General features: G+C 34.7%; 3 protein-coding genes and 2 pseudogenes across 5 annotated transcripts in view; 2 read left to right on the forward strand and 3 right to left on the reverse strand.

The window, feature by feature from the left end:
* The first annotated feature begins 50,167 nt into the window (after window positions 1-50,167).
* On the forward strand, window positions 50,168-52,706 carry LOC125842924 (uncharacterized). The gene is made up of 6 exons (XM_049522201.1): window positions 50,168-50,233; window positions 50,543-50,668; window positions 50,725-50,843; window positions 50,971-51,111; window positions 51,383-51,507; window positions 52,126-52,706. Exons 1-6 carry the CDS (start codon window positions 50,168-50,170, stop codon window positions 52,704-52,706), a joined length of 1,158 nt encoding a protein of 385 aa, XP_049378158.1.
* A 12,732-nt stretch (window positions 52,707-65,438) lies between these two features.
* Window positions 65,439-102,828, reverse strand: LOC125841947 (copper-transporting ATPase PAA2, chloroplastic-like; annotated as a pseudogene).
* Window positions 102,829-105,272: 2,444 nt separating this feature from the next.
* LOC125841951 (pentatricopeptide repeat-containing protein At1g62350-like) lies at window positions 105,273-109,483 on the reverse strand. Of its 3 annotated transcripts, none has more exons than XM_049521139.1 (3): window positions 109,286-109,483; window positions 106,837-107,136; window positions 105,273-106,166 (listed from the first exon to the last, which is right to left on the reverse strand). In XM_049521139.1, the coding sequence occupies exons 2-3, from the start codon at window positions 107,134-107,136 to the stop codon at window positions 105,750-105,752; spliced, it is 717 nt and encodes a 238-aa protein (XP_049377096.1). In that variant the 5' UTR covers window positions 109,286-109,483; the 3' UTR covers window positions 105,273-105,749. The 3 variants fall into 3 exon arrangements, with proteins under 3 accessions (XP_049377096.1, XP_049377097.1, XP_049377098.1); XM_049521140.1 differs by having other exon boundaries at window positions 106,837-107,142; XM_049521141.1 differs by having other exon boundaries at window positions 106,837-107,169.
* A 523-nt stretch (window positions 109,484-110,006) lies between these two features.
* LOC125842925 (uncharacterized) lies at window positions 110,007-112,245 on the forward strand (annotated as a pseudogene).
* A 17,217-nt stretch (window positions 112,246-129,462) lies between these two features.
* LOC125841946 (copper-transporting ATPase PAA2, chloroplastic) overlaps window positions 129,463-144,179 on the reverse strand; it is a 30,924-nt gene continuing 16,207 nt past the window's right edge. Inside the window, exons 10-17 of the mRNA XM_049521136.1 lie at window positions 136,876-136,981; window positions 136,074-136,140; window positions 132,580-132,659; window positions 132,007-132,461; window positions 131,329-131,503; window positions 130,828-130,959; window positions 130,092-130,242; window positions 129,463-129,830 (exon numbers count right to left, since the gene is read on the reverse strand). Coding sequence (XP_049377093.1) covers window positions 129,709-129,830; window positions 130,092-130,242; window positions 130,828-130,959; window positions 131,329-131,503; window positions 132,007-132,461; window positions 132,580-132,659; window positions 136,074-136,140; window positions 136,876-136,981 — 1,288 coding nt within the window. The 3' untranslated portion in view covers window positions 129,463-129,708. The remainder of the gene's footprint in view (window positions 129,831-130,091; window positions 130,243-130,827; window positions 130,960-131,328; window positions 131,504-132,006; window positions 132,462-132,579; window positions 132,660-136,073; window positions 136,141-136,875; window positions 136,982-144,179) is intronic.

Here is a 144,179-nt window from a genome sequence, read left to right on the forward strand (position 1 = left end):
GAAGCTCCAGGTACTTTTTTTTTGCCTTATGTTCGAGGACGAACATGGTTTTTTGCGGTGGATAATGTAATAACCGGTAGGACATTTTTGGATTTTCCATGGAAATTACCGTTTCCCTCCCAATGTCGACCCCGAGTTGTTTTTGATTGAGTTTGAAAAGTTGGTTTTGAACTTTGAGTTAAAAGTTAAGATTTTTGGTAAGTTTTGAGTTTGAAAGACTAAGTTGTTAAAAAAGTGGTTTTCGATGTCTTTTAGAGTTTTGAGTTTTGAAATGGGATTCCATTATTTCCATGAATCTCGAAATATCAAATCTGATTCGTGAGAGTTGTTGATTTCAGTTTTCGAGTCTTTTAGAGGATTTAATATCCTAAGTTATGAAATTATGAAATTTTAGCCATTGGGTTGACTTTGGTCAATATTTAGGGTTTGGATGCTCATATTAGAATTTCGAGAGCTTTGTTGGATTCAGGGGATGATTTTAGGCCTTGGTTGATTTTTGAGACGTCCTGAGTTTTTTAGCCTTTTAAGGTGTTGTGTTAGTTTTGTGTGCTTTTCACGTATGTCGGGTCAAGAAGACCTCGGCTTCATGTTTTGATGGTTCCATTGAGTGTGAAACATTGAGTATAATCAATTTGCATATGTGGTTTGTGTTTACGGGGGTTCCAAACGAATCTCGATAGTTTTGAGTTTTGGCTGGTTTTTTTGTGTTATGGTGCAACCCTCCACGTTCGCGGATTTTTTGGTGCATTATCGAAGGGTAGGGGGTGAGAAGCCAGCGTTCGTGAAGTCTCGACCACGTTTGCTAGAGGTCAATGTTTTGTCCTTCGCGTTCGCGGGAGACCTGCCGTGTTCGCGGGAGACCTGCTGCATTTACAGAGGTCCAGTCATTAAAAATCTGCATTCACTAGCTGGGGTCCGCATTCGCGGAGGACCCCTGGTAGTGTTAAACCCAAATTTCAAGGGTTCTTCCCCATTTTCATTTACGGAGCTTTGAGAAATAGGTAGAGGCAATTTCAAGATAAAATTGTTGGGTAACGTTTCTTAACTCTAAATCTTCGATTAACCATTATTATTATTATTGAATTTATGAGTTTAAATCAAGATTTTGGGTTGATATGTTGGGAGTTCATCATGATTTGAGTTTTAAAGAAAAAGTGAGTTATGAATTGATTTTCAAGTCCATTTTCGAAACGATTTTCCCTAATGAGTTCCTAAAGCTTTGAGTAATGTTTTCAAGTATTGAATTTAGGATTTAAACCTTGATTTTTGGAATTGGGTATTGTGTTGATTAACCTACCTTTCGAGGGAATTGTTGTGGGTATTGTTGTTTCCGTAAAGTGATTGTGTATACTTGCTTATCTATAGATTGTGTGGCTTCGGAAGTGGTTCGGAAAGGGAAGAATCTACTATTGGAGCGATTTTTAATTGATTTAAGGCAAGTGGCTTCCTAAACCCTATATTCTAATTTGAATTTGTATGCTTTCTTTGTCGATTTCGTATTAAGAGTAATGGGAATGAGGTGAAGGGTTTGAATTGTCCACCTGCTATATCTAAATAAATAAAAAAGGGTTGAAATGAAAAAGTCTATGTGTTGAACATGATGATGTGAATTGACTTGATGTAACCCTTATTGATTGATTGATGAGATGCTTAAAGCATGATTGTGAACTTGAATGGTGCATATTGCTATCTTTTCTATGTGGTGTGATATTGCTTATGTGCTTTGATCATTGAACACCGTGATGAGATATGTGATGATTGTGATTTCGAGGTCTTTGTCGGCGAGTGTTATTATATTGAGGTCTTTATCTGCGTGTGTTATTATGTTGTGGTCTTTACCATAAGTATTATTATGCCGAGGTCTTTACCGGCGAGTGTTATGATGCCGAGGTCTTTGCCGATAAATGTTGTTGTGTCGGGGTCTTTGTCGGCGAGTGTTAAAAGTCGATGGAAAATGGTCCCGACTAGTGATGATCATTGTGACTTGATACACTTGATGCTTAAGCGTGACTTACTTGTGAATTGTAAATAATGTACTTTTTATGTATGACTGAACTACTTGTCATTGAGATTAACTTATTTGACTTGTTCGATTGTTGATTTGTGAAGCTTGAATTGTGAATATTGGGCCTGTTAGCCATGCATTGTAAAATTGCTAGGTTGGACTAATTTCTGTGCAGGTTGTAGTTTGTGGAGGTTCGGTTGAAGCGTAAGGGGTGTTATTTTTCTATCTAGTTGCTTTGTTTAGTAGGTTGCTTGCTGGGTACCGTATTGTTGGTACTCATCCTTACTTCTACACTTGTGTAGGTTTCGAGATCGAACCCGCGTGATCTCTTTCTCCTTCTATTGATCTCGAGGCTCGTCAAGGACTTGAAGAGGTAGCTGCTTGTCATTCGGCGGACCCTCTTTTTCCGTTCCTTATACTTTGTTACATTTGAGAAACAAAACTTGAGACTTGTACTTATTTCTTAATTCCGCACTTATGTTTTTAGTGACTTGTACATGTGACAATCAGATTTTTGAGGTTTTAATAGACGAAAAAGTTTTCTGCTTTATCTTGTTCTTATTTTTATTGTTTTCCACCTTTCTTCCGTTTTTCGTTGTGTTGAGATTGACTTGTCTTGGTGGGAAGAGACAAGTGTCATCACGTCCATTTTTGGATCGTGATATATAGTTAGATCATGCTACAAAGTTGGTCAACTAATTAAGGAATGATTTTAACTCGTATTTTATTATATTTCTTTAGAAAGTTGAAAGTAAAGGCAAAGTAATAGAGAAGAGTCAACTGATTTTGTCATTGTCTTAAAGTACACAAAGAAGAGTAGTCATTAAATACTTTCTATCCGTCCCTTAGCTAACATTACAATCCAAAACATCATTTTGATCCTATGTTCAAATGTTTTGATTGATGTAAGGGAAAATGGCCTGATATACCCCTCAACTTTGCCATTTAGAGTTGTATGCCCTTGTTATCAAAGTGGCTCATATATACCCTTACTGTTATACAAACGGCTCACATATACCCCAACCATTACAAAATGGGCTCACATATACCCTTCATTTAACGGAAGTATAAAAATTAGTTTTAAATTTATATTTTTGACTTTTAATTTTCTTAAAAATTATTGAGGGGTATATATGATTCTTCTAGCAAAGTTCAAGGTATATTTTAATCTTTTTCATACATAAATTATTTTTTGACTTCTTTGATTATAATTATTTGAGTTTGCTAATCTTATTTTATTTTTTTCTTTCATTCCTTAGTGTAAAGAAAAGAATTTAAAACTATTTTTTTGTCTATATTGTAATTTAATTTTTTGTATTTGAAGAAAAATATTTGATCATCTATAATAAGTTTTACAAGTGAAACATAAATAAATTTGACCATCAAAATAATAAATCTAAATTAATCATTGAAATAAAATAAAGTAAAAAAAATATGTTTTAGGAGAATTAAATATACTCATATGAGATTATATATATATATTTTTTAAAATAATAAAAAATTAAACTAAAATTATTTTTTTTCATTTCCGTTAGAGGAAAAGGGTATATGTGAGCCATTTGAATATAAGTAGGGGTATAAATGAGCCACTTTTATAACGAGGGTATATCAACTCTAAATGACAAAGTTGAGGGGTATATCAGACCCTTTTCCCTTGATTTAATAATATGCTATTGACACGCCTATAGTGTGTTTTGGTATATCTTTTCTTTCTTTGTGAGTGTGAGAGACATGATATGCTCATACCCTATTGATATACTATATATGTGAGTGGAAAAAGTAAAATTCTTTGATAGAACTAATAACTTAATAATTTTAGTAGTTGCATCTTAGCTTTCTGGTCTTATAAATAAATATATGATAAAGAGATAGTCTAGTAGTTGTGAGGTTTGCATAATAAGTCTTGAGATGAAAGATTGTGCTTGAATAAGTAAATTACATATCACGATTAAATTATCTGTATAAACCAAAGTTTATGAATAATCTTGTATAACTAGAAACAATATGATAATAGGTCTGTAGAGGATATGATGTGTTCTTTAAGGACCAATAAAAGCTCTAAATTAAATAAATGGAAAAGGGTCATATTTACCACTGTACTATCCGAAATAGTTTAAATATGTCCTTCGTTATACTTTTGGGCCAAATATACCCTTATCATTATACTTTAGGCCAAATATATCCCTCATCCGTTAAAACTTTGAATCCCAATCTTAGAATAGAAAAGTGAAGGGTTGTGATTAACTTGGAGGACCCATATCTTTTTGTCCTAGACAACATCTAAAATAACTCATAATCCAACCCAACTAAGACTTCTCATATCAACATACAACAATGGAGTAATGTCATATTCATCTAAGTTGATGATTTTCAACATCTGAACACACACGACACTTACAAATCTCAACAATTAATTGAAATTTCGATGAGTCAAGCGTCAACGATGAAGAACTGGAAAATTTTAATATTTTTTTTCAAGCTCATTGTCAAATTTAAAGAACCTAAAAATGAATTCAGTTGAATCATACTAAGCAAGAGAAAATCTCAGCTTAAAAAAGACTAATCCAAATATTTTTCAATAATCCATTGATTTACAACAACTTTCTATCACAAACTTTAAAAGTAATTCAACCACAAATTTGAAGGTCAAAGACCCAACAATTTCATCTCCAATTTCTCCACCCAATGTGCATTATATGTTTAGCGCATCAATCCAAATCAATCAAATTTCAAGTACCACATCAATTGAACTTTCACAAATTTTAGAATCAAACCCAGACAATTCGTTGATGTGCTTTTGTTTATTCAATAAGAAAGTTCAACTATAAGACCAACACACAGTAAACTATTTTTAAAAAATTTGCAACTTCTTTTCCAATATTTTATATTTTTGATAGGCAAAATAAATGAAAACATTAATTATATAAACAAATTTTCATGTAATGCAGGAAGCTAAATATTTTTTACAAACAACTCGTTGTGCTTTTGTTTGTTTATAAATGGGTTTGGGCAAGAAAGTAGGTGGGTGTTGGCTGAGACAAAAAAATATGGGCCCTTCAAATCAATCTCAATCCTTCACCTTATCTATTCTAAGATTGAGATTCAAATATTTAACGGATAAGGGGTATATTTAATTCAAAATATAACGATAAGAGTATATTTGACTCAAAAATATAACGAAGAGCATATTTAAATTATTTCGACTAGTACAGGGATAAATATGACCCTTTTCCTTAAATATAGGATACTGATTTGAAGTGCATTTACGCATTCAAACATTATATTCTAATTCATATTTTAACTAAATTTTATGTGTAATTTTAGGAATATCCTTTTATTTATTAACATATTGTGATGATCCCATCTCCAAGGTGTCAAGTTTTTGTGAAGGAATAGATAAGAGGTGTGGGTCCTAATATCACATGCAAGCCTTTTTTTTGCATGAAAATTGCTCCAACAACAAATGTTCCATATCACGTGCCTATTTAATGACATGTATTTAAGGTTCTTTCTGGGACCCCCCCTTGCCTTTTCCTTTCTTTAATCTCAAATATTGTATACACAATCCCCAAGAAATTTGAAGACCAAAATGATTTTTTGGAAATTTTGCATATGAAAATTGAAGTGTTCAATTTTTAATTATGAATTTAAATATATTGATTATTTAATTTTTTATGAATCGTCAGAAACATCCTGGAATTTCTAAACAGATATTTAATCAACAACATTTTTTATTTATGTTATTTAGAAACTGGTTATAAATTGTTTTTTTTTTTGGGGGGGAGATAAAATTATAACTTCCTAAATAATATTTTGTTCGTTTCAATATATATGTGGCACAATTTGACTTGTTACTAAATTAAAAACAAATGGCTTTAAATATTTTTTGATCATTTGTGTGACTATGAAATATTTCATTAAGCATAAAAATAATGTTTCACGAATTAAATCACGATTGTAAAATTATTTACAGTCTATGAACCGCAATTCGCAAAAGTCTTTTTTTTTGAAACTCAGGATAACCCGTAGTCGTTACAACCTCTGCCACAGCTTTTGCCCTTCGGGTGAACACTCTATGATAAACACTTTGTGCGCACCGAATAAATCTCTCACTGTGTAATAGCCTGAAATTCGCAGTCTTAAAAATTATATTTGAAGAATTTTGATTAACGAAGTAACTGATTCACGGTCCATAAGTCTCGTACTTAATTGAAGATAAGGTCAGCCATGTTACTCATGTCCCATGAATCATTTGCCCAATCACAACTTTGATGTGTACCATATGGTGAACAGGTTATTATTATCTCCTTATATAGAAGTGGGAGTTGGAAAGGACCAACACTGCATTAATACTCTTGTACAACATGCATACAATTTTGTACATTAACTTTTGACTGCATTAATTAGTTGTACAACGTGCAAAAAGAATTGTATATTAATAGAAGGACTAACACCAAGGACTAACATTACAATTATACATTAATAGAAGGACTAACACCAAGGACTAACATTGCAATTATTATTATTACTCATTACTCCTTATTAGAATTATTATTATTACTCATTTGGCTCCTTATTAGAGTTGACACTTTAAAGCACGAACATGGCACTACCATTTTGTACACAAAACATTTTAAATTGTACTATAAAATTAATTGTGCCTCATTAATTGTACACGTGCCTTTCTACATATACAACAACCCACATGAAGAATTAATTTTCTGACAATTTTGGTTATATTTTTCTTTAAAATAATTATTGCCTCGATTTTTATTTTAATTTTTTACATTTATTTTTAATTTTAAAAGATTGGAAATTTTATGTTAAAAATTTAAATAATAGAAAAAATAATTTATTTAACTTTTATCATCATCAATACTACTAATTTATTTGACGTTTTTTCTTAGTCTTCATCTCATCATTAATGTTATTTATATAATTTTCTTAAATCACTTATTTTTTCTTTTTTAACTCTTTTATATTTTATTTTACTCTTATTTAGAAATGGGAGTTTGGAGGACCAACATTGCACTAAAGAGTTGGACTAAAAACTATAGAAATTGTACATTGAGGCCCACCAAAAAGATGAACTAAAGTAACTTCATCTACTTCTATTTTTTCTACACATATTTTTCTTAAAGAAAATAATTATTGCCTCCATTTTTATTTTTATTTTTAACATTTATTTTTAATTTTAAAACATTGGAAATTTTATGTTAAAAATTTAAATAATAGAAAAAATGATTTATTTAACTTTTATCATCATCAATACTACTAATTTATTTGACGTTTTTTCTTAATCTTCATCTCATCATTAATGTTATTTATATAATTTTCTTAAATCACTTATTTTTTCTTTTTTAACTCTTTTATATTTTATTTTACTCTTATTTAGAAATGGGAGTTTGGAGGACCAACATTGCACTAAAGAGTTGGACTAAAAGCTATAGAAATTGTACATTGAGGCCCACCAAAAAGATGAACTAAAGTAACTTCATCTACTTCTACTTTTTCTACACATATTTTTCTTTAATAAAATAATTATTGCCTCCATTTTTATTTTAATTTTTAACATTTATTTTTAATTTTAAAACATTGGAAATTTTATGTTAAAAATTTAAATAATAGAAAAAATGATTTATTTAACTTTTATCATCATCAATACTACTAATTTATTTGACGTTTTTTCTTAATCTTCATCTCATCATTAATGTTATTTATATAATTTTCTTAAATCACTTATTTTTTCTTTTTTAACTCTTTTATATTTTATTTTACTCTTATTTAGAAATGGGAGTTTGGAGGACCAACATTGCACTAAAGAGTTGGACTAAAAGCTATAGAAATTGTACATTGAGGCCCACCAAAAAGATGAACTAAAGTAACTTCATCTACTTCTACTTTTTCTACACATATTTTTCTTTAATAAAATAATTATTGCCTCCATTTTTATTTTAATTTTTAACATTTATTTTTAATTTTAAAACATTGGAAATTTTATGTTAAAAATTTAAATAATAGAAAAAATGATTTATTTAACTTTTATCATCATCAATACTACTAATTTATTTGACGTTTTTTCTTAATCTTCATCTCATCATTAATGTTATTTATATAATTTTCTTAAATCACTTATTTTTTCTTTTTTAACTCTTTTATATTTTATTTTACTCTTATTTAGAAATGGGAGTTTGGAGGACCAACATTGCACTAAAGAGTTGGACTAAAAGCTATAGAAATTGTACATTGAGGCCCACCAAAAAGATGAACTAAAGTAACTTCATCTACTTCTACTTTTTCTACACATATTTTTCTTTAATAAAATAATTATTGCCTCCATTTTTATTTTAATTTTTAACATTTATTTTTAATTTTAAAACATTGGAAATTTTATGTTAAAAATTTAAATAATAGAAAAAATGATTTATTTAACTTTTATCATCATCAATACTACTAATTTATTTGACGTTTTTTCTTAATCTTCATCTCATCATTAATGTTATTTATATAATTTTCTTAAATCACTTATTTTTTCTTTTTTAACTCTTTTATATTTTATTTTACTCTTATTTAGAAATGGGAGTTTGGAGGACCAACATTGCACTAAAGAGTTGGACTAAAAGCTATAGAAATTGTACATTGAGGCCCACCAAAAAGATGAACTAAAGTAACTTCATCTACTTCTACTTTTTCTACACATATTTTTCTTTAATAAAATAATTATTGCCTCCATTTTTATTTTAATTTTTAACATTTATTTTTAATTTTAAAACATTGGAAATTTTATGTTAAAAATTTAAATAATAGAAAAAATGATTTATTTAACTTTTATCATCATCAATACTACTAATTTATTTGACGTTTTTTCTTAATCTTCATCTCATCATTAATGTTATTTATATAATTTTCTTAAATCACTTATTTTTTCTTTTTTAACTCTTTTATATATATAAAAGTTGGATATGTAAATGATGATGTCACATTTCTTAGAAGCTAAGATTACTATTTATCTAATTTCTCCAAATTTTTAAAAAAAAATGAAGATATCATACGCAAATTTATGGTTAAACTTAAACTATTTGATTCTCGAAAAATAAAAAGTCTCACATAAAATGGGACAGACGAAGGATAACTCTCAATTAAATTTATTTCACTTTTTATTTTCCATTTTTAACATAATTTTTCAAGTTGGATTTCTAGGAATTCTATAGTAGACCCATTTAAATTTTACATTTTTGTTTTAAATTAGAGAACTTGGCCGCACTTCGCGCGATCATTTAAATTAAATATTTTTGATTAATTTTATATTTACTTTGTTGTTTAATCGTAATATTATTATTTGTCTTAATAATATGAAGATTATGAAAAAAAATAAAGCTTCACAAATTTTACATCTATTAAATGAGGAAGAATATATTTTTTATCAAATAAGTTTAAATATATTTGCTAATAACAAATTCTTCCATTGCATGAACTTCATCCTTTAATATATAATATATATTTCGGTCTACCATTCTCCTTAAATGTCTAAGAAATATCTCATAATGTCAAATAAGACTGTAATACTCCCTCTGTCCCTAATTACTTGTCCACTTTTAAATTTACACATTTATTAAGAAATCAATTAATGACATAGTGAGTTTATCGTTTTACCCCTATTAATTATGAAGTAGATGAAAAGTTTTGCAATTTTCAAAGTAATTAGTCATTTAATTGAGGGTATAATAGGTAAAAAAATATTCTTTCTTGATTTGTCAAAATGGACAAGTAATTAGGGACAGAGGGAGTACTAAACAAATGCATCAACAAATGAAATTTATATTAAAAATATATTGAATAATGACGTAATGATACCTTAATAGAATTTCCTATCCATTTAAAAAAAAACAAACCTTCACCCTTTCAATTTCGATATATCTTCTTATTTAGTAGAAGAATCATCATTTATTATATTCTACTCCACCTTAATTTGTACCATCAGAGTTTTAAGAATAAACATTAAATTTTAAATCGAAATAAAAATTCATTGAAAAATGACAGAAAAAATAATAATAGTATATGAAAATTAAAATAAGGTGCAAGAAAAGCCTTTTCACGATAATTTTTTGAAATATATTGACAACAATTAAAATGAAGCTATTATTTTATCTTTAAAATTATGTTTGATTGAATTGAATTAGTACAATGAGAAAAAATATTAAACTAATAACTTTTTCATGTTATTAAATGCATTTTATTTTTAATTGAGTAGTAGATTAAAAGTTCCGAATTAGGATATTAAAATAATATCTTACTCTCTCCTTAATTATTATGGTATTGCAAACATTTATTTTTCTTTAATCGTGATTCATTTTCCATTTACAGTTATATCCAATTAATTTCTAATGTATTGAATGTGGTTATGGGATATTGAAATAATATCTTTATTTTTCCTTAATCATAATAAAATTATAATTTAACATTTATTTTTTTGAAATGATAATTTTGTTTTAATTCCTAGAACATGTTGTTTACTATATTGAATGTAATTATAATAAAACATATTGTATTTAGTATGACAAAAGAACTCAAAAATGGGAGAAATTAGATAAATAGTAATCTTAACTTCTAAGAAATATCACATCATCATTTACATATCCAACTTTATATATATAAAAGAGTTAAAATAGAAAAAATAAGTGATTAAACAAAATTATATAAATAACATTAATGATGAGATGAAGATTAAGAAAAAAAGTCAAAAAAATTAGTAGAATTGATGATGATAAAAGTTAAATAAATCATTTTTTCTATTATTTAAATTTTTAACATAAAATTTCCAATTTTTTAAAATTAAAAATAAATGTTAAAAAAAAATCGAGGCAATAATTATTTTAAAGAAAAATATAGCCAAAATTGTCAAAAAAAATTAATCAAAATAAATAACTATCTATTAGTAAGAATGGTGTCACTACATTTTCTATTTTAACTTTATTGTTACGTATGGATAGAAACTTTTACAAGAAGAAATGATCCAAAAATTTAAAAATAATGATTCCTTAAATGGTGATTCCTTTTCCATTTATAGCTTTCCAATTAATTTTTAATGTATTATATATGGTTATGGATATTGGAATAATAATTTTATCTTTCCTTAATCATAAAAAATTATATTTTAACCTTTGTTTTTGTCAAATGATAATTTTCTTTTCATTCGTACAACATATTGATTAATATATTAAATGTAATTATAATAAAACATGTTGTATTTAGTATGACAAAAGAATTCAAAAATTTTAAAAATTAAATAAATAGTAATCCTAACTTCTAAGAAATGTCACAAATATATATATAAGAAAATGATATAAATTACATTAATGATGAAATGAAGATTAAGAAAAGAAGTAAAACAAATTAATAATAATATTGATGATGATAGGAGTTAAATAAATCATTTTTTATATTTTGTAAATTTTCAATATAAATTTTTCAGTCTTTTAAAATTAGAAAATGCTAAAAAAATAAAATTAAAACTAAAAATCGAGGCAACAATTATTTTAAGGAAAAAATAACAAAAAATGTCAGAAACATTGATCAGAATAAATAAGTATCTATTGCTAAGAAGGTGTCACCCCACATTTTCTATTTTAGCTTTATTATTACATATAGATAGAAACTTTAAGATGAAGAATGATCCAAAAATTTTAAAAATAACAAATCAATTATGTAAAAATACATGTGTAATTCTTATAAAGTTATAATAACTAATTTCTTCAAATAAATAATTAAATGAAAGAAAAAAAAGTAATTAAGAAAATAATATAAATAACACTAATTATGAGATTAATAGCATTGATGAGGAAAGGAACTAAATATGATCATCTTTTTAAATTCTTTTTTAAGAAAATATATATAAACTTTAATTAAAGATAAATAAGAAAAAAAAACTTTAATTAAAGATACAAAAAATCAAGACAAAATAAAAGAAGAAAGAAATTAGAAGAATAATGAGGTTGAAAGAAATAATATCTAATTTTCTCTCTTTTCAAATCACAAAATAAATTTTTGCTTGTTCTCCTCCTAATTTGATACGAATTCCATAAATAGAATGATTTTTTCTCCAAATAATTTTTCTTACCCTTTGAAACACTAATCAGGCTTCTTATAAATTTCTCAACCACAATGAATTTTCTCTCCTTGTAGGAGGAATAAACATTTTTTCAAAAAGTCTTTTATTTTGAAAAGAATTTTTTGTTACATAATCTCTTTCTTTACATCAATGTCTTCACAAGAATCATGAGATATTCTCTCTTTCTCTTTTGTTAAAAAAGTCACATGACCTAGAAATTTGATGGACATCTTAGCGACAAAAGTTGATACCATATATTGATCATTATCGTCAGAAGAAGAAGAGCCAAAGTGAAGAAATTTGTTCTTATTTGTTACAAATGCTCAACTATTTTTTTTTTATTTTATAGGCTAAATAATTATAAACAGTTATAAAAAATGAATAGTTTTTATCTTTTCATCTTCCATTTTCATTTACTTAAATCTATATTAGTGTAATGGATGTTATAAAGGGCATAATTAATCGGGTATGACATAAATACTTTTTTTTTAAATACAAATAAAAAATACAAAACAAAGATAAAATGTCAAAAAAAGGAAAAAAAAGATGAATACAAATACTGGTCATAGAGAGATGCCGCATCAAATTGTCAATATTCAGCTTTATATATACATATATAGGTTCATGCCCTTAGATGTTATTTTATTACTTTAGCTGGCATCGACATTTTTGTAAATCTGATATCTACTTTGGAACATTTTATAATGTGGCATAGGCTGACAATTGAGATCATAAATTTAAAATAATAAAATTTAATTTATTATAATACTAATATCAATATCATAAAGATATATATATATATATATATATATATATATCATTTAAAAAATATATAAAAAGTATTATGAATTGTAATAATTAACCGTTTTTTTTTAAATCATATAACTAATTTGATTTACACTCCAAAATTCGTAGGTGTCACATAATTTACACATTAATTCTTCATTACTTAATATATGTAATTATATCAATGACATATAAATTGAAATTAAAAAATGCATATTTTATTTGAAAATCGCGTAATAGTACTATAAGGTATAATAATTAACAACTTAACATATCTTAAAATTTTAGTTGACTCTCCGAATTTCATATGTCTCATGTAATTGAGACAGAGAAAAACATATATTGGTTTAAAATTAATAAAAATATTATAAATTATAATAATTAACAACTTAAAATTTATAAAAAAATTCCTTTAAAAATTTTTAGTTGGCTCTCCAAATTCAATCGGTATTACAATAATTAAAGCATAGAAATTAACATAGATTGGACTCCTGCTGACATTTATGTTTCCTTTTTCTAAATTTTTTCTTTTATACTTTATATAAATAATTTTTTTATGTAAAAAGTATTATAAATCATAATAATTAAAAGCTTAAAATATTTCAAAACATATAAAAAGTTTTTGTTAACTTTCAAAATTTCATCTATACCGCATAAATTGGGAGAAATATAGATATATATATATATATATTTTAAGTTGCTAATTATTGTGAGTTATAGTACGTTTTATGTAATTTTCATATATATTACTCGGTCTTGATTTATGTGATACAAATGAAATTTCAAAAGTCAATGAATTTTTATAAGTTTCTTTTTATATGAACTTGTTAATTATTGTGATTTATAATATATTTACGTAAAACATACTCTAAATACAAATAATTAGCAACTTAAAATATATAAAAACATACTAAAAAATTGATTAATTTCAAATTTCATATGTACCACATAAATTGAAACAGAAACAGCAACATATATTGGGCCCCGTGCTGGCACGGGGTCCCATATCTATATTACTACTATATTATAGAAGAGTCTAGGAATGACTACCAATGTTCTAATAAGATCACTACTAATGTCCAATATATTTATAAAATATATAAGTGGGCCCCACCACCTTCCACTTAAATACTACATATTATATATTATTAATTACTATACTATAAATCACTACTAATATCCAATGTATTTATCAAACTATATAAGTGGGCCCCACCACCTTCCACTTAAATATTACATATTATATATTAATACTATACTATAAATGACTTAAATACTCCATATTATCTATAACAATAATTAACAATTATTTGGCACTTTAAATTCTATCAATGCCATATAAATTAGGATAAAAAACCTAACATATAATATTTAAATATAATTAATAATAATATAAGTAATACTATACATTACAATAATTAACAGCTTAATTATTTAAAACTTATATAAAAAATTTAATTGACTCTCTAAATTCTATTGGTACCACATAAAATGGATTATATAATAAACATATATTGTTTGAAATTGACGAAAAAGAAACAATAAATTACAATAATTAATAAAAAAAATAGTCGACGAAATTGACGAAAAACAAATTATAAATTACAATAATTAACAAAATAAATCTCTCGACTCCAACAAATCTATCAATTAATGCCACATAAATTGGGACATGGCAAATAACATATATTATTAAAAAATTAGGTTCAAAATGTACTATAAAATACAATAATTAACAACTTAATATATTAAAGAGACATATAAAAAAGGGTTAATATTTGAAATTCTGCATCTGCCACATAAATTAGAACAAATAGATTAATAAATATTATTTTCAAAATTATGTTAAAAAAAGTACTACAAATCACAATAGCTAACAATTTAAAATATTTTTAAAATCATATAAAAATTTCAATAACTTCTCAAATTCCATAATATGACATAAATTTTTAAAAAAAGTGTTATAAATCATAATAAATAGTACAATATTTTAACTACTTTAAAAGTATTATAAATTGTAATAAATAATACAACAATTTAAATTACTTAAAATTTAACGACCTAAAAATATTTTTTTAAATGTATTAAAATTTTGGTTAATTGTCAAAACTTTACATGTGCTACATAAATTGGGACATGGAGAGTCACACACATTTTTTAAAAAAAATTACATTAAAACTATTCTATCAATTAACAACATATATTGTTTGAAATTGACAGAAAAAATAATTATATATTACAATAATTAACAAAATAAATCTCTCGACTCCAACAAATCTATCAATTAATGCCACATAAATTGGGACATGACAAATAACATATATTATTAAAAAAATTAGGTTCAAAATGTACTATAAAATACAATAATTAACAACTTAATATATTAAAGAGACATATAAAAAATGGTTAATATTTAAAATTCTACGTGTGTCACATAAATTAGAACAAACAAAGTAATAAATATTATTTTCAAAATTATGTTAAAAAAAAGTACTACAAATCACAATAGCTAAAAATTTAAAATATTTTTAAAATCATATAAAAATTTCAATAACTTATCAAATTCCATAATATGACATAAAATTAAAATAAAAAATAATATATATTGGGCCCTGTGCTGGCACGGGGTCCTATATCTAGTATAATATATGTCCAAGTACTAAAAATCTTCAATTGCATGTAGCGTTATCTAATCAAATGGGAACAAAAGCCTGTATGATTCAAATACTTTACATCATAATTTTGAACACGATAATTTTATATAGAAATTATTAAGACACATACATAATGTAGAAGAAATCATCACAAAGAAAAATGAAAGCGTTGGTCGTAAATTGGTTTCTACCTCCTTGTCCTAGCCTTACGCTATCACAACCGTCAGCAAATGAATTAATTTAGATAATATGTGGCAACCTTAATGGTGAAGGAATGACCAATTTATAGAGGCTATGATTTAATTTGATACGTTCATCAAGTAACCAATTTACGGACGAAATCTGTTCTTCAGTATTATTTATGATATTACTTGGGTTACAAGTAATTTTGGGCCACAAGTAAGAATTATTCTTATAGAGCCATGTCTAAACAAGAAAAAAAAGGTCTTTCAATATTAGCTACACCCTTTTTTGTGAAATAAAAGTCATTATTAGCTAAATGAATCTTTCAATTGGTTAATATTCTTAGAGCCTGTTTGGTATTGTTGTTGGGAGGCTAAAAATGTTTTTTTTATCGATAAAAGTACCTTTTTTAAAAAAAATAGTGTTTGACAAATTATCAAAACTGCTTTTTAAATGGAAGCAGAATCAATTTTTCTGCTGTTGGAAAGAAGCTAAAAATTTATGCTAAGTAGAAAATTATTTTATTGAAGATTAAAATATCCCTCCCATATATACATATTTACCAATATATCCCTTATTAATTAATTAACATATATCATAAATTTGGTTAAGTTTCACATACAAATTTTATTTTTTATTTTATTTTTTATATAATAGTTTTTTATTTTATGTTTATATACTATTATTATTTTATATTTTATATATTATTTTATGTCTTATTTTACAAAATCAAAAATAAATGTAACAACAACATTTTTGTAGGATTAAAAATATGAAGGATTTAATTTATTTTTGTGGGAATTTTTTGTATATAGTGGCTTAATTTATGGAATATGTTTTAAATTTATTTTTCTTGATATTTTGAATTATATTTAAGTCATCATGTTAATATTATATTAATATTTAAGTTATTTATTTATTTATGTATAATATTGATTGAAAATTTGAATAAGCATATTTTCATTAAAACATTTCTAATAGATATTTAAAATAGTTTTTCTCTATAAAATAATTTTAGTATTAAAAGTACATTGATACTTACCCTTTTTCGTAATTTGACTCTTAAAAACTCTTTTTAAAAAAGATTAGTCAAACACGATTTACTTATCAAAAGCACTTTTCAAATGAATTAGCCAAACACAAATTACTTTTTTCAAAAGCACTTTTTTAAAAAGCCATTTAAATAAATGCTTCTAAAATAAGCAATTTTTAGCAGCAATGCCAAACAGGCTCTAATAGTCTTCCATTTTGACCTTTTAGATCTTTATTGTTAACTAATTGTAACTGTAAATTCATACTCCTTATTTAAAGTTGATCTTCTTTTGAAAATTAATTCTCTCTAATATTAAAGGTGAAAGGTGAAGCAGAAAATTGAATAATAGTTATGTTTAGATTTTGTGTGTGTGAGAGAGAGACCAAAAATATCTAAAAAAAAGGAGTCTTTTTATAGTAATACATAAAAAGATATCAGAGTTAATAAAAGCAAACAAAACGTGGATGAAAAAAAGGAGAAAATGAAAACAAACTAAAAAGGTAAAAGGAATAATTAAAAATGTGAAATTTGTTGTAAAACTAAAGCAAAATAAGACAAGAAATATAGAAGATCAAAGAAATAGAAATAGGGAGACAAGAGATGAGCGCTTTTCTTATTATTCCAAGTCTTCAAGTGTATACAATATGAACCATTATGTCTCTATTTATAGTGTAACATAGAGGCATACAAAAGGTTAGTCATAAACATGAATATAATGGGGGAGGTTATGGAAGTGAAAATAGTTATAAAGGTGGAGGTTATGATTATCTTCATAATAGAGGAAAGTAATAGAGATAATGGGTGAGAGTAACCTCTTGGTGTAGTGGACATCCACACTATAATATTTTATAACACTCCCCCTTGGATGTCCATAGATAATATGCCTCGTTAAAACCTTACTAGGAAAAACCCTCATGGGAAAAAATTCCAGTGAAGAAAAAAGAGTACACATATCTTTTAATACGCTTTGAATGCTGACTCGTTAAAAATCTTACCAGGAAAACCCAATTGGGATAAAACCATGGTTAAGGGAAAAGAGTACAACGCGTATTTTTCTCCCCCTGATAAAAAAATTACTTGATATCTCGGAGACGATGCATTCCAATCTTATATCACGACTTCTCAAATCTTGATGTTGGCAATCCTAAGTGAATAAGTTTACAAGATTATCACTTGAATGGGTCTTTGAACGTCTATCTCACCATTTTGTTGAAGATCTTGTGTGATGACTTTTGGTGAAATATGATTTGTTTGATCTCCTTTGATTGTATCCTCCCTTCAATTGAGCTATATATTATTTTCGCATATGGTGGCTGGAATATCCTTTGCCAAAGGAAAATCACATATTTTCTGAATATGATAGATCATGATTCCAACCAAACACACTCCCGACTTACTTCATAGATCAATATTATTTTTGCATGATTTGAAGAAGTGGTTACCAATGTTTGATTCTTTGAATGCCAATATATTGTTGTGCCTCCATATGTAAATAAATAGCTCATTTGTGATCGAGCTTTCTGCAAATCAAATAAATATTATGCATCTACATAATCAAATCATTTCTGACTCAGAGATTGATCATTTAATTTTATTGAAGCTCGTCTTTTCTTCTCAAAGAAAATCACACATTTTCTATGTGTTGAGTCGCTTGCTTTGTTAGTTTCTTGTCATAACTTGAATGATAATATGACAATCCCCTCACATAATTTTTTTTTTTTCACGTATATATATATATATATATCAAATAATCTTCTAGCATTTGCATAATCAGCAATCTGTAAGTGCACCAATTGCACTAATACATGACATTTTAAATAATTTTCATGAGATCAAAAAAATTCTTTCTTTGTGTTAAGTAGTCTCAAAACCATTGGGTACTCAATGGAATTGATGTAAGACCTTTAAATCTTTCCAGGATTTCATATAATCTTCATCGTCTAGTTAGACATGGTAATCATTCATTATACATTTTCAAGTATTTCATCTATTGCCAAACTGAAATAAGTCACATTGCATCCACCACGGGAGAATATATCTCCATTTAATAATGTCAGGACTTCTGCGAAAACTCTTTATGCCCCAAGGCACAAACCGTACTTTATATCTTACGGTTATACTTTCGCACAATGATTCATTTGTACCCCACTGCCATATATTTTGATCTATGAACTATAAGTTCAAAAACATCATTTTTTTAAAGTGAAACAAAATATACTTGAATAGTGCATTTTATTTGGCCAATCATTTATCTTTTCACATTTTATGACAGATCTGAATTTAAGATCCTCGTAACCACTTATAGCATTGAGTGTTACTTCATATCAAAGATACCGTCGACAGTCATTTGAATCGATTCCAATACGACATAACTTATCGAGATCTCTTCATTTTTCATCATTTTCAGGTACCTGAACCTTTGCCAAGGTTTTATGAAGTGTTATGTTGTAGTGCTCTTTCAAAGCACTTACCTCATTATCATGACCATTTTGATAATATGCTCCTCTCCTTCCTCAAGGAGTTTTACATTTGGAATCGATTGGTCTATCACGCTTCTGGCGTACTATAGACTCTGTCCTTCAAGGACTATTTATTGGAATATTTGCAGTTTAATTAAAATATTGGGTCAGAACTGGCAAATTATTTGCAACATTTTGCAAATGAATTATCTCTTGAACTTCAAGTTCATATTTCTTATAATGAGGATCTAGATAATTCACCACACACATAATTTTCAGCTGCTAAACATATCTCCTCCTAATGTTAGGAAATCTAACATTTACCCACAACCTCTTTAGGGGATCCATCTTTGTGCGTGGTGGAACAATAAAAGCATATGTGCGCACATCAAATTTTTAGATGAAAATTATTTGGTTCCTGACCCTGAACCAATTGTGATGGGAGAACCTTGTTGGCTTGAAGCATACATGTTAAATAAACTCATCTCATACCAAATTTTATTTGAGGGATTTGTTCTCATAACCAATGGTCTAGCTATAATTGAAGGCATACAATTTATGCTAAACCAACCAACATTATCAACATAATTTTATAGTTTGCAACTGTTCTCTTAATTTAATAATTTGAGTAAACAACCTTACAAAAACCAATTTGTAAGTTGATGCAAATGCACGTGTAACCATACCATAGATGCATCTATGGTATGGTTACATGTGCATTTGTATCAACTTACAAATTGGTTTTTGTAAGGTTGTTTACTCAAATTTGTATAGACTTCTTTTGCATCACATCTGAACCAGAATGGTCAACCGGTTATGCCAATTGATCTTTATTCTAGTAAACTTCTAGTTTACTTTTGCATGTGATTCCTTCATCATGCCCATATCTTTATACAACAAACAAGAGAAAGACGGGTAACTTTTATGTAAATATTCATAACCCACTTTGATTGTAGTAATTTGAAGATATTTAATCTTTCAATAATTTACAGTCTCTTTTTTTTTCAATTCCTCCGAAACTTAAAAAGTTTCTTTTGAGACTTACTACAACCTCAATATTATGAACTATTTCAGTTTCTGGATAGTAACAAATTAGTCCTTTCGAAACTTTCTATTAATTTTGTGTACTGCCACAAATTTCACAACACCATTCTTATGGTGACTATCTCCTTCAAGGAGAAAATTATTATTATTGTCATGGTTAAAATTATTACTGCAAGACTTATTTCTTGACAACCAATGACAAATTTGTGTTGCCACACAATAATATTTATTTTGATCATGACCACAACCTTTATAGAAAAAAAATATTTCTTTCTTTTATCCTCCAATAGTTCATAATAAAACATACCACAATATTTGTGTAGTACTCAAAGTATATGATCAAAATGACCATTTATGTCAAAATATTTTTTTTTTTATCAATATCTCAAACCTCTCGTAGAGGTGAGATGTGACATTTATCCAACCATACATGAACATGCCCTTATCCATACGAACACAAGTCACATTCTCTTCAAGAAATGACCATAACATTTGTACATGCTCCATAAATTTTTATTAGTAATACTTTGACATTATCAAATTTATTTGACCCACCTCAGCATCACTTTAAAAGTACTAAATGTACTACCACTTTGTATTTCTTTCTTTTGATGGAGGATTTAAAAAAGTTTCAAATTGGGTTGCACCAATGTGCCCAATAACTTTTCATACCACTTTGATGGCCAAAACTTACCTTCACATTTGAAGGACCATCTAAAGAACCCATAATAATAATCACAATTGACCATTAACAATTTACAACACTCATATTCATACATTTAACTACTTCATGTCATTTTCAGACACATTATATCCTGCTACCACATTCACATAAAAGAATGGAGCAAATCAATTGGACAAATTTCATGACTTTTATCAAGAGCATATCAATTTGCTCAATCATTGTTACATCGTCATTATATATCGTTGGGACTTGAACCCAACATCTTACCCATAAGAAGACATTTTAGGTCATTATTTGTTGGGACCCAACCCAATATTTTATTATCATGATGCACCAGGACTCTCACCCGATGTATTACCCTCTTGGTGCGATAAGACTTGAATCATCCGTCTTACCCTGAATCAATGACATAATAAGCCAAATATAATAGGACTCACCATTGAGCCTTAAAAATATTGTCACTTTGTGGTTAACATGCACAAATAAAATAGAACAAAAGAAACACAATAAAAATATTCTCAACAAAGTATGTACTAATATCTTAAATTTGTCAAAACAGAGAGTTACATATAGCATTATATTATATTATGTTTGGTGCACAATAATTAAGCTAGTGAATTACTGTTATAAATCAAAGAATCAATTGCACACTAAGAAAATAATAATTTCAAGTACACTAAAATAAAACTGCTCACTAACACCACTCCTTTTTCAATTTCCATGTGAACCCAAAATATTTCACAAACAAAATAAAATAAACTAAAAGCTTATGCAAGAACCAAAACAATGAGCATAATCATAAATAAAATATAAAATAAGTTTCACATAAGAAAGTATATATAGTCATAAGTTGAAAAAGAAATGCACAGTAACAATAATATTAATCATTCACCTTGTTCACAAGTAAAATATAAAATAGATTCCACAATAATTTATCTTGTTTCTGAGAGAAAAATAAACACAATTATTTTAACTTCTTTTATTTACTTTGCTTCAATCCTGCAATGGTAGAACATTCATACTGATAACGTGTTGTAAAACTAAAGCAAAATAAGACAAGAAATATAGAAGATGAAATCAATAGAAATAGGGAGACAAGAGATGAGAGCTTTTCTTATTATTCCAAGTCTTCAAATGTATACAATATGAACCATTATGCCTCTATTTATAGTGTAACATAGAGGCCTACAAAAGGTTAGTCATAAACATGAATATAATGGGGGAGGTTATGAAAGTGAAAGGTTACAAAAATAATGGTTATAGAGGTGGAGGTTATGGTTATCTTCATATTGGAGGAAAGTAATGGAAATAATGAGTGAGAGCAACTTCCTGGTGTAGAGGACATCCACACTATAATATTTTATAACAAAATTATAGTATTCAAGAATAGTGTACTCACTATTTTTCAAAATATTTATCTTACTTGTCTCAAAGGATACATTACAACTTAGAATTATGTGATCTCAATAGAGTCTTGCAAATATAGTAACAATAGAAAATAAGGACAAACTACTCCTCTTCTCTTTAATCTGTTTATCTCATTGGACGTTTATATATGAGTGTTATTTTTGTGGAATTGTTTTGATATATTGCAAGGATATTTAGATGAAAATGTCACGACCCGAGTCTACACCTTGGACGTAGTCGGCACTCAAGAACTATTGCTGGTTCCCAAGCGAACCCTCATCCTGGCTGACTACAAGAGAAAGACTAACTTAAACATACAAAGCTTAAAACTGAATAAAATCACTAACTCAAGGGAAAAACTCTGAATAAAAATAAATTATTCAACTAGCCATAAAATAGGCAACTTAAGTCTTTAAAACATTTAACAAAATAAATAAACAGACTTCTGAAACTCTACTGTCTATCTATAAAGCCTCTAACCGACAAAGATGGAAGTCGGGACAAGACCCACGACCTTCTGAAAAAACTGAAAGTAAATGGAATCCTCCGAAAGTAAGGAGGCTCACCATAGCTAACTCGAACTCCATGTGGTATCAACGAGGCTCCTGTAGATGATCCTGAATACATGTATCTGTATCATGAAATTATGCACGCCAAATAGCTCAGTACATGGTATGTACGAGCATGTAAGGGGAAATCTAAAGCATAAACATAAGCTTGAACTAGTAGAAAAGAAGCATACTTACCTCTTCTCAAACTTACTCAACTCAACAAATACTCGAGGATACTCAAAACTACTCAAACTTACTCAACTCATAAGTACTCAAGGATAAGATACTCAACTCAGTAATAAGATTCTCAACTCATGGCTCAACTCATCAATAAGGTACTCGACTCAATGAAACACAATTCAACTCAAGATACTCAATAATAAGCAACAATAAAAGATGCAATATATGGAAAACTTTTAAAACAGTAGAACACAACTCAATGTATTGAAGAATATAATAACAACTCAATTTGTATATAATAAAATATAATATAACTTTGTGGGAGTTTCTCTAATCGACAACCATCACTATGAGTTATGTGATGATACAACGTCTCACCCACACTACCAGAATTGTCCTATACTTTGCCACGATATAAGACCTCTCAACTAAGTGGATCTACTAGTCTATGCTAAAAATCATTAAGGAATCATCTAAAAAGTATGACCTTTTCTACCCACATCGGCTACATGGTTTATGGAGACTTGAGTTATCTGAACTTATCCCCATATCGGTGCTCAATAGTACTCCCAAAATATACTCATCTCATATGTTTAAAAACATAACTCTTTTTGTGGTTTGAGATTATTACTCAAAATCTTTCTCTAAAAAGAGATGTTACTCAAGTGCTCAAAACTCTTTTGGAAATCTCAGTTTCATCCTCTTTTAAATGTGAAAACATTTATTCTTAGGAATACTTAGTTTCCATATATCATTTTAGAAAAAATGAACTCGACTCTGCTCTTTCTCAACTCAAGTGCCCAAGTCTTAAAACAAGTTTAGAAAAAATTGTAAAAGACCTCTCAGAATAAAGTTCATGCCGAATTATGGACGTGAACGACTCAATTCAAGGTTTTCAATAACCATATGTATATAACTCAATACTCGAAACTCAACGACTCAGAACTCAAGAACTTCAATGGTAATACTCGTTTCAAGAATGCTCGACTCAGAGAGTTCATGCAGAATTATGGGCATGGACTAGTCAACTCAAGGACTCAAAGATACTTCTTATCTCAAGACTACTCGACTTATAAGATTCATGCGGAATTATGGGCACGAACTACTCAACTCAATGACTTCATGGGTAACATGTAATAGTCCCATTATTAGGAATATAATCTCAAAAAGGTTAGGAACTTGATACTCAAGACTTAGAACTTGAAGATACTACTCCTCTCAATGATACTCATCTTATGGAGTTCATGCGGAAGTTATGGGCATGAACTACTCGACTCAAGGGTCTAAAGAACATTATGGAACTCATGTACACGACTCTTCTCATTCTCATACTTACTTCCTCAAAATCATAGCTCAAATCGATAGTTGATCTCAAATGATTCACAATTGAACTCAAAGACTTTCTTGAACTCTACTCTTAACTCTCTCTCTTAAATGTGAATTATGAATTGAAGAGTTAAGGTTCATGATATGAAGGATCTCAATGATAATGTAGACTCGTGAATACATTCTCCTCACTCTCATGCTCACTTACTCGAGTCTCAAAATAAATTATTAGAAATTGTAGAAGACTCCTAAAAAGGACTCAAAGGGACTTTCTCAAAAATGTTCGAAAGAACTCTCAAAACTTGACTCTTAACTTTACCTTTAATTTGATTTATGAATTTAAAGTTGTGATTTGTGATAGGAAAGATCTCGTGATGTTTAGGAGTGTTTTTAGATAGTTAAACATGAGAAACGATCAAGAAATCATTGTCTGGAAGCATGTATGCGACGCAGAGATGCATTTAAATATTTGGTCACGAAATAAATTTTGAGGCAGAAGGGTTCGTGACCTCTCCACGACACGGAGAAAAATTCTATGAAATGGGGAGGTAGGTCCGCGACGCAGACTGGGTTGCCAAATTCGCTCGACTTTTTCCTTCTTCATTTTCTAACCCCAATTCGCCTAAATTCGATTCTTTTGCTCAACGTCTTTTTAGATTCAGATACCCAACACATGTACACTAAAATCTAACTCAAAACAACTCTATAAATCGACACAATAATCTCAAGAACTCCTCACTCTCAGCCCAATTTAAGAACGAAAGAAAATTCTAGAACACATATCAAGAACATCAAACCTTCAACTTTCTAGAACAAATTTAACGCTGAAATTACATGATTGTCGTGTGGGTTAACAAACTCAACGCTATGGAAGCTTACATACCTGAAAGAACCATCTTCTTGAAGAACTTGAGGGAAAATCTTGGAAGAAGAACCCTAGCTTTAGCGTTTCTTGAATTCCTTGAGCGTAGAATTTTTGGAGTGAATGAGAGGGTTTGATTTATGAAAACTGATTTTCTCTACAAGTTTACGGTAATTTAGATGACCTCCTAAGGGTTTTTACGACCAAAATACCCTTTGAGAAATAAATAAAATGAGCTGGGAGTCGAAATCATTTTTCAGCAGGCAGTGAGGTCTGTATTGGCTCCGTAACACGTAGCCATCGCAGAGCTACTGCTAGGTTTGTGTGTCGTTAGTAAATTAGTCATAACTTTTTACTCAGAGCTCAAAATTTAGCAAACTTGGTGGTGTTGGAAAGAGGACTTAAAGAGCTTTAATTTTATATGTTATAGGTCTCCTAGCTCATCATGTACTTAAAAGTTATGGTCGTTTGAAGTTGACCCAAAACTTAAGAAAAACTTAGGAATGACTCGAGTGAACTCTCTTTAGTTCTTCTTGGAACTCAATGTGTGCTACATCTAGTGACCTTAACACTCAGGAAAATTTTATATTGTTTTGTGAAATCATACTCACAACGAAGGATTGTTCGAGTCCTAGCTCAAAAAAATTTCTGGGGAGATTTAATTATGAGTTTGATTAAGTGAGTGGATAGACAAGACGTTAAGGAGAATGTACGACTTTACAGAATCAAATTCGGACTAGCAGCACTCCCGAAACTGATCTTGGCGTGAAAGTGTAATTTTAAAACGTCAAGAGTTGACGGTGTGTTTGGAACCCAAATTCCGCGTTTTTGTCTCCGTGCAAGCCACCGGGGAGGGGTTAATTCCTTTAGGATGGGGCCCACTGTGGCGGGACAGTCATGACATAAATCGGAGAAAAACCCCAAAAATATTATTTTCTGCAAAACTTCATTCTTATGACCTAAGGGACGACCCATGGTAGTTTCTTATCAAATTCCATGAATTCTCATGCTAAAGGTACGTGCATTACTCCCCTAATCCGTATTTCGATTCTTAGAACTTAGAATCCTTGTTAATTATCGTTGGGGGAGGGTTTTGGCCTGAAGTTAATGGTGGGAAAAACCCTAGTTGAGCATTAGAATCATGGGTTTGGCCTTGGGTTAATATTTTGTTACAATCCGGGTAAATTAGATCTTGTTATTAATCCTTGCATTAATTACTTATTTTAGACCAAGAACAAGCTGAAAGATTCCAGAAAGGGAAGACTCAAGTGTCTTAGGAGTATTCAGGCTTGGTTTGGAGGTAAGTGATGATTTGACTTCCCGTCGTGTTATATATCCCTGTTAATTACTTTATTGTATGCATGCATGTATGTGAATAGGGAAACATGAATCGAATCTAATGATTTTATTATGTATGGACAATTACATGTCTTGAACTTGTCGCTTGACTGTGTGACTATGTGCACTGTTCATTATGGGTGTGATTGTGATTGTGGTTGTGTTGACTGGACCGGGTGTCATGTTCCTATACATATATTGGATCGAGTGTCACATTTTGACACATATATTGGATCGTGTGTCATGTTCCAACACACATATTTTGGATTGGGTGTCTCGTTCCGACACACTAACAGTTTGGGTGTGGGTTCTATGAGAGGACCATTTGTAATGATTATATTCATGCCTACCTGTCATTGATATTGGGAAAATGTATCTTGCTTCTGAAATGATAATTGAATTGTGCATCTTGTATATATGTGTTTACTGTGTTGTAATTACTTGCTTATATTTCGCTGATTAGAGTAGTCGCGTGATCCTATCAGTACATCGTGATTTCGTGTACTGATACTGCACTTGCTCATTCCTTGTTGAGTACAGAGCATCTTTAGGTGGCTACTGATAGACCTCAGGTAGGAGATCATTGACCGAGACTAGATTCAAGGGTGTGCCAGTTCTTTAAGGTTGCCATGGATCCATCATTAGTTTTAGTCCAATTCTTTTCGGACTCCGACTAGATGTTCAGACATTTTACTTATGTTTAGTTTCCGGGGTTGCACCCCCTTTTTTAAACTTGTTGAATAGTAGAGTTTTTGTACAATGACATTCAGGTCTAGGGGTTGAATTTCCGCAAGGGCCATGCTTAGTTGTTTTGTTAAACCTTCGGATTTTATGGGAACTCCATATTTAATTCATCATTTAAACCTGTTTCTGTATCTTTAAATGGTTTAGTTTCTTTAAGTTGCTTAGTCGGGTTGTAGTAGTGGTTCTTCCACCGGAGGGTTAGTGTGGAAGTCAATCACGGCGGTCGGGGTCGTGACATAAAGTTAAACTTTTTGAACGTTGTCTTTTGGAGGCATTAATATAGATAATAAAGTATACTGTCACAGATTGAGACTGCATTATTAGCTTCTAATATGAGGTAAAATAATTGATTTAAAAAAACATTGTTAAAATTAAAGGCAAAAACTTTTGAATTACAAGTGAATGTCGATAATAAATTTTTGAAATCATTGTAGGGTGACTTACTTTATTTTGCTTGAACATAGTTAGTATATTCAAGTGTTACTTGATTAAGGATAAGGAATTCCTTTAAATTTAGATTGTTGATGTGCATTGAATTTATGGCACATCTATCTGTTTTACTTGGTATTTGTATTGTTCTAATGCTTGTTTTATTATGTTCTTGTATTAGATTATTATTTTGTAGGTTTTTGAGGATCAAATGAACAAAGGATGAAAAAGATAGAAAATTATCAGTTTTAAGGCGATTTACAATTGGACTTACGATCGCAAGTCTATTGACGGATCACAGAACAAAACGTGAAAAAGATCAAAGAATATGTCTATCAGAATTCTCGAAAAGATGATCAAAATATGACCGTGAATCAAATCAACGGTATGTACATAAAGAAGAAAATCAGAATTGACAATGGAACCTGCGATCAAAAGATGGATAAGAATCAGTTTCATTCTAAAGGAAAGCGAAGAACCAACCTTTAGTCAATAGGAGTCCTATTTCCCTCTTTCCGATGTCATCACTTCAATTCAAGGGGAATTAATCAGTTGACCTATCTCTATTTGTGTTTTCTTCTAGGTCGGCTGATTCTGGTCTTCTTTGAGTTTATAATATCCCGCGCTCGTCCGAGCTTTTGTAGGCCGAAGCAAATGCTTAGATGAGCCTTCATTGCCCTTTGAAAAAGGTAAAAAAAAAAAGAGCGCTAGGGAAGAGAGAGAGTTGCAGAAGTGCTTCTAGATCTCATGGAATAAGGCAGAATTTCTAATAAAACTTTCCACCTCTTGCTTTCATAGAAAAAAAGAATTTAGGAGATGAAATTCCGATTACATTACTGCAAGCCAAAATTGGATTTGAAAGAGCAAACAAAGGTGAGCTTAGTCAGCCCAACATAGGTTGTTAACCAAAAAGGAGAAGTCCCCTGAAGCGGTTGAAGGGTAGCAAGAAGATACATTGGCTGACAACATATCCTGTTAATGAAAACTTACAAGATAACAAAAATACAAGATTACAATTGAAAATAAATATGAAGAAAATAAATCTCTTCAGGCTGAGGCGCGGATATCTCGCTCTCTTTAAGGAGATTCAAGCCCACTGCAGCAAATGTTTTCACCGGTCCAACAGTAGTCCTTCTTGACTTGTCCCTCCAGGATACAACAACCTTAATATAAAGTATAACTCAACAACTCTGGACAAGAGTTGAGTCCAAAGCTCCACAAAAAGAAACACCTCCCTTCAACTAATAAGAACTCTCTTTTTGACAAACCTTATGCACTCTATAGTTCTTGTTGTATTGTGTGTCTCAAACCAAATGAAGACCACCACTATTTATACTAGAAGAAGTCTTCCTAACAATGAATAGGAAGATAATGGTGCGGTAAATAGTGAAGATAAATGGCTTAGGAGTTACATAGGTTACAAGGTATAATGGAGGAATAAAGAATGAGATTTCAATATGGAGGAGTAATGGTCATAGTTGACCACTACTAGTTCTGCCAGAATAATACAACGGCAATAACAATATTGTAACCATCACATGATGGCCAATAATGCCTATGCAAATTGATTAACAGAAATGAGTAATTAGGCACTAATGCCTAATGTTCCAGCAATGATAATTATCCACTAACTGCCGAGACATTCATCATTCTTTCTAACTCCAAAATAAAGCAAATTAATATACTAAAAATATTAATATTAAAATGCTAATAAACCAACATATCCATCGCCCTTCTTCGGTCCGTCCCCATAGCAAGCTTCCTATTGGCTTCTCACCCAGGACTGAGACTCACTCTTCTCGTCCAGAAGAACAGTTGTCTTTCTGGTTAACTAGTCATTGATTTTTGGCACCAAAGAAAGTCGAGAAGGTTGGGACGCAATACAGAGTCAAGTCAAAACATATGTTTAGTAACCCTAAAAGACAATTGACGTTGACGCTAAAGACAATATGCAGGTACAAGTCAATTGACGGACGCAGATTGATTCGCAAACCATATCGGTGGACTTATTTAATATTCTTAAAATTCTAACCATTATAACTAAACATATAGTTTTCTTTTGTAAAGAGTTCGACAATTTTTAGTTCTTAATTTAGCAGTGGTTTCTCGTTCTCCAATTTTATACATTTCTAGTTTTTGAAGGAAGATCTTCAACATTCTTGCAAGCATTAATATTTAACGTAAGTTTATGCAATTTTTTTACTTTTATTTTTATTGTTTTACTTTTAGTTTGAGTAGCTAAATCCTTAACTAAGATTGTGAAATTCAATGAGATTGTAGAAGTCGTAATTTTTTTTGTGTGATTGCATAATATTAGTGTTATAAGATATCAACATATTATCATCCTTAATTAACTAGTTGGTGGTTGAAAATATTAACCTACATCATAATATCTTAATCGGAAAAGGGTCAAAACTATCCTTCAACTATTTGAAATATATTAAATATATCCTTAATCTATTTTCGGCTCAAAAGAATCCTTCTTGTCTTACTATTGGACCAGACTTACCCTTCTGTTTAACGGAAGAGTTATGTGGAATCCCATGTGTGTATCAATATGCCATAGACCTCCACATATGCACGCCCACCCCACTCACCTCCATATAGACGTTTTAAGAGCCCTAATTTCACTATTTTCCCACATTTCATCATTTTCTTAAAAAGACCTAAAGAAGGTTCCTTTCAACAACCCTGATTTCACCCTGAAGATTACACAACAACATTATTTAGAGAATAGTGAGTACAACATTATTCGTGATCTTGTCAAGTCTTGTTGTTTTTGGTAGTGTATGCCATTATAAAAATTAGAATGTAACCAACATCAACTAGTGAAGTTTCATAGTTCAAATTTCAAGCAATCTTTTACAGTTAATGACACTTCATAGTTCCAACAACCTCTCCCATCCCCAAGTTGAACCAATAAAAAAGTTTAGATGTCATTTTTCCTGCTTGTCAATCATCCTTCTTATTTCTGAACACTAGTTGCTTCACTTCAGTGCCATGCTTCTGTTTACTTTTCTATTTTTTATTCTTGTCTTCAGATAAATTGAAAACAAAAATTCATTACGCACAAAGGAAGTTGATAAGGAGGCAGGGTCCAACCAAATTGCAGCCAAAACTTTTATATTTCGTGATTTAGCAACTGCAACAAATTTTTTTCGAGGTGATTATCTTCTTGGAGAAGGAGGCTTTGGTAGAGTTTACAAAGGGGTGATCGAATCCAATCAAGTCGATTCTCATCAAATCTTTTTGCTTTTTGCTAATAGTGGAATGTAACAAAGAAATCAATAGTTTGGTTTGCCTCTAATCTACCAGATTCTGTTGCACTCAATATTCTTTAAATAATGTTGTTGCGTAAATCTTCAGAATGAAATTAGGTCTAGTGAAAGGAAGCTTCTTTGGGTCTTTTTTAAGAAAAATGAAGAAATGTGGGAAAATGGTGAAATTAGGGCTCTTAGAATGTCTATGTGGAGGTGGGCGGGGGTGAGTGTGCACATGTGGAGGTCTATGAGGCATATTAATACACGCATGAGATGCCACATGCTCTTCCGTTAAACAGAAGGGTAAGTCTGGTCCAATAGTAAGACGGGAAGGGTACTTTGAGCCGAAAGATAGTTTAAGGGTACATTTAATCTATTTCGAATAGTTGAAGGGTAGCTTGGACCCTTTTCCGTATCTTAATGTATAAATTCGAAAGAATGGACAAGAATTTTTTAAAAGAATTTTTGCATAAACTCAAAAGTGCTAACCTCGTTTGACAAATTCATATTAGAAATAATAGAATTTACTTGACATATTGATCGCATTTATTGAAAGAATTCATATACTTGTAGAAGTATCATATGAAGATAAATCATTTAATTCTGAAAAAAGATTGAGTGATAGTGCATATTTGTAACCTAAAGTATCTGTAAGTGCATGAAATTGAAAAATTGAGCAAGTCATCGTGGGGATACAATTTTAGTGTTTTTATATTACGAATTTCACATTACACGCTATGACTTTAGTTTTGGTTTACAATTTCTCTACAATCTTATGAATTAGAATTTGGCTATAAATTCGATAATTATTCTGACGGTAAAGTTCAGGCTTTGCCATATTTCTTGTGGAATTTGACTCCAATTCTAATTGGGTTGCTATATTTGCACACGACTGTATTACATCATTTAACGGTGCAACTTGAGCATATTTACAAACCTAGGGTGTTAATGGTACAATTTAGACGGTTTTATTCCATATCATTTTTTAAATTATTTTATATAAAATAAAATTAGGCTTTTCAAAATTATCTCATTATCTCAATGATATTGGTACGGTTGTATTAATTTTCAGTAATTTATTATTAAAAATACATACAAAACTTAAAACACACTATCATGTATATTTGTGTATGACTTTGACAGGACTCTCTAGACAATTTTATTATTTAAAATGTGATGAATCAAGAAAATATGAAGAAAAAAAACAAGAATTGAGATTTATCCCATTATTTTACAAGAGTGTAAAATAAGTACAAAGCAAAGATTAAAAAACAATATACACATTAGATCACACAAGTGGAAAACAAATCAATCAATCAAGATAAAATTCAAGAACTAAGTCTACTTAATTATCCAATAGAAAAATTTACATTAAAAGAAAAATGAGTAAAAATAACTAATAACTTGTAGCATGTTCCCCAAGATCGTTGGAATACCTTGTAGTTTACTAATTACTAGTTTACTACTCAAGAGTCGAGTAGCTAGAACTAATTTAGCTCCGATCAGAGTAGTATAATAAGTTTATTATTTTTATATTTAATACATAAAATATATTTTACATAAGCATTATTCGATATAGTTGACATTTCAATTATTTTTATAGAATTAAAACCTACCTATTTATTCGATAAGATTATAAATTTATACAGAAATCGTTGATTTTGTTAAAAGAAACTTAAAAATTGATTTGGTCCACGTTGGTTCAATTGGTTAAGTCAAATTTTTAAAAAACCATCGACACTCCTAAACGTACCTTTCTTACATAATTATTTTAAATTTATTTTTTAATAATAATAATAATAATAAATTTATTTTACTAACTCTAAGAATTATATGATATAAGAAATCAAATTCAATTATACATTGGTGTGTTATATTTCTTATTGTAATTTTAAGTCATCCCAAGTTTAAGTGGAGGACGGTCAGTGACGGATCTAGGATTTAAAGATTATGAGTGATCACTTTCTTTAACATAAAATTGTTAGTGATCACCAATTATAAATGTATATCAACTTGACCACGTCAATAAAAATGTACAATAAAACAATGATTAATTCATCATCACAAAAATAACTTATAATCACAAGTTACACTAAAGAAAAAGAGACCAAAAAGTTTTTAAAAATAGAAAAGATAAAAAAATGTTAATGACACTGCTTAAAATAAAAAAATAAAAAGGAGAGAAGAAATATGAGAAATATTATAAAAGCAAGCTCATAATAATATAATTATAAAGAGAAGAAGATAAGAGAAGTAGATGTGGGAGAAGACTTTTCTTCTTATTCAATTTTGTCATACAATGGTGAATGATATCTCTATTTATAGGTTGAGAAATCAATCTAAAGGTCACCATGTTTAATGTCAAATTATAGATATATTGTTATCCCAAAAAGGTTCATATCACCTTAGGAATACACATCCATGATAAAGATAAATTCATGATAAACTTAATGGATATCCATTTAGTTCAATGGATTTATAACACTATCCCTTGGGTGTCCATAGATAATGTGCCTTGTTAAAACCTTACTAGGAAAAATCATGTGGGAAAAAAATTCTAGTGAAGGAAAGGAGAACACATATCTTTTGATACGCATTATTTGTTGCCTCAATAAAAATTTTGTCAGGAAAACCTAGTGGGACAAAACCTCGGTCAAGGAAAAAAGAGTGCAACGCGTATTATACTCCCCCTGATTAAAACATCACTTAATTTCTTGTGATGATGTCATCCAATCTTATATACCAACTTCTCAAATATTGACAGTGTCTTTGTGATCAAATCACATTCACGAAGATGTTGCATGATTAAACTCATCTTGATATATCATTTTCTGATTTCATGGATATGATGAGGCTTTGAGCTTAACCGAATACATTCTTGAAAATCACTCTATTCGTGACCTCGTTGTTGCACGTAAATTGCTCATTCAACTTGTTCATAGCAACAATCATCTTGTGGACACTTTCATTTGCAGTTGATTATCTTGTAGAATAACTTCAAATAAATGTCTTTGATGCCATTTCAACGTCTTCTCGTTGGGGAGGAGCAGAGAATCTTGTCAATAAACTCATTGCAAAATATTTGATCATATATAACAATGTTCATTAGTGCCTCCAATTGACTGATACATGGAGTTTCATCACTAAAAAGTTCTTCATCCTTTTCTTGAGATCGAAAATGATCTTTATTTATGTTAAGCGATCTCATAATCATTGGGGAACTGAATGAATGTGATTTATTCATGCAAAATTGCATCAAACTTTTCTATGTATATATGTTGATTGATGGACACGTATTTCATTTGTCAAATTCTCAATCTGTAGGTCAAGACAAAATTTTTGTCTTACCAAAACCTTTTCATTTTTGATCTTCTTTTCAAATACTCAACAACTTTTGAAAGCTCCTTAAGAGTGCTAATGATGTTCAAGTCATCAACATACACAATTATTATAATAAATTTAGATCCTGAAAAGATTGCAAGGACAAATAGGGTCATTTTTTTGTACCATTTCTTCCTTGATCATTTCAATCCATATAAGGATTCTCAAAGCTTTATTGAAAAAAGTTTCTTTCAAACTTTTATATGCATCAGGCACCTTGAATGCTTCAAGGATTTTTATATAACCTTCATTGTCTGGCTAGACATGAAAATTATTCATTATATGCATGCAAGTTTTTCATATGTTGCCATATCAAAATAAACTTCATTGCATCACCATAGGATAAAATATCTCCAATAATGTCAGGATTTTTGTGACAAATTTTTATACCCCAAAGCACAAGCCGTACTTGATATCTTACGGTTATACCATCGCATAATAATTTATTTGTACCCCACTGACATTATACCTTGATTTATGGACTATCAGTCCAAAACGTCACATTTCTAAGTGAAATAAAATATACTTGAATTATGCATTTTATTTAGCCAATTATTTATTTGTCCACACTGTGTGAGAAATGTGAATTCAAGATCCTCATCACGATTTATATCATTGAGCGCTACTTTATATCAAAGATACCGTCAACAGTTATTTGATATCGATTCCAATATGACATAACTTATCGAGATCTCTTCATTTTTCAGGTACCTGAACCTTTTACAAGGTTTTATGAAGTGTTATGTCGTGGTGCTCTTTTATAACACTTGCCTCATTATCATGACCATATTGATCATTTTCTCCTCTTCCTCTTCAAGGAATTTTACATTTGGAACCGATTGGTCTATTACGCTTCAGGCGTATCATAGACTTTGTCCTTCAAGGACTTCTCATTGGAGCATTTGCAGCTGAATTATAGCATAGAGACAATAATTCATCTGGCAATAGATTTGCAACATCAGGCAAAAGAATTATCCCTTGAACTTCAAGTTCACATTATTATTTTTAAAGAGGATCTAGATCATTCATAATTCACCTCACATATAATTTTCAGTTATCAATCATCTCTCCCCCTAATGTTAGAAAATTTAACATTCATCCCAACATCATTTGGAAATTCATCTTTGTGCGTGGTGGAGTAATTAAATCATAACTGCACATTCAACGTTTTAGATGAAAATCATTTGGTTCCTGACTCTGAACCAATATTAATAGCGGTCCTTTTGTTGGCTTGATGCGTACAAGTGTTGCTACATGTTAAATAAATTCATCTCATACCAAATTTCTTTTTGGGAGATTTGTTCTCATAACTAATAGTTTAGCTATAATTGGAGGCATACAATTTCTGTTAAACCAACCAACATTATCAATATAATTTCATAGTTTGGAACTGTGCTCTTAATTCAACAATTCGAGCAAAACAACCTTACAAACACCAATTTATAAGTTGACAACAAAGCACATGTGACCATCGCATAGATGCATCTATCATAAAGTTGCAAATGATCCACATGACAGGTGAATGAGCTCATATTCACCTTTTTATATGTTTCAAAATCAGAGGGAGTACAATCTCAACCTTAGCTCGTTCAATGATACAATGATCAAATTATCAGAGAACAAGTAACACAAGAGAATTCTTGAAGAATTTTTTATTTCTTCATCAATAACCCACATAAATTCTCAATTACTTTTTCATCACATTTAAACCAGAATGGTTAACTGGTCATGCCAACTGATCTTTATTTCAGTACACTTATAGTTTACTTTTGCATGTGATTCCATCAGCATGCCCATGTTTGTGTGCAACAAACAGGAGGAAAAAAAAGGGTAATCTTTTACATAAATATTTATAACCTGCTTCGGTTTTAGTAATCTGAAGATACTAAATATTTTCAAAATTTATAGTCTCAATATTTCTTTTCAATTCATCCGAAACTTAAAAAGTTTCTTTTGAGACATACTATAACCCCAATATTATTCCTCTGGTAATAACACAACTCGTTAGAGCTTGCAATTAATTTTGTGGACTATCACATATTTCATGACACTATCCATATGGTGAAAATCTCCTTCATGCAGAAAATTATATTATTATTGTCATGGTCAAAATTATTACGAGCAAGACATGTTTCTTTCTTTACTTTTGTTGTAACTATAGGTGCACAACCAATGACAAATTTTTATTGCCACACAATAATATTATTTTGGTCATGACCACAACCTTTATAGGTAGGAATTATTTCTTTCTTTTGCCCTTTCGGTAGTTCACAATAAACATACCATAATATTTGTGACGTATAAACGTACACGATCATTGACCATTCTTGCCAAATAACAATTATTTATTTCTCTCAAACCTCCCGTAGAGGTGAGTTGTGACATATTTTCAACCATACATGAATATGTTCTTATTCATAGTTTTCTTCATATTTTGACACATTCACTTTAAAGAATGGGAAAACACGCATGATGCTTATTACAAGTTACAATCTCTTCATGAGGTGACCATAAACATTTATATATGTCATAGCTTTATATTTGACATATTTACATGATCCACCTCAACATCACTTTGAAAGATAAAGTGCACCACCACTTTATACTCTTTTATTTTGATGGAGGATTTATAAAACTTATCAAATAAGATCGCATGACAACCGCTTGTCCAATGACTTTTCATACCGTTTTGATGATAAAATAATTTTAACAGTTTGAAGAACTATTTGAAGAACTCATATTATTTTTCCTTTTGTAATTACCACAATGATGACTATTATAATTATGTCCCTCCACACCCTTATTCATACATTCAATCATTTGTCATCTTTCAGACTTATTATTTACTACTACCACATTCATACGATAGAATGGAGCAGATCAACTAGCGTGTTTCAAAGTTATCATACATTGCTACCACATTCTTTTCAAGGAATGGAGCAAATTCAATAGGATGAATTTCAAGACTTTTCATCAAAATATTTGTTTTTGCCTTAGTCATTATTTTATCATCACTATGGTGCATTGAGACTCAAACTCAATGTCTTATCCATATAAGGCGCGTTAGGTCATGATTCTATGAGATTAGAACCCAATTTCTTATCATCATGGTGCATCAAATCTCAAATTGATGTCTTACCCTCTTGGTGTGATAGAACTTGAATCTACCATCTTATCCTCAAACATTTTTTTTCATTATGTGCATCCGGGCTTTAACCTTATGTCTTACCCTTTTGGTGCGATGAGACTTGAATTCATCGTCTTACCCTTCAATCAATATCATATAATCAAGAATTATAAAAATAAATTTATTCAAAATAAGACTATGAGAGTTTTCTCACCTCTAGTAATTATAAATATTGATAAGTTCCTCATAATTAACACTTAGAAAATCAACATGAAAATTTACTTCTTTATTCTTCAATTCTTTTCTGAAACGAAGAATTGTTAGTATAATCATAAATCGATGTATAAAATTGTTAAAGTAAAAACAAATAACGTGTTATAAAAGCAAGCTCAGAATAATATAATTATAAAAAGAAGAAGACAAGAGAAGTAGATGTGGGAGAAGACTTTTCTTCATATTTAATTCTGTCATACAATGGTGAATGATATTTCTATTTATTGGTTGAGAAATCAATCTAAAGGTCACCATGTTTAATGTCAAATTATAGATGCATTGTTATCCCAAAAAACGGTTCATATAACCTTCGGAATACACATCCATGATAAGGATATATTCATGATAAACTTAATGGACATCCACTTAGTTCAATGAATTTATAACAAGAAAAAAATTAATTGAAATAAGAAAAGGTGCAATTTAGAAAAAAATATTGCTAGAGAGATTCAAAGTAGTGACTTACAAGCACCTACACGCCTTAACATTAAGGTCAGAACCAAAGCATCCACTAGTTTTCTTTGTTTAGTGGGTGCTTATTTATCTGTTATATCATTTTTTTCATATTTTCTCTATAGATATAGATTTTTTTTGTCGGAGTCAATTGCTGCTCGAGCACGCAAAATAATTCATGTAGATCCGCCCCTAAGGACGGTATAATGGTAGCGAAAGAAAATAATAGAATAAATATCTGGTTAAAAATTACTGCTAGTAATTTAAATTTATATAAAACATAAAATCGACATTATCTAAAATTTTTTATCTTAAATAGTCAAATTAATCTCATAATCTCTAATGTAAGTTCTTACTCAAGTCTATATAATTAAGAGCATTTGCCCCGATCTCTAAATGGAGGGAAAAATGATCTTATTTTGCACAGTTCAATTGCAAAATTAGACTATTTTTCCTTGTTTGAAGCAATCTTTAGTAAGAAGGGTATTTTTGAGCTATTTCGCTAGTTAGATGACATATTTGAGCTAAAAATGTAACACTAAGGGCATTTTTGGGGAAAAATATAACGAAAAGTAAAATTGACCCATTTTGAATGGTTCAGAGGTATACTTGGCTCTTTTCCCATAAGATAAATAAAATAACTAAAAGTTTTTTTTATCACATTTCCGCGAAATTCGAGTGACTATACTAGGTCAATCCAATTGGAATTGGACCAAATGAGTAAGACTTGGTAGGATTGGTTGAATAAGTAGTAATTCATCTTTGCGTAGATGAAAATGGGCTACTTCATCGCAGATGGAAGACTTTAATATCAAGAAAGATCTTTTGAAATATAATATTTTACACACTTGACAAATATCCATGAACATTTAATAAATCTTCTGTTTGTTTACATACCCTAGCCTCTTCTCTCTTTGTATCATTTGAGAATCAATCTCATAGCTTAGCCACTAACAAGTTTGATTAAAATGTGTAATGACCAGGTCGGTCATTTTTTTATTTTTCCATGGAAATTACCATTTTCCCTCCCGATATTGACCCCGAGTCTTCTTTGGTTAATTTTAAAAAGCTGATTTTGAACTTTGAGTTAAAAATGAGAATTTGGTAAGTTGTGAGTTTGAAAAGCTAAGTTGTTAAGAAAGTTGTTTTTGGTTTCTTTTGGAGTTTCAAGTATCACAGTAGAGTTTTGTTATTGCATTAGTCTTGATATGTGAAATCTGATCCGTGAGAGTTGTCGATTTCAGTTTCTGAGTCTTTTTGAGGATTTGAGGTCTTAAGTTGTGAAATTGTGAAATTTTAGCCTTTGGGTTGACTTTGGCCAATATTCCGGGTTTGGATGCTCGGATCAGAATTCCAAGAGTTCTATGGAATTTGGGTGATGACTTTAGGGCAAGGTGAGGTCTTGGTTGATTTTTGCGAAGTCGCGAGCTTGTTTAGCCTTTTTAGGCATGAATTAGTTTCTTGTAGTTTTTACGGATGTCGGGTCAAGAAGACCTCAGATCCGTACTTTGATGGTACCGTTGAGTCCGGAATATTGAGTATAGTTGATTTCCATATGTGGTTTGTGTTTACGGGGTTCCGAACGAATCCCGAGGGTCCTTTCGATGTTTTGGAAATCGGCTGAGTTGTTGGTGTCTGCAGGTTTCGCTTTTGCGAAGGCCAACCAATTAAGCGACCTCCGCTTAAGCGATGGGCCTGTCGATTAAGCAACCTTCACTTAAGTGAAAGAGGTTTAACTTTTGCGAGTCCCGCACTATTAGCTGGGTTCGCAAGCGAACCCTGGGCCACTTGTGCGATACCTAGGAGGGGTTTCGCTCCAAATTTTGGGGTTTAAATCCTATTTCGCTATTTTGATCTTGGGAAACCCTTATTGGCAAATTTTAAAAGTATTTTCTATGCTAGATCAGTTGGGTAAGTGTTCTTGATCCTCAACCTTTATTTTTCATTAATTAATTATGAGTTTTAAATTCAAATTATGAGTTTTAAATTCAAAATATGAGATTTTGATTGGTGAATGATGAAGTTTTTCAAGAACCCAAGTTCTTAACTAAAATGGAGTTTGTGAACTGATATTAAGTCCTATTTTGAAATGATATTTCCCTAATGATTTCCTAAGGTCTTGAGTGTTTTCAAGTATTAAATTTTGAATATATATACAAACCTTAATTTTAGAATTGGGTATTATGTTGATTGACAAATCTTTCAACGGAATTATTGTGGGTGTTGTTATTTTCGGGAAGTGATTGTGAATACTTGCTTGTGCATAGATTGTGTGGCTTTGGAAGTGATTCGTAAGGGGAAGACTCAACTATTGGAGTGATTGTTGATTGACTTAAGGCAAGTGACTTCCTAAACCTTGTATTCTTGTTGAATTCGTATGCTTCCTTCGTTGATTGTGTATTGAGAGTAATAAGGATGAGGCGAATGGCTTAAATTGTCCACTTGTTATATCTAAATGAATAAAAAGGGTTGAAATAGATAAAAAAAAAGGCTATGTGATAAACAAGATGATGTGAATTTTCTTATTGTGCCCTTGTTGATTAATTGATGAAATACTTGAAAGCGTGATTGTGGACTAGAATTGTAAAAATTGTTCTCTTCCTTGTGGTGTGATATTACTTGTGTGCATTGACTGCGAATATCATGATGAGACATGTGATGATGTTATAAAGCCGATGAGAAATGGTTCCGATTAGTTATGTGATATAAAGTCGATGAAAAATGGTTCCGGCTAGTGATGTGATATAAAACTGATGAGAAATGGTTCTTACTAGTGATAAGATAAAAGCCCGATGAGAAGTGGTTCTGGCTAGTGATGTGATATAAAGCCGATGGAAAATGGTTCTGACTAGTAATGTGATATAAAGCTGATGGAAAATGGTTTCGGCTGCCGATGGAAAATGATTCCAGCTAATAATCTTTCCATTGTTCATACCATATTTGAGTAACATCCTTCAATTGGTAAGCGACTAGTTCTGCTTTTTCTACCGTAGTCACTCCCATGATAGCTAGCACCTTATAAACCTCCTTTATAAACCCATTAAGATCCTTTTCCATTTTGGAGCCACTAAACTCCGATGGATTCATCCTCAAAAACTCTCACCCTGAAAAAGTCATCCCCCTTATTGGGTTTGTCGGAGCTACCATCTCCCTATTGATTTGAGCCGTTACAGTTTGGGCTTGAGTAGTCAAAGCTTGGGCCAACATTTGGAGAGTCGGCCTAATCTCCGCATTTGACATATCCGGAGGATCAATTGAAGCTTGAGGAGGAGCTTGGTGTGGAACTTGGAGAGGAACCTTTTGCTCCACTTTGCCTTCCTCATCTCTCCTAGCATTTGCCCTTGTATTAGCCATAACCTGAAAATCAACGGGCACAAATTAGAAGAAGGGCCTACTAAAGCCAAACTCTATGGCACAACTTAGAGAATGAAGAAGTGAGATTTCCTAAACATCCAATAGCCTCCTATTCATAAATGTGGCACACTTAACATTTATGAACAAGACTCTATTAGACGTGGCTTGAGACAATCCTAGAACCATTCTAAACATTGTGCTCTGATTACCAAGTTTGTCACGACCCAGGGGTACACCCTAGATGTAACATGGCGTACTTGACCCCGAAGGGATCTCATACAATCCAATAGCATATCCTAACATAAGATAATAGAAAAGTACTAAAATTTTAAAAACTTTTATCCATACAATCAAAGTCTTTTCATAAAATGCAAGCGGAAGTCTTTACTACACATTGTCTCAAACCATCTAATACAACTTTGAATAAAACTCTTGGGACATAGCCCATACAATAGTCTCAAACATGAAATAAAAGACACAAAGGAAATAGTGGGTTTTGTCCTCGAAGCTATGAGGACTTACTAAATCTTCAACTCCATGCAACTTCTAGAAACTTATCTCCAAGAGTAGAACTCAATTTTCGAACCCTACATTTGATGAGAATGTAGGCAAAGTATGCGTTAGTACAAAATGTACTAAATATGTTAGCTAGCATAATCATAAAAGCATAATATAAGGGTTAGTCAATATAAGACATAATCCAAAATCATATGAAATACTTCGTGAAACATCAATTATAAGCATAAGAGACAATATCATAATAATAAGCAAAGTCTCCAACATAAGCATCATATAAACATTATTCAACTCCTAGTCTTTTGTACCATAATAGGACTACTCTCAAGTAACCTCAAGGCAAACTTGTGCAATGCATGAATAGCACCCCATAATACCATCCAAGCTAAGAACCCCTCTTTGATCATCTTAATAATAGTTATATGCTTAGTCAAGACCTAGGCTTCATGTACTAAGAGTACTATACTTCTAAGTAACCTCAAAGCATACTTGTGCAATGAATGAAGGACATCCCATAATACCATCCAAGCTAAGCATAACCTTGAAGTCACCATATGCATACTTATCATTCATTTGGTCTCATTCTTAGCTTACTTCATATAGACAAGGGAACTGTCACCTTAAGTCAATCATATCATGGAAGGCAACTATAGCAACAACCAAATCTAAGTCTACATTATATAAGAGAACACTTCATAAGTAGCTTCAAGTCATACTTGTGCAATGTATGAATAACATCCCATACTACTATCCACACTAAGTACCACTTTAGGCTATCATACATACTCATTAGTTGGGGACTAGTCCCTCTTTACTATTTGCCATTAGTCATTTAAAGTACTTCTCTATTTAGTACAAGGCAAGTCACAACGCATGAATGAGTTCTATTTCTCAATTCAAGGATACCCAGGAATAGCATCCTAATAGGCTAGACCATGCTATCATCTTGCTAACATAACTATATTATGGTAAACTAACTACCTTGGAAGACACACTATAATGCAAGTCCCAAGCTATTCTATGAAGGGTACAAGTGTTCAATCCTAGCTACCATGAAATAGTCTTAGACCAACTAAGTCATGCTACCCTTACAAGCACACTAAAATGTTAATGTAAGCTACCCTTAGTAGAGTATAATTCCTCAATCCTAAGCTACCCATAGAAGATTATAAGTCCTCAATCCTAAGCTACCATGAAATGGTCTTGGCCAAACCAAGTCATGCTATCATGAAGGCATCCTAAAAATGCTAGTTCAAGCTACCCTTAGGAGAGTATAAATCCTCAATCCTAGGCTACCATGACTATCCCTAACTCAAGCTACCATGAAATGCATCTTACAATTCTAAGTCAAGATACCCTTAGGAGAGTATAAATCCTAAATCCTAAATCCTAAGCTACCAATCTTGGTCTTGTATTACCAAGTCAAGCTATACATGAAGGGATCATAGATCACAACTTCAAGCTATTCTAGTTTAAAAATGCTTTTATTCATTTTAGGTGATTAGCTTTTCAACCTAGAATCATTCTATGTGAGAGAACCTTGTATCTCCTAGCATATTTATGCCCTACAAGTTTGTAAATGAGAATATGCTTTCAATAATACACAACAAGGTCACATCATATTATCTTTACTCTCAAAGCCCTAAAATTGATGATTACAAGCCTTATTCTCAAGATTTACTCCTTACTATCATCATTATTACTAGATTTCATGGTATTCTAATCACATTCTTTATTAGTAGGTGATTCTAGTCATAATTGATCATAAATGTTCACTTTCAACTTTACTAGTTATGATCCTTCATATTCAACAAGGTCTAGTTCAATTTATGTTTATATGTTCCTAACCTTGAACAATTACTACACATGACATTGATTTTAGAAGATCACCAATGAATCCTCAATTTCACCTTTCATGGCTTAAACCCACACAATATCAAATTCATCAATTAGACTAGGGTTAACCATAAAATTCTCATAAATTCATCATAATATCACAATTCAATTCTAAATCAATCATAGTTAAGTATTATCCACTCAATTGGAATCATACTTAAACACTACCCATAATGTAGGAAGAAACCCTAGCTAGAATTGAGTTTTGTCTTCACAATTGGGGGAAATCTAGGGGGCTCTAGGGATGGAAGAACCCATAGATGAATAAGCTAACATACGTTGATTCAAAGCCTAGCAAAATCTTGAAACAATGGAGGAAATTCTGCCCTACTTTCGTCTCTTCTTTTTCTTCTTATTTACTTCTTAGAGAGAATTTTCTTGAGAGAATTTGGGGTCTTATAAGAATGAATGAATTACCTTAGGTTAGGGGTCTATTAGGCTTATATAGGTTGTTTAATAACTAACCAACTGACCTCACTTAACCCCTAACTAATTACCAGTTAACCCCTAATTCCCTGACTTAAAATAATTTTACTAAAAATCTGCCCCACCCACAGACCGTGGGTGGGTCTACGGATCGTGCTGCACTTCGTAGGTGGAGTTCTGGGGCTTAACATGCAGGGAAGGTCAAGACTTCACCCACGGCCCCAACCCACGGGGCGTGGGTCCATCTATTGGTCGTAGATGCCCTTCGTGGGAGGCTGCCTTTTTTGACAGCTTTTGGGGATTTTTTGGGGTCCTCCTTAAGGATCCCTTGGGTGATCCTTGGGAGGTTGTACCTTGATGCAATAACCCTAAAACCTTGATTCTAAGTACATGAATCATTTTTACGATTTTAACCCTCATATCAAACCCTAACACAAGGCTCTAGAACTCTCTAGTTTAGTTTACTAGTTTTCGGGTATAATAATATCTCCCCCTTGGGATCATTCGTCCTCAAATGACGATTCTAAACACTTCTTAAGGTCACAACTCTAAACTAGCAGCGAATCATGCATGCAATACATCTAAATGCACACAACCAAGGAAGAAAGCTTCAATTCCATTCAATGCAACACAAGGGAGTAGGAACTACATCTACCAACCCAAAATGCATGAAATTCTATATATACTCATATTCAAGGAGGAACTAGAATCTCCTAGCTAAAACATGCTCAACACACACTCATGGAGCCTAAATGCAATTTACTCTCAAAAAGCATTTATTCAAGGAGGAATCTTTCAACTGCAAACTAAGGCATGCTCATTAACTCATCTCATGAAGTGTATATGCAATTTGACTCAAACACACTACAACATGCGGCAAAACAATGCATATAAGTCATTTCTAACAAGACCTAAGCATTTTCATGAACATGCATATAAGGAAATCATGGCAACACATAATCATACAATAACCCTACTAGATAGGCACACTATATCCCCTTTGGGAGTAACCCCACACAAACTCTTCTAAACATCATTCATACTAAAGACAACTTCAAAGTCCAACATAACAAGTCACAAATTACAAAAAAATTCAGAAATTACTAAAGCATAAAACACATACCGAAGGTAACATGAGGAGATCACTCTTGATCTTCTCTAGATTGAAGATCATAAAACCTATTCTGCTTTTGAGTCTCCGGATCTATACCAATAGAGGCAACTTGCTTACCCTCTCTTCTTGTAGCCTTTGCCTTTGGACAATCTTTCATCTTGTGGCCACTCTCACCACAACTAAAGCAATCCTCTCTATCGGCCAAACACCTACCCTCATGCCTCTTACCACACCTAGCACAAGGGGGGCATAGGGACTCATTACCTATCCCAAGTGGTCTAGGGGTAGACACTCTCTCATCCTTATGCTTAGGAGCATTAGAAAAGCCTTATCCGAAAAACTTTTGTCGACTCCTAGAACGACCATGTCCATCGAACCCATCATGAAAGGACTTATCATTATCCACCCTAGACCTCTTTTTCTCTCTAGATTTTTCCTCTTTAAGTTTATCTTCTTCCATTTGTTGAGCATACACCATAATACATGAGATATCCATATCATCACGGAGTATTGCCGTACGATATTCATTTGCTACCACTTTGGACACACCCGTCAAATACCTACTCATCATATCCCTCGGACTTGCTACCATAGATGGAGCATACTTAGACAATAGAGTAAATTTCAAGGAATACTTTTTAACACTCATAATAGCTTGCTTTAGGTTGATGAATTCTTCCACCTTAGCTTTCCTCAACTCCCGAGGAAAGAACCTATCTAGAAATGCCTTCATAAACATCTCTAAATTTATGGGACCCGCTTCTACCGGCCTACCATCTTTCCATTGTTCATACCATATTTGAGCAACATCCTTCAATTGATAAGCGGCTAGTTTCGCTTTTTCTACCGTAGTCACTCCCATGATAACTAGCACCTTATAAACATCCTCTATAAACACATTAGGATCCTCTTCCATTTTGGAGCCACTAAACTCCGGTAGGTTCATCCTCAGAAACTCTCTCACCCTAGAAGCATCCATCTTACTTATTAGGTTTGCCGGAGCTACTATCTCCCTATTGATTTGAGCCGTCACAGTTTGGGCTTGAGTAGTCAAAGCTTGGGCCAACATTTGGAGAGTCGGCCTAATCTCCGCATTTGACATATCTGGAGGATCAATTGGAGCTTGAGGAGGAGCTTGGTGTGGAACTTGAAGAGGAACCTTTTGCTCCACATTGCCTTCCTCATCTCTCCTAGCATTTGCCCATGTATTAGCCATACCCTGAAAATCAACGGGCACAAATTACAAGAAGGGCCTACTAAAGCCAAACTCTATGGCACGACTTAGAGAATGAAGAAATGAGATTTCCTAAATATCCAATAGCCTCATATTCATAAATGTGGCGCGCTTCACATTTATTGGCGCGCTTCACATTTATGAACAAGACTCTACTAGACGTGGTTTGAGACAATCTTAGAATTATTTTAAACCTTGTGCTGTGATTACCAAGTTTTTCATGACCGAGGGGTACACCCTAAATGTAACATGGCGTACTTGACCCCAAAGGGGTCTCATACAAGCCTTTAGCATATCATAACATAAGATAATAGAAAAGTAACGAAATTTTAAAAACTTTTATCCATACAATCGAAGTCTTTTCATAAAATGCAAGCGGAAGCCTTTACTACACTTTTATCTCATAACATCTAATACAACTTTGAATAAAACTCTTGGGACATAGCCCATACAATAGTCTCAAACATGAAATAAAAGACATAAAGGAAATAGTGGGTTTTGTCCTCGAAGCTATAAGGACTCACCAAATCTTCAACTTCTTGCAACTTCTAGAAACTTATCTCTAAGAGTAGAACTCAATCTCCGAACCCTACATTTGATGAGAATGTAGACAAAGTATGTGTTAGTACAAAATGTACTAAATATGTTAGCTAGCATAATCATAAGAGCATAAGATAAGGGTTAGTCAATATAAAACATAATCCAAAATCATATGAAATACTTCATGAAACATCAATTATAAGCATAAGAGACATTATCATAATAAGAAGCAAAGTTTCCAACATAAGCATCATATAAGCATTATTCAACTCCTACTCATTTGTACCATAATATGACTACTCTCAAGTAACCTCAAGGCATATTTGTGCAATGTATGAATAGCATCCCATAATACCATCCAAGCTAAGCACCCCTATTTGGTCATCTTAATCATAGTCTATATGCTTAGGCAAGACCTAGGCTTCATGTACTAAGAACACTATACTTCTAAATAACTCAAAGCACACTTGTGCAATGCATGAAGGACATCCCATAATACCATCCAAGCTAAGCATAACCTTAAAGTCACCATATGCATACTTACCATTCATTTGGTCTCATTCTTAGCTTACTTCATATAGACAAGGGAACTATCACCTTAAGTCAATCATATCATGGAAGGCAACTATAGCAACAACCCAAGCTAAGTCTACACTATATAAAAGAACACTTCATAAGTAGCTTCAAGTCATACTTGTGTAACGTATGAATAACATCACATACTATTATCCACACTAAGTACCACTTTAGGCTATCATACATACTCACTAGTTGGGGACTAGTCCCTCTTTACTATTTATCATTAGTCATTTAAGGTACTTCTCTATTTAGTACAAGGCAAGTCACAACGCATGAATGAATTCTATTTCTAAATTCAACGCTACCAAGGAATAACACCCTAATAGGCTAGAACATGTTATCATCTTGCTAACATAACTATATTATGTTAAACTAACTACCTTGGAAGGCACACTATCATGTAAGTCCCAAGCTATTCTAGGAAGGGTACAAGTGTTCCATCCTAGCTATCATGAAATAGTTTTAGACCAACTAAGTCATGCTACCCTTACAAGCACACTAAGATGTTAATGTAAGCTACCCTTATGAGAGTATAATTCCTCAATCCTAAGCTACCCTTAGAAGAGTATAAGTCCTTAATCCTAAGATACCAAGAAATGGTCTTTTCCAAACCAAGTCATGCTATCGTGACGGCATCTTAAAAATGCTAGTTCAAGCTACCCTTAGGAGATATAGATCCTCAATCCTAGTCTATCATGACTATCCCTAACTCAAGCTACCAAGAAATGCACTTTACAATGCTAAGTCAAGCTACCCTTAGGAGAGTATAAATCCTCAATCCTAAGCTACTAATCTTGGTCTTGTCTTACCAAGTCAAGCTATACATGAAGGGATCATTGATCACAACTTCAAGCTATTCTAGTCTAAAAATGCTTTTATTCATTTTAGGTGATTAGATTTTCAACCTAGAATCATTCTATGTGAGAGAGCCTTGTATCTCCTAGCATATTTATGCCCTACAAGTGTGTAAATGAGAATATGCTTTCAACAATACACAACAAGATCACATCATATTAGCTTTACTCTCAAAGCACTAACATTGATGACTACAAGCCTTATTCTGAAGCTTTACTCCTTATTATCATCATTATACCTAGATTTCAAGGTATTCTAATCACATTCTTTATTAGTAGGTGATTCTAGTCATAATTAATCATAAAGGTTTAATTTCAACTTTACTAGTATGATCCTTCATATTCAATAAGGTCTAGTTCAATTTATGTTTATATGTTCCTAAACTTGAACAATTACTACACATGACATTGATTTTAGAAGATCACCTATGAATCCTTAATTTCACCTTTCATGGTTTAAACTCACACAATATCAAATTCATCAATTAGACTAGGGTTAACCATAGAATTCACATAAATTCATTATAATATCATAATTAAATGCTCAATCAACCATAATTAAATGTTATCCATTCAATTGGAATCATACTTAAACACTACCCACAATGTAGGAAGAAACCCTAGCTAGAATTGGGTTTTGTCTTCACAATGGGGAAATCTAGGGGGCTCTATGAGTGGAAGAACTCATAGATGAATAAGCTAACATACCTTGATTCAAAGCCTAGCAAAATCTTGAAAAAATGGAGGAAATTCTGCCCTACTTCCTTCTCTTCTTCTTTTTCTTCTTCACTTCTTAGAGAGAGAATTTTCTTTAGAGAATTTGGGGTCTTGGAATAATGAATTAACTCCCTTAGTTTAGGGGTCTATTAAGCTTATATATGTGGTTTAATAACTAACTAACCAACCTCACTTAACCCCTAATCCCCTAACTTAAAATAATTTCACTAAAAATCTTGCCCACCCACGAGACTCCCACCCATGGACCATGGGTGGGTCTACGAATCATGTTGCACTTCGTAGGTGGGGTTCAGGGGCTTAACATGCAGGGAAGGTAAAGCCTTGACCCATGACCCCAACCCACTGGCCGTAGATGCTCTTCGTGGGAGGCTGCCTTTTTTTGGCAGCTTTTGGGGCTGTTTTGGGGTCTTCCTCAAGGACCCCTTGGGTGGTCCTTGGGGGGTCGTACCTTGACACCATAACCGTAAATCCCTGATTCTAAGTGCGGGAATCATTTTTACGATTTTAACCCTCATATAAAACCCTAACACAAGGCTCTAGAACTCTCTAGTTTAGTTCACTAGTTTCTGAGTATAACAATGTGTGGTTACCTTCATTAGTTTGGAGTTGCTGTGTGTTGTTTCGGCAGATGCCGAAGACCAGAGCTTATGTTTCCAATGGTAGAAGAGAGTCACTCTCCGAGACTACTATTGAGGCCCTAGCTAGGGGTAGAGGTAGAGCTTAAGTTAGAAGTCGTGCTCGTGCAGTAGCAAAAGGTAGAGGTTGTTCCCGTGGAGTGGCACCAGCCAGAGGTAGATCCAGAGAGGCTTCTCCTAAACCACACATTGAGGTTGCTAAGGAACAGGCTCCTCTCGAGTTTAGAGCTCCTTTATTTCAGGACACTTTGTTGAGAATGTTGATATGTATGCTAGAGAACATTTCACAGGGTACGCCACAGGGGGCTTAGACAAGGGTAGTGGCACACACCCCAGGTCAACACTAGACTATTGGTATTCATGTTCAGGTGGGCCAGCCACCAGTGGTTCTTCCGTCGGTTGTTGGTGCACAAATTGCTTCCGAGATCATTTGGAGAACGGCTGATCAGCAGTGTTACGAGAGGTTTCAGAAGATGAAACCACCCAGTTTTAAGGTGATAAGAGCGAGGATGATAATGACATTTTTACTTTTTTTCATGAGATGCTTAAGGGAGTGGGTATGGTGGATGCTCGTGGTGTTAAGTTTGTCGCTCTTCAATTTTGTGGTCGCGCCAAAGAGTGGTGGAAGCCTTTTGTGATGTCTAGAGAAGTTGGATCTCCTTTGATAGAGTGAGATATGTTTTCTAGTGCTTTCCAGGACCACTTCATTCCTTAGAGCGTGAGAGAGGAGAGTCATTTGAGATTTGAGAGCTTAGTTCAGGATTGAGTATAAGGCCCATTTCTGTGAGCATTTTAGGCATGCTGTGACTATTGTTCCAGAAGAGGTAGAGAGAGTTCCCAGGTTTGTGAGAGGGTTGACTGTCTCCGTCAAATCTTATGTGTTCAGGGCAGCCAGAGATGGGGCTTCCTTCCAGTCCATTGTGAGCACTGCAAAGAGGTGGAGTTGATGGTTTTATAGGAGTTTGGGGAGCCCAAGAGGGCCCATTCTTCTGGTCAATTTTTTGGTGCCTCATTTGGAGGCGGAGGTCTGTATAGAGGTGGTAGTTCTTTCCAGCACCGTGGGCCAGTTCATGCTTCTATGCTGGCAGCTAAAAGTGGGCAGTCAACCTGAGGATCATATGGTTCTGGCCGAGATGGCTATGGTAGTTCACTTGGTTCGCATCAAAATTTATCGGTGCCAAGATCTGGTTATACTTGTGGGGATCCAGGTCATATGATGCGACAGTGTGTCCCCTTCAAAATCTTTCAGAACCTCAGCGCTCCAATTCAGCGCTTCCAGCCAGAGGTCGAGGCAGAGTTCAGTCCGATAAAGGTGGCAGGACTACTGGTAGAGGTACTCCAGCTCCGCATGGGAAGGTAGAGGTTCTATTCAGACTGTAGGTGGCCGAGATGGCCAGTGTTATGCTTTCCAGGGAGGCATGAGGCTGAAATTTCTGGTGTTGTGATCACAGATATTGTCAAGGTTTGCCATCGACATGCGTCTGTATTGTTTGATCCGGGTTCTACTTTCTCAATGTGTCTACCTATTTTGCTATTGGGCATATTCATATTTCTACACCAATGGGTGAATTCTTAGTGGTGGATCAAGTGTATCGATCCTGTCATGTTTCTTTGGTTGGGTATGATACTTGGGAAGACTTGATCATTTTAGGGATGGTAGACTTTGCCATTATCTTGGGTATGGATTGGCTTTCTCCGCATCATGCTATTCTTGATTTTTATGCTTAGACTATGACCTTACCAAGGCCGGGTGTCTCGAGAGTTAAGTGGGCAGGTGCTAGTGGTTCTTACCCTAGAATAGTTATTTCCTTCACTAAAGCTCAGAGATTGGTTAATGGAGAGTGTTTGTCCTACTTGGCTTTCATTTGGGATACTAGCGTTGATCCATCTCTCATGAATTATGTGCCCGTGGTTTGAGAGTTTGTAGATGTGTTTCCTACTAATCTTCCAGATCTTCATCCAGATAGGGATATTGACTTTGCTATTGACTTAGAGTCGGGCACTAAGCCCATCTCTATTCCTCCTTATCATATGGCTCCAGCCCAGTTGAAGGAATTGAAGGATAAATTACATAATTTGTTCACTAAGGGGTTTATACGCCCTAGTGTTTCTCCATGGGGTGCTCCTGTGTTGTTTGTAAGAAAGAATGATGGATCCATGAAGATGTGTATTGATTATCGACAGTTTAACAAAGTGACAGTGAAAAATAAGTATCATCTTTCTCATATTGATGATTTGTTTGACCAGCTTCATGGTGCATCTCTATTTTGTAAGATTGATTTAAGATACAGTTATCACCAGTTAAAGATTAGGGCATTGGATATCCCTAAGATAGCTTTTACAACTTGTTATGGGAATTATGAATTTCTTGTGTTGTCTTTTGGTTTGACTAACACCCCTACATTCATGGAGTTGATGAACGGGGTGTTCCGACCTTATCTAGATTTCTTTGCGATAGTATTCATTGACGACATCTTGGTGTACTCCAAGATTGAGGAGGATCATGATCGACATTTGAGGATTGTACCCTAAAGAATGAAGGAAAAAAGTTTTATGTCAAGTTCTCAAAATTTGAGTTTTGGCTTGATTCTGTGGCATTTTTTAGACATGTGGAGTCCAATGAGGGTATTCGGGTAGATCCAACCAAGATTGAGGCAGTGAGGGGTTGGACCAGACCTACATTACTTATTGAGATCTGGAGTTTTATGGGACTTGTGGGCTATCAACAACGATTTATTCACAGCTTCTATACCATTCCATCTCCTTTGACTATATTGACTCGGAAAAGTGTGAATTTCCAATGATCTGATGAGTGTGAGGATAACCTTCAAAAGCACAAGGCCTTATTGATGTTGGCTCCTGTTTTGACCTTACCCGAGGAGGGTGTGGACTTCACTGTATACTGTGATGATTCTGGAGTCGGATTAGGTAGTGCTCTTATGCAAAAAGGCAAGGTGATTGCCTGTGCCTCTATACAGTTAAAGACTCATGAGAGGAATTACCATACCCATGATTTGGAGTTGGCAGACATAGTGTTTGTGCTTAAACTATGGCGACATTATCTTTACGGGGTTCATTGTGAGGTCTTCACAGACCATCGGAGTCTTCCATACATTTTCAGTCAGAGAGATCTTAACTTGAGGCAGCGCAGATAGCTCGAGCTACTGAAGGACTATGACATCACCATCTTGTATCATCTAGGGAAGGCCAATGTGGTGGCCGATTGCTTTGAGTAGGAAGCTTTCTAGCATAGGGAGTTTTGTCGCTATTAGTATGGAGCAGAGACCACTAGCTAGAGATGTTCATAGGTTAGCCAACAGTTCGTCCGATTACGAATTTATAAGAAGATAGGTGGTTTGATTGCTTTTATTGATACTCGTTCTTCCTTAATATGAGCGGATTTGTAAGCATCAGTTTGATGACGAGAAGATACGCCTCATTCGAGATAAGGTGATGAAAGAGGAAGCCAAGGAGGTTGTCCTTGATTCCGATGGTGTCTCGCAGATTGGAGGCGAGATTTGTTTGCCTAAGGTAGGCGAGTTGACTAGACTGATTCTTGAGGAGGCTCATTGTTCCCGATATTCCATTCATTTGAGTCCGGCAAAGATGTATCATGATCTGAGCCAGCACTATTGGTAGTGTGGTATGAAGAGGGATATTGCAGATTTTGTTTCGAGGTGTTTGACTTGCCAACAAGTCAAGTGTGAGCACTAGCGTCCAGGAGGTATATCTTAGAGGATGCCTATTCCTAATTGGAAGTGGGAGCAGATCACGATGGACTTTGTTGTGAGACTACCTACCACTGTGGGTGGTTATGACTCCATTTGGGTTGTGGTCGATAAGTTGACCAAGTCGGCCCATTTCACCCAATTCAGGTGAAGTATACGACAGAAAAGTTAGCCGAGCTTTATATCAGTCAGATTGTGCAATTGCATGTTATCTCGATTTCTATTATCTCTAATCGAGGTTCATTTTTCACTTCCCTTTTCTGGAAGGCATTGCAACATGGTTTGGGTACTCGGTTAGATATGAGTACAACCTTTCACCCTCAGACATATGGTCAGTCCGAGTGGATGATTCAGGAGTTGGAAGACATGCTTCCAGCTTGTATGATTGATTTTGGTGCTAGATGGATCAACATTTACCCTTAACAGAGTTTGCCTACAACAACAATTATCATTCCAGTATTTAGATGGCTCTTTTTGAGGCGTTGTATGAAAGACTGTGTAGATCTCTGATCGGATGGTTTGATTTAGCAGAGATGGATTCATTAGATACATACTTTTTTAAAGATGATATGGAGCAGGTTCGTATGATCCAGGGTAGACTGTTGACGGCCTAGAGCCGACAAAAGAGTTATGCGCATTGGAGAGTTCGAACACTAATATCCATGAAGGGTGATCATGTTTGGCTCCGAGTGTCACCCATGAAGGGTCTGATGAGGTTCGGAAAGAAGGGAAAACTTAGCCTAGATTCATTGGACTCTTTGAGATTTTGAGTTGTGCGGGAGATGTGGCCTATAAGTTGGCCTTGCCACCTATCTTGTTAGATGTGCATCCCGTGTTTCCATGCTTCAAAATTACGTGCCAGATGAGTCACGTGTACTTTCTGTTGATTCAGTTGAGTTGGGTCCAGACTTATCTTTTGAGGAGGAGCCTATAGTAATTTTGAATTAGCAGGTCTGGAAGCTTACCACCAAGGAGATCGCTTCAGTGAAGGTGCAGTGGAAGCATCGTTCACTTGGTGAAGCTACTTAGGAGGCAGAATCTAATATGCATGCTAGATATCCTCAACTTTTAAAAGCTCTACGTACTTTCTTTGCTTTATGTTTGAGGATGAACATGGTTTATAGTCTAGGTACTTTCTTTGCTTTATGTTCGAAGACGAACATGGTTTATAGTGGTGGATAACGTAATGACCCGGTCGGTAATTTTTGTTTTTCCGTGGAAATTACTGTTTTTCCCTCTCACTATTGACCCCGAGTCTTCTTTGGTTGAATTTGAAACGTTGGTTTTGAACTTTGAGTTAAAAGTGAAAATTTGGTAAGTTTTGAGTTTGAAAGACTTATATGTTAAGAAAGTGGTTTTCGGTGTCTTTTAGAGTTTCGATTGTCGGGATGGAATTCTGTCAATTCCATCAGTCCCGAAATGTGAAATCTGATTAGTGAGAGTTGTCGGTTTCAATTTCTGAGTCTTTTTGAGGATTTGAGGTCCTAAGTTGTGGAATTGTGGAATTTTAGCCTTTAGGTTGACTTAGGTCAACATTCGAGGCTCAGATCAGAATTCTGAGATTCTGTTGCATTCGGGGGGTGGTTTTAGTCCTAGGTGAGGTCTTCATAGATTTTTGAGAGATCACGAGCTTGTTTTAGCCTTTTTAGGCATGAGATAGTTTCTTGTGTTTTTACGCATATCGGGTCAAGGAGACCTTGAATTCGTATATTGACGATTCCATTGAGTTTGAAACGTTGGATAAAAATGATTTGCATATGTGGTTTGTGTGCACGGGGTTCTGAACGAATCCTGAGGGTCCTTTCGATGTTTTGGAAATTGGTTGAGTTGCTGGTGTCTGCAGGCCTTGCTTTTGAGAAGGCCATCCGCTTAAGCGACCTCCGCTTAAGAAATGGGCATGTCGCTTAAGCGAAGGAGGTTTCGCTTTTGTGAGTCCCGCACTTTTAAGTTGGAAATTGATGAATCTTTTTAATTTTTGGCTAAAAAATCTTTAGTAATTTGATTATCGTCATAATTATGATTATTTTTACTACAATATTATTAATGTAGAACAAATAATTGCTTTACATTATATATATATAAAGGGTAAAAAAAAATTTGATTCTTTTCATAATTATGAGTATTTTTACTGCAATATTATTAATGTAGAACAGATAAGTGCTTTATATATATATATATATATATATATAAAGGGTAAAACGGTAATTCAACTTTTGACTTGAGTTCTTTCCATTTATAGTATAGTATAATATATAAATAAATATATATATATATATATATATATATATATATATATGATAATTCCAAAGCAGTACTCATCTTACCATCAATTTCAAGACTTTTCTTTCAACCGAAATTGAAGATTGGAATGAAGAATTATTTGGAGCTCCGTCATTTTTGTCACCAACTAAATATAGGTATAACTTGGACTTCAAGCATGAACTCATGTTACAGTAGATCTGTCAAAAAAAAATTGTACACAAATTTGAAAAGGTTAGGGGTGAAGTCTTCAATATCTTTGGCCTAAACAAAATTTTCATTTTGTTGTTTTTAATCATGACGATTATTTTTCACTCAAAAACTTTGAGCTCTTGATAAACATCAATACACCCAAAAATATTATTACAACAAGAGTTCTTGATAAAAATCAATACACCACAAAAAAATGTTAATGTAAGATAATACTTGTAAAGATTATGAAAACTTACCGATTCAAGAGGAAAAAATTGGTGTTCAGTTAAGAAAGGAGAGGAAGAAAGTTTGTAGAAAGAGAAAGAAAGTCATGCAATGAGAGAGAGGCAACCTGATTTTTTTCTATCATATTAAATAAGTCTTAATGTTGTTAAGACTCTCCTATAAATCTGATTTGTTCAGAACTTTTCAGATTCATAAAGAAGCTTTTTTTAAAAAAGAAACAAATAGACTTAATGAGCCGAATCTAAATGACTAAGATTCAAACCTAAAAACTAAACACAGTTAATGAGTTGAATCTGAATGATTAAGATTTCTTGGTATTGGATTAGCTAATTAATCAGAAAAACTTGTACTATATATTCAGCAATTAAATTATCGTATTGTAGTGTTATAAGAATAATGAACATTAATATATTAATATATAATGAACATTAATATATTTTTTACATGAGCACATACAATTTTATAAAATTTATGTCTTATTAACATGCTCACATATCCCTTTAGTTCAAATAGTCATAAAATCAAACATATTTTCAAACCAAACTCCAGCAGATTATGTTGGAGTTTTGCATGTGGGAATTTTAGTACTTTAAGATAGTGCGATGAAGTTTCACGCTATTAGAATTCTTTTGTATTTTAGTTGGGAATACTTTTGTCCAAATTTTATTTTTACATTAAAATATAATTAAATATCGAATAATTTTGAGATTAATTGTTTAAAAGTAGCTATTTTCCCATTTTCCCCAAAATTAATTCAATTTAATTTCAATACAGAGCAAGGGCAATTCCAAGACCTTCTAAAATTTGTTGCCTTAAAATTTAATTTAGACTTATGAAACTGAAGTTGAATATTATGGATATGAAATTTCAAACTTCATAAATACGAGTTTGAAAATTCAAACTTCAAAGTAGCAAATTTGAAGTTTCAAAATCTAAATATACAAATTGGGCTTTTCAAAATCTAGCCTCGAATCCGCATGTTAAAGTTTAAACTTCAATTTTAGTAAAAATCATAATCAAACTTAAAAAATTGAAAGTTGGCTTGACAAATCGTAACTTCAAACCTAAATATATGAGTATGAGGTTAGCATAGCCGTTATGAACTTTGTACCCAGAAAAAAAATCAGCAATTCCAAATAAGACATTCCTAACATGCTTTAGATGAATTCTACTATTATTTTTCTAGATAATGATGAATTTTACTACTCTAGAGCACCTATGAGATGCATGATATTTACAAAGCAAAAACTTTACCATCCTAGCTAAAATGGTAAATGACATTTATTTCGCAAAAAAGCACTAAAGTCAATCCATTAGGTATTAACTACTTAACTCCAATCATTTTAATTTGTTTTTCTTAATTCAATATGATATGAAACTGAAGAAAAAAAAATTATTAACTTAAATTAAAGGTGTATAATGAACCAAAATGTCTTTTGAGTCTTGTGATCTTAAGAAATATGTCCTCCGTGGAAATATAAAAAGTTATTCCTCCATTCTAATTGATGTAAAGTCATTTGACTGGACACAAAATTAAAGAAAGAGAAGATTTTGTCCTTCAAAGTCAGACCTTTCTAGTATGTGTGAGTCTTTTCAATCGACAAAAATGCTGATCAAAACTTGAAAACAATCCATCTCTAATATTATCCTTAGATATTTATGTGGTTATTAATCATTATTTGATAAAGTGAAAAAGGAAAATTTTAAAGTTACATTATTTATAGTTTACAATTTAAATAGAAAAAGTGATTTTCTTTTTAAATAGATTTTAAAAATCTAAATATAAAACGTGATATTACTCAAAAAAAAAATTATTTTTTTCCCGAGAGAAAGAAAAAGAAGCAGCAGAGAAGGAGCACAGAGCAACCTAAAATTTGCCAACACTGACATTTTAAATGGCGTAACTACGAGCAGCTACCAGATTCCCATTCCTACTTGTTTGCAACAAAAGAAAAAGTAATTCATGTGGTTTAGCATAAAATCAACGGAGTATGACACAAAATGTCCTTGAACTGTGAAATTTGGTACTATAATATTGTTCTTCATTCACCTATTGAGTCAAAACTCTAACGTTAACGTTTTGACTCAAGATTGGCCTTTAAGAATAATGGGCACATACCCAATTGAAATTATTTAAAAGGTGTTGGATCTCATAGTAATTTTAAAAAATAAAATAAATCCAATATTTCGGGTAACTTTGTTTCAGCCCTAACTTACCTATACTCGTCGGATGACAGCGGCGCCCGTGATGGCCGTGGGGCAGCCTCCACCGTTGGAGGTTGCTCCAACACCTAAGGGAGTCATTAATAATCTAGGGCATCCATCGAATATGGCTTACGCCAACGCCATTAAACCAAGGAACTCACAACACAAGCCTATACCGATGAAACAAGTAGCATATCTACATGGAGAACCAAAGATAGTGTGGGAAGAAGAGGAAGTAGAACCTATGATCATCAATGAAGACCTGCAGTTCGCGGTGATAGGAAATTTTTCCTACGGGTGGCCGGAGATCCAGGAGTTAAGGAGATTAAGACCAAAACAATGTGAACTGAAAGGGGATGTAAACAATGGCATACTAAGTAATAGGTATGTTCTAATAAGGACTACACTGTTGGAAGATTATGTTACTCTACTGTCAAAACCACAGTTTTATATCACGCAAAATTATTGGTCATATCCTATGAGGTCCCTTAAGTGGGATCCAATGTTTGATCTGGTGGAGGAAACATCAATTGTGATTGCGTGGATATTGTTCCCAGCGCTCCCTCCCAACTTCTTTGGGAAGGAAGCAATATTCTCATTGGCATCGGCTGTTGGAAAACCTTCACAAGTTGACATGGCAATTCAAAATAAAACAAGACCAAGTTGTGCAAGAGTCCAGGTAGAAGTGGATTTAATGGGAGATTTCCCTATTAGAATCAACATGGGAGTAAGGAGGGAGTAAGGAGGAAGATAGGGGAAATAGTGGAGAAGTGGGTTGCAATTAAATACGACTATGTATCAAAATACTGCAAAACATACAAGCTACAAGGACACAATGAAAAGGAATGGTTTATCATTCATCTAGAGTTATACCCTAAACCCTAAAGAGGATCGAGAAGGAAAGTAATGCTGAAAAATTGACAGGGGCCAAGAAGGAAGAACTGGAAAGAAGATCCAAAGGAAAAGACAAGATGGTGGAGCATAAGGGGGACATTAAGCAAGGTGAAAACAATAATTTAAAAAAGCAAAGCAGGAAGAATTTTGAGGAAGGGGATAGATATCATAACAGAGGTGGAAGGAGAGAGCAAGTATGGCATCCAAGGGAACATCCAGTGAATGACCATAATGTTCAAACACATACATGTATGAAGCTTTGGGGAGAATAAAGAAAAGGAAGAAGGGGAAATCAGTGAGATAAAAGAAGTGGAGGAAGGGAAAATCAGTGAAGAGGAAAGAAGAGATGTTGATCAATATGAGTCACAAAGTGGAGGAGGGATAAATAGGGATAAAATAGAGGAGGAGAATAAAGAAAAGAATGGATCGTGATGAAAAGAATGACGAGGAGAGAGAAGATAGTCAAGAGAGACATGAGCATGATATCATGGGGGGAAATCAATCACAAGATGAATGGAATGAAGGTAATCAATTGATCAAGGAGAAAGACTCAAATGAAATAGGGACATCCAGTAGTACTATTAATTCATCAGAAAATTCCTAGACAGCAAAGAACCAACAGCAAGTTAAAGGGGTAAGGGGACTGAATGAAGGGGTAAAGTCGGGACAAAAATCACTTGATTTGGAGGGAGAGCTAACCCCCAAAATCCATACAACTAAGCAGCAGGAAAAACAACATAAACAGGATACAGAGGAGGAAGACAACATGGATGCAAATATTGACAATATAGGCAGAAGTGGGGACTTATCACCAACGCAGATGGAGAGATTAAAGGGTAGAGACAAAAGAGGATCCAAGCAGAATCAGCCGTCACAAATAAGACAAGGAGTAGGATGGGCTCTTCATTATCATCATATCAATGATAGACAAAGTCCTCTTTTGAAATATTAGGTCGGTTAAAACTCAAAATGCTTTTGAGAGAGTAGTCGACTTGAACAGGAGACATCACTATTCATACATTGCAATACTAGAGCCTTTTCAAAGTCCCTCCGAACTAGAATATTATAGGAGAAAGCTGGAATTACCACATGCTAAGGCAAATTTTTCAGATTAGATTTGGGTTTTCTGGGAGGACGATTGGGAGGAGGAAGGTTCAATTGATACCTTTCAACTCACTATGAATTACAAATTAAAAGGCACACAATTTAGATTTTCTATTACAGCAATCTACGCGAGGTGCAGTGCGATAGAAAGATTAGAGCTATTGGAGGATTTGGATTTTGTGGCAAACGCAAACAAGATTGTACCTTGGATGGTTGGGGGGGATTTCAACACAATAGTGGATGGCAAGGAGAAATTGGGGGGTCTACCAGTGTCTCATTTTGAGACACAAGACTTTGTTCAATGTATTAATAATTGCACGTTGAATGAGTTGAAGTTTATAGGTAGTCGATATACTTGGTGGAATGGGAGAATCGAAGAAGCTTGCATCTTTGAGAGACTAGATAGGGTCTTTGGGAATAATATTTTGATGAATCTTGCACCAGAAAGTGAGGTCCACCATTTAATAAGGCAGGGGGGTCAGATCACACACCACTACATGTAATGTGTAATTCTGATCAGGAACCAATCAGCAGGCCTTTCAAGTTCTTGAATTTTTGGACCAAACATGTAGATTTCAAGAAGATTGTAGAGAAAAACTGGAGAAATCAGGTTGAAGGATCCCCTTTTACCATTTTCCATACAAAGATGAGACGACTAAAAACAGCACTGACGCAGTGGAGCAAGGAGACATTTAGAAACATTTTTCAAAAAATTGCAACTTTGGAAGATGTGATTAAAGGAAAGGAGGTGCAGTTAGAATTAGCTCTTACAGAGGCCAACAGAGTGAACTCAGCAAGGCTAATGTAGAATTAAAGAGGTATCTGAAGAATGGGAGAAGAGTTTTGGAGGCAAAAGGCGGGAATGAGGTGGTTTACAGAAACACAAAGTTCTTCCATGCATATGTTAAAAGGAGGAGGAAATTGAACATTAAAGAAATCAAAGCTATACAAGGGGACACTATTAACTCACCTCCAAATATTGGAGAGAAAGCAGTAAATGTTTTCAGGGATCAGTTTAAGGAAACACAAGAGACAGTGGACTTTTCAATGCTTTAGTGTATCCCTAAAATGATCACAGAAGAGGAGAATAAAGAAATGGAGAGGATACCTACAAAAAAAGAAGGTGAAGCAGGTGGTTTTTAACTTAAATGGAGATAGTGCTAATTCCAGTGGTTTTGAGCTACCAAGATACATAACACACACAAACCTGGTCCTAATTCCAAAGAAGGAGGTAGTGGAGAATTATGGAGATTTAAGACCAATCAGTTAGAGCACTTTTGCTAATAAGATCATCTCAAGACTGATACATGAGCGGATCTCAAAAGTGTTGCCAAGGGTTATATCAGTGAATCAGTCGGGGATGGTTAAAGGGAGGAGCATAACTGAAAACATTCTCCTCGCTCAAGAAATCATAAGGGATATTAACAAGAGAAACAAACTACATAATGTGGTTGTGAAACTAGATATGGCAAAGGCCTATGACAGAGTCTCTTGGAAGTTATCTTGTTCAAGTCATTAGAAAGTTTGGCTTCTCAGAAAGAAAGAATGATTGACATGATAGTAAGGTTGATTAGTAACAACTGGTATTCGATACTCATGAATGGTAAGTCCTACGGTTTCTTCCAACCATGAAGAGGGCTGAAACAAGGAGACCCACTCTCACCTACTTTGTTTATTATTGCAGCTGAAGTTTTGGCAAGAAACTTTAATGGTTTATTTGAAGAAGCTGAATTTGAAGGTTTTGGGCATCCAAAATGGAGTCCCAAAATTAACCATTTATCTTATGCAGATGATACTATACTTTTTTGTTCACGACAGCCTAAATCAATGAGGATGATGATGCAGGTACTAAGAAGATATGAGGGTGTCTCTGGTCAACTGATAAACATTAACAACAGTGTGTGCTATCTACATGAAAAGATGCCAATAGGGGTATGCAATAAAATAAGAAGGATTACAGGGGTCAAACAAGGTAAATTTCCATTCATTTACCTAGGATGTCCTATATTCTATGGCTATAAAGGTCACTTTGAAGAGTTGATCAGATTAGTAGCAAAAAGAATGGCCCTGTGGCAGAATAGGCTTCTTACATTTGGTGGAAGGTATGTTTTAATAGCACATGTTTTGCAATCAATGTCAATGTACTTATTATCAGCAATGAACCCTCCAGCCTGTGTCATAACTCAATTGCATAAATTGCTAGCAAGATTTTTTTGAGGAAATGCTAATGGAGCCAAAAATAAACATTGGGTGTCATTGGACTGCTTGTGTTACCTAAAGGAAGAGGGAGGTTTGGGTTTTAGATCATTACATGATGTATCAAAAGCTTTATTTGCAAAGCTATGGTGGATTTTTAGGACTTCAACATCTTCACTATGGAGTAGATACATATGGAACAAGTATTGCAAGAAGTATCATCCATTTATAGCTACAGGATGGGGTTCATCACATGTGTGGAGGAAAATGATTGTGGTAAGGAAGGAGGTAGAGCACAACATTTGGTGGCAGATTAAGGCAAGAACATCAAATTTTTGGTTTGATAACTGGACAAGATTAGGGGCACTTTATTATACTGAAAGTGGGGAAGTTAGGGAAGAAGAAATTGAAGTAAAGGACTTTGTTATAGAGGGAAGATGGGATGAAAAAAAACTAGTTGAATACCTGTCTACAGAAATGGTGGAGTATGTTAAGGATAACATAATTCCTCCTAATAGAGAGGATCAAAATGATAAAGCTTGGTGGACACATGGAGACTTTACTGTAAAATCAGCTTGGCAGATAGTGAGGAAAAAGAAGGAGATCATTTTGATTATATATTTTTTTGAGAATAAGATCATTTTGATTATATATGGAATAAGGATTTGTCATTTTAGGTGATTTTTTTCCTATGGAGGGTATGGAAGAGGAGGGTCCCAACTGATGATAATCAAAAGAGAATGAAAATTCAGCTAGTATCAAGATGTTGGTGTTGTTAGAAGAAGGAGGAGGAAACAATGACACATTTATTCCTAACAGCCTCCATAGCCTATTGGCTATGGAAGCAGTTTGTTGGTTTTGCATAATTACACATGGATGGGATGCTTTTGCAACAATTGATTATTGCATGGTGGACACACAAAACCTCACCACAATTGCAAGGAGTTATGAGGGCTATGCCAGCTATAATCATGTGGACTTTATGGAAGGGGAGAAATAATCTGAAACATGGAGGGAACTCAACCTTCAATGGGATGGTGATGCAAGTGCAAGATATGGGTAAAAAGCTAGGGAAAAGGTTATACCCTTGGATATATTTGGAGTCAACCCAATGGTCAGATATAACCAGAAGACTGAGGAGGTACAAGCCAAAGCTACACTATTATAGTGTGGTATGGAGACCCCCTGACATGCAAAAGCTGAAATGCAATGTAGATGGAGCTTCAAAAGGTAATCCAGGACCAAGTTCATATGGATTCTGCCTAAGAAATTTACATGGGGATCTGATTTATGCAAGAGCTGCAGGAGTGGGTAATGCCACAAATATTGAAGCAGAATCATTAGCAATTTATGAATCATTGGAGTATTGTTGGGAAAAGAAGTTAAGAGAGGTCATAATAGAAACAAACTCATTGAGTCTAGTGAAGATGATAAGAGGACAATGGAAGATACCATGGGAATTGGTGGAAAGAGGGGAAAGGACAAGGAAAAGGTTACAAGGACTAAATGCTTCTATTATCCATACGTTTAGAGAAGCTAACAGTGTGCCAGATGTACTGGCAAAAGAGGTCGTGGAATCGCAACATATAAAAGAATATACAGCCTTTGGGGATCTACCAACACACATCAGGAGACAAATAAACAGCGACAAAGCACAAATACCAACATTAAGAATCAGGATGAGAAAGAGAAACAGTCAGCATTGAGGATAACAGAAGCAGCAAAAGGGAGGAAATCATTAACATGTCAGCAATAAATATGAAAGGAGTTTATTTACAACATAACAGAAAATACAGAACTGAAGCTACGACTTAGGCCCGGAAACACGAAGGTATGGAGTTTTGAGCTAGAAGATCAAAGCATGACTACTAGAAACCTTCACAGAATCACAGAGAGCTCCAACCAGTGTTTCTTCATCCCATTGAGAGTAAACCCAAACCATCTATCAGATGAAGAATTTATTAGGGGAAAACAAAATGGAAACAACTTTAAAATGAGGGGAAAAGAGATACCAGATATCAGTTTCTACCATGGCAAGACAAGATCGAGCTTGAAGAGAAGGAGGAGCCAAAAAGATGGGATTCAGGCAACACAACGTCACTTGAGCAAAAGGAGGTGGAGAGCTCACTAGACTAATACATTCCTAATAGGGATAGACATAAGCTGATTTTAGGAACTTAAATTTTATTTTGGGCCTTGGGCCATTGTTTGCTTTGGTAACTTTGATTAATTAATAAAAGGTCTCTGGACCAAAAATTGCTTTAAAAAAAAATCTCTTTTTCTCTTTCTTCTGGTATTTTAAGGATTTGAGCTCATAATGACAAATATTTATTATTTACTTATTTGCTTTGTGATATTGCCTCGGTTTTAAAATGGACTCTAGTGCTGACAATACTCTCTATAAACTACCACTAGTATATTATTATGACACTACAGCTACTCTCAGCTGATACATAACAACAAAGTCCAAGAATGAGTAGCACAAAAGATTTCATAGATTCAGATTCTTACATGTCAACTCCTTGATTTGGATGAGCTTGGAGTTATTGCTCCTTTTGAGCGTGTTTATAGGTAAGGTTCTCTTTTCTTTTCTTTTGAGAACCGTGGAATTGTAGCAACAGTGAGTTGCTGACAACAAATATTGAGCTCATAGCCATTAACCGTCCTGTCAGGAAAAAAAAAGTTACAGCTGTTAATTCTCTTTCACAATTTGTCACCGCGGTTAAAGGTTGATTAAGGTTGAATTTTCTCCAAAATCACCAACAGATGAATAAAGAAACCGCAGTGGAAAACCCTCTAAGAGATATCTATATATTGGCCATATTTTCCAGAGGATTGTCAACAAGATGCCAGATAAGTGATAGGCAACAACAAGCATCTTAAATCATTTGGACCGAGAGGCAGAACAAGCAGTATGGATGTTATTTACCTGAAATAGATGGTGTCATTGCAAAATCAAAATTTGGAAGTAGCACTCCCAGCTGCAATGGGTATCGCAACCACATTATATGCAACCGCCCAAGACAAATTTTGATGAACTTTTGCCATTGTTGCCTGTGCAAGATCAAGAGCTTCCAGCACCTGCCAAAAAATATAGGAAGCATTGACAATACAAGATAAGGCACATCATCATTTTTCCATCTGAATAAATTCACAGGCAAATTGCATTGAACATTTGTGTAATTATCCCATAGAAATTGCTGATATACTCACAGAGGGATGTACAGTCTGCTTTCAGTCACCTGAACCTATTCTTCACGCAAAACTATAGAGTAAAAAAAGTTAATGTGCTGTAAGTTATTCTTTGTGCTATGATATTCAGCAACTTTTTATAAATAAAAAAGATCCACCTTGTTTTTTCTCGACTGGAAATTTTGAATCCATCTTCGCATGACCATTCAATGAAAATGATAAGCAGAAACAAGACACGATAGGATAATGACTAAATAGTTATTCCTCTTATATGACACAATACATGTTACCACTTATTAAAGAAAAAATAACTTGGTATACCTTACACTATTTTTATGGTCAACGCTAATATGTGAAGAGATCATTAATATTTTTTGAATAGACATGATTAAATAAAAGCCTCACTGTGATGACATGGAACAAGTTATTTATTTTAGGATGAATGTGATGACATGGAACATGTACCTGCGATAGTTTATTTCCAAGGAGTATAATGGATGCTGCATTTGAAGCAGCAGTTTCCTGTCCTTCAACTTGCAAAGCAATCCCCAGATCAGCAAGAGCAAGAGAAGGTGCATCATTAATGCCATCACCAACCTTCAATATGAAGTACCAGTTGGATAGCCATGCATAGTATCTGACATGGAGCAAATCAGATGTTCATATAGTACAAAACTGATACTCTTTGAGAGAGAAATAGAATAATGAATAGCCACAAAGAGAAAAAGGAAATATGATGACACTTGCTAGAGGGGCAAAAAGACAGCTCAATTATTGGATGTTATGTGCCATTGAGAAGCAGTTTCCTTCAAAAGGGCCATGTAATTGTAGAAGTCAGTTTTTATATGTTAACTTTTACGATTATATAAACCAAAGTTCTCTGGGAAAAAGGTAGCAGCCAATTGCACATAGTATTGCGGCTAAGATAACTTCTACATGTTTGAGGGACAAGTAAAATATTATTAGGTTATCACCAGATCAATGCATTTACCATGACGACGCAATTGCACATGGTATTGCAGGACAAGATAACATCTATATGTTTGAGGGACAAGTACAATATATTTAGGTTTTCATCAGATAAATGGAGTTACCATGGCGACGCGGTGACCTGAAGTTTGAAGATCTGAGATGGCAGCAGATTTCTGCTGGGGTGTTAAAGATGCATTGACAAATTTGTCTTTTATGCCTACTGTCTTAGCTACAGTTGCAACTGCCTCTTCCCTGTCTCCCGATAACAGTACTGTTTCAATTCCCTTGTGCTGAAGCCTTCAATTGGTAAGAATTTTAAAAGAAAATATGAGACAACTAAACAAGAATAAAATTAAGATGTTTTACGAGAGGAAGTTAGAAGAAAAGAAAAGGGATGAGCAACATGCAGGTGGTGGAACACATTTTTGCAACGCTCTACATATTGAATCCATTCAAATTGAAAACTGATGGAAACATCTGTAAAATCTTTATGATCTAAGTTTCAATCTATAACATGTTCATAGAAATCTGGAGTTTGTAAAACTGCGAGAGGCAAGTCAATTTAAGGATACAAGTAATTTCTTCAAAAGGCTGAAGACTGGATGATTGCCTCAAATTCCCACGTTATGACAACTTCTTCAAAATAAAAGAATTAAGAAGCTAATGACCTACCACAGATTCAAGATGGGTACCATATCTATGCAGCAAGGAGAAAAGTGAGGAGTGGGGCCATGGGGGAGACAAATGATGATTATAACTTCTAAGATGCATCTAAAATTTACACTTGAAATTGTCTTCTAGGTTACCTACTTATTGTAGACTCAGCATCCTCGCGTAATTTATCAGATATTGCAATGGCCCCAATCACACCCTCTCCCTCCCGACCAACATATACAACTGTTGTTGAATGATTAGATGATTGACTGTCCTGTAATGATTTATGCATCACAGATTGATCAAGAGCCATCAAATCAGAAAGGTCTGTTTTTTGCTGGAAATGTTCTTGAACCCATTTCAGCTTTCCAATTGCAACCAAGAGCCTATTTACTTCTGCCATGGTTCCAGAGCCAGGTTCAGCCAATTGTCCATGTGTGACAGGGATACTCAAAATTAATGATTCTGCTTTCCTAATAATAGCATGAGCAATGGGGTGTGATGTTGTTTTCTCCACTGCAGCAGCTATTTGAAGAATCTCTAATTCCTCATGCCCCAATGACGTGATAGCAGAGACAGCAGGTTTTCCTTCAGTCAGAGTTCCCGTCTGAGAGTTCCAAGCAGAGATCAGGTTTGTAATTCAAACAAAATCACTACGGATCTTTTGATTTTAACTGCTGAAGCAAACGTTACAACTAAGTACTCAATTGAAGAACTACTAAACACCTTGTCCAGCATGACATGATCCACACTTGCCAAGCATTCCAGTACATCTCCTCCTCTGATAAGAAGTCTTTGTCTTGCTCCTATTTAGTTTCAAAAGATAATTACAAGCTTACCACAAAGTGTTTTTCTGAACACTTTGAAAAAATATTATATTTCTATCTCCTTGTTGTAACCAGAGTATTCTTGATTTTTGCCTCCAACTGAATTCTTCTTTTTCTTCTAGCTCCTCTAATTCCACTAAAATTGCAGCCCTTATTGTCATTTCTTCCTCAGTCAGGACACTGACATCTTTCACTAAATCCAGATCTGCCAGTTAATTGAGCAGGTTGCTTTTCTTGTTGGCTAACTCTCAAAACTTCCCTTGGCTCTTTGCTCCAAACTTTAAGCTTATTTTCAAGGAGCTTAAGTTTGATGCTAGTTTGTTATCTTGGCATCCTTCTACTTCAAATTCACTCCACCAGTTGTGCTAGCACCCACCATGGCATATCTCCATTAAAGTTTGATGGGTTTCAATGGAAAGTCAAGAACATATTTATCATAGAAGAAGTATCGTGGAAGGATCTTCTGCCTTGTGTATTTGAAAGCTTCTTCTCATTCCACTAGAGTATAAAATCTATTCAATCTAGCTGCACTATCATGATTTGGTCCTCTGAACCAAGTCAATCTGCCTCCATTTAAATGGGGATCATGCAGTTCCATCCCTTCAATCAACTTGGAGAAATCAGTCATTGTGTTTGTAATTCTATTGCAACCCCTTCTCTCCACCATAAGTCTAGTAGTAAAATCACCACATGTGACCCAATGACCACCACGTATCCCTCTCATTGCTGCAATTTCCTCCCAACAGTCATTTTTTTCATATCTAGTGTGAAGAGCATACACTCCTGTAAGGTACCAGCTAAAAGAATATCATACAGAGTCAAACCTGTAGGAAACAAAGTGGTTTCCTATATCCATTTGTTCCCCAGCCCAATTTCTACTATCCCCCACAATCAGGATACCTCCACTACTGCTTTGAGCCTCAAGAAATCCACATCTCATCCATCTACAAGCCCATAACTCTTTAGCACATGATTCCACATCTTTTCCAATTTGGTTTCTTGGAAACAATAACATCTGCCTTCCACCTCTGCGTTAAACTCTTAACAAGCTTTCTTTTAGAAATGTCGTTAAGCCCCCTCACATTCCATGAGGTCAAATTGACTTTCATTGATAAGTCTAAGTTTGGGCCATCCGCCTTCTACTTCTTCATTTAAATCTGAAGCCAAATTTTTCAGTTCCTTCTTTCCAATTCCTCTGCTCTTGGGAGTCTTGATCTTATCCACCTGTCCTTATCTCTTCAAAAAAGCCTTTCTTTCATCTAATTTTGAGAAGAGAGCAACAGCTTCCTTCGCACATCCTACATGTAAATTTTTTTTTATGACAAGGGAAACCCGCAGCAGGATAAAACCCCCGCTCCTATGCAATAGCTCGCAAACCACATAGGAGAGGTAACACGCACTAGGCAAGCCCGGTGCAACGAGCTCGACCCAGAAGGCAAACCCCTTGCTTTCGCTGGTAAGGGGTTTCGAACTTGAGACCTCCAACATGGAAGTTCCAAGCCCAAACCACTGGGCCACCCCGAAGGGTCATCCTACATGTAATTGAATGGAAGATCTTATCTTATTCCAATAGGTGAACAAGTGAATAAATACAATACATAAGGTGCTAACTAAGGAAAGAAATAAAGAGTGATTCCTATAGATCTGTAGTGATCCCTATAAATTTGTTGCCTATATATAGCTATGTATATTACTAAGATTAAGTCTATATACATTCTATAACACTCCCCCTCAAGCTGGAGCATATATGTTGATCATGTCCAGCTTGTTACAAAGATAATCAACTCGAGTTTCATTCAATGCCTTTGTGAGCAAATCAACTACTTGCTCTCCTGTCTTCACGTAGCTGGTGGAAATCAAGTTTTCCTGAATCTTCTCACGAATAAAATGACAGTCAACCTCAATGTGTTTAGTTCTTTCATGATACACCGGATTTGAGGCAATATGTAGGGCAGCTTGATTATCACACCAATGTTTTGCTAGTGTATGATGTTCCAACCCAATTTCAGTTAGAAGATGATGTATCCACATAATCACACATGTAGACTGTGACATAGCTCTGTACTCAGATTCTACACTGGATCGAGATACAACACTTTGCTTCTTACTCCTCCATGAAACTAGGTTCCCTCCAACAAAGACACAATAGCCTGTAGTCGATCTCCTATCAATTTTGGATCCAGCATAGTCAGCATCTGCAAAACACTCAACACGAGTATGACTGTGATTGTTATATAATATCCCAAGTCCAGGGGCTCCTTTCAAGTAACATAAATCTGTTCCAAAGCTGCCCAGTGTTTGATTGTAGGCGAGGACATAAAATGGCTAACAACACTTACTGCAAAAGCATGTCTGGAAGAGTCACAACAAGGTAGTTTAACTTCCCAACTACCTCATGTATCTCTCAGGATCATCAAAGGGGTCGCCGTCATCTTTCATAAGCTGCACATTGGGAGCCATTGGAGTACTGCAAGGTTTAGCTGCCAACTTACCAGTGTCTGCAAGAAGATCAAAAATATACTTTCTCTGAGACAAAAGAATTCCCTTCTTGTTTCTATTCACCTCTATACCCAGAAAGTATTTTAACTGACCCACGTCTTTCGTATGAAACCTAGTATGCAGGAAGGATTTGAGGGAAGAGATCCCCGCATAATCACTTCCTGTGATGACAATGTCATCAACATACACAACCAGCAGGATAGTGCCAACTGTTGATTGCCAGTAGAAGACTGAGTGATCACATTTGCTCATTTTCATCCCAAACTCCAAGACTACCTCACTGAACTTCCCAAACCAAGCTCGGGGACACTGTTTCAAGCCATACAAAGACTTCTTCAAATAACACTCTCCCATACTCCCCCTGAGCAACAAAACCAGGTGGTTGCTCCATATATACTTCCTCTTGAAGATCACCATGAAGGAATGCATTTTTTATATCCAACTGATGTAAAGGCCAATTCACAGAAGCAGCTAAAGAAATGAACAAGCAGACGAAAGTAAGTTAGGCAACTGGAGAGAAAGTGTCTGAATAATCTACTCCATAAGTTTGAGCATACCATTTAGCCACAAGCCTGGTCCTAAGTCCTGCCACAGAACCATCTGGATTAACTTTACCTGTGAACACCCACTTACATCCCACTGGTTTCTTCGTGCTAGGTAAATCCACCAAATCCCAAGTGTGATTTTCCTCTAAGGCATGTATTTCCTCAAGCATCGCATCATACCATCCAGGATGGTTCAAAGCTTCCTTCACTGTTTTGGGTATAGAGATGGAGTCTAAAGAAGCAACCAAGGATCTTGACATAGAGGATAAGCGGTCATAGGAAACAAAATTAACAACGGGATATGTGGATTGACAAGTCCTTTTACCTTTGCGAAGAGCAATAGGGAGATCCAAATTCTCTGAAGGATCGGGTGAAGAAAGATTTGATAACGGAGGAACCGGTGCAGAACATTTATCATTGATCTCTCGTCTCCTCGAATAAACTTGAACAATTGGTGGTCTTGCTGGAGCAGAAGTTGTAGGCCCAATGGTCAATTGGTGTTCAACAAGGAAACTAGGAGATTGAAGAACATTATTTGATTGTTCTGCCACAACCCGAGTAACCTGATAGACTAACCACTCATCTTCCTCCTCCTGAGTTGTAGAAATGGGAGGTGATAGAAGAATGGGTAGTCTCTAAAAATACCACATCACTTGACACCAAGTATTTACCAAGCTCAGTAGAATAACATCGATACCCCTTCTGAAGGGGTGAATAACCCAAGAAAACACAATTTAATGCCTTAGGATCCAACTTGGTAACAGATGGTCGAACATCTCGAACATAACACGTGCTTCCAAATACCTTAGGCTCCATCGAAAATAGTGACTTGTTTGGAAAAAGAACATTGTAAAGCTTATTACCAACAAGAACAGTCGATGGCATGCGGTTAATCAAAAAACAAGTTGTAGAGACTGCATCAGCCCAAAATTGTTTAGGAGCCTTCATTTGGAACAAAAGTGCTCGAGCTGTCTCAAGTAGATGCCTATTCTTTCTCTCAGCAACTCCATTTTGAGAGGGTGTATCAACACATGAAGTTTGATGGAGAATACCATGTTGTCTCATGTAGGACTGAAACGATTCTGACATATATTCTTTAGCATTATCACTCCTTAGAATATGCACTGAAGTATTGAACTGAGTTTTGACTTCAGCACAAAAGTGAGTAAACACTTCAGAACGGCACTTCATAAAGTAAATCCAAGTCATTCAAGAGAAATCATCCATAAATGTGACAAAATACTTATGTCCAGATTTGGAAACAACAGGACATGGTCCCCAAACATCAGAATGAACTAACTCAAAAATCGACTCCACCCGCTTATTAACCCTTGGATTTGTTGAGCTACGATGGTGTTTGGCAAATTGACATGACTCGCAATCTAGTGAAGGAATATTCTGAAACTGAGGGCAGAGCTTCTTCAACATAGGCAAAGAAGGATGTCCTAATCGACAATGTGCCTCAAATGGAGACCTGGCACAAGAGTAGGCAGCAAATCGAGGCTCCCAATATTCATCAAGAATGTAGAGACTATCAGATACATGTCCTTTACCAATAACTTTATTTGTCTTCAGATCACGAAACAAACAATGATCGGGAAAGAATGAGATATAACAACTTAGGTCTCTGGTAAGCTTACTAACAGACATCAAATTAAAGGCTAACTTTGGTAGACCTAATACAGATGACAAGGTAATGGAAGAAGTTGGTTTTACAGTCCCAGATCCTATAATATTACAGATTGAACCATCGGCAACCGTCACAGGAGAGAGTGCTACGTGTGATCGAAAGCTAGAATATATGTTAGGATTACCATGTGATCTGTGGCACCTGAATCGATCACCCATCTTCAAAGAGGATATAAGACATGCTTTTCATGATTCAACAAGGGTAGTAACTGAAATAGATTCTTTTTGTAATTTTTGATATTGTGAGAATTTTGCAAACTCTTCCGTCGAAACCAAAATTCTTTTATCTGAAGACATAGGAGCCACAATTTCAGTCATTCTCTCCAAATATTTAAGCAGCACAAGAACTCATCAACAAAAAATATAACCAGAAGCATGTACGTGACCCCACAAACACAGATGAACAAAGTCTAAAAATGATTTTATCAACTAAGAAACCAATAGTCCACGCAAAATAAAGGAACTGAGTACTTTACCAGTAGACAAGAGCACGTAGTGAACAATCAAATACCCAAGCAAGTAGTTCAGAGAAAGAAATCCTGAACCGCAACTTATGATCAAACAACACCAATTATCTGAACTGAAGTAGACGCTAGCAGCCACAGAACCACAAATCACAAACAAGATTCAGTGTCGCATATAGAAACGAACCTGGAAGTGACGAACAAACTTTCCAGATTGTATTTTAACACCAGAACAAACCTGAGAAGTGACAAACAGACTTTCCAGATCGTATTTTAACACCAGAACAGACCTGACATTCGCCAGAAATACGTTTCCAGATTGTATTTTAACACCAGAACAGACCTGAGAATCGCCAGAAATACGTGCCGATGCCGGAAATTTAAAACCCAATCAATTCAGCCAGACACGCACCTTCACGTGCCGGTGCGTGATGAACAAAAGAACTGTATGAGCGGTGTGTGACAACCACTCACTTCACAACCAGATGCCGATGAAGACTGGTTTAGCCAGAAAATATACTCCGCCTCCTACTGTGGGGGTGTGGTGGTGATAGTAGACCGAACACTTTAAATCAGTGGAATAGAAATCCAAACTTATTCCGTAACACAGCCAAAACGAAACGAGCCTATAAGCTCTGATTCCATGTAATTGAATGGAAGATCTTATCTTATTCCAGTAGGTGAGCAGTGAATAAGTACAATACATAAGGTGCTAACTAAGGAAAGAAATAAAGAGTGATTCCTATAGATCTGTAGTGATCCCTATAAATCTGCTGCCTATATATAGCTATGTATATTACTAAGATTAAGTCTATATACATTCTATAACACTACAAATGCAACTCACATGCCATGACATTTAGGTAGCAATAAAAGCTTCTCATTAGGGTTAAATGGGAAGTTTAAATTAAATTGTGTCCAAATTTAGAAAGGAGAGATTCTTTCTTGAACGGACTAAAAATGAAATAGGGTCACATAAACTTGTGCGGAGGAAGTATATATCTAGGGCTAAAGCTAGAATTTTTTCTGGAATTGCTTGTATTATTGGCATTTCTGATAGCCAAGGAGCCCACATTTCTGCTTGTTGGTTGGAACATCTAAATCTCCTCTAGCAGTTTAGTCTATAAAGCAAGAGATACATCAAGGAGAATACTCTTGTGAGTAAGAATGTGAAAAGAGGTATGGGTATGTCCTCAATTGCTGCATAGCAGTGAGATTGGAGGAAATTCTGTGAACTACAGCAAAAGCATTTAAATCTGATTATGTACCTAGTGAGGTTCCAACAAGAATTGCAGTTGGTGTGGCAAGGCCTAAAGCACAAGGGCAGGAGACAACCTATCAAAAATCAAAGACAACAATATGGTTAATCAAAATCAAATCACACCATTTAAGGACATCTATAAGTGGAGGATCATATGCTGGAACTTTTAAGTCCCAGTCAAGCTAGGCATCAGAATAAGAATAGACTAGGTGAAATGACTACAGTAAGTTTGGCCGACTGGTATCACAATTGTTTTTTTTTTTTTTTGGAGATAAGGGTAACTTTGTATTCACAAAAAATTTTGGAAACTACATCGCACAGGATGGTGGGCACACCCTCAAAAAGACATACAGAATTACAAGTTTCCTCTAAAATCGACCATCCCTATGCTTTCCCCTACCAACTCTTGCTTACACCAAAAAAATAAGACTTGAGCATTTCATTTTTATCTTCTAAAAACAATCATTTTGTCCTTCAAAACACCTAGCATTCCTTTCTTTCCATAGAGTCCACCATATACAGGCAGTCTTCCACCAATTTTCACTTCTCCCTCTATTGCCAATTCTTATCCAGCTATTAAGGAGCTCCATGGTTGTCTTTGGCATCACCCAGCTAACCCCTAGTATACACAAACATATTCCACAATTTTGAAGCTGCTTTACAGTGAATGAACAAATGATTATTTACTTCTGCTTTCTGCTCACACATAAAGCATCTTGAGCAAAACTGCATCCCCTTTTTTGTAATGCCTCATGGGTAAGGCAAGCTTTTCTTATGACCAACCAGACATAACATGCTACTTTTAATGGGCTTCTCGTCTTCCACACTAGCTTCCAAGGCCACTTTTTAGTCACTGACTGATTAACATTTATCCTCCAGTAGCAAGATTTAACTGTGAACATTCCTTTGCTATGTAGCTTCCAAATTGGTTTATCCTTTCTTTGAGATATGGCTAGTGGGGTGTTAAGCACCTCTAGTAACCTGGCTACATAAGCCCTCCTGAACACTAAGTTCCACCCTTGTTGGCTCCATACTTGAGCAACAGTAGCAGATCTTTGTAAGCTCAAGGTGTAGAGATTTGGGAATAAGTTCCTCAGGCTATCATCCCCTTTCCAGATTTCATTCCAGAAATCTGTTTTCAGACCATTGCCCACACTAATATAAATATTGTTATTGAACTCTGGCCACATCCTTCTGATGGTCTTCCACACGAAGCATCCAAACGACCCCATCACCTCCTCAGTAGTCCATTGGCTAAAAAGGTCATATGTCAAATAGCATAAACTTCTTCCTGTAGGCAAGCAATTCTTGTGCTTTTACCAATAATGAAACCATATTTATGAAGCAACCGCATCGAAAGCAGCCTTCTGCAGTAATCCAAAACATTACATGTCTTCTGTTTAAACTTAACAATTGGTTTCTGTTTTTCTTTTTGATCAGTAAATTTTACACCTTGATTTCTACTTTGGGCCATCTCATGAAGCTTCTGCTGAAGTTCTATTACTCCTACAATTTATTCGTCCTAAAGTTATTGGCCAAATCTTCCTTCACCAGTTATATCATAAGAGTAAATGGAGAAGCACAGATGTGGCCAGCAGACAAACTGACAAAGCACAAAGATTGGAGCAGCTAAAATGATAACTCCAAAAGTTAGTCTAGCATTTATAACTTCCAATAAATTAGCAGCAGCCTCTAACAAGAACTAACAGAATAGAGAATGACTAAGAATTTTCTAGACAAAGATACAAGGGAAATGGAGAAGCAATTTAAATTAGTTAGGAAGGCATTGATATAAAATGGTTCATCAATTCACCATGACGCACCAATACATCTACAGCAAGTTTCAGGCTCAGAAACAAGGATCTCCTTCTGGTCCGGCAATATCATTCAATAGAACATCTGGGATGATGTTTGACCCAACATAATACCTATATAATGAGTAATACTTATCAAACAACAGAAAATTATAAGTAACTTCTCGGTAAAATGAAATATATACAGTACCAGAGCATGCTATCATTGTTGGAGAGACTCAAAGTAACCAAATAAGAGTATCAAAGATTCATTTCTACTGCTACCAAAGTATTGCAGAATATTGATCATCTATATTTTGAATGCTTATACCAAAACTTGTTCAATGTGCTATTCCCTCTGTCCCATTTTATGTGGCACCCTTTCCTTTTTAGTCCGTCTCAAAAAGAATGTCACCTTACTATAATTATAAACAATTTAACTTTAAAATTCTCTTTTTAACCTTTTTGAAATGATTTACAACCACATAAATATCTGAGGATTGTTTTAGACCACAAATTTAAAAAGTTTTCCTTTTTTATTAAATACTGTGCCAAGTCAAATGATGCCACATAAAATGGAACTGAGGGAAGTATTATTTTTGATAAAGAAATAAATTTATTAAATAATTGTTAGAGAGACTTAAAAGTAACCAAATAAGAGTGTCAAGGATTCATTTTCTGCTGCAGCCAAATTATTGCAGAATCATTGATCACCTATATATTTTTTTGAAACTAATCATTGATCACCTATATTTTGAATGCTTATACCAAAGCTCGTATAATGTGTTGTTCTAGGGTTTCTCTATCAGATGATTAGGGAAGGATTTACCTTGATGTATGTGGTATCATCTGACACCACGTCATCAGGAAATCTTACTAAATTATATATTAATAATATGCAAAATAAAAAAGAGCGTAAATAAAGACAGAAATGACACCATTTGTCACAAGTTGCATCTAGGTTCTCTGGTTAGGCGGATGAAATTTCTTACAGACGGCAGTAGTTCAAACCTCGATAGCTTGCTTTTTGTTTTAAAATTTTTGAGCAATACTAGTCCTTACTAATTAAAAGTTAATATGTCAAGTCGGATTGATCCAATGACCTCCTTCCTTGTAAGGACAAACTAAACCACATTCACTATTGAAGACCTACATTATTTTTCTTTGTGAGTTGAACTTTATGTTTAAATTTTTAATTCAGTTAAATTTCAATGACGAGATCATTTCCTAAAGCACCTTCTGACCCTTCTAAACCAAGTTCAACATCTCAAAGTTCATCTAACTTTGAGGAAAGGGACGATGAGTCGAAACAATATCGACAAAGATGTATTTAGTACTATATCTAGTGAGACTATTATAAACACACTGCAAAGTACGAAAACATGCGGAGGAAAATTGTAGTTTTGTACTTGTGTTTTTTTATGGCTTTACTGTGTTTGTTTTTTGTTGGGATCGACACATTTACTTTCCTGAATCAGACAAATTATGAAGTATGCTAGGGAAATTGTTGACGTCTCCTAGTCAAATCCCTATTCCCAAACAAGTTTTTTTGAGAATGGTAACTTTTTCTTCTATTTATCCATAGGTATACTACATCAAAGTAGCCCCTCTTCCAAAAATATTACAAACTAGACTGACTCCATCTGTGCTTTTTGTCACAAATAGTCTAAAACATCAAAAAGTTCTTCTGCCTGTACTAAGACTTTCTGTTTACACCAAAAATAATAAAGAGCTATACAATTCATCTTGAAATTCTGCACATTGTTCTTCTTGCCCTCAAAACATCTTTGATTCCTTTCTTTCCACAATGTCCACCATATACAAGCTGGGACAATCCTCCATCTCTCCTCCTTAATTGTAGTATTGCCAATATTGATCCAACAATTTAGGAGTTGTGCTATGTTTCTTGGTTTCACCCAAGTGATCTCTCTAAGACTGTTGAATATTCTCCATAATTGATCTGTCGATTTGCAATGCAAAAAGAGATGGTTCACTGTATCTTCCTGTTCCTCACACTAATAGCATCTTGAGCTTAGTTGGAACTTCCTCTTCTTTATATTCTCTTGTGTCAGCACTGCTTCCTTTGTTAGTAACCATGTGAAACAGTTTACCTTGTATGGGATTTTAGGTCTCCATATCATCCGCCATGGCCATAGCTCCATCCTATCATTTGAATTTGATTGATTAAGATCTTTGTAAGCTGACTTGACACTGAAAACCCCTTTGCTACCAATCTTCCACACAACCTTGTCTTCTTCCCTAGTCAAATTGCTAAATTGTGCCATTGTATCATGGAAGGCTACTATGTTCCCCATCTCCCAATCATTTAGATTCCTCCTAAGATGTAAGTTCCACCCCTGTCCTGTCCACATTTCAGCCACAGTTGCATTTTGTTGAAGGCTTAGTGTATATAAGTCTGGGAATAATTGTTTCAGGGTTCTTTGCGCTATCCATCTGTCCTCCCAAAATGGCACCTTCATTCCATTACCCACCTAGAATCTGATTCTAGAAAGGAACAGAGGCCAAAGATTTCTTATTGATCTCCAGATCCCACATCCATATGGTGTAGTTACCATCTTTGTCATCCACCTATTCTCCATTTCATATTTTGCCCTGATCACCTCTCTCCATAGCATATTCTCTCCTATCATAAACTTCCAAAGCCATTTTAGCATTAGGCTTTTGTTTTGTTTCTTCATGTTCTTGATCCCTAGTCCCCCCTGTTTCTTATTTTTTATGACCTCTTCCCATTTGACTAGATGAAACTTCTTTTTATCTTCATTTCCCTGCCAGAAAAAACTTCTTCTCAAAGCATCTATCCTCTGTATGACATTGTCTGGTGCTGGGAACACAGACATCATATAAGCAGGTATTGCATCTAGCACACTATTAACCATGGTTAATCTACCTCCCCTAGACAGATATTGGCTCTTCCAGTTGGTAAGCTTCTTTTCGCATTTTTCTATCACTCCATTCCAGATCCCTATTGATTTGCTCTTTCCCCCCAATGGCATACCAAGGTATATGGTTGGTAGTTCCCCTACCCTACCACCCAAAACCCCTGCCAGACTCTCCACCTGAGCCACTTCATTTATGGGATAAATGAAACTCTTCCCCCAATTGATATGTAATCCAGAGACTGCTTCAAAGATGATGAATATTACTCTTAGGATCAATATTTGCTCTGTCATTGCTTCACAAAAAATAAGGGTATCATCTACATATTGCAGATGTGTAATCTCCAAGCCATTTTGTGCACTGTTGTCCACCCTAAAGCCCCTTACCCAACCCTTCCTCTTTGCTGTGTGAATTAGGTTACTCAAACCTTCCATTGCAAAGATGAATAAAAAGGGTGACAGGGGGTCACCTTGTCTCAGTCCCCTTTGGGATGAAAAGAAACCACTAGGAGTTCTATTAACTAAAATAGAAAACTTGACTGTGCTTATGCAGAATTTCACCCATCTAATCCATTTGGCTCCAAAACCCATCCTTTGCATCATAAGCAGTAAGATATTCCAGTTTAAATGATCATAGGCATTCTGTATATCAAGCTTGCATAGAATTCCAGGGCACTTACTTCTCTGTCTAGACTCAACACATTCATTTGCAATCAACACTGCATCCATTATCTGTCTACCTTTTATGAATGCCATTTGTTGGCTGTCTACAAGCCTGTGTAGCACCTTCTTTAACCTTTCTGCCAGCAGTTTAGCAATGATCTTGTAAACTCCACCTATTAGACTAATAGGTCTAAAATCTGTCAGTTCCTCAGCTCCCACTTTCTTAGGAATTAAAGCAACAAAGGTGGAATTAATACTCTTCTCAAACCTCTCTGCCTTATGAAACTGTTGCACTGTAGCCACCAGATCAGGTTTAATGATGTCCCAACATTGGCTGAAGAAAGCCATGGAGTAACCATCTGGCCCTGGTGCTTTGTCCCCTGCACATGCTGATTATGCTCTCTAGAATTTCCTGCTGCTCAAAAGGTGCCAAGAGTAATTTGTTTTCTTCTTCATGAATCATAGGACAGTTTCTCATCTCCAGGTAGGGTCTCCATTGTTCTGGCTCAGAGTATAGTTCCTCATAATAAGTTACTATCTCTTTCTGTATCTCCTCTGGTTCAGTCAAGTTTTCTCCTCTCACTTTCAGCTTTGAGATTGTATTCATTCTCCTGTGTGCATTTGCAGTTCTGTGGAAGAAATTAGTGTTTCTATCCCCCTGCTCTAGCCACACTGTCCTAGATCTTTGCCTCCAAGCTATTTCCTCCCTTTTAGCTATGTCTTCAAACTCACTGATTAATGCTGTTTTAGAGGTTATCTCTTCTGGCCTCAAGGTTCTGTTCTCCTGTATCTCCTCTAATTCAGCTAGCTGTTTCAAGACATTTTGTTTTTGTGTTCCCAAGTTCCCTTGTGCAGTTTTGCTCCATTCTTTCAGCTTTTCTTTTAGTGCTTTGAGCTTTGCAACCAAGACATAGTCAGGTTTCCCTATAAAACTGAAGGAGTTCCACCATCCTTTAATTTTGTCATTGAAACCCTCGATGTCCAACCACCAGTTCTCAAATTTAAAGTATGACTTTGTGTTTTCCCAAGCACCGCATTGTAACATTATGGGAGAGTGATCTGATGTCACTCTGTGAAGTATGTGCTGCCTGATATTTCTAAAATTTGCTTCCCACTCTTCCGAGAACAAAATTCTGTCAAGCCTTGCTGCTGTTGTATGCCTGTCTCCTTTCTTCCAGGTGTATTTTTCCCCAGATAATTCAGGATCAGCTAACTCCATGTCTTCTATGAAATCTGAGAAATCTGTCATTCCTTTGCTGATTCTGTTGCAATTTTTCTTCTCCGATGGGTACCTCACAGTGTTGAAATCCCCACATAGGACCCAAGGTCCTGCAATCAACCCCCTGGCAGCACCAATTTCCCACCAAGTCTCTTCCCTTTCTACTCTATCATTTGGAGCATAGACACCTGTGAGGTGCCAGCTGAAATCTTGACATATCCCTGTGAAGCTACAGGTGACAGAGTACATCCCTACACTGCTAATTTCTCCTTCCCACTCCCTTTTGTCCCACATGATAACGATGCCTCCCCTGGTTCCACTGGCTCCTAACTGTGCATAATTCACCCATTTATTCCCCCATACTTCCTTCACAATATTTTCAATCTCCCCTTCCACCTTTGTTTCTTGGAAACAGACTACATCTGCCTTCCAGTTCTTCATAATATTTTTGATCACTTCCCTCTTTCTAGCACAGTTCATCCCCCTTATATTCCATGACACTATGTTTAGCTTCATTATTTTTCTATTGCCAGGTATCCCCCTCTACTTCTAGTGCCAAAGCTCATGAACTTTGTATCCAGTTCCAGGCTTTTCAATTCGTTTGCTCCTTTCTTTTTGTTTGTTGTGACTTCTCCCTTGCCCCCCTTGTTCCCTTGCTTGTTATTATCAATTTTCATAAAGAGCTCCTCTGCTTTCTCCTCACATCCTCTAAAATCTACCCCAAATTCAGTGCTCAATTTGAGTATGTGTTGCTTAATCCAAAGTGGAGAACTTTTTGAATTAAAATTGTCTTCTAATGGCAGCTGAATCATCAGCGGTACAGCATCCTCTGTGATCTCCGTATTACTATCATTCTGCCCATTCAGTTGTGATATAGCCATTATTTGTTTTTCCATGTTTGTAGCTTTCGCCACGGTGACTGTGTTCTCCCCCTCCTCCTGTATTGTCTCCTCTTGTTCGCGAGGCATGAAATTTCTCTCCTCCACCTCCAGGTTGTCCAGATTTTTGAATCTATTCTGCGTCTTTGTTTGAGAAAGATTTGCCATTATTTCAACACTTACTAAGTCTAGTCTTTGGGCTTCTTGACTGCTTTCTTTTTGTTTAAACCTTGTTGGGCCTAAAGCTTTTTTTGGGCCCTGATTTTTTCTCTCGCTTATTTGGCCTGCTACTGCATGAAGTTGCCCTTTCCCTTTCCAGCTGCGGTCACGTGCCTGGTCACGTGACTCCCAATTCAAAAGTTCTCCAGCTGTCAATGTACCCACGTGCTGTGGTGTATAAACTGTTGGTTTCTCCATCGTACTAGGTCTTGAAACTTCTTTACCCAGCGGTTCTCTATCTTCATTCTCTCTCCTCGTCTCCACTTTTCTGACGGTCACCGGTACCTCGCACCAGATCGGAACTTTGTAGGTGTAGCCGTCGCTGGAAATCTTCACCTCCCTCGGAACCTTTTCCCTGTCACCCTTCACTTTTATACGAGCCCAGTGAAGGTGATTTTTGAGCTTTGTTTCTTCCTCTGTTTCAATAAATCCGCCGCATTGGTTGCCGATTTGTTTGAAGATACTCGAAGACCATAAGCTCAAAGGTAATCCCATGACTCTTATCCAGACCCAATCTCTTTTTACTTCATCTGGCCAGCATCCAGTGGTTGGCTTCCACCAGTACAAGCTTAGGTTCATCTTCTTCCATACCCATACCCCCGACATGACATGTTCTGCTGCTACTCTTGATGGGAATTCAAACAGAAATTGGCCGTCATTCATGGCAAAAACATTGACTCCTATGGCTGACTTCCAAGTGTTGCAAGCCCATCTTCTTACGTCGTTTAAAGCTGGGGTCTCCTGTAGTGTGTCCTGGAATCTTCCAACGATGCATCTATTGAGAAGATCTGTTTCTGCCATCGGTGCTCCGCTTGTGACTTCTATGTGAGCCTCCTTCACATGTAACTTCGCTCTCTTCATGGAATCCGTCATCCACCTGCTGCTTTGGACTGCCTCCCTATAAGATGTGTTCAATTGTTTGCCCATGTTAACTTGGGGTTTTGGTTGCAAGTTGGGTTCATAGATGAACTTGGTTATTTTGTGGACGATATTACTCCATCCCCCCATGTATGAAGCTTCCGGTGTAATAATTATAGACTTGTTCTGACCTTCGATAGCAATAAAACTGACAAATCTGCCATTCTCGTTGTATTTAAGAGAGCAGTAAAACTCTGCAAAGTGTTCCTTGAGCTTCCATCTCCTAATAACTTTCCCTTGTACCTTGGACGCCTCAATAAATATTGATACCAACCACCGCAAAACTTTAATGCTAATCTTCACCCTTCTCACTAATTTTCTGCTACTCTCAGTCCATTCGTACCAGGAATCTGTACCACCTTTACATCTAGTGATTTCGTATGACTTAAACCCTGCATTGTAGTAAATGTTGTTTACCCCAGATGATGTGATTCCGGCCATATGTGCCGGAGAATAAGTCCCCAGATCAATTTTAGTTCAGATTAGGCTGTCTTCGAAAATCATGCCTGGGAGCATTCCTTAGGAGATGCGTACGACTTATAAAATCATAAATTTCCCAAACAAGATAACTAATAGCTAGGTCTCTTGTACAGGAAGATAAATTGAACATCGACGGTAGTGTCAAAAAGCAAACTGGAGATGTTGCTTTTGGAGGTAAAAATTTCAGAAATGATCAAGGTAGTGGATGTTATGATACTCAAGTAAGGTAAAGTCTACTTCAAGTCTCGTTACAGAACTATGGAGCATCAAAAAGGGGTTAAACTTAGCAAAAGAAATGAGATACAAAAAGAGGTAGGCATAAAAACCAAAAAACCAGAACGAACTGAATTAATTTGGTTCTTCAGTTTGATTTCGGTTCTATTTCCTCTATACTTCAGTATTCAGTTCAGTGTTTGGTAATAGGGTCCCGGTACCGAAGAACCGAACTTTTATCATGCTCACTAGTTATACTCTTTCTTTTATTATCTTTTCCAGCAAAATTCCTTAAACTACTGTTTCTTTTGCCTCTTCATTACAAAACTGTGATCATAAAAGCTTTTATACACTAACATAATGAATTGTTAAAGCTACAAGTTCTCAGCTACTTTAACCAACCGTCCTATCTTGTGCATTCTGATAACTTTGTTTATGCTAAAAAACACAAGCTTAAATTCAATGTGTAGTCGTTCATGTCTTATGGAATTGAATTCTGTTAGTCTTAACCAACTGCTATTATATTGTATTTGTACTTTAGTTTGTCCCATCGAAATAAACAAAGAACCAAATTTAAAAAAAACCAAACTTGAAAAAGTTGAACCGAACCAAACTAATTTGGTCGGTATTCGGTACACACTATTGAAAAACCAAAGAACGAAAGGCTCACACCTAGATACAAAGACTTAGAAGTGGAAATAAGCTGCCTACTTGCCATCAAGTTTATCAATAAGGAGGACATACAATGTCACCCCCCAGAGGGCTATTGTTGAAGATTGCAAATGTTTGTTGGAAGCTACAAAGGCAACCATTAAACATATTTGGAGGGAGGTCAATCAATGTGCCGGTTTCCTGGCAAACGAAGGGCACAAACAGGAAGAAGATTACTAATCTAGGAAGAGGCAATCAAGGATATAGAAGTTCTCCTACTGGCAGATTTAAGTTATGTAGCTTATGGATTAGTTTAAACTAGGTGATTCATCTTATCTGTCCTAGCCTTGGTGGACAGAGTTACCTGGTACCTGTTGCAGGTGGGAGGTGGCAGGTATCCCGTGGAATTAGTCAAGGTGCGCGAAAGCTGGCCCAGACACCATGGTCATCAAAAAAAACGACTTTTCTGGTCCTTCCCAATGTACCAAAAAATTGTTTTTTCTGTTGTTTATTTCTTTAAACGTCGACACTGCTTACAAGAAATTCCTTGCACGCCACTTTCCTAGAGGTCTCGAGAATCAGCGGATCTTGTTGCATATGAAAAGGAACTGTAGAAGACTGCTCTATATGTCAGTGTTTACCACAAGGATGGAACACATGTATTTTCAAAAACAGGAACCAGGCCATAGAATGCCTAGTCTGTGAACATTGTACTGAGATTAAGTTTAGAGCTTCAAGTTTTAGAGCTGCAAATACTTCCTTGTCATTAAGAACTTAGTTTGAGCCTTGGTTTTCCTGAAATAGTTTTTAGGGGAACCAGAGTGAGGGATCCCTGTAAATGTTGTAGCGCTCGCCGCTCAATATCAATGAAATAATTTGTTACTTAGAGAAAAATATAGGAATATCAAGAACTCTATTGCTCAAAGCAGGTAGCGTTTACTCTTTAGTATACTATTACAAACACAAATGTTTTTCTTTTAAGGGTTATGGTAAGCACCATCCTCAAACCCCTCCTACCTAGGAACACGACAGTGGTTTCTCCACTTTGCTCTTTTGTTACTCAAACCTCCAACCTCACAGTTGAGGTGGACATCCTTCACCACTAGACTCTCCCCCTCCCTTGTCTTCAAACAAAAATTGGAGATCCCAAGGATAACTGTGCTAAGGAATTGTTGAGCAAACTAGGTGTCGGAATTTAGTCTGATTGAACTTGATTCTGATTTAACTCAATTCCAGGAGGTAGATTTAAGTGAACCAATGCCTTGTATGCCAAATGACATACTAAGGCTACATTACTTTTGTTGGCTGATGGAGGATTTCCAAGAAGATATTCTTGTCATCAAAGATGTGATCCTCTAAGATGAGAAGATATTCTTCATATAAAGATATGATCCTCTAAGATCTTAGTATAATTGTGGTAATCTAGAATATCATATCTCTGATTCTTTCTCTTAATGTAAAGATTTAGGTGATTCTATTCCACAATCTTTTATGTATATACAAAGCCATGTACATGACATAGAAAGATATGAATGAAATTATTCAATAATCTTATTCCACAACTTTTGACAGTACTCCAAGTACACCTTGTAATAGAAAATACATGCAGTCAGATGCAATTATAGCTCATGGGAATGGTCGAACATAGATTTATAATACAACAGCTTGTGAACTGATAAGGAGGAAAAACACGGTTTCAAGAAATAACTTTAGGAACAACATGTCAACTGTGACTTTTGAGTCCTCCACAACACTAACATCATCTATGAGAAGAAACTGAGCACCATTGTTCCAATCATTTCAGAGACTTGGTATCTGTTTAGATCTTCTAACTCTGCTTCTAGTTTGGTCATGTGTACCTATCTTTAGTCTATTAATACCTAATTAACTACAAGGGCAGTCAACTGTTTCTTATACATATTGTGATAAAAAAGGAAAGAGTAAACTTGTTACCAGAACCCAAATGTAGCAGTTGATAATGTCATCACACTGTAAACAAATGGCCCAGCAATTGTATCTGCTAGTCGCTGAATTGGTGCTTCACGGCCTTGGGCATCCTCAACCTGGAAGATTAGAAAGTTTACATAGAAGCTCATAAATTCCTAAGTTTTACGCATCAACATTAACAGGCAGTGGCCCCACACATATCTGCTAGTTCTAGTTTAGGATCACTAGCCACTTTTGTGTCAAAAGATGGGTACACACTTGTCTTATATTAGAAAGAGTAATTCAAGGTGAAATTTTTAGAGGAGGAAACAATATTCTCTATCCAGGACATAAAGGGTATAGGTAAACAATATATGCATGTCAAACATCCAAGGGAGTCGCATAAATAACTCCACAAACAGTAATCGAAGTCTCAAAATCCCTATACAGCACAGAAAATTATATTACACATTTATTTGAAAACTGCAATTCAAAGATGGCGCCACTGCAAGCTTTAGAACATGTTGAGCTTTTCAAGAAAATAGGTGTAGTTGGGATTTGAGAAAACAATGAGTGTCTCAGCTTTTGGTTGCCAGCTAGGAGTAAAGTAATCATAGCACCTTCATCTTGGCAACTGGGAAGTGCTATATTCCACATGTGCCAGAACCTCCTCAATAAGTGTAAATTGAAACAGATAGACAGCAAAAATATGCTGATCCAAATCGACAGACCAACCCAAAACATTTACAAGTACAATAAAAAATACAATGTTCATTTTACTTTCTTTTCATAATCGTGATGTTTGAGCTAGTTTGCACCGACTAATTTCATGGGATACCTGCTACCTTTCACCAGCACCGATATCGACTAACTCTGCTGGAATAGATGGAAAGAAATCTCCTAGTGACCACTAGGTCACACCCTAGGTGAGTTGAAATCACCAAGATTCACTTTACTTTGATCCAAACTAGTCGAGCACTACTAGATTGCTCAAAGAAAAAGTTAAAACTAATGGACTATATTCCCATGGTTGAAAGTTTTCCTATTTGGCAACTTTAGAGGATGTTAAAAGCAGTGTTTTAAAAGGCAGGGGCATGGGGCGAGGCGTAATCCTCGAATATCTAATGTATCTTCAATTTTATAATTTTATCACTAAAAATATAAGCAAAAGTAAAATTTTCAATAATCCTACAAATAAATCACCAATAATATAAAAAAAAAATTATTATTTGAGAAAAGTATTAAGTGGAGATAATCTTTAAATGAATTTTTCATCTATTTCATCGTCGATCTCCACATCTACTAGTCCCTCCCACCCTCGTCTAATATTTGCACTTATTATTGTTTATATATTTTAAATAAGGATTAGTATAAAAGGTATAAGAGCACAAAAAGTGGATAACTTGCCTCAAGAATATAGTGTTATGGAATCTCTATTTCATCAATTGTAGGCATAATCATCTAAATTGTTGTTTATGACAGTATCATTTTCTATGAGAGTTGCTTTCTTTCTTTTTTATATATTTTAGAGAAAATCATTATTACATGATAGCATCAAGTATAAATATCATTACACCAATAATAAAAACATGATTTATCGAAAAATACTTTTAAGACAATAAAAAATAAATTCAACGGCTAGGGGGTATCCTTTTATACTTGGGCCTTACGCCCCAAATTCTAGGACGTAGGTCCTACAAATCTACGCCTTTCATTTGAGCCCGGAAGCATTTTAGGTACATCTGTAATGATTTGTCTAGCCGTTATGGAAGGTTAGGGCCATAGTACCCTTGTTAGAGTTACCATAATGCTTTGAGCTAATAAGAACTCAAAATAGAGAGGTTTTGACACTGATATCTCTTTATTATTTTGATGATTTGTGTTGTGTTGTGTTCAGTTAGGAGGTGACCTAGTGATCTACACCATCGTAGGAAGCTCTCTGATTGTGTAGATAATTCGAAAACGAATAGTTGTGATGCTTTTTTTTTAAACAGGGTAAAACCCCTGCTCCTATGCAATAGGTCACAAATCAGGAAAGGTAACTCGCACTAGGCAAGCTCGGTGCAACGAGCTCAACCTAGAAGGCCAACCCCTTGCTTTCGTTGGCAAGGGGTTTCAAACTTGAGACCTCCAACATGAAAGTCCCAAGCCCAAACCACTGGGCCACCCCGAAGGGTGTTGTGATGCTTTATGCATTTGCTTTTATGTTGTGATGTCGTGTGATGGGAAAATGTGTTGTGAAATAGGGGTATACTCTGTTTTTCCTTGAGCTACTGTTTAAGGGGGTCTTTGCTGCAGCGAGACTGCAGTAGCGAGCAGGGACTCGCTGTAGCGCGGGTAGATGAGCCGGATGACGCAAAGCAGAATGTACATTTTAAATTAGTTTTCCCAAGTCTTTCCCCATTACTTGAAATATTCGAAACAGAGAATCCAAAGGCAACTATTATCCAGAGACTTCTACGGGACAACACATCTAGCGTAGATACATTTTAGATCTGAGGGTGAGCAAATCTTCTGATGACACTAGACATTAATACATTTTATTTAGTGTTTGCTACTCTTAGACATTTGATATTTAGAGTCCTAGTACAATGACTTTTGAATTTTGAGGATGTAATAGTTTAGACTTTTCCGCATCTTTTTATTTTAGTTGAACCCATTGGTGGTCACCTAAAGTTGGCATCAACTTTCACTCAGACACTTTAACTAAGGTTTGTTCATTTTAAACACCTTATGTTGGGCCTCGATGTGTCATTTTGACTTTTTACTTTGGGGTTGTTTCGTGCAAAGGGGTATGGGGTATTCTGGGGAAGACTATCAAAAGGGAAGGGGGGTGCTTCTGCAAAAAATTTTAATTGATTAAATTTCTTTTTTGTAAATTATTTGGACCAAAATGTCATGTGTCATCGATTCATTGGCCACTTTTTGTTTACTCAAAATTCATTATTTAATAATTATTTTGGGCACAAATGACAAATGTTGTCACTTAATTGGTCACTTTACATGTCATTTGCAAGTGTAACACACACATTACATATTTTGGCTGATTGTAAATAAAAGTGTCAAAATGACACATCGAGATCCGACATGAGTTGTTTAAAATGAACAAACCTTAGTTAAGGTGTTTTAAGTGAAAGTTGGTGTCAACTTAAGGTGACCAGTGATGGGTTCAGCCATTTATTTATTTCATTTTGAGACGCTTATTTATTGTGATATGTTTCTAAATATGTTTACTGATTTGGTTATAGTATGTTTTAGTTGTTAAGATTTGGTTCGCCCAACGAGGGTTAGAGTGGGTGTCAATCACTGTGCTTGGGTCATGACAACGTCCCGCCCCAAGAGTCACCCCGAAAACACCTCTGGAAACACTGGTTAGAAGTAAGGTAATAATTTATTTGAATGCTAGAGTTAGGAGTTAGTATCAAGACGATCCCTCATCAATTAGATATAAAATATTAATTGGATCACACTAACCATAGGTGTCTTCTATTCCATCTCATCAAGTTGTACGTATATTTCTTCTCTTTTCATTATTTTCTCACATGGTTCAAGACCTCCACGATCTTGCTGGAAACTTGGTAACTTCTGCCTATTGACAGACTCTGCCTTATATTGTTTATCTAGCCAAGTTTTCTATCTTTGCCGAATTACTATCATTCTTCTTTATGGTTACTGTTCTAGAGGTACCAATTTTATTTTCGATAACAGAACCTGTAGCATAGTGCTAGTTTGAGTTTGTTCATTATGGTAGCACTGTGCGTCTTTCTGATGACTGTACAGAGATACGACGCCACTTCATGCTGATTATTATTCTATTGACGTTGCAACTTCTTTTAATGACCATTCTAGTGGCTCCGTGCCATTCACAGTGAATGTTCCAGAGGCACTGCACCTCTTCTTTTTAAGGTTCTTAGCACTGAACTCAAGAGTAGCAGAGCACCTTTTTTTGCTAACCATTTTGACAAGAAAACCTTTCTCCGACAGTCCGAACATTATATTGGAAAGAACCCTGAACTTCTCCTATGAGATTCTAGCAACCAAAACTTTTCTCCAAGGATTTCAATTTCAAACAAAAAAAAATCGAGATTCAAGTTGTCAAAGGGTAACATGTACGTGAGAAAAAAAGGAAGTTCAGACACTACAAGATTGGACTACTACACTCAATGAAAAACCACCAGAATTAGCTTATACAATATTTCTAATGAATTTCAGATGTTGTGATCAATTTTGCAATCTCAAGCTTTTTGTCATTACATCAACAGAATATTAGCTAGAGCAACAAACAGGCTTAAAATGACTGCTACATGCAATTTTTACCAATTGTACTTCTGAGAAATTTAGAAGGAAAAAGTAAAACAAGTTTTTTCCTCCCAGGCACAGTTACCAAGACAAACTTTTAGAGGTCCCTTCTGGGCCCTAGAAGCCCCCTCTCCGGCAATCTTCTATTGCCGGAATCCCTTTCCTACCTTCTTTCTTCTAAACCCTTTCTTTCATTCTCCCTTTCTTTCAGAACACCCACCATGGCAGATGATACCATCTACTTCGCGGTGGGTTTCAAATCCTACGACATCACAAGGGTAGTCTCCAAAGCAGAAACTTGGTATGATTGGGTAGAGAGAGGGCGAAATAGGGTGACAAGAATGATTGTGAGCCAGAAGACAATGGAGTGGCTTGTCTATGCCCTTAAGGAAGCTTCGAAGGTCCAAGGCAACTCTGTCCGTAGATGGAAGGTATGGGATCACTCCACAGAATTTTTCTGCTCAAAGAATTTCAATAAAGATGAAGGTATATTAGTATCATAAAAACACAAGGGAAGAGGAGAGCCGTCATCTTTATTCCAGAGTGGCATTTAAATTCCGGTTGGATGGACATATCAACTAAAATAACCAGATTCATAAATGCAAAGGCCCAAAAGATATCTAAGGTGGTTCACAGAAAACAGAAGAGGGTTTATTGTATTCTGATTCTGTCAGGAATAATAAATGGACAACAAGAGAAATGCATGCTGCAAAGATTCAACAAAAAGGGAACTCGATTATTATCTCTGAGGTCACAACAAAGAGCCAGAACGAACTTCTAGAAAAAAGTGTGGTCGGAAGTCTCCCGGAGGAGATCCCCAATGTTACTCTGTTGGAGGTCCGTCGGTGGGTTGTGAGTTCATGGAAACATTATCACGGCATCAACATATATGAGCTGGGTCACAACAAATTTCTCTTTGAGTTCCCAAATAAAACCGTTGCAGACCATACTATCAGTGGGGAATGGTTCTGGAAATCTCATAAATTTTCTCTGGAATGGTGGTCGCCGACCTCAACCGCCACATCTGAAAGGTTGAACCAAGTATGGATTAGGGTAGTGGGCATACCCCTTCAACTTTGGTCCCAAAAAGTTTTCCGTGAGATCGGAAACTTCTATGGTGGTTGGATTCAAACTGAGGAAGAAACTGAGTTGCGAAATCATCTTAAATGGGTGAGATTGAAGATAAGAGGAGATGGAGACGATGTTCCGAGTTTCGTAGAACTGGTACACGAAGGGTTGACCTTCAAGGTACAGATATGGGTAGAGGTGCCGGCAAGAATTATCTCTGACGAAGGCAGAGTAGTGCTTTTCAAGGACCAGCGGTCTACTGAAAGGACCGACCCTAAGGTGAATGAAAAACTTTTAGGTTTTACAGAAGTGTTAGGTCATGTGGGGTCGTCCTATGACCCTGCAATTTCAAAATTGCCAGCTAATACCTCACGTGCAGGAACACGTGCGCCCGAGACTCAAATTAAGTCTCCTTTTAAGAGAAATAGGCTGGGGCACAAGGGGGGAAAGTTGGGCCTAGATCTGCTGGCCCAAAGTATTTTAAAGGAACAAACAAAAGAAAGTGGCCCATCTTTTTTAATTGATCCGTTTACAGTAGAACTTGAAGCAAACAGTATCTCCTCCACCGCAGTTTTTCAAAATTGCCCAGAAGAACTAGAAACAGGGCAGACGCCAAGGATGAATACCACAGAGAAGACTCATGAGGAGAGAGAAGGGAGAGAGATGGTAAATATGACCCCAGAAACTCCTAGAAACTCTACAGCCCTGGATAATATTTGCACGCAAGAGTGTACCCCTCAAAGGCTCGAGGTAAATAACTCCAGTCTGATTTCTACAGAAGAAGCAGTTCCCTTAAATCAAAAGAATCTGGAGGAAGAAGATGACCCAGAGTTTGACATGCCAATCTGGATTCACCAGAATATACTTAAGTTCGCCAAAGATTTTGGTATTGACATTAAGGGATGCAAAGAGGAAGCAACAATGCTATTTATGAAGATCGACAGTATGAGGCAGATCAACAATGATAAGGGGAAGGAAATTGCTAAATTGACTTCATCAGTCAAAGGGGCAAAAGAACTGAAGAGCTTGGAATGTGGCAGCATTTTCAGAAGCAATGGAACAAGAAGTAAGGGGGGATACACCATCTCAGGTGATCAATGATATTCAACATCATATCATGGAATGTGAGGGGTCTGAACCAGGCGAGCAAAAGGTGTATAATCAAGAACTTAATTCATAGTTGGAAAGCTGACATTTATTGCTTTCAAGAGACAAAAATTGAGGGAGAGATTGGGAGCTTCGTGAAAGATTTATGGGCCAACAGATGGGTTAAATATTGCCAACTGGAAGCCAGTGGAACCAGAGGTGGTATTTTAATTATGTGGGATGGGAGAGTGTGGTCAGGGGAAGTAAGCAGCCTAGGAGCTTACTCCATTACATGTAAGCTTACTGGGATAAACCAAGATTTAATTTGGTTTCTCACAGGCATTTATGCTCCAAATAGTAGGGAAGAAAGAGAGGAAGTCTGGTGGGAAGTTGGCTCAGCTAGAGGTTTATTTGATGACCCGTGGGTGGTTTGCGGAGATTTTAACACAACAAGATTCCCATCTGAAAAAAAGAATTGCTCCAGGATATCTAGAGCAATGACAGATCTATCTGACTTTATTGAGGACATGGGATTGTTGGATCCCCACCTAGTAGGGGGCAAGTATACTTGGAGGAAAGGGGACAGGCATGACACAGCATCCAGATTAGATAGATTTCTTTTGTCTGATGAATGGGATGAAGTATTCAGAAACATCAAACAAACATTATTGCACAAGGCTCTGACCATAATCCCATAATGCTTCAAAGTGGGAGTTGGAAACCTGTGAGGTCCTATTTCAAATTTGAAAATTGGTGACTACAGACAGAGGGTTTCCTGGATAGAGTGAAGGAATGGTGGAACTCTATATGTGAAGGGAGGCCAGACTTTATCCTAGCTTTCAAACTGAAAGCTCTTAAGGATAAGTTGAGGGAATGGAGTAAAACATCCCAAGGAAACTTAGCCTCTCAGAAACAGAGTGTTCTCAATCAAATTGCAGAATTAGAAGAAGTGCAAGATCAAAGAGCTCTTCATGAAGATGAGATTCAACTGAAGGCTGATCTCCTTATAGAGTTTGAAAATTTAGCAAAGTTTGAGGAGATATCTTGGCGACAAAGATCTAGGGTTAATTGGTTGAAGTAGGGGGATAAGAACACAAAGTTCTTTCACAAAACTGCTAACTCTCACCGGAGATACAATAACATTGACGAATTAAATGTGGATGGTGAAACAATCAAAGATCCAGAGTTAATAAAAAAAGAAATCATAGATTTCTACCAGAAGCTATATTCTGAAACTGAGACTTGGAGACCCTCTGGTGGCTGCAGGGAAGGGCACAAAATTTCTAAAGAAGACAATAGGATGCTACAGGGAGAATTTGAGAACCAAGAGATATGGGAGTGTGTAAAGCTCTGTGCTGGAGACAAAGCTCCTGGTCCAGATGGTTACACCATGGCCTTCTATGCCCACTGTTGGGAGGTTGTTGGAGAGGAAGTCATTGTTGCAGTAAAAAATTTCCATGAGAGATGTTTCTTTGAGAAAAGCTTCAACTCCACCTATGTGGCGTTAATTCCCAAAAAGATGGGTGCAAAGAAACTCACAGATTTTAGACCCATTAGCTTAATTGGCAGTGTGTATAAAATAATCTCCAAGGTGCTTACTGAGAGGCTTAAAAAGGTTATGCACAAGCTAGTGGACACACAACAACTTGCTTTCATTAAAGGAAGACAGATCATGGATGCTATTTTGATGGCTAATGAATGTGTGGATTCTAGGATTAGAAGCAAGGTGCCAGGCATTTTGTGCAAGCTGGACATTCAGAAAGCATATGACCATCTCAACTGGATTTTTTGCTGGAGACCTTATCCAAAAGAGGTTTTGGTGGTAAATGGATGAGAAGGATAAAGTTTTGTATCAGTACTGTGAAATATTTTGTTCTCATCAATGGCAGTAATGTGAAATATTCTGTTCTCATCAATGACTCTCCTACAGGTTTCTTCTCTTCACAGAGAGGATTAAGACAGGGAGACCCTCTGTCTCCTTTCTTATTCATTATAGCTATGGAGGGACTTAATGATATGTTGAAGATTGCTCAAGAGAAACTATGGTTGAGGGGCTTCAGAGTATCAAATAGGGTGGGTTGTGACATGGAGATTACACACTTACAATATGTTGATGATACTCTGGTTTTCTGTGATGCCAACAGAAACCAACTGATGGTTCTCAGAGTTATATTCGTGCTATTTGAAGCCATATCAGGACTACATATCAATTGGGAAAAAAGCTTCCTATACCCAGTGAATGAGGTCACCAATCTAACCTCTCTGGCTGGTACACTTGGGGGGAGGACTGGTGAATTACCAACTGTATATTTGGGCATGCCACTAGGAGCAGAAAGCAAGTCTTCAGGAATCTGGAATGAGGTGGTCGAGAAGTGTGAAAGAAGATTGGTGAACTGGAAGAGTCAATATCTCTCCCTTGGCAAGAGACTCACTCTCATCAATAGCGTTCTCGACTCCATGCCTACCTACATGATGTCTATCTTTCCTATCCCAGATGGGGTCATTGACAGACTTGATGCAATAAGGAGGAATCTCCTATGGGAAGGAAATAGTGACACTAAGAAATTCCACTTGGTTAAGTGGGATAAATTGATTGGGAGAAAACAAAAAGGAGGTCTTGGGGTAAGGAATTTGAAGATTCAGAACCAAAGCCTTATGATGAAATGGCTATGGAGACTAGCATCCAGTGAACAAGCACTATGGAAAGAACTTATCAAGCAGAAGTATGAAATGGAGGATCACTGGTCTACCAAAATGGTCACTAGTACTTATGGAACTAGCATCTAGAGGGCCATCAGAAACTTTTGGCCAAAATTAAGAGAAAATTGCAGCATTAGAATAGGAAATGGCATGAAGGTCTCCTTCTGGGAGGACAGCTGGTTAGAACAAGGCTCTCTAAAAACCCTCTTCCCAGATATCTACATTCTGAACCAATAATAAAAAGACACTGTGGCAGAAGTTTGGTCAAATCAGGGATGGAATTTGAGTTTTAGAAGGCCCCTAAATGATTGGGAGATCTAAAGACAAGTAGATTTCTTTGGAATCCTTGAACAATTCAAAGGAACCTCTACCTCCCAAGATGGATTGTTTTGGAATCATAACTGCAACGGAAATTTTAGTGTGAAGGAAGCTTACAAAAAGCTCAACTCTTTCACCCATCAGGTTACTGGCTGGCCATGGAAACTTATCTGGAAAGTTAAAATACCTCCTAAAGTGTCCTGCTTCACTTGGCTACTAGCAAAGCAGGCTGTTTTGACTCAGGAGAACCTCATGAAAAGGGGTATCCAACTGAGCCCTAGGTGTTTCCTGTGTGGAGAAGAGGCTGAATCAGTCAATCACCTCTTTCTTCACTGTAGGATCACTAATATTTTGTGGAGCATTTTCATCAATTCGAAGGACCTATTTTGGGTGATGCCAAGAAATATTGTCCAGGCCCTGAAGATATGGAGTAGCTTTGCCTACATTTCTGGTCATAAAGAAAGATGGAAGATCATCCCCACCTGTATCTGGTGGTCTGTGTGGAAAGAGAGGAACCTCAGATGCTTCCAGAACAAAAGTAACAGCATCCAGAAGATGAAGATGAATTGCTTGGTTTTATTTCATTTTTGGTGTAAACAGGAGTATATGGAAGATCTAGAATCAGTAATGAATGCTTTAGGCACCTTGTAATTTTTGTTTATTTAGGATTGAAGATCTTCCTGATACTCTCCTTTTATTTGTAATTAGTNGTGGAAAGAGAGGAACCTCAGATGCTTCCAGAACAAAAGTAACAGCATCCAAAAGATGAAGATGAATCGCTTGGTTTTATTTCATTTTTGGTGTAAACAGGAGTATTTGGAAGATCTAGAATCAGTAATGAATGCTTTAGGCACCTTGTAATTTTTGTTTATTTAGGATTGAAGATCTTCCTGATACTCTCCTTTTATTTGTAATTAGTAAACCTGTAACAAGTTGTGGCAGGTTTGATTTTTTGGAATATAATACAAGACTGTTACCTTCTCAAAAAAAAACAAAATATTAGCTTTAATCTTTTTTTTATACAGCACAGTTCGGAGAGCACTTTTAGTCTGCGCTGGTGAATGGAAGCCTCCCCCTATCAAGCAAGAAGGAAGCGGCTCTTCCCGTGTCCAAACCAGCTTGTGTACACCTCAACAAATTCCATAGCATACCTGATATCTCCCACCACCAGGTACCACATAACTCTTTACTCAAGGCCTGAATAGATGTGAAGAAATCACCTAGAGATTAGTATTTTGCCTCCAAAGGATAGTAGCTTTAACTCCCTAATAAAGAAGCATCCCTACGATATCTGTTTTCCCTCCTCAAGGTTCTAAATATCTAAATGCTAGAAAATGTTCCAAGCAACAAATATTACTTGGAAGGAGAAAACATTTCTAAGAAAAGGTTTACTGACCATATTAACAATCTTGGAAATTGTTGAATTGGAACCAGTGGAAGAGGCCTCAATCCATAAAGGACTAGCCTGAAACATAACAACAAGGACTTCAAAATAAAATAATATAATCAGAAATGCAAATCCAGTCTTTAAGGAAAATCCAGTTCTACCATCATAAGGTGTTCATCACTAACATTTGGATCATCATAAGAGGCACAAATCTAAGAACTCTGAAAACAATTGGCGCAAATCTAATGCACCATCATTCATATAACCTTAACAAGGATCAGTTAACATTTTTTAATCTAATGTCTCTTCAAATGTATTTAATTAAGTCATTCTAAAAGGTCATGAAACCTCATTGTGTTACAGATGACACAGTGGAGCAGTAAACTAGTTTACGTCAGAAAGCTGCAAATAGCATATCTATACACGTAATATCCTGCCACCATGTCCGAACAGAGCAGATGGGACGTAGAGGATTCATATATCTGAAACCAACTAGTTTGGGTATCATATTTGATTGATTGATTGAATCTTGAAACCACCATACCCAGTAAATTGTACCAGCTGAAACAGAAACACCCTTCTCTTTAAACACCGGAAGAGACTCTCCAGTAAGCATAGACTCATCCACAACACTTCGACCTGCAACGACTCTTCCCTGCAGAGGCAATTTGATTTATCATTTGAGAATGTAAGATGTTGTATGTCTAGTCAACAAACAGAAGAAAACAAGTATTTTAAACAGAACTCAACACCCTTGAACAGGCATTTGTATTCCTTATGAGGACTGACAAAGGTGCCATAAATGCTTTTAAGCCAACAATTGGTCAGTTTCTTTTAAACAGGACAAATTTCTCATTTGTCAAAAATTACCTATTCAATCCTAGGGAAAACTTCTTTAAAAAAAATCATTCCTATGTAACACATATACCATTTGTTTTTTAAGACAAGGACCAAAAAGTGCCAAAGTGAAAAAATGTGCTGGAAATCACTGTTAAGATGTACTGAGGTAATAACTTTTTCCTTGTGTAGTGACTCCATATTATGTTTGTAGTAGTTGATGGCTTTATTTTACAGTATTATCCTAAATGCTTGGATAAATGAAATCCAAGGAAATTCGATATGTATTCTATTCTGCTTTAATGAAGATATTCATACATTCATCCTTGGGATAAACTCCTGAAAGAAAAGTACTCATGCAAAATTTGACTTACATCTACGGGTATAGTTTCTCCAGGAAAAACGAGCAAAGAATCACCAACTCAAATATCATCGGTTGGAACTTCAATACAAATTGCATCAGAACCGACAACGTCAGTCGAGGAATCACTGCCGGATGAAGTAATTACAAGTCTAGACTGAGTGGATATAAGTGACTGCCAAAAGAACCACACCAATATTTCGTAAGAAAAAGGAGTAACAAAGTATAGAAGCTTTTCTAATCATGAATACAAAGGGAAAAAGTAAGGTACAATACAAGCTTCAATTTATTTTAGTTCTTCAGCAGTTCATTAGTGGACTCAGGAATCTAGTCTGAATAGTGAAATGTATTTTATTTCTTACGCAGATCAAAAATAAAGAGTAGCCTTGTGTAGCTTTATTTATTGTGTTTAATACAGTAAGAAAACTGTAGCCCGAAAATAACCTGAGATTATTCTTTTGTTAAGTGCAACTATAAGTCTTAAATGTTCGGGATACTAAACAAATGGTTTTCCTCCATAGGTGTGAATAAATATATACTGGCCACCAGAAATAAGAGATCAGAGCTTTTATGCAACTTCTAAAACTAGATCATCCATAACCCACTTCATACACACCTTTTACAAGCTCTAAAATATAACTGCTTTTTTTTTTTTAAGTATAAAAGGTCAAACTCCAGAAGTATAACTGATAATAACCAATAATAGCTTTCTGGAAAAGGGAACTATTTAATGCATCAATTGAACAAGAGAAAATTTGATAGTAGGTGTAGTTCATTTCCATTTAAAATATGCTAACTAGTGTGTGCAAGAACTCAAAATCTGAGGACTTACAACAGCAGCCCTCTGCACAAGATTAAAATGAACTGCATTATCACTTTTTGCTATTGGTGTAGTTTAGAGTATATAGATGACCCTGTGGCTATTGTAGACATTCTAGGGTCCTTATAAAGGTGAAAGGAGGATCTAGGGATAGTTCTCTTTTTTCTTCTTTCTTTTCTTTATCTTTTGTTTATGCCCGACACACATGTGGAAGGAGGATATGATGTAAATTTTTGGATACCAGCTTTGAGCTGATGATTGATATACAAATGTTACCTTTATCAAAAAAAAAATCTGAGGACTTACTGGAAAAACAAAACATTTATAATAGTTGGATTTCATGATATCAAGGACAACATATTGGTCAATAACAAGTTTAAATAGGTGGTTTAGCATGGAAGTCTCATGAATGGTTATAACATACTCATTGATGCTACTGTATCAGAGAGCTCAACTATCTAAAAGACTAAAACAACCAGTATTCCAGTGGTTAATAGAGTTTCCAACCTTTGGAGATGGTCAAATATTGAACAGTCTCTTAGCCCATATTTTTGATCCATTTTCTTAAATCACATGCAATGAAAACAACTTACTAATAGCTCATTCATGTCACTAGATGCCTTCAGCCTTGCCCTTTCCTCCAAGGAACGCCCTAGTAATACAAACCCAAGAAGCATGACCTGCGTGATAAAATCAATATTTTTGAATGAACAAATAGCAGTTTAGAGATAGTGTAATACTGAATAGATTTTGGTCGAGATAGACCATCACAGAAGTACAAATAGAAGGTATTGCAGAGCATAAATGATATCTTAATGAATTGGAAAAATAGTACAAATGAGAACTACATAGTGAAAGTTAATGATTGATAGATGGAGAATGGTTAGAGATTTATGGAATTTCACAAAATTCAGCCATTGCAAAAGGAGAATGGACTCAGTGGTTAGTGATACATTTCAAAATAACTTCAGGCAGGTCAAGAAAAACATGACCAATGATTTAGAGTAGAGGACCTGGACCATGTGAAACCCTGATGACATTATTTGAATTTTGCAAGGACTTCAGATGAAAATATTTTGAAGCTTGAGATTTTTAAATGTTAAAAAAGGGCTGAGCCCAATAAGGATCAAGTATCTGTGGCACCACCTCGACAACCTATTACTTTGAACTTTGTAAATCGAAAGACCCTCTCAGCATTTAAAATTCATAAGCAAATATAAAAAGAGAAACTACTTCTTAAAGACTACAATATGCTGACTGTCCTAAACAGCAGAAAACAGGAGTACTTATGAGCAAGCAAATAAAAACTAAAGGGACAGAATAAATGGAAAGAAAATCTAAGCACTTCGATAGAAGTAGAGAGGAAAGTAAGAAAAGACAAACCGGCTCATCAAAAAATGATGCTTCCCATTAAAGCTCAGGGTTAAGCAGTGAGACCTAAGAAAGAGAAGAAGTTGTCAGCATATCAGTCTTAACTCAAGAGAGTAATAGGTTTTCAATATATTATGAAAACAGACACTGAAATCATAACAAGAGCTACTAGCAAGATAAAGGGCACAACTTTAATTGATTCTTACAGAACTAATTGCAAAAAAAGCAATCGATCCAAAGCCAACAAGAGAGTTTGTATTTGGTGATCCCTTTGTGAATGCCCGAAGATCATCAAAGAGCAGGTCTGTAACATAATTTATTTCGGTTAGTAATGAACTAAGATGATAAGCAACATAGTTCCTATCTACATAACTGCCAAAAAAAATGACGCTAGTATTGGGGGAAAAAAACAGCATGGTGCACTAAGCTCCCACTAATGCATGAAGTCCATGGAAAGGGCCCACCCACATTTTCATTTGAATTCTTGACATGACACTATTAACTTGCAAACTGAAAAGGGATTCTCTATACTACTCATAATAACAACTTTAATCGACTCTCTTCCAAGACTTAACCGCAGAGATGACGGTCAAAATTGGACATCAAATTCAATCACACGATCATACCCATTTGATTTTTTAGTTAACTACCACATTTAACTAGAAAAAGTAACAAAGGAACATAAACAAATAAGAAAACAGACAAAAGATAAATGGAGTAGAAAGTAACAGTCAATTAAGAAAGAAACAGAATAGAATAAACAAGTAGTGATTAACCTCGTCCAGGTCCTAATAAAGCCCCAACTGCCAATCCAGCTTTGACATAAGAATTATGCAGTATATCCAACATTGAACCTGTACCAATGTAGATCAACTAGTCTGAGTTATCCAGAACAGAAAATTTCATCAAACACTAGCTATTTAGCTTTTGGTACAGATATTTCTAAGCTGAATTGGATATAATTTCAAAGAAAAGCAATGTAACCGGATGCTTCTTTCCAAGCAGAATTTGATATAATATTGATCATTATGGAACCGGGTAAGAGTATTTGCGTTTTTTTCTTTTCAACATTTTTTACAAACTGTTAAATCAAGTGTTCAAATCGTTGTTGTTCTGAACTAGCAAGCATGTATATTCACTCAAGAAATGAATTGTGCATCTTCTGCAAGTTTACCGTGAATATGAATGCCAAGAGAGTGCAATATATGAGTAGCGTGAGTTCCACAGCATAAAGCAACCAGAGTCCAAGCGAAAGCCACTCGGTTACGACTCTCAACAAGCAACGCCTCCTTTTTCTTCACCGTTTCCTTCCACTTCTTCACCTTGGCATCGATTCCTAACCCAGATGACCTCTTCTTCGTCGGAAAACCACATTCCGTCAACCTCTTAGCCAACTCTTGAGCCGCCAAACCAGTCTCAGCTGCATCGGCTTTCAACTTAACCGCAGCTGTCTCGGTCAACATATTGACCACAGCCGAGTCAACTCTGTCGTCCGCTGACAAGATTGCTTTGACACGTGAGACACACGCGCCGCACATCATCCCGCTCACATCTAGTAGCGCCGTCGTCTCATCATTTTTCAACTGTACCTGCTGCTCAGTTCCACTCACCGGAACTTTGAACTCCACAGCCTTGGCGAATGCGGCATTGCGCCGCAGCAATAGCTGACGACTACGACGTCATTGATGGATGACAGTTTATATATATATAGTACATGTTTTTTAGCCTTTTCATTTCTTGTTAGTTTAGTCATTTCTCACTTGGTAATTTACCTCTAATTTTGGACCCATGGAGGAACTTCCAATGGTTTGACCAATATCTTAAAAAATATTTGCCTGATTTGACAGATTACCTCCATGACATTTTGACTAGTATAAGCTTCACAAAAGGATGCTATGCACACAGTTACCAAAACTATACAGGAGTCAGTATTATCTAGTGTTACCATCATTATACAAAAATGATTATTTCTTGGTTTTATTCTATAGTTTGGGATACGATCTTGATCAAGTTACAATGTTGATTTCACTATTTCTGGTAGAGAAATAGCTTCATCAAATGTAACTTGATCTCTTAACCTTTCCCCATATTGGCTAGTTTATATCTCCTCTCCCACTCAGTATGTGTGGACAAATACAAAATAACACTACTTGAGAGGTGAACAATCTGATCAATGGCATGTTGGATCTGTCAAGGTGCTTTTGTTTCGTTGTTAATCATGTTAATAATCAACTGGGAATCAGATTCCACCATCACATAAAATGAACTTCTGCAAATACACACTTTCACACCCTGTAAAAGAGCTCTGCCCTCGGCTATATTATTCAGCACAGGCCAGGACAGAGCAGCAAAGGTTGGCCCTAATGATACAACAACCTCCTCCAGAGCTTCCCAATTCCCTTTACAACAGCCATCAATGTTTAGTTTTAGCCATTCAAACTCATGCTTATTCCATCTAACCGGTCCACAACTGATTATTTGTTTTGCCTTTTCCACTGCATTACACATCAAATTTCAGGATAGAGGCAATTGGACTGTGGGAAATTGGCTATAAAAATTTTGGTCATGTTTTCACAAACTTGCTGAATAATATAACTCTGCCAGACATGTGAACATTATCATACCTAGCAACCACATCTATTTTTCCTTATCTCCCAGCATATAACAGTTGGGAGGCATTGAAATAGCACTGCATGGATACCATTATTAGCTTTAGATAGCCACTAAACATGAGTAATTGTTTCATGTTACCACCATTTCTAATTACTATACCACAACTTTGACCAAAGGACCAAATATGTTTTGCAATCTGTCTTGTACGAAAAAAAGGTGCATGATAATCTCTTCATTATGAGTAGTACAGCAGGTCGCAGGAACATTTAGATCGTAGCATCATAGCAAATATTTGTATCACTTCAAACCAGTGATGGATCCAGGTTTTGAAGTTTATGTATTCCTACAATGATTTCAAGTTAACATAAAATAATAACTGGGTTCACAATAGAAATACATGGTATGAACAAAAGATACTGCTCCCCTGAGCGCATACCTTAGGGCTAGATCCGCTCCTGCTTCAAACCTAAGAGTGCTGGATTCAACAGAAATGATTGCTATAGTCTTTTATGCTCAGTCCTTCTCTTTCCTATTTAATGTAAGAGGTGATTGTCTCTATCAAAATATGATTTCAAGTACAAGCAGGAATAGCCTAGATTATGTTCCAACATTAGAATGGTTGATACTACTGACATTAAGACTTGAAAACTGTGCAATAGTCTATAATTTGACATATTATTGGGCATTCGATTTTTAACACTTAAAACAGAAGACAAATCTCACTAAAGAACATATCCAGCAAATAAGATACAACTGTGTGAAGGTAATGGGGTACATATCTCAAAGTTCTAGACCATCAGGCAGAAATAGACACCATCCTGAACATGAAAGAATGCTGGTTTGTCAATGGTCAATCAGAAAACATCATATCTCTGGGTTGTTCTGAAAGGACAAATGATCATAATAAGCGAGCACCATGAGACTGGTACAGCCAAATTCTAAATGAAACCCATTCAACTTCCGAGACGAACAAATAGGTGCCTCAAAATGAATAATGTTCTCCATTTGACGTTATGGTGCTTGATGGCCAAGGTACGATCTTGGAAGCAAAAACTTCATAGCAACAAAATATGTAATATTGACATATTGAAAACCCCAAAAGAAAAATCTCAGAGAAACTAGCAGTTTGTGATTATAGAATAGAGTAGCTTCCTCTAACTGAAGACTATACTTTCTTGCTCAATTTGGCCAAGTGTAATTTCAAGATTGATGGGACTGAAGCGACAATTTTTTGGTAAGAATACTTCGACAGAGTATATAGCAAAATGCCCTGTTAGAGATGACAGCAGGAAATGTAGACAGACATGCCTTGAAAACATGCTATCCAATGATCACATGGCCTGATACTTCAAATACGTCGAGATCAAAAGTCAATTGCATGGTATGACTATAAGAAATATTGCTAGAGTTCAAGAATAGAACTGCAGAAACCAGAGTGCCCTGAAGAACCAGGATACCGAAACCAATAATTTGGACGACTAACCCATATATTAATTAATTTATTTGGTGGAGCATTTATCCTAACAAAACATTCACCATCTCATAAGAATAACTGAATGAGATGGTGATAATCACTGACAATGACAGGAATTCATAAACTTTTGATCAAAGTAAACCTTAGTAAGGAGAAACCAAGAACGTCAGCAGGTTCTCTTCCAACACAATTGCAGAAAATGATATATCCGCTTCATCAGACGCATTCAACCAACCTTCAGTTTAGATATCATAGGTAAGATCATACCAGCATCAACTTCCAATATTCCACGGTCTTCGTGGGTCACAAATTCTCAAAGGCAGAAACACCCATCAGTTCAGCAGCTTAAACAATTTCATGATCTTCTGTCAGTGCATTCCCTATTTACCATTCCACTATCTTCTTGACCAGAGGAAAATTCAAATGCCATTGAGAAAATCAGAGTCGACAGCATATTCTAATCATCATCGCTCTCCTTTCTCCACTCCTCCTCATCAAATAGATCTTCAGGTGGATCATAAACTACAGTATCCGGGAACAGTTCCAGAAAGTCATCCTTCACTTTTTCTCTCAATTCGGGGTAAGGAAGTAGCCCCTTCAACATAACACGATAAGGTAAAGACATAGGAGGATCAGGAGAGCGCCTCATTTCATCATATATGTGCATTGCCTCTGAAGGTAATCTGCCATCAAGAAAAGCCCTGACAAGATCGCCAAATGTATGTTGATCAAAAAGCACCCCTTCTTTCTTCAAATCTTCCCATACCTTCTTTGTTTCATCTACCTTTTTGTTTCTTGCAAGCATGAAAAGCATATCCCTGTAAAAAAACATGTCTGGCCGATACCATATTTCTTTGCGCACAGCCTCATACAACTGCAAAATTTAAGAGTAAAAAGCAATATAAATGATTAATGAAAGTGGATAACTTCCATCTCCAGATAAGCTAAAGAAAGGGACTAGCACTAGGCAAACATTCTCTATCTACTCTAGAATTACCACTTAAAGTGGACAACGGGAAGTAAATATAAGAAGTTGAACGTCACATTTCTATTGATTAAGATGAATTAACCATCAAAGTATAATTGATATGTTTCAAGCAGGAATCAGACGTGTTCAACATCGTGAAACGCAATGTTACATTTTGTCAAAGGGGTATGATAGTACAACAATACATAGACATTACAACAGTTACTTCGGAACGAAACAAGATAACATTATTCCCAATACGCAACAAACCCAGTGGCGAACTTATAGCAAAAAATTGGAGCACATGAACCCGTGATCTCTTTGTAAAACTAGATATTTTATGTACATATTTTCTAAAATTAGTATAATATTATTTGTTGGCACCCATGCTACAAAAACACTAAATGATTCACTTGATTGAAAGTTGAGTTATTTACCTAAAAGGACTAGGAATCAAGTGGTGCACCATCTTTTTCTTCAATTTCCTTTCTATATTGTACAATAATCAATTTTTATAACCAAAAAGGGGTTACAACTTGGTAGCAGAAAAAGGAAAAAGAAAAATTCAAATTGTTACCCTCATGGAGAGGCAAGGGAGATCTTGTCTTTGGAACTCAGCAAGAACGGCAACGAGGTCAGATTTGAGTAGACGAGAAACATGGGACTTCATAAACCGCTCAAACCTTACGGCGTTGGACTGCAAGCGCTTAAGCTCCTTGACGACCATTAAACCTTCTTTCCCCATTTCTTTCTTGCGCCTCCATATAGACACACTTGGGCTCGAAGATGACGCTGAACCAGTAATGATTTGTCTGATTCCGCAGCTATGGTTTAATACTGACGCTCGCCGCAGAAGATTCTGACCTTGACGCCACATCTGCAACTGGTGAACTTCAAGTGACTCACAAGTCTAAATCATGTAAAAGGGGTCAAATAAGTTGAGTAGATTTTCTTAGTGACACTTTGATCAAAAGGTGTCGAATAAGTTTTATTTTTGTTTTTACTGACACTTTAATCAAGGAGGGTCAAATTTAACTATTTTTTTAACCTAATTAGTATAAAAAGTAAAGAAAATCATTCAAAACTCTCGTCTCTCCAAAGTTTTTCTTCCTTGAAAAATCGACCTTTAACAGCTTATTGAAATCTAGATTAGATATTCTCATTCTCCGCTTCTTTATCACCAATCGTCACTTTGTTTGAAGCTGAACGCCGTCGTCGATCGTCACTCTTCTTCAAACGGGTAAGCCGTTATTTTTTTGAAAAAATTTAGGATTGCGAACAACACATTATTGATAGTAGGATCTTTTCTTGGGTTAATAAACAAGAAATTGTTCTATAGATATGAAAATTGAATTATGGTCTAATGGGACCTGTTATTTCTTATTTATGAAAGAAAAATGAGAAATCCAAAAAACCTAAGTTTTGGAAAATGTGTATGTGTTGTTGTTCAGTGAAAAGTAATTTTTTGTTGCTTTTGTTCTTCTTTTTGTTAGCATTTTGTTTATATATTGGTAGAAGTATAGACTGTTCAGTTGTCCAGCATATAACTCATTTGTTGAAAGAAGTGTCATATGTTGCAACAGAGGAGTCATATGTTGGTAGAAATTTCAATGTAGTTATCATATGTCACTATGTGTTATGACAACCAGAATGGTCATCTGTAGTAACATGTTACTCATGTGTTGTAACAGATGAACAGTTCATCTGTGGCAACATAAGCATATTTACAAATGTAATGTTATGGACTCGGACGATGTCACATGCGACAAGAGAATAGAAAGGGAATTAACAGAGCAATTCAACTTGAAAGGAAGAAAGATTCTGGAAATCAATTGTAACAAAATTGAATGCCTAACTAAAAATGAACAAATTTACCAGATGAAAAAGGAAAATCACAAACATGATCAAACTTTAACAGGCTATGGGTAAATAAAATCCAATCACATTATTCCTTAAAGACACAGTAAACAACAAGCTATTAAGAAAGGAAAATTACACTTAAGAAGCCAATCATATTTATCGACTAGGTGACATATATCAGGGTAGAACATAACACTCTTCTCCTGCATTTAGCTGACTCATATAGCTGACTTGCTTAAACAACAACTAACTATTATGCAGAATTAAAGTGAAGCTATCAACATAACTCTCATGTTCATATACAAAAAATCAAAGAAAAGAACAAAATTAGACTTTTTTCAATATACAATGCAAAACTTTTCTCATGAAAAAATTAAAACGGAGCTAGGCAACCAAAGCATGAATCATTTAAGATTCAAACAGATCAAGTTAGAGAATTTCATGGTCTGAGTTTTCAACAAGAAAAAAAAATAAAGTAAAGCTATGCATTCATAGCAAATACAGATCATAAACTAGTATGGATTAACTGTATAGCTTTAGGTGATAACACGAAAAAATGAAATCTAACTTGTTAAATTTTAGAATAAACAAAGAGTCAGCAAGTCACTCAAATCACAGGAATGTGACAAAGAGTTGAAAGAACAAGCTGTTATGTCCATCATCAATGAAGTAATTATCATGTACAAAGAGAGAACAAGAACAGAAGCATGATGCACAGTGCATATGTAGTCAAGGCAGCCGACGTGTGAAGATGAATTTGTGAATCTTTAATTAAATAAAGGTTGCTCGTCATACAAATATGACAACAACAACATTACAAAGGAAATTTCCAATCAAACAACCTCTAGTCTGATCCATTTAATACATTATTGAACTCATCTAAATAGCTAAGACATGTTACTAAAGAGATGGCAACAAGCTGGTTCAGCGGTATTCAAGTAAAAGGGACTCAAGATGAGGAGTAATAAATAAGCATGATTAACAAAATGAGCTCAAATAAGGAAGAATGAAGCAACAGAATTAGACAATTCACACTATATGTATATTTAGCTATATTCAAATATTAGAACAACAACATTGAATTTTCTTTAAGGTTGGACACTAAAATGTTTAAGAACAGCAACATCTTTAGTTCATAAAGAAACTAAAACTGAAAAGATTGTTACCTTTCCGAGGGCAGCGAACCGGGCTCGAACTTGAAAAAAGGGGAAAAGGGGGCGTGAGGGTTGTTGGATGTGATCGCTTAGGATTACTAGGGTTTTGGGTTGGGGAAGACGAGTACGGAAGTGTGGAGCCTGTAGGATCGTCGTTCTTTCGCGGCGAAGAAGAAGAGTAGCGGGTCGGTTCGGGTTGGTATTGCTATGGTCGGGTCGGGTGTTACTGTGCGTATGTTGCTGCTGATTGTGTTTTGTACTAATAGAAAGGGATTGGGTCGGGTTTCATTGATGGGTCGGGTCTACTGGTTGGAGGAATTGGAATTGAAGAATAAAGTGGGCTGCTGATAGAGTTGTAATGGGCTGCTGGGATTTAGTGTAAAATTTGGGCCGGTTGAGCTGAAGAAAATAGGCCCAAAACTTGATCTCGGGTGGATTAAGGTGAGGTAAGAATAGAGCTTAGATCGGAATTGAGAATTTGCCCCAATTGATTGCAATTATAGTCAATTGAAATTAAATTAATTGGTGAATTCGATTAAAAAAAATTGAAATGAGACGAATTAATATAGATTAATTAATGAGTTTTTTTAATTCCAACGAAATAAAATAATTAACTTAATTATAAACTAGTTAATTCAAAATTATAACTGTAATTTTTCATACATTTATATTTGATAATTTCAAAATTTGCTTTTAGGATTTTAGATTTGGGGAAAGCATATGTTTGTCTACAATGTCTAAATCAATGAGAATTACAAGAGGTATACCAAATAAGATTCAGATTTTTGGGGAATTTCCCTCGTTTGATTTATGTATTACCCAAGGATTGCTCGAAAATGTAGGCTCTGTGGCTAAAATGGCGCAAGAGAGCAGTCCAAAAAAAAGGAGAGTTATGAGTTCTGAAAATCCCGATGAACAAGTTCAAGTTTAAAGTGACGAAGTAATACTTTATGGCGATGTAGAGGTATTAAATTATGTTTTCACAAAATTATTTGAAAATATTTTTGAATGTTATGTAGTTGTAGTTAATTTTGTGTTTGCATATTTATTTTTTATTGTATAAGTTAAATGTACATAAACAAGATTTGTATTTATTTATTTTTTCTGTTTTTCTATCTAACGTACAATTGTATTCATAATGTGTATCATGTAGCCCACTAACATAGATTTCTATATATTTTTTAGAAATTGTGATTATTTTTTATTATTGTTATAGTCACCAAAGAGTTCTTTTTTTCAAATATGATTTTGTAAATTAGATACATTATGTATGTATGGTTGGTGATGACAAATATTGTATTCTACTAGCTCAAATATTTGTCCCTAATAAGTTGTATACATATATTACGTAGTTGTATTATATATTGTATTCTATCAGCACCTTTCTGTATCCCAATTTATTAGTATACTAGTATGAGTTCAGTATTTATTATATTTTTTCATATTAATTTGTTATCTGATTCATATTCATAAATCAGAATGCATTTGTATATAAGTAATTTTTGTATCAAGTTTTCAGATTGTATTTCATATTTTCGTATTTGTAGTTTCTCTTATTCTAAATACATTTATATGTCAATAATTATACAAATATGTATTCATTTACTTGAACATGTGCAGGCAAATAATTTTTATGTCAAAAATTATCCTACAAAAGCTCCACATTTTCAGTGTGTCTTTAACAATGACATAAACGCTGACTTGATTAAAGATTTACATGAGCATGTATATAAGGTATTTTGTGAGAGCACTTGTTTTGATCACTGCATGCAAATGCATAGATGTTGTGCACATGGATAAATACATAGGTGTTGCATGGCTTTAGAACTCAATTGTAGTTCTCGTCAAGCATTTGTCATGTGTATCAATGGATCTATGCTTCGTTTCACACAAAGAGAATTCGCTTTGATTTGTGGATTAAATTGTGTTAGTGATGAAAAAGATTTCAATTTTGATACAAAAGAACCAAATAGGTTGATGAATCAGTATTTTCAGGGTGTTAAGTTGATCCGAAAAATAGATCTAATTGAGAGATTTAAGGGAAAGTGTGGGGTGATAACGATCAGGATGGCTTGAAGTTTGTCATCTTATTCTTCATCCAAACAGTTATTTTTTCTCGTGAAAAAAAAAACCAAAAAAGTTTTCAGACTATATTTTTATCTGGTTGAAAGAGATATGTACAGTCAGTTTTCATGGGGTAAAAAAACATTCTACTTGTTGATGAAGAGTTTGAGCAAAAAATTGGATAGCTCAAAAAAGTTTTACAGAATCAGTGGCATGCCAATTGTCATTGAAGTATGGTTATACGTGTGCAGTTCAAGTATCGACTTCCAAGTTGCTCAAAAGGTTGATGACCACATTATGAGGTTACTCAGCTGGCAGACGACTGAAGTGAAACTGAGATACAAAAAACTAACAAATACCATATTCAGTAATGTTAATAACAAGGTATTCAATTTGTATAGTTTTATTATCGTTAATATTATAAATAGTAATAAAATTTGTTTGGTTCAGTTTAAATTCAGGAACATTACACCCAATCCAAGGGAACTTGCAGTATTGCAATTGCCATCGGAGGGTATCGAAAATCAAGGCGAAGGTCAGTATTCTGATTCATCTGACGATGATTTAGATGATGTTATAAGTTATGATAAAGATTCTGACGATGATTTTTAAGAACCTCCTCCACCAATAGTAAAGGATTAAAAAAAAGGAAAAGTTGGTTCTTTACTGTCGCCTGTTAAAAAAAAGGACGAAGAAGCAGTTGACTGATAGAGCCAAACAAGTTGTACAAAAGATAGAACCTCATCTTGTTGTAAAACAATCGGTGAAAAAAGATATTATCTAAAATTGTACTGAAGAAACCTAATGTTATTTTAAAGCAGACTGAATCTGTCTCTGCAAATCCAATTAAAACAACATCTAAGGATTCTGACATTCCAAGAGCAAGCGAATCTGAAGTGCAAGTCTAGCTGAAAGAGCTGTCAGATATTCAACTTTTTATACATTGATTGGATATTTCAACATATTTAGCATATTTAATTTTTATTAAGCTACATTATTATGTCTTATTTTCAGGGTAAACAAGAGTTGTTGACATTCACAAATTGATCAACGATAACTTCAAAACTGTTCTGACAGCCATTAATTCTAAACATACTGAGCAGGAGGTTCGTTATAATCAAACACAATGATGTAATGTATTTTAACTAACCACTTAGTTTTTAATGTATTATGTTGTAATATAACACAGGTTAGGCATTTTGATGATCCCATCCCCCCTCCCCCCTCCCCCCAAAAAAAAAATTAAATGATGAAGAGAGGTATAGATCACCAGCTACTTCAATTTCGGAATCTCCATCAAATCAAGTGCAGGTAGTTCAGTTAGACAAATTGAAATCTGAGAAATTGGAGGTACTTGTATTTTTTTAGTTAATTGCATCTTTTATTAATTTGGTTCAATATGGAACTATATAATTATCTTTTTTTTTTCTATATTTTCTATAATTTAAATGTAGCCTTTTTTGATCAAATTGTATCCAGGATTATTAATACAGTACATTTTCTACAATTTGAATCTATTAACCTTTATAAAGTTGTATCCATTAACATTTGTTTATATGTTTTTTATTTTTTTATTTTTCTGTTAAGACCATCAACAATCTAGATGGCAGTGATTCCAAAATTGTTGAGCATGAGGTGAGTCAAGTTTTAGATTGTATTTTCTACTCAATACATTTATATCCATTAACCTTTATATTCCTCTTATCTTTATATTTTCTACATTTATATACTTTAAATGTAGCCTTTTTGATCAAACTATATCCATCAATCTTAATACAGTTTATTTTTACAATTACGTATCCATTAATCGTTATCATTTGAATTGGACAAGGAGTTTACATTGTTGTATCCATTAACATTTGTTCGTGTATTTTTATTCTTTTATGTTGGTTTTAAAACCATCAACAATCCAGATGGCATTGGTTTCAAAACTGATGATCATGAGGTAAGTCAGGTTTTAGATTGTACTTTTGATTAAATATCAGTACTCCATTTTAATTTTTTTTGTATATCCTCATGTGAATTTAATATATAGATTTGTTTTAATTTTCAGTGTTCTTAATACATGTTCAATTTTAGCTTATCAATTTCATTTATAATTTTTTATATTACAAGGTTGTTTGTCTTAACTCTCCCATTCAAAATCTGATTAAAGTGGATGATGTATTCAATGATCCAAGACCTATAGTTCCAAGAGTAAGTTATTTAATTTTATAGACAAATTACGTATATTATTATTAGGTTTATTTAATATAAGGAAGTTATTTTTTATCAACTTACCAAGTACCTAAGCCAAACTTTGCATTTGATGTACCATGATTAGTTCATATCGTGGATGGTCAAAATTAGGTGTCAATATTCACCATGATGGTTCAATGTTACTATTGTGGAATTTATGTTGAACTTAAGACATCAAGGAAACCAATTAATCCTGCAAGAATGTAATAAGTGTGGATTCTTTCAATAGGCTGATGCAAATGATTCAACATTTCAAGAACAAGACAACATCAAGAATACATCAACGAATTCAGGGCAAGGAAGACATAGAAGACAAGGATCAAGCAGTAGTATTGATATCATTATTATTGTAATTGTTGTGATTTGGTTTCTAACTGTTCTTTTTAAGATGTATTAATTAGTATTAGTTGTTATTTGATAATGAAATGGCATAACAAAGACATTGGCTTCAATAGTTGACTGCATTGGCTTTAGAATAGCCTCTTAACACAAATCTGAATAGCAACTTAACAAAGGCATTAACTTCATTCAACACAGATTCATATACGAAAATAAAGTCTTCCCAATAGCAAGTTAACAATAGTCGAAAATGAAAACAGAACCAAAACAATTGGGATCAAGTCATTAAGCTAAATAAAGTCAATTAGGATCAACTCATTAAGCTAAACAAAGAGAAATATAATGTGTGACATTAGTGCTTGGTGTGGCATGAGTGTTAGTTGTGGCTTGAATGCTTCTGTAACTCTCCTCTCGTAGCTGTATTTGAGTAACTGTTGCTCTTTCCTTCTACCTTAGTCCATTGGGTTTGTAACCAAGATTAATATTGGTAGGAGTTAAACTTAACAATGTAGCACTATGTAACACCCTATCAATATTTCCAGAATGAGAAAATAATAAAAATCATCACTTAAAGATGAACTAATATCAATTAAGGCAATTAAATGATAAAATACATACCCTCTCAATTACACTGCCACCTGATCCAAATAAGAGACCATAACCAGTTATTTTTGCTTTTATTTTTGTCTTGGTCTCTTATATCCAAGAGTTGCACCACCCTTCTAAGTTGTGCTAGTCTTTCTTTTTTAGCCAGTTGCACTATAAGTTGATTGTTGAGTACCAAATGGAGTTGTTGCAGTCCTCACACCACTTGATAAAGCATTTGTAGGCCTTCCATCAGATGTTGAGGCAGTTGCAACCCTCACACCACTTGATGAAGCATTTGTAGGCCTTCCACTAGATGTTGAGGCAGTTGCAGCCCTGACAATACTTGATGTAGCACTAGTAGGCCTTCTACCAGATGTTGAGACAGTTGCAGCCCTTACACCTGTTGTGGTAGGTGTCACACTTGGACTTGCATTTATACTTGATTGACTTCTTATTCCAACATTTGTAAAATCAGATGCTTTATCACTTTTACCAGTTCCAGTAGTTGAAGTTCTAACATTTTTCTACAAACATATCTTAAAGTCAAAAGTACAACTAAAATTCAACTATTGAAAGTCTCTCACATGTTGTTCTCAACCACATCACACTTGCTATGTTCTTTAAAATATGATTTAAATTATGCTTCTTTATTATACTTTATCAAATCTTTCACAATGCCTTGTCCTAATTGACTCATGTCATCAAGTTTTACGTAAAAATGACCTCAAATGATGCCCTGGCAACATGCCAGAATTTTCTTCTCCTTTCTTCACCCCTCCACTCTTTCTTACACTTTTTCCATATATGCCTAGAACACCATCTAATTTCAACATTTGGTAATAATTCAGCAAGTGCAAGATGAAGACCCTGTCAAACAAAGAACATTAGACATACAACAATGTTAAATATTAATTACTACAGAAAGTTGAAAGAATAAATTTGACAAATAATTTAGTAATACCTACCTTTTACATATCAAGACATCAATGTTAGTCATTCACCTTCATTCTCTGTAAGTTCCAAATCATGTTTGATGCACTTGAGAAATCAAGACCATATGTCCTTGGTTTCTTTATTAACTACTGCCCATGCTATAAGATACATCTGATTATTTTCATATTTGGAAATGCAAGATAATAGTTCACCTTTACATACACTCTTGAGAAATGCACTGTTTAGACCAATAATCCTTTATACCTTTCTTTCCATCCACTTTTTAAGGCACAAAGACAAATATAGATGCCCATAAACACTTTTTCTCTAGAATTATGTTATTGGATGTCCTAATAGATATAGTAGTTCCAGGATTTGTAGTAGTTAATTCCTCATAAATATTTGTCTTGGTGCCTTAAAAAGTAGATGGAAAGAAGGGTGTAGAAGGATTATTGGTTTAGATGGTGCATTTTCTCAAGAGTGTATGTAAAGTTGAACTATTCTCTTACATTTCCAAAGATGGAAATAATCAGTTGTACCCTATAGCATGGGCAATAGTTGATAAAGAAACCAAGAACACATGGTCTTGGTTTCTCAAGTGCATCAAACATGATTTGAAACTTACAGAGACTGAAGGTGAAGGACTAACAATGATGTCTGATATGCAGAAAATAGGTATTACTAAATTATTTGTCAAATTTGTTCTTTCAACCTTCTTTGGTAATGATATTTAACATTGTTGTATGTCTAATATTTTTTGTTTTGACAGGGTCTTCATCTTGCACTTGTTGAATTATTACCAAATGCTGAAATTAGATGGTGTGCTAGGCATATATGGGCAAACTGGAAAAAAGATTGGAGGGGTGATGAAGGGAGAAGAAAATTTTAGCAGGTTGACAGGGCATTGTTTAAGGTCCTTTTACAGGTAAAACTTGATGACATGAGTCAGTTAGGACAATGCATTGTGGAAGACTTGTTAAAGTATAACAAAGAAGCATAGTGTAGAGCATATTTTAAAGAAATAGCAAGTGTGATGTGGTTGAGAACAACATATGTGAGACTTTCAATATTTGAATTTTGGGTGCTAGATTCACATCAATCATCACTATGCTAAAGGAGATAAGAGTCAAGGTCATGGAAATAATGAATCAAATGAGAGAATTTTCAGAAAAATGGACTACTAATGTATCACCAATAGCTATGGCAGATCTTAAACAATGTTGAAATTGCAGATGATTGCGAGGTGAAGTTTAATGGTGATCTTGGCTTTAAGATTCATGATCCACCATATAAACATGTTGTTGACCTAAAATAGAAGGTGTGTGGTTGTAGGTCTTGGCAACTAAAGGGAATTTCTTATGTCTATGCACTTACATCAATTCATTATAAGGATTGAGTTGTTGAGTCATTTGTTGATCACTCGTATAAGAAGGAACCATACTTGAAAGCATAGAATATGTTTATTCAACTTGTGACAAACATAAAAATGTGGCCAAAAAGCAGAAGACCAACCATTGAACCACCTGAAATTACTTTCATGCCAGGAAGACCAGATAAAAAAGGAAGAAAAGATAGTAATGAGCTTGTCAAGAAAAAGTTTGGAAAGACAACAAGGAAAGAAAGAAAAATGAAATGTTCTTTATGTAAGACTTTTGGACATAACAAGAAAGGATGTCCAACTCTGGTAAGTTGTGCTTTAATGTCTTTCTATTACTGAATTTTACTCTTGTTAGTGTACTTTTGACTTTAAGATATGTTTGTAGAAAAATGTTGGAACTTCAGCGGAACTAGTAGAAGTGATAAAGCATGTGATTTTACAAATGTTGGAATATGAAGTAAATTAAGTGTAAATCCAGGTCCAAGTGTGACACCTACCACAACATGTATACGTATTGCAATTGCCTCAACATCTGGTGGAAGGCCTATTAGTGCTACATCAAGTGTTGTGAGGGTTGCAACTGCCTCAGCATCTGGTGGAAGGCCTACAAATGCTTCATCAAGTGGTGTGAGGTCTGCAACTGCCTCCACATTTTGTAGAAGGCCTACAAATACTTTATCAAGTGGTGTAAGGCCTGCAACAACTTCATTAGTACTCAACAATCAACTAATAGTGCATCTGACCAAAAAAGAAAGACTAGCACAACTTTGAGAGGTGGTACAACTCTTGGATATAAGAGACTAAGACAAAAAAAAGAAGCAAAAATAGCTGGCTATGGCCTCTTAGTTGGATCTGGTGGCAGTGTAATTAAGAGGGTATGTATTTTTATCATTTAAACACAGTTAATTGACTTAATTAATATTAGTTCATCTTCAAGTGATGATATTTATTGTTTTCTTAGTCTAAAAATACTGATAGGGTGTTACATAGTGCTACATTGTCAAGTTCAACTCCTACCAATATTGATCTTGGTTACAAACCCAATGGACTAAGGTGGAAGGGAAGAGCTGCAGTTACTCAAAGGCAGCTATGAGATGAGAGTTATAGAAGCACTCAAGCCACAACAGACATTCATGCCACACCAAACACTCAAGGCATATTAGATTTCTCTTTGTTTAGCTTAATGACTTGATCCCAACTGACTTTATTTAGTTTAATGAATTGATCCCAATTGTTTTGGTTCTGTCTTCAATTTTCTACTATTGTTAAGTTGCTATTGGGAACACTTTGTTTTTGTATATGAATTTTTGTTTGAATGAAGTCAATGTCTTTGTTAAGTTGCTATTCATATTTGTTTTAAGAGGCTATTCTGAAGCCAATGCGGTCAACTATTGAAGTCAATGCCTTTATTATGCCATTTCATTATCAAATAACAACTAATACTAATCAATACATGTTAAAAAGAACAGCTAGAAATCAAATCACAACACTCACAATAACAGTGATATCAAACTACTGCTTGATCCTTGTCTTCCTTGCCTTCCATGTCTTCCTTGCCCTGAATTCGTTGATGGATTCTTGATGTTGTATTGTTCTTGGAATGTTGAATCATTTGCATCAGCCCATTAAAAGAATCCACACCCATTACCAGATGATTATTTTTGGCAACCCCAACACATCCTTTCAGGATTAGTTGGTGTCCTTGACGTCTTAAGTTTAATATATATTCCACAATAGAAACATTGAACCATCATGATGAAGACCAACAAAATCAAACCAACAAAAATACAATGGAATCGTACAAAAAATGAGTAAATCGAAGAAAAAAAATAAAGGAGAAGAAATTTGGACGAGAAAGAGGCTAGAAAAAAGCTCAAATTTGCCCAACAGTGGTGTTGAGTGCAAATAAAGAAGAAGAGAGAGTTTCTAAGGGAAGAAAAAGGATCGTTGTTGTATTTACAATGTGTCTCACACTCGTATTTTGTGTGTTTCATACGCTCCGTGTAGTCTCTTGCCATATAGAATGTTACATCAAAAAATGTGTTTAAAATGTTGTGTTTAGATGGATTCAGGGGTCCAAATAACAAATGGGTAAGTACAATGGTTCACAACATAAACCGATACAAGTTCAAGGGTCTACCAGACCCTTTTGCCTTGAAAAAAAAGCAATTTGTGTTTGACTAATTCATTTGAAAAGTGCTTTTAATAAACAAATTGTGTTTGACTAATCTTATGTAAAAAGTGCTTTTTCTTAGAGTCAAATTACGAAAAAGGGTAAGTATCAAGTACTTTTAATATTAAAATTATTTTATAGAGATAAACTATTTTAAATAGGGAAAATTGTATAAAATAGCAAATTATTAATTAAAATTAAATGTTATAACCACAGTTTCATTTAATTTTAATATGTAGCAAACACTTTGCCATTCGCCTCTCTCCCCAGATATCTCGCCCGCCACTCTCTCTCTCGCCTCTCTCCTTCATACAAACACAAATGTATAAATTATGTTTGTGTTTGTATAAAACGAGAGAAAACTGTATATATAAATACAAATACATATCTTTTCGTTCGCCTCTCTCCCCAGATATCTCGCTTTCCACTCTCTCTCTCTCGCCTCTCTCACTTTATACAAACACAAATATATAAATTGTGTTTGTGTTTGTATAAAACGAGAGAAAACTATATATACAAATACAAATACATATCTTTTCATCCTATACATTTATAATTATACAAGACAAATCTTCCCCTTCCCAGTTCTCTTTTGCTTTTCTCTCTTTCTCGCTTTATACAAACCCAGATTATACAAAAAGAATACTTTCTTATTTGTATACAGATTCCAAATATACTTATACAATTGATTCATTTGTATAAGTATACTGAAATATAGCTATAACATACAAATATGATTTTTATGTTTGCTAAACCTAAAATTTACTCTTTTAAATATCTATTACAATTTTTTTTATTTTAATTAAATTTAAATGTACATATTCAAATTTTTTATCAATATTATACATACATACATAAATAAATAAATTAAATATTAATATAATTTTAACATGAAGATTTAAATATAATTAAAAATATTAAACAAAATAAATTTAAAAACCATTCCACATATTAAACCACTATATACGAAAAGTTCACCACAAGAATAAATAAAGTCCTTCATATTTTTTATCCTACAAAACTATTATTGTTATCTTTGTTTCTAATTCTGTAAAATAGTATATAAAATATAAAATAAAATAAAAATTTATTATATAAATATAGGACTGGCAGGGGGACCGGGTCGGCCCGCCCCGCCCCGCGACTGGTCCGAGAACCGGCTAGCCGGATCCGGTCCCGCACATTTTTGGGGGTTTGGGAGGGGTCGGGATAGGGGACCGGTCAAGGGCCGGTTCACCCATTGGTCCCGGTTGACCCGGCCCGGATGAACCGGCCGGTTCGTGGGATCCCGGTCCCCTAACATTTTATTTTATTTTACTTTTTTTTTAAATTCTATCCGTTGGGCAACGACTAGTGGGCCCCCCAACGGATCTTTTGACCGTTTTTTCCCCCTACCAACACCCCCTACCACCCCTACTTTTAATAATTTACTTTAAACCCTCAAGTTATTATAAATACACTTTAACCCACTTTTAATATTATAAATACCCCCCTATCCCTTATTATTTCTTACAAAATCATATATTCTCTCATCTATTTTTTATATCCTTTCAAGTCTCAATCTTAAGTCTCAATATTTTACTCCATTTAAGTCTCATATTATATCATAATACATATATTTCAATTCTAAGTTTTCATATTATATATCATAATATATATAATTCTCATATTTGCTATCAAATATTGGAGTTTCAAATTACAAGTTACAAGTTACAAGTTACAACAAACTACAAGTTTCAAGAATCGGTTATAACGTCTGCTATTAACGTAGACGTTTGGTACATTCGTTTCATAATATTTATATTTTATTTTTCGTCATTAATTTTTGTGTTATTATTATTTTTATAGTATACTTTACATATAATTAAATATGAGTTTTAACAAAAAAGATACCGGTAAAGGAAAAGAGAAAGAACCAAGTGACATTAGTAGATTATTTAATTTTACTAAAAAAAGTAGTAAGGAAAAAAATAAGAGTAAATGTGGTGGTACTTCTAGAGTTAGATTTAATACAAATGATTCTACTTATGTTGATGATACTTCTTATGATATTGATTCAAATGCTCAACTCGATCATGAACTTTTACAACAAATTTATGGTGATAATCCTTATCTTGATGAAAATTCAGGTGAAGAAGTAGAAGTTGGTTCGGGAGAAGATGAATTAGAAGATACACCTACTAGTCCGGTGACAAATGTTCCAAATGAAACTACAAATTCAACGGAGCAAAATTATGGACGCCCACCCCTTATACCTCCTACAAGGGAGAAGGTGAAGTATCAACGCCCTAAAACTTCTGTTGTGTGGCAATTTATGACTTTAGATAAGGAAAATTCTATTGCTATTTGTAATAAATGTAAGCAACCTTTTAAACATAAACAAGGTGGAGGTCAAGGTGGGACGGGGGGCTTAAATAGACATTTGTTATCTTGTGTGCCGATTCAATATAAAGAAGCTAAATCATTAGCCAATAGAAAAAAAGGAATTCCAGTTAATGATTTTGATATTAATGTTAATGAATCGGTAGGGGCTTCTAACATGGTTCAAGGAACATTAGATCCTTCTAACCCCGGTGGTCCACTAACACAACGTAAATATAATAAGGAAAGAGATCGTGAAAATTTAGCTAAAATGGTTTCTGTTTGTGGTTTACCTTATAGTTTTCCTTCACATCCCGGTTTTATTGAATATATTCAACAAACTTATAATCCTAATTATAGAGGTTTTTCAAGAAATACTGTTAAATCTGATGTTTTTGTATATCAAGGTAAACATTGTCAATATCTTCGTTGTGTGTTTAGCATATTAGATTGTAGAGTGTCTATAACTTCGGACATGGGTCGTAGTGTTAATGGACGTGATTATTTAACTGTTACAGCACATTGGATTGATCATAACTGGAATTTACAAAAAAGAATCTTAAGTTATAAAGAATGTGTAGAGAAAAAAACTGGTGCATATTTAGCTTCAAATATTTTGAGTGTTATAGATTATTACATGCTTATAGATAAAGTATTGTCTGTCGCATTAGATAATGCATCTAATAATGTAAACGCTGCTAGTATGTTAAAAACTAGATTATGTCCAATTGATGATAATTCTTTTCATGTTAGATGTGTTGCACATGTATTAAATTTAGTTGTACAAGATGGTATTTCATTATTTGAATGTGGTTGTATGAAAATTGAATATGCTGTTGCCTGGATTTTTTATGCTAATAGACCTGCTAGAATTAGGGAATTTAATGAGCGTTGTGTACTATGTGATTTGCCACCAAGAAAAATTCCAAGACATATTAAAACAAGGTGGAATTCTTTTTACGAAATGCTTTCAGTTGCTTACGAATATAGAGGACCCATACAAATGGTGTTTAATGCTCATAATGCTGACCCATTAGACAGAATTTGTGAAGAAGATTGGGAAGAAAGTAATGAACTATTAGAATTTTTAAGACTTTTTTATGATGCAACAACCATGTTTTCTGGAATTTATTATCCTACTATTTCATCAGTATTAATAAATATTTGTGCTATTTCAATTCAATTTTCTAAATACAAAAATATTGAAAAATTTAGAGTTGCAATTGAAGGTATGATTGAAAAATTTTAAAAATATTTTTTTCCTATTCCTCAAATTTTTTTAACTGCTACTTTACTTCATCCTGACTATAAATTACAAGGTGTGCAGGGACTTGTTGACACTTTTTATGATACCTTAGAAATTTCACCGGAAATAAATCCAACTAGTCAAATGTGTAAGTGTAGCATAAAAGTAGAAGCAAAAATTTTGTATGAAAAATATAGAACTACAGGAAATACTCAAGAAGTTGGTCAAACTTCTAATCCTCAGAGTAAAGCTCGAATTTCAAGTTATATGCGAGATTTTCTTGGTCTTAATTCTACTAACCGTGATGATTTTGAAGAATATCTTAATCAATCTTTAGAAACAGTGGAAGACGAAGATGGCAATGAAGATTTATTAGCATGGTGGAGGAGGCGGAGCGTTGCATTTCCAATTTTAAGCAAAATGGTTCGTGATGTTCTAGCTATTCAAGCTTCATCAGTTGCATCAGAGGCTGCTTTTAGTGCGGCAAGGTTTCAACTTGGCGATCATAGACATTCATTGGCGGAAGACAGTTTGGAAATATCAGTTTTATTTAGAGATTGGGTCAACGCCGAAAGGAGAAATGATAATTTGCCAAAGTTAAGTTCCAAACAAGAAGCTTGGATTAATGCGGTACTTGGATCTAGTGATGATGAATTAGAGTCACAAGAGTTTCTAGCAAGTTTGCCAACACCGGAGGATGTTACCGTCGATATGATGCGACAATTAGAATTGAATTTTAAAGGAAAATACAAATATTAGATTACATCCGAGAACTAATTGAAACAGAACCCTTCCTAGAAGGTGGCTGCGTAAATTAGTTACTCATCTAATATTTGTAACAAATATTAGTTTTACATATGAGAACTTATTGAAACAGAACCCTTCCTAGAAGGTGGCTGCGTAGATTAGTTACTCCACTAATATTTGTAAATTGTAACTTCTAAGTTCTAAGTTGCAATTAGATTTTATTGAATAAATTTGAAGGCTTTATTAAGTCTTTTTTATATAACTATTGTCTTGCATTTTAATTTTAATATATTCATACATATTTACATATATACTAAACTAACTTTAAAATACTTAATTTAAAAATCAAAATTTCAAGTTTAAATTACTTTAAAATATTTAAAATACAAATTTGAACTTCTCAAATTTGAAAATTGAAAATTGAAGTTTGAAATTTGAAAGTTGAATTTGAAATTTGAAATTTGAAATTTGAAGTTTGAAATTGAAATTTGAATTTTGAAATTTGAAAACTTAAGCATTATTTATTAGCTAAAAATGTTATTGAAAAAAAATCAAATAAACAAAAAATGTTATTTAATAATCAATAACATATAATTTCAATACAAATAAATAAGTATATAAAAAATAAAAAATCCCCCGTCCCGTCCTATCCCGTCCCCCCAAAACCCGTCCCATCCCGTATATATAGTGGGACGGGACGGGACGGGACTTATTTTTGTCCCCCCAATCCCGGTCCCGACAAAATCCAACCAGCCCCGTCCCCCGTCCCGTCCCGTCCCCCTTCATCCCGTCCCCGTCCCCTTGCCAGCCCTATATAAAAATAAAAAAATAATTTTTTTGAATGAAACATAATCGAACTTATGAGATATGCTAATTAATTAATAAGAGATATATTGGTAAATATGTATATAGGAAAAGGATATTTTAATCTTCAAAAAAATAATTTTCTGCTTCTACTTTTTTTAAGAACCAGAAATTTTTAGCTTCTTACCAACAATAGAAAAATAATTTCTGCTTCTATTCAAAAGCAATTTTATGAATTCGCCAAACAATTAAGTTTTTTTAAAAAATATTTTTTTCTCAAAAGACACTTTTGACCTCCTAACAACAATGTCAAACAATCTCTAAAGCACTTCTGAGATGCATGATACTTACAAAGCAAAAACTTTACCATCCTAGGTAAAATGGTAAATGACATTTATTTTGCAAAAAGCGTAAGTGTAAATTTCATATATGACATATATTATAGTACAATTTTCAAGCTTTAGACTTTCATACTATAGCATTAAAAATTTCAGGTTATAACAAATTCACAAAAAAAAAGAAATGTTTTTATTAATTGGAAAAAACTTAAAAAATAAATAAAAAGATAAACGAAGATTAAAAAAAAATGAAATTAGAAATAATAAAGTAAAAAACTGAAATTGTGGCCTGTAATTTAATTTGAACTTATTGTAGATAATTAATGATTAGCATGAAATAAGGGATCCAAACAAATTAACAATATTTTTTATCCTTAATTCACTCAAAATCAGTTAAAATAAAATAAAAAATCAAATCATATCTTTTTTTCTTCAACGTTTCTCTCTCTTAATTCTTCAGCCTAAAAAATTAGCAGAATCGAGTAATTGAAGGTTTTTTCATTGAAAAAAATTGATTTTATTGAGATGGACAATTACGTATCAATTCTAATTAAACATGGTGGAAGATGGGATCCATTGAGTTAGTATTTATTATTGTTTAGTGTTTGTTTTTAAATTATATTGAAATGAAAAAAAATTTACTAAACTGTAAATCGTCTCTATGTTTACAATGATATCATTACTTGTTAACTGTTGTGAAATGTATAATATTAGTGATTTTTTATTTTTGTGTATTTTTTTCTCTTAAAGTATAAAGTAATTGTATATTTATGAATGAATTTAATAGAATTATTGGAAAGAGATTTGTAAGAAAATGTGTTTCGTAAGATGTAAAAAAAGTTATTTGGATTTTTGACGAATTGTATAACAAGTGTTTTAAGTTGATATTAAATTATAAATTTTAGTGTGTTATATTAGATGTTGTCATTTCTGAAGTAATTATTGAGTTAGAAATGAATTATTTGGTACGATAAGATATAGATATTTGTAATGTATGATTATTTGTTGTATGAAATGTGTATTAAGTGAGTTTGAAAGTTGTTATGAAATAAGTTGTCTTAATGATATATGTATGAAATGTATATTAAGAAAGTATGAAATTTGTATGAAAGAGTGTCCAGTAATCTGAAAAAAAAAAGTTATTTGAAATTTTGAAGAGTTGTATGATAAGTGTTTTAAGGATGTATTAATTTTGAAATTTTATTGTTGACATTTTTGTATAAATTTGTGTGACATTAATGAAGTATTTTCGTAAAAAAAATGTAAATATTTGTTGTATGAAAGTTGTATTAAAATAGTATGAAAGTGTTTGGAATGTACTATTTGAATGATATTTGTATGAAATGTTTTTTGATTGAATATAAAAATTGTTTTGTAATGTTCTGTCTATCTGAATGATATTTGTATTTCGAATTGTTTGTTTATAACGTGAGACTAATTTGTATTTTTTTTTTAATGAAACAAGGAATTATGTCGATTTTCAAATGGAGGGGGTTATATACGATTCTTCTAATTTTTATCATTCAGTTATCATACATAATGCTTACTGTTATAAATTTAGTGCTTGAAACAATTTTTAGTAACAACTGCATGAATTTTGTGTACTTAATGAATGAATCGTGTATAAATTAAGACAAATGTGACACAACTTGCATATCGCTAATGATAAAATTTGTTCCATATTAAAGATATTGTATATATTAGTGACTAATTTAAGTTGTTGTCTGACATATATAAATCATGTTTAATTCAAACGAAAATAAGACAAAATACAACTATAAAAATTATACCATGACTAAATACAAATATCCAACATTTAATATTGAAGTCATAGACATGCATATAAAATGTATTTCATACACGTTTCATCCATTCGTTATACAAATTAAAAACACAGTGCTACTTTAAAAAATACTGCATCAGAACTGTGTGAAGTATGTATAATGTTTTGGTCTTAAACTTATAATATCCAAACATTATTGGTTAGTGAATGCTAGTCACCATGTGTATAATTAAAAACACAGTGTTATAATTTTTAGAACATTAATAAGAGAATCAAAAGGTGCAATCAACTATTTTGATAACATATTGTAGTATATATCATCAAATACTTAAACAAAAAAGAATCATCCAAAAGTTAAGCAGAAAAAAATTATCCAAAAGTTAAAAATAATAATATGTAATTCTTAAAAAGTAGAAGGTGCAATCAACTATTTCAACTTTCTAGTCAATGGTATTGGTGTAGGATAATTTGTGGTATCCGGAACATGTTCTTTTGCTATCCGAGGTCCACCAAATTTGCTAGCAACCGTACCAGTAACTTCACTTTCGCTGATCGCGCCATCTTCATTCTTTGTTTTTCCATAATGCCACAGAATTATTCGAAATCTCTTTTGCCCAAGAAAAATCAAAAGATCAGCAAAGACATTCATGTTGGTACATGAAGACTAGTGTGTGTCTCTTCCTTTCCTATAAAATAAAATTGTGTATACTACATTAAAATATACTTCATACACATATTATTCAGTTTCATAAAGAAATATCATTTTCATACACATATTATTCAGTTACAATACACAAATCATACATAACTTAATAGTTTCACATTTCATACACACTTCACACACATAGAATTCAATTTTCATTCCAGCAGTAACCATAGTTCACATTTCACACCCACTTCATATACAGTATGTATAAAGAAATGACATAAATTATATTCACATATCACACACACAGCATACACATATTATTCACACACACTGTATACACAATTTTCTTTCCAGCAATAACCATAGTTCACATTTCACACACATATTATTCACACACACTCCATATATATATTATTCACACACTTCATACACTTATTATTCAAAAAATTCCAGGAGTACCTATACAATACAGAGTAGTTAAATAAGATCATAAAATTTGAAAACAAAATTAATAATTCATATGCATATCAATGTTGTATCATAATTCATACAAAATACATCATTTAAAATTTATAATCAAATGCACAAACATTTTATTCAGATTTGGAACAAATTTCAGAAAAACAAAAATTTGAAAACAACAATAATAATAATGTGATATAAAAAAAATAACTATTTTGAGTAATGTGAAAAATAAATTAAATAAATTACTTACCTTAACCACTTTTTTGGGCTTTTTGGGTTTTGGTAATTCCGATTCATCCTTTTTTATTTTCTTCTTGTATAAGGTTTTGATGTTTCAGCGACTTCAACCTTTGTTGCTTTTTTTATCTTCTTCTTTTTTTGTTTGACCAATAAAATTCGAATCTGAGTCGGAATTAGACTCTGGAGGGGTTTCAGCAAGTTTTTTCCCCTTCCTCTTCTTCGCCCTTTGATTTGCTGTAGTCACACTTTGGTTTGCTTCATTATTTTTATCTTTTTGATTCTTCGAACGAGATGGACCACCGGTGGCCGAAATTTGAACAGTTTTAGACGGGGTGTTTGAGATAATATATTAAACGATGGAGCATGAACATCATCAGTTGAAATTCCGTCTAATATGGGGCTCTTTCGTGGAGTTTCAATTTGTTTCTTGGACATGATGATGAATAATCGTGGGTAAAATGGGTAATCGATTTTGATGTTGGACTAGATGAGAAAGAATGGAGAAAGTTTGATAGTGGGTTGTGGATTGAGTCATGTGGGAGTGAAGAAACGTGTGGGATGGTGGTGTGATCGATGATTGAGGATGGTAATAGTAAACAAGGAAAGGAAATCCCTAAAATTGGGTAACTGAAAATTTTAGTTTTTAAAAAAAGGAAGTAAAATCAAATTAAATATCTATTATTAATTAATAATAAAAAACTATAAATAGATTAATAATTTATTAAATAAATATAATTTAAGTTTAAAATAAAATAAAATTTAACTGATATGTTATAGCATGTAAATAATCTGTTATAGAAATTTTTAAAAGTAGGTTTAAAACCCGTAATATTTACTCTTAAATGTGTATATGGTGTGATTTTTCCAAAGCGTAAAAGTCGATCCATTAGGTATTAACTACTTAACTCCACTCATTTTAATTTGTTTTTCTTGATTCAATATGATATAAAATTTAAGAAAAATAAAATTTATTATCTTAAATTAAAGGTGTATAATGAACCAAAATGTCTTTTGAGTCTTGTAATCATAAGAAATCTGTCCTCCGTGTATACTAAATATAAAAAGTTATTCCTCCATTCCAACTGACGTAAAGTCATTTGACTGGACACAAAATTAAAAAAAGAAAAGATTTTGTCCTTCAAAGTCGGACCTTTCTGGTATGCATGAGTCTTTTTTCGATCGACAAAAATGCTGATCAAAATTTGAGAACAATCAATCTCTCCATTAAGGCTAGTAAAATTTGTGATCTAATATTATCCTAAGATAATTGTATGGTTATAAATCATTATTGATAAAGTGAAAAAGGAAAATTTTAAAGTTACATTATTTATAGTTTATAATTTAAATATAAAAAGTGATGTTCTTCTTAAAATAGATTTTAAAAAAATCTAAATATAAAACGTGATATTACTCAAATCATATTTTATTTTTATTTTTACCCGAGAGGAATAAAAAGAAGAAGCAGAGCAGGAGCAACAGAGCAAACCTAAAATTTGTCAACACTGACATTTTAAATGGCGTCACTACGAGCAGCTACCAGATTCCCATTCCTACTTGTTTGCAACGAAAGAACAAGTAATTGATGTGGTTTAGCATAAAATCAACGGAGAATGAAGCAATATGTCCTTGAACTGTGAAATTTGGTACTATAATATTGTTCTCCATTCACCTATTGAGTCTAAACTCTAACGTTAACGTTTTGACTCAAGATTGGCCTTTAAGAATAACGGGCACACACCCAATTGAAATTATTTAAAAGGTGTTGGATCTCATAGTAATTTTAAAAAATAAAATAAAATCAATGATCTCTTTTTCTCTTTCTTCCGGTCTTTTAAGGATTTGGGCTCATAATGACAAATATTTATTATTTACTTATTTGCTTCGTGTTAACAACAGTATTGCCTCGGTTTTAAAATGGAAGCTAGTGCTGACAATACTCTCTATAAACTACCACTAGTATATTATGACACTACAGCTACTCTCCGCTGATACATTATACATAACAGCAAAGTCCAAGAATGAGTAGCACAAAAGATTTCATAGATTCAGATTCTTACATGTCAACTCCATGATTTGGATGAGCTTAGAGTTATTGCTCCTTTTGAGCATGTTTATAGGTAAGGTTCTCTTTTCTTTTCTTCTGAGAACCATGGAATTGTAGCAACAGTGAGTTGCTGACGACAAATATTGAGCTCATAGCCATTAACCCTCCTGTCAGGAAAAAATGAAAGCAACAGCTGTTAATTCTCTTTCACAATTTGAAATCGCTTCTTTTGGGTTGAATTTTCTCCAAAATCACCAATAGATGAATAAAGAAACCACGGTGGAAAAACCCTCTAAGAAAAATCTATATATTGGCCATATTTTCCAGAAGATTGTCAACAAGATGCCAGATAAGTGATGATAGGCAACAAGAAGTATCTTAATTCATTTGGGTCGAGAGGCAGAACAAGTAGTATGGGTGTTATTTACCTGAAAGAGATGGCGTCATTGCAAAATCAAAATTTGGAAGTAGCACTCCAGCTGCAATGGGTATCGCAACCACATTATATGCAACCGCCCAAGACAAATTTTGATGAACTTTTGCCATTGTTGCCTGTGCAAGATCAAGAGCTTCCAGCACCTGCCAAAAAAATAGGAAGCATTGACAATACAAGATAAGGCACATCATCATTTTTTCATTTGAATAAATTCACAGGCAAATTGCATTGAACATTTGTGTAAATCATCCCATAGAAATTGCTGATACACACACAGAGGGATGTACAGTCTGCTTTCGGTCACCTGAACCTATTCTTCACAGTAATCCTCAAAACTTTAGTGTGAAATAAGTTAACGTGCTGTAAGTCATTCTTTGTGCTATGATATTCAGCATCTTTTTACAACAAAAAAAGATCCACCTTGATTTTTCTTGACAGGGGAAATTTTGAATCGATCTTCCCATGACCATTCAATGAAAATGATAAGCAGAAACAAGATACAATAGGATAATGACTAAATAGTTATATCCTCTTATATGACATAATACATGTTACCACTTATTAAAGAAAAAATGACTTGGTACACGTTACACTATTTTTATGGTCAACGCTAATATGCGAAGAGATTATTAAATATTTTTTGAATAAACTTATTAAATTAAAGCCTCACTGCGATGACATGGAACAATTATTTTTTTAGGATGAATGTGATGACATGGAACATGTACCTGTGAAAGTCTATTTCCAAGGAGTATAATGGATGCTGCATTTGAAGCAGCAGTTTCCTGTCCTTCAACTTGCAAAGCAATCCCCACATCAGCAAGAGCAAGAGAAGGTGCATCATTAATACCATCACCAACCTTCAATATTAAGTTCCAGTTAGATAGCAATGCATAGTATCTGGCATTTAGCAAATCAGATGTTCATATAGTACAAAACTAATACTCTTTCAGAGAGAAGTAGAATAATGAATAGCCACAAAGACAAAAAAGAATTGTGATGACACTTGCTAGAGGGGCAAAAAGACAGCTCAATTATTGGATGTTGTGAGCCGTGGAGAAGCAGTTTCCTTAAAAGGGGCATCTAATTGTAGAAGTCAATTTTTATATGTTAACTTTTACAATTATATAAGCCAGAGTTTTCTGGGAGAAAGGTAGCAGCCAATTGCACATGGTATTGCAGGACAAGATAAGTACAGTATTAGGTTTTCATCAGATAAATGGAGTTACCATGGCGACGCGGTGGCCTGAAGCTTGAAGACCTGAGATGGCAGCAGATTTCTGCTGGGGTGTTAAAGATGCATTGACAAATTTGTCTTTTATGCCTACTGTCTTAGCTACAGTTGCAACTACCTCTTCCCTGTCTCCCGATAACAGTACTGTTTCAATTCCCTTGTGCTGAAGCCTTCAATTGGTAAGAATTTAAAAGAAAATGTGAGACAACTAAACAAGAATAAAATTAAGATGTTTTACGAGAGGAAGTTGGAAGAAAAGAAAAGGGATGAGCAACAGGCAGGTGGTGGAATACATTTTTGCAACACTCTACATATTGAATCCATTCAAATTAAGAACTGATGGAAACATCTGTAAAATCTTTATGATCTAAGTTTCAATCTATAACATGTTCATAGAAATCTGGAGTTTGTAAAAATGCGAGAGGCAAGTCAATTTAAGGATACAAGTAACTTCTTCAAAAGGCTGAAGACTGGATGATTGCCTCAAATTCCCACGTTATGACAACTTCTTCAAAATAAAAGAATTAAGAAGCTAATGACCTACCACACATTCAAGATGGGTACCATATCTATGCAGCAAGGAGAAAAGTGAGGAGTGGGGCCATGGGGGAGACAAATGATGATTATAACTTCTAAGATGCATCTAAAATTTACACTTGAAATTGTCTTTAACCTTCTTATTGTAGACTCAGCATCCTCGCGTAATTTATCAGATATTGCAATGGCCCCAATCACACCCTCTCCCTCCCGACCAACATATACAACTGTTGTTGAATGATTAGATGATTGACTGTCCTGTAATGATTTATGCATCACAGATTGCTCAAGAGTCATCAAATCAGAAAGGTCTGTTTTTTGCTGGAAACGTTCTTGAACCCATTTCAGCTTTCCAATTGCAACCAAGAGCCCATTTACTTCTGCCATGGTTCCAGAGCCAGGTTCCGCCAATTGTCCACGTGTGACAGGGATACTCAAATTTAATGATTCTGCTTTGCTCATAATAGCATGAGCAATGGGGTGTGATGTTGTTTTCTCCACTGCAGCAGCTATTTGAAGAATCTCTAATTCCTCATGCCCCAATGACGTGATAGCAGAGACAGCAGGTTTTCCTTCAGTCAGAGTTCCCGTCTGAGAGTTACAAGCAGAGATCAGGTTTGTAATTCAAATAAATCACTACAGATCTTTTGATTTTAGCTGCGGAAGTAAATTTTGCAACTAAGTACTCAATTGAAGAACTACTAAACACCTTGTCCAGCATGACATGATCCACACTTGCCAAGCGTTCGAGTACATCTCCTCCTCTGATAAGAAGTCCTTGTCTTGCTCCTGTTTAGTTTCAAAAGATAATTACAAGCTTAGCAATTTGGCAGTGTATAAGGTTACGCCATGAAAACTGAACTGCCTACTAAACTAAAGAGAGAAAATAAAAAGGTGAGTATGTAAAATCCAGTATCCACAAAGTGTTTTTCTGAACACTTTGAAAAAAATTATATTTCTATCTCCTTGTTGTAACCAGAGTATTTTAGATTTTTGCCTCCAACTGAATTCTTCTTTTTCTTCTAGCTCCTCTAATTCCACCAAAATTGCAGCCCTTATTTTCATTTCTTCCTCAGTCAGGACACTGACATCTTGCACTAAATCCAGATCTGCCAGTTAATTGAGCAGGTTGCTTTTTTTTTTTTTCTGAGAAGGTAACGATTTGTATTATAAACCAGTACTTATGTAGAACTGAAAGCCCCTTTACAAAAACGTATGAAAATCTAGGAACAAAAACAGCAAGCCTAGCATGATTCTAATACTTCTAGGATTGCTTCTGCATCTACAGGGGAACTCTTTGTACACCAAAAACATAATAACAGAATACAATCTGTTTTGATCATTTGTAGGGATCTGCTTCTATCCTCAAAGCTTCTAGCATTCCTTTCTCTCCAAATGGTCCACCAGATGCATGCTGGAATTGTCCTCCAATAACTTCTGTTCTTTGCCTCAATTCCTGCTTCCTCCCAACTTGAGAGAGTGTCAACAATCTTGCTAGGCATTTGTCCATTGAATGCCTCTGAGATTGATGAAAATCTTCCACAATTGATAGTGATTTTGCAATGCAAGAACAAATGCCTTAACTGTCTCAGCTGCCTCCCCACATAAACAACAACGTGTCACCAGAATGTTGTTTCGTTTCCTCAGATTCTCATGTGTTAGTACTGCCTCCTTTGATAGCAGCCAAGTGAAGCATGCCTCCTTTGATAGCAGCCAAGTGAAGCATGCCACCTTGAGTGGAATTTTGGTTTTCCAGATTTGTCTCCAAGGCCAATTGAGGGTTAGAGGAGCCCTGTTCATGACCTTGTAACCTGAGCTCACTTTGTATCTTCCTTTGTTGTGCTCTGTCCACCATAAGCAGTCCTCCCCTTCCTTCAAACCTTGAAATGATTCCAGCCTTTTAAAGAATTCAACTAATTTACAAACTTCCCAGTCATTTAAATTCCTTCTGAGAGATAGATCCCAACCTTGGGGAGATCACATTTCAGCCACTGTTCTGTCTTTATATAGTGCTAAGTCAAAGATGTCAGGGAAGATCTCTGACAAATTTTGATTACCAAGCCATCTATCTTTCCAGAATTGTGTCCTGACACCATTGTGTACTGTTATAGTAGTATGATTCCTTAGGAAAGGCCACCAGTTCCTAATTGATCTCCATACAGTAACACCATAGGGATTGGTTGCTTCCTTGGTGACCCATGAATCCATCTCTCCGTACTTCAGTTTAATCACCTTGCTCTACATTGAGTGTGGTTCATGAGCATATCTCCACAACCATTTCAGCTTAAGAGCCTTGCTTTGGTTCTTCAAATTTTTGATGCCTAATCCTCGTTTTTTTCCCGTGATCATAACTTTCCATTTTACCAGATGGTATCCCTTTCTTTTCTTGTTTCCTTGCCAGAAAAAAATCCCTTCTTAGTTTATCCAATCTCTGTACTACTCCTGCAGGTATTGGGAACAAAGTTAGTATGTACGTAGGAAGGGCATCCAAGACTGCATTTATCAAAGTGAGCCTGCCCCCCTTTGATAAATATTGTGCTTTCCATCTGACCAACTTCTTCTCACATTTCTCCAAGACAGAATTCCAAATTTCTTTGGACTGTGATTTTGCTCCCAATGGCATCCGCAGGTAGATAGCAGGTAGTGCTCCCACCTCGCCTCCGAGCAGGTTGCTTTTCTTGTTGGCTAACTCTCAAAACTTGTCTTTGCTCTTTGCTCCAAAATTTAAGCTTATTTTCAAGGAGCTTAAGTTGATGCTAGTTTGTAATCTGGGCATCCTTCTACTTCAAATTCACTCCACCAGTTGTGCTAGCATCCACAATGGCATATCTCCATTAAAGTTTGATGGGTTTCAATGGAAAGTCAAGAAGATATTTATCATAGAAGAAGTATCTTGGAAGGATCTTCTGCCTTATGTATTTGAGAGTTTCTTCTCATTCCACAAGAGTATAAAAATCTATCCAATCTAGCAGCGCTATTATGATTTGGTCCTCTGAACCAAGTAAATATGCCTCCATTTAAATGGGGAACATGCAGTTCCATCCCTTCAATCAACTTGGAGAAATCAGTCATTGTGTTTGTAATTCTATTGCAACCCCTTCTCTCCACCATAAGTGTAGTAGTAAACGACTAAAATCACCACATGTGACCCAATGACCACCACATATCCCTCTCATTGCTGCAATTTCCTCGCAACAATAATTTTTTTCACATCTAGAGTGAAGAGCATACACTTCTGTAAGGTACCAGTTAAAAGAATATCGTACACAGTCAAACCTGTAGGAAACAGAGTAGTTTCCTATCTCCATTTGTTCCCCAGCCCAATTTCTACAATCCCCCACAATCAGGATACCTCCACTACTGCCTTGAGCCTCAAGAAATCCACATCTCATCCATCTGCAAGCCCATAATTATTTAGCACATGATTTCACATCTTTTCCAATTTGGTTTCTTGGAAACAATAAACATCTGCCTTCCACCTCTGCGTTAAACTCTTAACAAGCTTTCTTCTAGAAATCTCGTTGAGCCCCTTTGCATTCCATGAAGTCAAAGTGACTTTCATTGATAAGTCAAAGTTTGGACCATCCCCCTACTCCTGACCCCTTCTACTTCTTCATTTAACTCTGAAGCCAAGTTTTTCAGTTCATTTTTTTCCAATTCCTCTGCTCTTGGGAGTCTTGATCTTATCCACCTGTCCTTATCTCTTAAAAAAAGCCTTTCTTTCATCTAATTTTGAGAAGAGAGCAAAAGCTTCCTTCGCACATCCTACAAATGCAACTCACATGCCATGACATTTAGGTGGCAATAAAAGCTTCTCATTAGGGTTAAATGGGAAGTTTAAATTAAATTGTGTCCAAATTTATAAAGGAGAGATTCTTTCTTGAACGGACTAAAATGGAAATAGGGTCACATAAACTTGTGCGGAGGGAGTATATATAGCTAGGAATTTTTCTGAAATTGCTTGTATTATTGGCATTTCTGATAGCCAAGGAGCCCACATTTCTGCTTGTTGGTTGGAATATCTAAATCTCCTCTTGCAGTTTAGTCTATAAAGCAAGAGATACATCAAGGAGAATACTTTTGTGAGGAAGAATGGCAAAAGAGGATAAGGAATGTATGGGTATGTCCTCAATTGCAGCATAGCAGGGAGAATGGAGGAAATTCTGTGAACTACAGCAAAAGCATTTAAATCTGCTTATGTACCTAGTGAGGTTCCAACAAGAATTGCAGTTGGTGTGGCAAGGCCTAAAGCACAAGGGCAGGAGACAACCTGTCAAAATCAAATACAATAATATCAAACTTTTAAGTCCCAGTCAAGCTAGGCATCAGAAAAAGAATAGACTAGGTGAAATGACCACAGTAAATTTGGTAGACTGGTATCACAATTGTTTTTTCCCTTATAAGGTAGGTTATCAAATCGTATATTATTACAAATCGTTTACTCTCAATACACAAATAGCACAAACTTCTTCCTATAGGCGAGCAATTTTGTGCTTTTACCTATAATGATATCATATTTATGAAGCAACAGCATCGAAAAGCAGCCTTCTGCAGTAATCCAATACATAACATGTCTTCTGTTTAAACTTTACAATTTGGTTTCTGTTTTTCTTTTTTATCAGTAAACTTTACAACTTGATTTCTACTTTGGGTCATCTCATAAAGCTTCTGCTGAAGTTTAATTACTCCTACAATTTCTTCGCCCTAAAGTTATTGGCCAAATCTTCCTTCACCAGTTATATCATAAGAGCAAATGGAGAAGCACAGATGTGACCAGCAGACAAACTGACAAAGCACAAAGATTGGACAAGCTAAAATGATAACTCCAAAAGTTATTGTCTAGCATTTATAACTTCCAATAAATAGCAGCAATCTCTAACAAGAACTGACAGAACAGAGAATGACTAGAAAATTTCTAGACAAAGATAGAAGGGAAATGGAGAAGCAATTTAAATTAGTTAGAAGGCATTGATATAAAATGGCTCATTAGTTCACCATGACGCACCAATACATCTACAGCAAGTTTCAGGCTCAGAAGCAAAGGATCTCCTTCTGGTCCGGCAATATCATTCAATAGAACATCAGGGAAGATGTTTGACCCAATGTAATACCTATATAATGAGAAACACTTATCAAACAACAGAAAATTATAAGTAACTTCTCGGTAAAATGAATATATACAGTACCAGACCATGCTATCATTGTTGGAGAGACTCAAAGTAACCAAATAAGAGTATCAAAGATTCATTTCTACTGCTACCTATAAAATCAAGAGATCGATATATCTTTCATTGATCCAATGTTGTGTTCATATACAAGAATGGACTAACCAATTGCCTAAACTGACTCCTCTTTCTAAACGTGCTAAACTACTTGCGCACTACTTGCAGAGATATAGGAGTGCTAGACTATTAGCTGAAGAATAGGTCAAACTATAATCAACTAAATATAATAATTAACATGTGCTTTAATACGCCCCCCTCAAGATAGGCAGTGTGTAACAACGCCTAGTTTGAATAGGTGTTTATCAAAGGCTGGCTTCAGTAGAGCTTTAGTGAGAGTGTCCGCGAGTTACTCTGCAGCAAGGATATGAACAATGTGAACTTTATTCTGCTGAACTTGTTTGCGAACAAAGTGAAAGTCTACAGCAATGTGCTTCATGTGGCTATGAAAAACCGGATTTGCACACAGATAAGTTGCACCCACATTGTCATAGTAAATGGTTGGTGCTTGGGGAAGTGAAACATGTAGTTCTTTTAGCAGATTTGTCACCCAGTTGGTTTCAGCAAGTGCACTTGCAACAGCACAATACTCTGCTTCAGTTGATGAGCAAGCAATTGTTCTTTGTTTCCTGGAGGACTAGCTCACAGGATTTTGGCCGAAAAACAATATGTAACCAGTAGTGGAAGCTCGATCACTCACATCTCCAGCCCAATCCGCATCAGAGTACATGTATAGATTGAAATCATTATCTCTTTGAATGTGAAGAGCAAGCTGAATTGTGCCTTGGAGATACCTGAGTACTCGTTTGAGTGCTTTCCAGTGGACTTCAGATGGGGAATGCATAAATTGAGACAATTTATTTACAGAGAAGTTGATGTCCGGACGAGTAAAAGATAGGTACTGTAGTTTTCCAAGAACTCTCCTGTAACGAGTGGCATCATTTGGTTTCGTGCCATCATTCAATTGAGGCACTTCAGTGGCACTCATTGGGGTTTTTGCTGAATTGCAGTCCTGCATGTTTTCTTTAGAGAGAGTTTCATGTATGTATTTAGACTGTGATAAGGTAATACCTTTGGCAGTACGGAGCACCTCAATTCCAAGGAAGAAGTGCAGATTCCCAAGATCCTTAATGGAAAAACGTCCAGCAAGAGAAGATATAGCCTGATTTACCTCGGAGTTGTGGTTCCCTGTGATGATGATATCGTCCACATAAACCAGGGCATACAAAATGCTGTTACACACTTTGCGAATGAAAAGTGAGGCATCAGATTCTGACTTGACAAATCCCAGATACAGAAGGAACGTCTTGAGTTCATTGTACCACGCCTGAGGGGCTTGCTTTGAGTCCATAGATGGCTTTCTCTAGGCGACCTATATGGGAGGGGAACTGCTCGTCTGCAAAACCCGGAGGTTGGACCATGTACACTTCTTCTTCTAGACGACCCTGCAAGAACGCGTTGTTGACATCAAGTTGGCGTAGGGGCCAATTCTGATGGACAGCAATTGAGAGCACCAAGCGCACAGTAGTTGGTTTGACAACCGGACTAAATGTGGCATGGTAGTCAACTCCAGGACGTTGTGTAAACCCCTTTGCAACAAGTCGAGCCTTGTAGCGGTCAATTGTCCCATCAGCTTTCCGCTTTAACCTGTATAACCATTTGCAAGAAAAATGTTTTTTGTGGGGTCATGTGGTACCAATTCCCATGTCTGATTGTTCCATAATGCATCAAATTCACTTCTCATTGCTCTCTGCCACTCTGGGTGTTTGTTAGCGTGTTTGAAGCTGGTAGGGGTGATGGTGGGGGATAAGTGAGCCAGAAAATCAAGGATGGTTTTTGGTTTGTGAATGTTGTGCTGGGAGCGGGTCACAACACGAGTTGGTGGAGGAAGAGAAGGTTGTGGAGGTTCTGTGGCTTGAACAGGTTCAGGAGAAGGTTGTAGGGGAATTGAGGAAGTGAGATGGGCAGCGGAGTTTCAGCCAGCAGATGACATTGTTTTGTTTCTGCGAGTGTACACAATTGGAAAAGCTGATGATTGAGGCAGCGGGGAATAAAACGGGGTATCAGTGAGATTAGGAGGGGCAACGGAGTGTGTAGGAGAAGGAGAAGAGGTACCTGGACGTGCAGATTCTGTTGGAGTGCAAGCAAAGGAGACGGTGTCGTTGTGAGCATTGGTGGTACCTGCGTTCGGGATAAGTATGGGACTCAGTAAGTCGTGGCTAATAGGAGGAGAAAAAATAGGGGATGTTGTTGGATTAGTTTCAGTTGAACCTTCCCACGCAAGTGTTTTACAAGTTGAAGAACCATTTGAAAAAATATTTTGGTAGGGAAAATTATTTCAAAAAAATTCACGTCACGAGATAAATATATTTTAGAAGATTTTGGATCAAAATATTGATGACAATGATGAAGTAAAGAGAAACCTAAATGTTGAACGGGGCTCTAATTTATTTTTGGAATAAGGTTTGAGCTAGGGATAGCAGAGACACCCAAAGATTTTTAAAGAATTGTAATCCGGATCTTGACCAAACAATAGTTGAAACGGTGATTTATTTTGTAAAAGTGGGGTAGGCAAACGATTTATGAGATAAACTGCATGTTGACAGACAAAAGACCAAAGAGTCGATGGGAGTGAAGCTTCATGAAGTAAGGTTCTGGCCGTCTCAATCATATGCTTGTGACGGCGTTCAACAAGAGCAACTCTTTGGGGGGTGTATGGAGGAGATAAAAGATGTTCAATACCCTGAGATCTTAGGTACTGATCAAGACCTTTATATTCGCCACCACCATCTATATAGAGAGAGAACTTTCGTATTAAAACGACGATTGATTAATGCTTGAAAGTTCTGGAAAAGGTTGGTAACCTCACTTCTATTTCTTAATGGGTAAAGCCAGTTGTATTTGGTATAATGATCTACAAAAATACAGTAATGTAATTTATTGTCAATCGATTGAACTGGAGAACGACCCCATAAATCACTAAAGATTGTTTGAAAAGGTTGGGTACATGATAAAGTGAACTGCTGAAAAGGATGGCGATGTGCCTTATTCGAAGAACACGAATTACAAACTGAATCTTTTTCCCGCGAGCAAGGTAGCGAGAATTTATTCAAAAGAAAATGTAAAACTCTTGCATGTGGATTACCCAACCGACGATGCCAAGTGAAACTGGTTATGGTGGAGGAAGTCAAATGCGCTTGAGGAGGAGAGATGGAGGTTAAGTCCGGCCACTCATAGAGACCGTCTCTACTCTGCCCGTGCACCAACGGAGACTGCGTTTCCAAGTCCTTCACAGAAAAATGAAAAGGAAAGAATTCAATAGAGGTTAGGTTATCTTGACAAAATTTAGAGACAGAGAGTAAATTGCGTTTAATGCTGGGAGCACAAAGGGTGTTAGAGAAGTTGAAAGATTTATTTGATGCATTTAAATGAGTAGAACCAGTGTGAGTTATTGGGATTTTGTTACCATCACCCGTGGAGACTTGCTCCATGCCATTGTATGCCTGCAGGTTTTGGGGTGCGGCAGTGATGTGATGAGATGCTCCAGAGTCGAGAATCCAAGGATTTTCTGATGTGTGCAAGCTTGACACATAATTAGCCTTGGCCTCAAAATGATTGTGAGACTACGATCGACAAACGCTTGCAACATGACCGGGCTTGTTGCACAGCTGGCAGCGTACACCATCATAAGAGTTGTTGTTGGTCGAAGATCTTCTCTGATTGGGTGAAGTAAAGCGATTGTTGGACCGCCATTGTTGGTTGCTGCCATTGTTATTGTTGGGGCAACAATCGTTGCAAGAGTTCGAATTACCAAATTTGTTGGATGTAGCAGCAACAATAATATGGGTAGGAACGTTTTTGGACTCCTCACGTTGAAGAAAAAGTTCATGGTCCTGAAGGTTTTCGTACAGTTCTTCATAAGTTATAGGGGAGTCACGAGCACGAATTGCAGCAGAAATACCATGAAACTCTGGACCCAGACCACTAAGGATCTTTACTATAAGTTCAGAGTTGGTGACGGGGGCATCAACAATAGAGAGTTCATCAGAAATAGAGCGAACACTTTGCAAATACTCGGTGAGTGGTTGGGAGTCTTTGTTCAGACGCATAAGTCAATCACACACACTGAAAATTCTGGTTTGAGACTTGTTCGCATAAGCGGTGTGCAGGGCATACCATGCTGTCTTAGCTGAGTTAGCAGCGGCAACTGTTGTGGCAATTGTTGGATCAACAAATGCCATAAGTGCGTTTTGAATGAGTTGGTCTTGTCGAAACCAAAGAGCAAACGCAGGATTGGCACTAGGGGTTGTGCTAGTTGTGAAAGTGCGAGATGGGGAAGGAGTAGACCCATCGAGATGGCCATGCATAAGCATGGAGAATTGTGCCTTCCACGTTGCAAAATTGTGACTGCCATGTAATTTTATGGGCAATTGGGACGCAAGGTTAAATTGAACGACCATTGTGCCGATGTTAGTCTTTCTGAATGTGATAGCTGAGAACTGTGATTCTTCGCTCGATCAATTCTTGTCATCACGCTCTAGCTTTAGCATCTGCCGAGCACATCTAAGCGAAAAATAGAAAAAAGTGCCTGGAAGCTGCATCTACTTTAATTGATGATTTCTCACCTTCAACCTCTATACTATATTACATCAAATAGAAGTGATGGTACAGATATTGACCTAACCAAGCTAGTATGAATCATCTCAGCTCCAATCATGGTGGGTGACTGCGGGAGATTAGTTCTAAGCCACTGCCTCGACAGCATTAACAACGCGAGTAGCATCTCCCATTTGTGAAGGGTGGGTTGAAGAGAAAAGGAAAAAAAAGAAAAAGGTCTTACTCTTTAGAGTATATTAGGGCTCCCGATACCATATAAAATCAAGAGATGGATATATCTTTCATTGATCCAATGTTGTGTTTATATACAAGAATGGACTAACCAATTGCCTAAACTGACTCCTCTGAAAGAGGAGTGCTAAACGTACTAAACTACTTGCAGAGATATAGGGGTGCTAGACTACTAGCTGAAAAATAGGTCAAACTATAATCAACTTAATATAATAATTAACATGTGCTTTAATACTACCAAGTTATTACAGAACATTGATCATCTATATTTTGGATGCTTATACCAAAGCTTGTATAATGCGCTACTCCCCCTGTCCCATTTTATGTGGCACCCTTTCCTTTTTAGTCCGTCCCAAAAAAAAGTCACCTTACTATAATTAGAAAATAATTTAACTTTAAAATCTCTTTTCCCTTAATGAAATGATTTACAACCACACAAATATCACAAATATCACAAATATCTGAGGATTGTTTTAGACCACAAATTAAAAAAGTCTTCCTTTTTTTCTTAAATACCGTGCCAAGTCAAATGGTCCCACATAAAATGGAACGGAGGGAGTATTATTTTTGATAAAGTAATAAATTTGTTAAATCATAGTTAGAAAGACTTAAAAGTAACCAAACAAGAGTATCAAGGATTCATTTTCTGCTGCTGCCAAATTATTGCAGAATCATTGATCACCTATATATTTTTTTGAAACTGATCATTGATCACCTATATTTTGAATGCTTATACCAAAGCTCATATAATGTGCTGTTCTAGGGTTTCTCTAACAGATGATGCCGTAGATCAGGGAAGGATTTACCTTGATGTATGTGGTGTCAACTGACACCACCTCATCAGGAAAATTTACTAAATATATATATCAATAATATGCAAAATAAAAAAATGTAAATAAAGACAGAAATGACACCATTTGTCACAAGTTGCATCTAGGTTCTCTGGTTAGGCGGATGAAATTTCTGACGAACGTCAGTAGTTCAAACCTCAATAGCTTGGTTTTTTTTTTTAAAGTTTGAGCAATACTAGTCATTACTAATTAAAAGTTAATATGCCAGGTTGGATTGATCCAATGACCTCCTTCCTTGCATGGAGAAACTTAACCACATTCACTAATGAAGACATACATTTTTTTTCTTTGTGAGTTGAACTTTATGTTTAAATTTTTAATTCAGTTTAAATTTCAATGAAGAGATCATTTCCTAAAGCACCTTCCAACCCTTAAAAACCAAGTTCAACATCTCAAAGTTCATCTAACTTTGAGGAAAGGGACGATGAGTCGAAACAATGTCGACAAAGATGTATTTAGTACTATATCTAGTGAGACTATTATAAAGACACTTCAAAGTATGAAAACTTGCAGAGGAAAATTGTAGTTTTGTACTTTTGTTTTCTGATGGCTTTACTGTGTTTGTTTTTTGTTGGGATCGAAACATGTACTTTCCTTAATCAGACAAATTATGAAGTATGCTAGGGAAATTGTTGACGTATCTCCTAGTCAAACCCCTATTTCCAAACAAGTTAACTAATAGCTAGGTCTACATCTTGTGCAGGAAGACAAACTGAACATTGACGGTAGTGTCAAAATGCAAACTGGAGATGCTGCTTTTGGAGGTAATAATTTTTGAAATGATCAAGGTAGTGGATGTTAGGTTACTCAAGTAAGGTAAAGTCTACTTCAAGTCTCGTTACAGAACTATGGAGCATCAAAAAGGGGTTAAACTTAGCAAAAGAAATGAGATACAAATAGGGGTGGGCATAAACACCGTAAAACCAGAACGAACTGAAATAATTCGGTTCTTCAGTTTGATTTCGGTTCTATTTCCTCTATAGCAGTATTCAGTTCAGTGTTTGGTAATAGGGTCCCGGTACTGAAGAACCGAACTTTTATTGTTGAATGAGTATATCACAGAACCAAGGTAGAAGTGGGAGATGGGTCAAAGACATCCTTCTGGGAGGATAAGTGGAATGGGTCTGTCCCTATGAAACAGTTGCATCCTGAATTGTTCATTTTATGCCAACATCAACAGGCCACTGTGGCTACAATGTGGACTGGACAAGGATGGAATTTGTTCTTAAGGAGGAACCTTCAGGATTGGGAGATAGACAGAGTAGCAGAATTTCAAGATTCAGTAGGCTCTTTCAGCAACCTCACCGAAAAGAAGGACTTATTAGTTTGGCAGAATGACACCAAAGGTCAATTCTCAGTAAATTCAATTTATAAGGCACTCAACAAGA

Source organism: Solanum stenotomum, chromosome 10, assembly GCF_019186545.1.
Source record: "Solanum stenotomum isolate F172 chromosome 10, ASM1918654v1, whole genome shotgun sequence".
NCBI classification, from domain to species: domain Eukaryota; kingdom Viridiplantae; phylum Streptophyta; class Magnoliopsida; order Solanales; family Solanaceae; genus Solanum; species Solanum stenotomum.

Bases quoted from the DNA above. Each gene is read 5' to 3' on its own strand.
- LOC125841951 (XM_049521139.1), bottom strand. From the start codon at position 107,136: ATGTGGCGTCAAGGTCAGAATCTTCTGCGGCGAGCGTCAGTATTAAAC. The intron at 106,167-106,836 runs GTAACAATTTGA...TAAATTTTGCAG, and splicing joins TCCCTTGCCTCTCCATGAGG to TTGTATGAGGCTGTGCGCAA.
- LOC125842924 (XM_049522201.1), top strand. From the start codon at position 50,168: ATGCCGAAGACCAGAGCTTATGTTTCCAATGGTAGAAGAGAGTCACTC. The intron at 50,669-50,724 runs GTGATAAGAGCG...GAGATGCTTAAG, and splicing joins TGAAACCACCCAGTTTTAAG to GGAGTGGGTATGGTGGATGC. The intron at 51,112-51,382 runs GTGGAGTTGATG...GTGGGGATCCAG, and splicing joins ATTGTGAGCACTGCAAAGAG to GTCATATGATGCGACAGTGT.